Genomic DNA, 121,896 nt, shown 5'->3' with positions numbered 1-121,896 from the left:
AGAAGAAGAAGTAATACCTGTATGAACTAGGTCGGTTTAGTTCTTTTCCTTTTGAGATATATTTTTTGTTGCTGTCTTGGTAATGCTTTATGTTGCTAGGGGTAGGGGATACAAGTGATAAACTTCTGCCTATACCCTTTCAGTCAAATGTATTGTTTAAGTTGTAAGAATTATGCTACTTGTGTTTTCATGCCGAAAGAAGACTGAAATAAATAAATAAATAAATAAAAAATAAATAAAATAAAAGCACCTGGAGGTTGAGCAGTGTTTCGCTCAACGAACCTCTGATCAGGGTCAAACATGCCTTGTATATCTTGATGACTTTAATTGTCAGCAGCTTGTCTGATCGTCTTGGTCACCTGAGGAAGGTATTCAACCACCTCACAGCTGAAAAGCTGAAAATGAAACATCTGCCTTGTACTTGAAGATGACCACAAATCTCACCACTAGTCACTCAGGCGTCTGAATTCTAAGTCTCTCTATGATGATTGATCCTGCACTGCACTGATGTGACCTGTCACTGCAATCCCTTCTGATTTCAACATAACACACACTTTTTGGTTTTGAACTAAGATTTTTCTTTTTTGCCTTATTCTAACAACATCTCAGTGTAAGCTGGCATTAAAATCTCAAATCATTTGAATGAAACGAGTCATAAGAATGTATTTACACTACGCAGGTATTCTAGCCCTTTTAAGTAAAGTGTCTGTAAATTTATTCAGCATTTTACCTGTTTAGGTTTCACCTCAACAATATTGTGACTGTCTGGAGGTGTGAGGATGTTTTGCAAATGTACACCTACTCGTGGCTCTTGCTATTAAGCTTTATAACCCCCCCCCCCCCACACACACACACACACACACACACACACACACACACACACACCTCTAGAGGTATAGTCTGAGGTCAGTAAACATGATCAGTTTAAAAACAAACAGCTGATAAATGTGAATCGTTCCCATTAGTCTGTCAAGACCTGAGACAACACTGACTGACGCAGAGTAAACTGTGGAATGAAATCATCACTGAAATTAAAGTGATTCATCCATATAAATAAAACAGTCATCTTACGTCACGTTCAGTGGAACGAAAACAAAAGTTTCACACATGTATTCTGCAACAGTTGTTTAAGGAAATAAACACTGTGATTCTTTTAATCTCGATTTTACATCATTGTGAAACATTTTCAAGTTACTCATCACACTCAGCACTGTTTACATGCAGGATGGCTTGTTAGCAGAAACACCCTTCATCTCACACTCACACGGCGCACACTGCTAAAGAATGGCCCAGGTGGCTCCCCTGTACTGATCAGCTCTAATGCATTAACCCTTTATACTGCCCAGCAAAATATAATAATGGTTAAAAAAAAATCACATATTTCTAAGTTTAAGAAGCTTTTACTAGATTTCTATTTATCTCATAAAAACAGAATAAATCTTTAGCCATAAGGAAGACGCTGTTTTTGTATGTGTACAGCGTTTAGATAGCTTTTGATTTTTTTTTTTCTGTTTTCACATTTTAACTCCTGCCAAACCAAAGGACGCAAAACAAAATGTTATATAAGTGAATTATGAAACAGAGCTAAACCCCTTTTGCAATCTATTGTACAATCATTATCCCCTGACAGCCAGACGTGTTTTGTTGTTAGTTTGAAAGAACCACAGATAAATCTATAAGTTACTCAATAGGATGGCTTGCTCGATAAAGGTTAACTCTTTGTCAAGCAAGTCATCTTATTGCTCCTTCTTTGTGTTGCTCTGATCAGTGCTGGAAGCAGCATCTCCTCTGTTTCCACTATCAGCTCTTTGGATTTATTGCACCAATCGAAAATCACACTGATGAAGAAAACTGCGTGTTTCTTTGTAGAACAGCTTCATGTTAAAGAGGCACATCTAATCCAAAGTGAGAGCTTTCAGGTTTCCTACCTATTTCACCAAAGCTTTGTTCCAGTTTTACTTTTTAATATTGTGTGTATAAGCAACTTTCACAGCTATGAACAAAACTGTGCAACACATTGTTCGCACATGTTCTTGCATGATCGTTTGTTGATCTTATCTGACTCATTGTTCTGGCTCTGGAGACTCATCCTGTCCTCCCAGCTAAATGTAAATTACAGCATTTGCGCCTAAGTGAGAAGGACTCAAAGAAAGTAAATGAAGCCCGACTGTTGACTTTTTAACATCCACCTGAAAAAATCTGGAGGCAAGTTCAGACCCACCAGCTGTACAGACAAATATGCAGGGACCTCGAACCACCTCTTGCAAAACAAAGGAATCTTTTTAAACAGAAATGCACAGAAGAGCAACAGCAATCTGGTCAGAACAGAAGGTTTGATTAATGATTCCTAAGTTCTTCTCTTGAAGACCACCTACAACACATTTGCTTTTGCGTTTCACACTATAGAATATTACAAAAAAAAAAAAGAAAAAGAAAGCAAACCAAGTTAATAGAAATGTTGTTCAATACTCAATGAAATACACTTATTTTACAGTCAACTCCAAAAAATTCAGTCCATTTATGTGATTGCATGTTTGCATGAGCAATCTTTTAAGATTTCTCATGGATATCATTCAGCGCTTATGGATTTAAGACTACTGGTCCCCTGAACGAATGAACAGGATCTCAGAGGCAAATGAAAGCATACATCTGTTCTTCAACAAGCTCTCCTGACTACACCGATCATAAAACAAGCCTGAACCCGAAATGGGATTTTTTTTTTAAAAGCTTGTCTACAGGAAAGCTTAAACATTGCTTAATCTGTTGATATCTGGGATGCAGTCTGCAGTCATTACACATGGGATCAATCTGGAAGACCAAAGCTTTGTCTCTCTGTATTATTGTGTAATTGTCCGGTTGCACATTTTGTCAGGTATAAAAAGCGTTTTGCTGCCATCAAGTGGGGAAACTTGTTTTCAGAGATCAGTCTATCTAGTGTTGAAATTTGATTATGAAGTTTGAAGTGCAGCTTTAAATTTACATGACAAAAATAAAAAAAACATCCTTTAATTTCCAGTTTTGCCATTCAGATTTTCTTTGTAACTCCTTCTTAACTTCACGCCACATTTTACATGTCACACAGTTTCCTGTTTGAGGCACTCATTTCAAAATATCCCAAGTCAAGTGTTAAATTCACACAATAAGTTTCAGCATGATGACTTCCATCAGTAAACAGGCCCACTTCAGGCCAGCAGCGCTTCCTGATGATCCCATGTCTTTGACTAACGGCAGCTGCATCCAGGAGTGATACCTCCTCAGAGAAGGCGTCCACAGGGAGCAGTTATAGGGCTGCGTTGAGTTTCCCCTCTCTACCTCTATCATACTCATGACATTATAAAGTCCTTGCTGGTCCACCTCCTGCTTTGTGCTGCATGAGTCTGTTAGGTTCGCCTCCCCCTGGAACCAGTGGACCACCCCGCCGGGGTAAACTCCTCTAAATGAGCACTCGGCAAGGGATCCGTTCATGAAGTGGGTCAGATTTCCACGGCACTCTGTGAAGATGGAGACATTTCAGGCTGGTATAACAAAACAACGCAGCACCTCTGTGAAATTTACTTACCTTGCACTTCAACAACAGTTGTGTTGTTTTTGACTCCCTGGCTGGAGTGCAGCCTGCAGGTGTACGTCCCTGCGTCGATCGGCCTCAAGTTGATGAGAGTGAGAGTGAGTCTGTGATGGGAAGGTTCTGTCTTTGTGGTTTCACATTGGAGTTCCTGTCCAGTTTGGTCGCGTTCGTACTCGCACACGGTGCCTTTCCTCAGCCAGCGGAACTGCTTGATGTTCAACTGCTGCGACGAGTTGACATCACATGTCAGCGTGACGTTTTGTCCACAGTGTGCCGCCACCCTGGGCGCGGTCCGTAACTGCACAGCCTGACAAACTGACAGAGAGAACGATAACAAGGTTAAACACTTTCCACAGTTACATCACCAATACCTTCAAGGAGCATCGCTTTATATGGTCTTCGTATTAGGCTGTTCAGTGTCAAGCTTTCGCTGAGAGAGCTTCAAATAAATATCATCATTCCTAAAGCCAAGAATGCACAGCTCACTTAACAAATCACAGAATCGTCTTAATCCCACCAAACTCTAAAACCTCAAACACTATTAATGTGACGGATCTCTAAATGTCCACTAAGCAATACATGCAAGGAATTATGTTCAAATCGCTGATTTTATTATCAGTGAAGGTGATTAGTACAGCTCACAGTACAGCTCCAACACCGTGAGTCAGCTCTTCGTCTGAGATGTTATCAAGCCGGATGTTTATCATCGGGGATGACTCACGATTCGATTCAAGTCTAATATACAGATTTTAGTTGAACACACTTAAACAATAGCTTGAGACGTGACAATTAGAAGATTGTGGTCATTTTAGTGTTCCAGAAGAGAAAGCTACCGAATGCGCAAATACATGTTTCTTATGAATCTGTCTTCATTCAAAAGAGGAATAAGCTTCTTAATGGTTTACAAATTAGTGCCGAGAATCATCATTAAAACTAGGACATAATTCACCAAAGACAGATTTCTTTTCTTCGTGTGTAGTTTATTTAAAAGACTGGACTTGACCAGCACATGGCAGCCTTGCACCATAGTATTAAAACATACATGTAATCTGAACTACTGAATAGATTACAGTCTAAACCATTAGTTTGGAATATATTTACCACTGAGACCTATCAAAGTGGTTCCCGAAGTGTTTTACTTTTACTTCCTGGAATGATGTAGCGGATTAGAGGACTTTACAGAAACTGACTGAGAAATCAATATGAGACTGTAGACATGCAGCATCTCAAAGGTCTCCATTTTGCATTTCTTATTGTTTCCTCCCTCGATTTGTGAAGAAATTTACCACAATTATGTTTTTGCTAAAACTGCTTTTTAAAAAAAAGAATCATACGTTTCCATCTCGTCAGAGCTGCTCTCAGTGAAAAACACAAAAACAAACAAACAAAAAAAAAACAACCTCTTTTCATGCTCTCCAGCAGACTCACCAGCCACACCGACTGCAGAAATGAGGCCGAAAATGGAAACCCAGGTAAAAACACAGGGCTCAGGCGTCCTTACAGCAGAGGAGAAACTCATCGCTTTGATCTGGAGTGAAATCAATATTCATCACATCAGACCCAGACAGATAAAAGCCAAACACAGAGCCCTGCTGTACTTGAAGTAAAAAAGTTTAGCTTCACCCACCATGGTGCTCTCCAGAACACACACTTAGTGAGCGTCTTTCATCCAGGCTAGATTTCTGTGCTGCTGAGGTCGACTTCATTTAGTGCGCCGAGGCTGAAGGGGTTGTATTGTGTAGAAGATCAGGCAGCAGCTCATCTGCTTTATGGCCGAGGAAGCTTCAAGTGAGGGTGGTGAAGTATCAGGTTTGCGCTCTAACGTGAGCAGGCATGCCCAGGAATGGACCAGTGCTCAGAAACCGCAGCAGAGGCAGACTTTCGTTTTCGAAATAAAAGCCTCACACTAAAACAACTGTGATATATTTTTCTTGACTTTTTCCACGGTGACAATCATAGAATTAAGTTTTTGCTAAATCTATAACGTTCCTTCTTCATATACATGTGAATGGCTGTTGACTTTTATTTGTTGTATCAGACATAAACACGTTTCCTTCATTTCCACATGTCAGAAGAGATGGATGATTTCCAGACTGAGAGCTTTTTCTTCTTATCTCTTAATTGTGCAAACAACTGTATGCACATCGAATATGAAACCCCAAAACCACGCAGATTTTATCCAGCTTTTGCCATTTCAGACTGAGCTGACATTTAAAGGGACAGTGAGCTGCTGTATCCAAACATTGAATTGTGATTATGTTGCATCGCTTGGTGTTGAATAATTGAGTAAATCTGAAATTAGGAGCATGGTTAAGCATTTTATTGATAGTTTCCGGAATTGTTGATAAGTCTTAAGTTCCCATTAAAGTACCAATTTAAAATCGGAGCAAAATCCTACCACAATATGTGGTAAAAGCAAACTTTGACCTTAAAGGGTGCCTAAATGTAGGATACATGTACATATCAGCAACGTGTAAAATAGTAGGATTGTGTAACTCTTTACTGGACACTGAATCGAAACTGTGAAGTGTCTCATCCCCAGAGAGCTCAGTCATAAAGTCTGATGCAGCCCAGAGGCGGGGCTGGGAAGGCTGGGGATTTTCAGGATGAGGATCGGTTTGTACTTGCTCAGAATATTGGGAGATATTTGCGTGCAGCTGAAGGATGGTGAGCTGTCGCAACTCATCATGACTACAAGAAAAACAAACATCGACGGCTGTAATGAAATGAAAAATAACACAAAGCCGATTTCTAAATCTCTCGCTGCATGCATATTTATGTGCTTCCCCCCCCACAGCTATTCCATTTTACACCTATAAATAAAGCTTATTTTGCCTGTCGCAGGCACAGTTATATTGGATTTTTCAATTCTCTCATGGTGCATTCATGAGTAGCTGAGACTTGGGAAAAGTCCCGAGTAGGAAAAATGCCTCTGAACACAGCCAGACGGGGAGCTTATGAATGGAAAAACAGGAGGTTCGAAAGAGGACTGTCGGTGCATTCACAAGTAACGCTGATTTCCAGAATCCAAGTCTTTTCTGGAGTTATAAAGATCTGTCCACAGTCCTCATTGTTTCAGGTTGAAAATGTCAAAGCGAAATGACTAAACATGGTGCGAAACAAAAAGACAGATGCTGGCAGTTTTTTCCAGCCTTGAAGCCCTGAATAATTATACTGATTCTGAGTGCAGCATTATTGCTAAATCTGTTCAACTAATATAAAAATCCAACTGAGGGAACTACATCAAGACTCAAGAGGAGGAAGAACAGTAAGCTGCTTAATATTTCCTCTGTTCGAGTTCAAATCTGCAAAAAGAACATTTCTGTATCCAGCGGTTGTCTGCAGACTGAAAAGAGCCTTAAACAGATTTATATTCTTACTACTGCGCACAACATGAAGCCTGAACAAAAACAAGTGCAGTCTGAGTGACCTCTGAGTCTTTTTTCCTTACAACTTCAAGGCTTTGGCATCATTCTTACTTGATAAGGCCGAAGAGAAAGGGCATATAGAGACTCTACCATTTCATAACCTCTCATTTGTTGTTTGTACAGAATGTTTTGTTGAATGCTGCATCAGCTTCTTTTGTTATATCTTCCTTTCATCACCGAGATCAAACCGTGTGAGATGGCAGGTAAACATAGCTTCAGCAAGACTTCAGACCAGTCCACTGCAGCGACTTCTTCAAGGATTGCCTAGAAGAACTTTTCTCACTCCTCTCTTTAACTGTTTGGGACAAATGCTGCAGACCCCGAGGGCGAGCCCTCCTTCCTAATAGGATGTAAAACCTGAGCTTTTCTCATCACACTCTAATTTGCTTGTGGTGATAATAGCCTCCAAACAGTGCTGCACTGCGGGGATGCAGAGAGGCCTGCCAGTTTTATAAAAGGATGTGCTGGAGAGCCGCTTTACTGCTACTCTAAAAAGCCCCCCAAAATCTCATTTGCAAATAAAAACAAATGACCATTTATATTTAAAAAAGGAATCCAACATGATTGAAGTAGTGTGCTTATGGGATTCAAAGAATTAAAAATGCATCAACTCTGAATCTTTGCAGGTATAATAATCTAGATTTCTTTAAGGTAAGACACAATTATACATGATTTCATTGTGTTGCTTGAATCATGTATTTTTGGAAATAAAAATTACACCAGTGGGGTCAAATGTATGACTCTCTGCTGAATATATCCAAACTATGGGCCAGAATTGATGAAATCATGCACATTGGAGACTTTTGCCAAAATGAATCTGAACACAATCAGTGTGACAAACACGATTTGAGATTTACTTCTTAATAGAAATTGTTTCTTGCGAAGTGGATTAAATTAGAATCTTTTCAGAAATTATTATGACATCTTGGTATTAAAGGGGACATATTTAGCTATTTTTCAGTCGCGTCATATAGGTCTCAGAAGCCCAAAAACATAGTATTTAAGTTTGTTCGACCCAAATTCATCCTTTGTCTGGAGTTTCAGCGGTCGAAAAAGTGGCTCTGAGGAGCCCTCCTCAGAACAGGCTGTTTCTGAGCCTGCTCTCCGAGATGCACTTGAACGCATCTCTCCACGCCTGCTTTCTCTCTCTCTCTCTCTCTCTCTCTCTCTCTCTCTCTCTCACACACACACACACACACACACACACACGCTCAGTCTTGTATTTATATCCTTGTGGGGACCGTCCATTGACTCCCATTCATGTCTAGCCCCTAACCCTGACCCTTACCCTAACCCTAACCCACACCACAACAAAGCCTAACCCTAAAGAAATGTTTTTGCACTTTTACTTTTTTCAGTAACAACAACATGGTCAAGAAAACACTGTTTCTCCTACTTAGGACCGGAAAAAGGTCCCCACAAGGCACGTCGTTCCATGTTTTGCTATCCTTGTGGGGACATTTGGCCCCGACAAGGATAGAAATACAAGAACACACACACACACACACACACACACACACACACACACACACACACACACACACACACACACACACACGGTGGGGGCACAGTCAGGGGGAGGAGTTAAATCCAAACTCAAACTCCACCGTTTCAGCTTCAGTTTCAGTTTCGTTTTCACAAAATGCGGTGTAGCATAACAGAGATGAAACAGACAGTTTTCAAATTTGAACATCATAATGAGGCTACGGCAGCACATACTACTATAAGAAACTCTTCACAAAGTGAAAAAAGCGTAATATCTCCCCTTTAAAGCAAGGTCAGGTTGTTGTTATGTATAGGTTAAAATGCAGTTTAAGTCAAACTGAGGTCAGATTGGACTCATGTGATCAAAAGACTGAAAATGCGACATTATTTTTATTTCTGTCAGGAAGCCAACCCAGCACGGCATGCAGTGTTCTGTCCTGTAACCTCAAGTCCTCCAAAAAATTGACTCAACTTCCCTCCAACTTTAAGTGATCTTTATGGGAAGAGTCACCTCACACTCAGTGACAGATGCATTTTCATTGTGTGTGCATGCGTGTGTGTGTGTGTGTTTGGGTGTGCATGTGTGTGTGTGTGCAGGAGTGTGCAGATGACAATGGTACTTTGCACCGGCTGCTGTAAACAACTTGCACACATTTTGAATAATAATCAAATTGAGTCGAACATTTTTTATTGTTACATCGAGTTACTTCCGATGTGCGCATGCAGATAGTGCACGGACTCAACTCGTCCACAGAGCAGAAAACACGCCGCTGTAAAGATTTATCATACCTCTGAAGACGTCAAATCATGTGGTGGTTTCATGAATATTTTATTTGCAACAACATCCACGGCAATTTAGCCCTTAATGGATCTGACTCTTGATGGAATAGTTTAAGTGGCCATTAAGACTATAACTATGTTATGGTAATGGGAATTTCAGACATATATGGCATGATGAAGGAAGAGATGTGCTTGTGAGTGCACGTGTAGCTGCTGAGGGTCCCGAGTCGAGGGTCTGACTTTCTCTTTATGTGTTTTAATGATTCATATTGTCACAGCTTTTATATTCCGGTGTCGGATTGCAGCGTTCCTCGCCACTCGTGTCCCAGCGCTATTATTTCACATCATGTCTTGATGAGCTTTACTTCCTGACGTCTGTCGGCCTTCTTTATGCCACAAATGTGTCTTGGTTTCCTGCCGACCTTCAGTGGGTGTCTGTGTTGACGAGCATGATTATTCCAGCTAATTCATGCCTTCCTGTGAGAGTATAAACATGTCTACACTCTACACTGTTGAATAAAATAAAAAAAGGAACATGCGCTCATCCAGTTGTATAAATTTTCCAAACTTTGACAGTTAATTGTGCAACTTGTGCATGCCAAACTACCAGTTAAAAAAAGTTATTACAAGGAATAATGGATGCTCACACACTTGAGATGGCGCGCAGTTTATTTTTTATGTTTAAGTCCCCAGAGCTGAGGAATGAATATTGAATGTTAAGTGTAACAGTAGAAGGCGTAAAAAGCCCTAAAAGAGTCTGATAATTGTGTTTTCTCTTTCAGACATCTCGAACAAGAACGCCGGAGAAGTGAGGATTCTTGCTTCATATGAAAGTGCTTCCGTTATTTGTCTTTCAGCTTTATTAAGCTGAAAGGAAAAAAAAGAAGGAAAGAAAATTTTGTGGGCCGACTGCCTTTGCTGAGGATCCAGTCCCTCTTTTTTCTCCCACACATTTTCTTTTGGCAGAGATGAACTATGAAAAAAGTAAAGAAAAAAAAAGGAAGAGAGATGAGTTTTGCCTGGGTTTCATTTATATTCTGCATTTTCAGTTTTATTCCCAGGTGTACATATCCAAGTCAAATGCAAATACTGAGTTTAGTATAAAACCGATGTTTCAAGATTTCTCTTGTCCTTGGGCATCTGCCTCCGTGAGTCTTTAGCAGAGCAGAGCGAGTGTAAACCAGTGGAAGGGAGAAAGGAGTGAGACAAGCAGACGAACTGAGAGAAAGAGAAATAAAAGAGGTCATGCACAGGAGGCCAGCGGAAGAATAAATACATGTGCATAATGCAGTCGTGTAGAGGTCATTGAGAGACGGGAAAAGGAGAGGGGCGCTCCGAACTTTAACAAACACAGAAGCTGCAGAAGAAGAGGGGGGGAAAAAAAATCAGAACCAGAGCAAGTCGAGAGAAAAAGATGAGAGGAAAACAAAATGGGAATAGAGACATGTTTCAAAGTGTGAGTGTTGCTGCCAGTGGCAGTGTCCTCACTTTAACTCTCAGCTTATCCCAGATTTCAATGCAATGAAGTTGCTGGAATTTGACAATAATCTAATGACAGTTGAGAAAAAAAAAGAAACAGATGGAGAACAACAAACGAACACGTTGGTATCAAACATCAAGCTAATCCACTTGCTGCATACTCGATGTCTGGAGAAGGCGCAGATCACAAACTTCCAGCTTCACAGTCAAAGATCCTGCAGGAAGGTTACAGAGAGCGAGACAGGGAGAGCAGAGGGGCCGTGGCTTTTAGGAGAGGGAGAAAATGAGAAGCCATGCTTTAATAAATAAGGTCTTCCTACCATCTAAAGATTCATCAAATAGTAAGGTTTGAAATCTGGCATAAGTTATCCATTAGAGGAGGAGACGCTCTTCCTCCAGCTTTTAGAAACTCGATTAAACTTCTTCAAACAGCACTCTGAGAACAATGTGTCCTTATACAACAAGACAGTAATTACAAGTTTTATAGGCTGAAAAAAACCCCTGTCAGTTTGACCCTCAATTGCACAAGAAGCAAATTAACGAAAAAAAAACATAATGAAGAAACTATAATTAAGTTAAATTTCATTTTTGTATATCAAAGATTCTTAAAAACTAAAATCTTAAAATCCATCTTTAAAAATAACTGCCAAATGCCCATTTCAAAATTACAATGGAAACTTTGACCAGATGGAACTGCAGTTGTTTTTCTAGTTTATACATGTTGAGACAGTGTGTTCAAATGTTTTGCCACAGGCTGCATGCAATTGATCCTTGGATTTCAGATCAGAATCATTGCTCCATTCAAAGGACTCTTGAAACTAGAAGTTCATCCACACATTTTCTTCTACATTCAACCTGACACTGATCTGTCCTTTGGTCAAGAGTACAATGCTGTGGGAGTTGCAGACATGAAGTTCTGTTTCATGTTTTTTTCTGTAGACTAGGTTGTTTTTGTTCACCTCTGCATTTTGTAATGTCTCAGAGAAACTGCAAAAAATATTGTCCATGCAAGATATTTCACATTTTTTTAAGATGAAACTGTAAACGTTCATTTAAACCATGTTTACAAAGGAAAACACAATTCGTTGTTATTCATAGAGACATCAACATCAGTATTTGATGTAGATTTTGTAATAGTTAAAATACTGTAATTTAGATATCCCCTTTATTGGTTTTATATGTACAGTATTGATATGGGTGATCTCATTAGAATACACTTTAGTATTAGCATTGGTTAAGCATCAGCAATTATAATATAATTGTCGAGTTAAGCTGGATTGTCTGTTTAGACTTCGGCGTGAGTTCCAAAAAAACATTTCTCAGTATTGGTAATAAATGTTAACATTTAGATCATTGATTGACGTCTATTTTTATCTCAGCATGGATTCCAGCAGCCTGTGACTCTGCACAGGATGCAAGAGTAAGATGGATGGATGGTATGGATTTAGATTGAATTTTTCTCACACTTTCTCAATTGCAACCATCTTCATTTGAAGAAAAAAAAATCTGTAGTTTGCATTGTACATGTAGATACACTTAAGATACACAAAATATCCTGATAACTGCTGGTGAAGCTCTGTTCAGGCTCTGCAGACAGTTTGTGGAAAGCTGCTCCAGTTGTCATTTCAGAACAAATGAATGCGATCTTACTACTGATGAATTTCAAATTTCGGGTCGGGCTTGTAATGTCAGCAGAGTCAGTCTTGCTGGGCGTCGAGCCAAGAGGCAGTATAGCAGCAACAAACACAGGGAAGACAGTAAAAGCTGTCACCATGGTAACAGGCGATGCTGCGGCTGACTGTTCATAAGGTCAGAGTGAGATGTGGCCCCGGAAAACTTTTCTTCAGTCACTTTTTAGTTTTCAGAAATATATTTTACAGCCAAAGCAGATGGAGGAATAATAAAAAATATAAATGACTCAAAATAAATAAGCTGTTCCAAGAGCAAAACTTTCAAAGTACTGAAGTGTTATGATTTACAATAAATGCCAATTTGATTTACAATAAATGCCAATTACTGTTCATTTCACTGAGTAATGTACCCTCTATGATAACAGATGACTCATTCAGCAATGTATTTAATTGTTTTAATTTTGATCTATGATTCTCTCTCTTTCACATCAGATTTTCTTTTTCTAATCATGCGATCAGAATCTAGATTTGACTATATGCATGATTTTTTCAGACCAGTTACATGTTTTGTGCGGGTTTATGTTAGTATGTGCCTGATTATTGTGATTCATGCTGATTTATATATTTTTTTTAATGGTACATACAGTACACTGATGGGGATGCCGGTAGAGCTTGCATATTGGAACCAAAAAACATGACAGGCATGCTGTGTGCTGTTTTCCTTTCTTCTTTTGTAAAACAAACATTTGTTGTGTTTTTCTGCTGGCATGCTGGCAGTGACAATACTGAAGGAATTTGAATAATGATTCACCATGATTCACCAGCTGAACCACCACCAGGCCAGCATAGCACAGCACAGGGCTCCTGCAGATCTCTGCAGTTTATGTCAGAAAAGGACATTCAGACTTCCACTTCATAACGAATGATCCTACATGTTTTAGATGGATAAACCTGTTTATAAAATCTGTTTAACAGGCTGATAAATCCACAGCACATTAACCTTGAAAATGAACAAAGTTGGGATTGATGTTATCATGCTGCTCGCCAGGTGTCGCTGTTGAGCCGCTGTCGCTGCGGCGCGGAGCTGTCCGCGGTGCTGAAACGACGCATTCCCGCTGTGGTGCTGAAGGGAGCTCGGAGGAGGATTTCGTGGCAGTGTGGGCTGTTGATAGGAGCTTGAAAAACAGCAGGGCTCCCTCACAGCGAAGTCTGCCGAAGAACACGACATCCGACCTAAAATCAGCATTTCATGCACTGACTCAGACAAAGAAGTGTTTTTTTTTTACCTTTCATACCACCTGTACAGCAGGATTAATTACATTTTTTTTAAGTTATCCTGATGACTACTGCAAAAATATTTATGTTCATGATTTTGAATCTCTTTGTCATCCCAACAGTTTTACATCTCTTCTCGGTGCTGTGGTCAACCCTGCAATATTCTGCACGTGTTCTTTTATTTTTCCCCACACATAGCACAGATTGACCGCTCCCATAGTGGTCAGTGCAAGGTCATCTCAGTAAGGTCTTTTCTTTCCAAGAAACACACTTTGCAATGCATTTCACTCCTTGCAGTGCACCCTGTAGAGCCACTGAACGTGTGTTATTTATATTGAATAATGCACTTTTACTGTGGCATCACGTTATCTCACAAATGGGAGCTCGGTGGAAAACCCCATTCACTGAAATATGGCTCTTTGGCTTCTTCTGTTTTATCACATAATGCTGCTTACAGACCTTCAGCCCGCTCGTACACAGCACTATCTCACAGGGCATTTTGTTCATTTAAAAGCACTTTATCATGTTTTCTCACTTGTGGAGGTACATTAAGGGGCACGATCCCATTTTCCACCACAACAAGGGCACCCATGTGGGCACTTCATTCCAGATTATTTCACATGGAAGTACACTGAAGAGCACCTTCTTTTGGTTTAAACATAACAATAGCATGCAAGCAAGTCCGGTGTGTTTCTTCTTTGTTTGACCTGTTTAGGGTGTGGCTTATTGGGCTGATTTGGCTGTGAGAGCAAAAGTAAGTGAGCTTTATGTTTATTTACTTTGCTTTGTTTTAATCTATTAATCAAAACCTAAAGGATGGATAAATTACAATGAGTCTAACGGCTGTTATGTAGCTCTGTCGTTTAATAGTTGAAATAATGCTGCATTAAATAATTTCCGGCAATGAATCTGTTCATTTCTTCAGAAACAATCCAATTAATCTTGTTCTAAAGAATCCTGATTGTGTGATACCAGTCTTTTGACTTACAATGTTTCTGTTTAATCAGTAATTTGTGGTCATGGAGGAAACAAAAAGGCAGATTTTAGCACTTTTTGAAAGAAAACAAAATAGTGGCATGATATAAATAATGAAGACATCTGCGATTCGGGTATGGATCGTTAGATGGCGCTCTCAGTGAACAAGCCGCAGCCGAGGAGACCGTGATAAGAGCAGTGTCAGAGCTTCACGCACTCAGAGGTTTTCAATGAACTCAGCAGTCCTGGCTCATATCGCGCTGCGTGCGTCAAGAACTCCGGGCCATTCACCAGCTATACAGATACAAGCACAACTTATTTCAGGGGACGCACTCTCTCATTTCGCCTTGCTCTGAACCAGCTCCATCGGGAGGAGGACCGCCTGCTGTGAGGGCTCCGCAGGGCGCACCTGACACCTTTTCTCCTGAAGTTATTCCACGCAAAGCCTCGCGCATCAGTGCCACTGAGAAGTTGCGTTGTGCGGACGCGCTTCGCCGCCAGTCCGCGCGCCTCCAGTTGAAAAGTCATGCTCGACACGCGGACTCGCACGATGTGCAGCGGACCCGGAGCTTCACGCGTGTTTGGAAAATGATTGCGGCCGGCGGCGAGCTTTCCATTATGGTGAGGAGATGTCTGCTCACTTTCAAACCGTTCAGGTAAGAAGAGCGCGTTGTCTTCAATCTGCAACGCATCACATTTCAAACGATGATCATTGTTATTGCTCTGCATGCAGGTTTACTAGTCTTGAAGCCCCGTCATGATGGGAATTTCAGCTTATTATGGTAAATTCCCGAGTCAGGTAGCTGCGTTAAACACAGTAATGATGGCTTTTTTCAGCAGCTTTTTTTCCAGCAAGTTCAGCCCATTGGAATTAATTGGAACAGCAGGGCGCCTGCTGTGTCACAATTAAGGTTCCTCAGCTCAAAGTCTCACCAGCAGCAGCAGTGAAACCGAACCAAGCAGACCAGAAAACTCATTAAAACTTCCCAGTCTGACAAGACGGGCGAGACCAACTAAGGACCTGGATGACTTGTAGTAATTAGTAATCACAATGCCAGCATCTTCAGCCTGCCTTTAACTTTTACAGTCCTGTGATGCTCTAACAGCCTCCTCACTGAAAACAGTGTGGTTATACATGATGAGCTGGTGTCTAAACCCGCTTTAACAACCCAGTTAGAAACTCACAGGGATTTCAAGTGAATAGTGCAGACAAAGGACTCTCTGCAGGCGTGCAAGTCTTAGTTTTTCCACCTTTATCTCCCACATTGGATTTGGCACTATCACACACTGTAGCTGAGTGCCTCCGTCCTCTTTGCTGTCAGCTTTCTGCACCATTAAATCCACAAATAAAAAGTGAGGTTTGTAGAACAGAAGTGCAACAATCTGTCCCTCACTTTGGCTCCATAAAAGGATTGTTTCCAAGCATTTCCTCAGCATGACTCCTGGAGCGCTCAGACAAACCCCCTTTTCAAGTTAATCGCTCCAAAGCGTTTGTTTCTAAAGCTTGAGAAATATTTGCAGTGTTCACTTTCTCTCTCCAAATCGCAGCCGGTCGCCTGTAACTGACTGGTTTTATTTTGGATATTTGGTTGCTGAGTGCTGTGTGATGCAGAAAAAGTCACCCACAGAATGGGTTCATTTCAAGTGACACAGTCAAGCGAGTACACAATGCTTATCTGGGGCCCGAACGGAGCGACATAAACTTTGAAAAATAAGTCCACGCTCCATAAAACCCCATAAAGGACTCACGAGTCGTGACTTTGAGCAGGACTTGAACTCAGCTTGAACTGCTACTTTTCCTCTACTGTGAAATAACAGCATCATCTTTATCGTCTTCCTCACCTCCTGTCATGCCCTTGTCTGTCCTCTATTTTTTTTATTTTTTTTTTATCTCCCTGCCCCATGAGCTCTCACCTTGTCTTTTGTCACTTAATCACCTCTTTGGCTTTATCGCTGTCCTGCAGGATCTTTGTGGTGGGGATCGGCTTCTTCAGCCTCTGCTTTCTAATGACCTCTCTCGGGGGCCAGTTCTCAGCCAGGAGATCAGGTGATTCTCCCTTCACCGTGCGAGCCGAAGGTAAGCCCGCAGATACTCGTCGGCGCTGCTTGGTCGCCCGTGACTCCCGTGGTCTACGCCTCGCGCCGGTAATGAACAGCCTGGAAACATGCTGAGAGCTTCAAGGGGATTCCCTGATTGCTGCCATTGGACTGACAGACCTGCTCGCTTTGCTCATCATGAGTGTGTTGAGGAGGTGTTGCCGTCGCACGGACAGACTCCTCTCCTCGGCCGGTTATACCTCCGCCTGTCTTTCATACAGAGCTTCTTGTCAAGACTTTAATCTGACTCGCATGGATTCATTTTCGGATGTTTGCTGCAAGTGGAGGACAGCATCAATATATATGTTTCTTTTTAACCAGACAACTAAATGCAAAGCGAATGAACCAAAGGAAGATCTGTATTTGGTGACCCCTGGTTTTTAAAGTGTTGAGCGCAGCACAGAGCAGCTGTGGAGAAACGACTGTGATCACGTGGTTAGCGAAGTTCAGTTCTGCTCAGGGCAGAATGCATTGATTTTCAGCATCAACGCTGAGAGAAGAGAGAGTTGGCAGGAAATAAGTGGAGCTCACGAAAAATTCCTAAAATGTATATTTAAACAGTGGTTGATATCGTGATGGTTTTATCGACGATTCCCTCAACAATATGCAAATTTGGAAACTTAAGTATTCAGTCGTTTAAATAATCTAAAAGAAATGTAGGCACAGAAAAATACAACAACAAATTAGATGTTCAGCACTGTAAATGCCCAAACAACCACAGCATTGTATCAGTTAGCCTGAGGTGAACAGCCCAAAATATTTCTTTATTAATTTATTATTACTATTTTTTTGAGAAGAGACATTGTGGTATCAGGGATACTCATCCTCTCAGATTTACTTACTATTATTACTGTTACTGTTACTTCGTTTTCTCCCACAGCCCTAAAACATGTGTGTGAGGTAAACTGTTGACCCTGAAATGCCCCCAGGTGTGAATATGAGTGGGCGGTTATCTTGCTCTCTTTACCTTGTCATGGAATGGTGAGCAGTGACAAGTCCATCGCCTTTGGCGATAGCCAGATGAGATCGGCTCCATTGCCTCCCGACCCTGAACTGCGTAATGCGGTGCAGAGGATGGATGGGTGAATAGAACCTGATAACTGAGGATAAACAACCACAATCAGGCTGTTATTATGAGGCTGTAATAATAAAGCAAAACAAAATGGACCGTACTTCCTGCTGGGGGTGTTAATTAGATTTTTCTAGACTCAAATTCAATCCAAGAACAAGCTTCACACCTACTCTTGAGATATAAAAGGTATTATGATCATGGGAGTATTTTTGCCTTGCCTCTATGTGACCTCTACTGTCGTTATAATATAATGTACTTTTGAAATAATAATAAAAAAAACCTCGCTCTCGCAGTGATCAACAAATCAAAGCCACTGTGAACTATGCACTATCATCCCAGAGTGAAAAGTTGTTATTTTTCTCAGCACGTTCCCAGTGTTTGCACTTTGTGCCTCTGCATATAAACCACAACAGCACGGGCCATTTGGGAGAGTCAGTGTTAGCTTTTGGGCTATTGTCTGTCACCTTTTTATCGCAGCCTGGCACATTGTTGACACTGCGCATCATGCTCGGCGACAGATACCAGCTGGCATGAGACGACGCAGCGCTTCCGTCTCTCACGGCTCACCCAAGGACACCAGTTGTGCCTCGTTTTGCATTGGTAACGTTTCCCACTGATGTCCGTGCATTTCCACTCAGATGGAGCGGCGGCGCCGCGCCTCAAGGCCAATCAGAGAACAGCGTGCTGTGATGTGATTGTTTGTCGTGTGAGATAGCAGGATCGCGTTGAAGTGTTCCCACTGACTGACTGCTGTAAATATTTGGGTTACTGAACACTCCACGACGACTCGCAGTTGAAGTGCCTCCTCAGGAAAGCCGGTGTAGTAACAGTCGTGGGGAACGCAGCGATAAAAGCGTGTCATGGGAAACAATTTCAAGGATCTCACCCATTTATGAAATCGCAGGCGGCTGAGCTGGTTGGAGGTGTGAGGGAGAGAGGAGGGTGAGACAGGAGAGCTGTCTGATTAATTAACCGCTCGCAGGCTACAGTCAAGGGAAAGCATCCGGCCTCCAGCTCATTAAGCACTGCCTTGCCGCTAACCAGGGAGAGCTGAGTATGTAAATGCCCTGTTTCTCGTGTGTGTGTGTGTGTGTGTGTGTGTGTGTGTGTGAGAAAGTGAGGATTAGCGGCCCTTGAGTTTGTGTAATAAATGAGCTGGGCTGCATTGTTTAGTGGAGCAGCACCTTGCTTGTGCTTGTTGAACACACCCATCCATGTCTTTACTGCTGGAGGCTATAGAGGGCTACATGCACGCCGCACCGTCACCCCTCCCGCCCGCGTGAGTGTGATGTGCATCCGTTTGCGTTGGGAGCGCGAACATTTCATAGACAGTGGGAGCAACTTAACATTCAGTGTTTTGAACCTGGGAGGGTAAACAAAATAGCCAGGCTGCGCTGAGAGAAACCACCACACTGTTTACTGCTCGTCTTCTGAATGGCAATATCTGCCTGAAGAGCAAGAGGTGTGAAGGAAAATATGTAATCATTGTCTTTCCACCTCCTGTTTCTTCATGCCCTCCTGTTTCCCTCTAGCTGTCTCCCTGCTTTTTCTCATTACAGGTTTTCATCTACCTCTCGCCTGATTTTTGGCTCTATTTTTCGCAGCGATATAGATTTCTGTGTGAGCGGTGCACTCGTCGACACCGCACCGCCGCAGAGCCAGAAGAACACACTGGCCTGCGTTTGGATACAAAGCTGTATCCAGATTTAAAATGCATGCATTCCCTTCATTACTACCCCTTTGAAGGTACAGGAAACTAATGATGTGGTAAAAGTAAGAGTGGGGGACAGAGGGAGACTATTTCCACCGGAGTGGGAAGCTTGAAAGGCGGAGGCGTTTGATCCCAGATATCTTAAAGGCTCCAGAGGTGTACTGTAGCTTTCTAATAAGCACTTTGAAGACCACCTTCACAGTGTGTCCTTTTGCCATGGGGGTCTTAATGCAGCTTTACCACAAAGAGGGAAATCGGCCTAGGACGCTTTCAGGTTTTACCCTGCTTAGAGCAAGACTTAAATGGTTCAGATACCACTGTGCTCCTTGTTCCTACCTGCACACAACAGTAGCTGAGTTGTTGTTGTTGTTTTCTTGAGAAAATATACTTTCTTCTGTTTCTCAGCAAGGCCAGATATTCTTCACCGACTCCTTCGGGCTCTCACCAACCTTCTGCCGATGTTTCCAGCCACAGGACACTTCATTAGTGATGCCTGCATAATCGATTATAATGCATTACAGCAGATTAATACTGCTTCACAAAGAAATGATGAACTCCTTTTATTTTTCATGTGTACATGTCAGGTTAGACTCGTTCTCTGCTCCTGATTCACGCCAAACAAGCAGGTGCTTCTGGGTTTTGGGACCTTTCTCGAGGACTCACAGTGGTGGCAGAGAGGCCAGGGAAAGGTTAGAGTTTCTCTCTCCAGCATGCATTGCTGGTATAAGGATTCAAACCAGTGACATTCCAGCCGCAAGTTCCCTTTTCAAACTTCTGAATCACCACTGCAGCTTTTCACGAAGTTATTGTTTTGTTGTTGTTGTTGGTGTTCTTTAGCCGTGCCGTAGGAAGTTTTCATTTAATGATAATAACTTAACTTTTAGTTTGTTTGTTGCGGTGTTGATAATATTTTGGGTGCTACAATAACCGTTACAGATAATTAGGACCATTGTTTTTTTTTACTGTATTGCACTGCAGCACTATAACACCTACCAACCGCTAAAGCAGAATTATAACCGTTCTGACATAGTCAACTAACTATAACTGAAAAATCTGATTTGCAAAAGCAAAATACACAGCAAGGCTGTTTTTATTGTCTCATTTTATATTATACTATAAAGGTAAACCTAATGAGGTGGCTTATTAGATTTTCTTGAGAAAACACATTAAGACTTGTAATATAATTTTCATTGTACCTTTTTTATGTGGCAAAAAAAACCCCAATATGATCTGTTTTGAAACACTTCAGGGCTAAGCCAACTTAAAAACTTCAGTATCATCCCAAAACAAAATACAAATCATTATAATTCCTATAAATTGCTTGAATTTCCTCCTATGCTTTGCATGGGCGAGTTTAAACATCTCCTCAGGAACAGAAGGGAAGTGTGAAGCATGAGTTTTATTTACCATGAGGCCAAACACAGAAATAAGTTATTGTTTTCCGTGACTGTAAACTTTGTGAAGGGGGGACTGTGTGTGTGTGTGTGTGTGTGTGTGTGTGTGTGTGTGTGTGTGTGTGTGTGTGTGTGTGTGTGTGTGTGTGTGTGTGTGTGTGTGTGTGTGTGTGTGTGGCGATCTGTGCAGGGTATTTTCCCTTCAGCTTCAGCACCCTGTCACCCAAAAATTCAAAAAGCGATGATATGATTAGCAGTTCTGTTTTTAGAAGCTGTGTTAAATGTTTTTCAGTCTCAAATATTGACCCCTCTCAAGGTGAAATAAATCTATCATAGAGTGAAGGAGGCAGAGCTTTAGGTTCTCAGCTAAGGAGTTTTTTTTTTTCAGGTATTGCTGGATTTATAACAACACAGTTGTCTCTAACATGTTTTGCAGAATAAAGAAGTTTTCCACCTGAGAAGAAGACAACTTCCTTTAAACAGGAAGAACCCTGCAGAACCAGACTCAGAGGTGGAGACTTTCCGCTGTTCTGGTCAGGCTTAGGGGATAAAAGACAAAGAAAAGGAGAGGACAGAGGCAGAAAGCAACCAGAAACAAACAGATTGTCATCAGAAGGCAAACTAATCCACTCGCTGCAGGAGTTCAGGAGGCTCAGATCAGAGATCCTGCAAGGAGAGAGAGAGAGAGACATTATCCTCTCTCTCTCTCAGTGCAGTAACAGTCTCCCATAGCACTCTAAACCTATAGCAGCTTAACAACAAAGTGATCTATCAACCTAACCCTAACCAACCCTAACTCTCAGCTTTATTAAACAGAGAAGAATAACCTTAAAGGTAGAGGCTGTGTCGGCCTCCTTCACTGAAACTGGAAGCTGGTTCCACTTGAGAGGAGCCTGACAGCTGAGCGCTCTGCCTCCCGTTCCACTTTTAGAAAACCTTTAGAAAATCGGACTAACAGCTCTTTAAGGTATGACGGAGCTATTAAGAGCGTCTGAGTTAAAAGATAGTTTTTGATTTCTATTCTTGATATCACAGCGGGATAATGAAGAAACTAAAAAAAAGGTGGCTCCTCTACAGCTGAAATTCCTTGTTTTAGTTTGTTATTACAGCATTGATCTTCAATTATCTGCAATTTAAATTGTTTGTTGATTTGTTGTTCAGTGTTCCCTCAGGACGAGACACGTATTGACATTAAAATAACAGATGAAAAGAAAGATGCTAAACTGGAAAGAGAGTAATTGATATTATGAAACCATCTTCCATTCTGCTTTGACAGCCACTTTTCACATTTATGGAAAGTTTTAGCCTCTCCAAGTAAACATGAGGCAAAAGACGAACTGGACCAGTCAACTGTCAGACAACCAAAGACCACAGTTATTATAATATCGTAGTTTTAATGTTGCATGCTGTTGTAGATTAAACACTGAAATAAAAACTAATCCCAGTTACTGATACTGCTTTTCTCAAACCTTGCTGCTTAATATAAACTGTTTAATTGATGAAGTTTTCTACAGCTACCCTGTCTGCCACAGATTCATTTCTGGAACTTAATGTCATGGCTTTAACCGACGGACCACCAGGAGGAGCGTTAAGAAAGGTTTAACTGATGTATTAAAACAACTGCAACACTTGAGCTCCAGCGATCATAAAAACATGGTTTGAACTAACATCTTAACTGTCTTCACAAATACTGACGAATGTAAAACTTTTATTATGGAAGTTACCAAGAAATATTCCCCATTACAGTGGAAAAGCTGATTCATCCTGCTTCAAACTTGGGTGAGTGTCATGAATGCTTGATTTCAAATGTGGGTGATCTGGGTTTCAATCCCAGTTGCAGCGGGAGGGGCGTCGGGTGTAAAATCAGGATAAGTTGCGATGATTTGCTGCGGTGACCACTGTGAAATAACAAATTAAATGTTAAAATAAAGTCACAGACGGTCTTCACATGAGTCCACGGGCGCCTGAAGACAAGCTGCAGAGAATTACTCTGGATAAAATGATAAAAACTATTTGACTTTTGCCTCAGGGTTCAGTAGATTGCAGAGTCGACGTGGAGCATCAGGTGTTCGAGGAGCATCGCTCAGCATCCTGTTTACATCTTTTTGGAGACGCTGATGGAACTTTTTTTTATTTCACGGCTCAGCAACCTTCACTTGACGATGAATGAAAATGAGCCTGTTGTGACACTCCTCGTAGGGAGGGTGTGACATTTGCAGGCCCGTAAAAGCCCGTGAACTTCACTGCCGTGTTGGAATGAGGAAGTGAATGGGTGACACGCTCGAGGTGGAGGTGCTCCGCTTTCCAGATGTTATGAATAACATAAACTGACCTTTGCCATCGGTGGAACTTCCGCTGTGCTTAAGGATAAGTGAAAACAAATGCGCAGGTGACAGTCTGTCTGACAAAGAGGGCTTTTGAATAAAAGATGACTGCTCATTGTTGGCACTTTCGCAAGCTGCCGCTGTCTGGTGGAAAGAGCAGTGATTTTCTCCTGGATTACGGGGCAGGTACGACAACAAAGACTGCAGTTATTGTTGTTTTCGGGAGATGGGCTGTGACACCCGACCACATTCAACTGCCAGCGTCTCTTCTGTATCTCAGATTGCTTTGTTGTTTACAGCTTTGTAGAGGATTTTATTAAAAAAAAAAGGGGGGGGGGGAAAAAGCTTTTGGTATACGCCTTTAGGGATTATTCGGGCATATTTCAAACAAGACATCGGAATACAAGCAAAGTAAATCATTGCTCCATCTGGGCTGGGGCTGTTGAGGAACACCGTTTATGTTGGTTTAATTTTGTGTGTTAATGTCCTATCAGCTAATTAATTGTGACCTGAGGGAAGCAGCGGGCAATTAGCTACTGCAGTTTTGATTATGGTTTTCTCTAAAGTATCTGCCATGTTGTAATTGTCTCCATCAGAGCGTGCCCATAAGTGTGTGTGTGTGTGTGTGTGTGTGTGTGTGTGTGTGTGTGAGTACTTTGACACACATGCCGAACATTGACAAACAATAGCTTTCAAGCTGAGTAATGCACGAACAACACGAAGTGAAGAGATGCTGCGTTGATACGATGGTGTGGCTGTCTGTGTGCTTTCTGCTGCATGCGGTTTGCGCCATTGATCAGGCGTTGTAAGACGTCTGAGCTGCAAACTGGGCCAGCAAGTCCACTCTTGGTTTAGGTAGCGTTTTATTTCCTGTCTTTTGTTGCTTCTTTTTTTTTTTTTGCTTTCATGCATATTTTCTTCTGAAAGTAGGGAACATGTTTATGCAAACTAGCGGGCGCATGAAAGAGAATGAAAATGAAACTCTTACCTTGGAAAATGATAGCGTGCTTTCAAACACCGCGGAGCCGCGCTCGTCTATCACAGGGTAAACTGAGCACTGTGTTTCTCATAGATATGTTTTACAGGTTCTTTTTTTTTTTTTTTTTTTTTTTTTTTTTTTTTTTTTTTACATTTGTGTTTCAGCATTTTGGGGATTAGTTTTAAAGAAAGTTTTCAACCAAGTGAAGAAAACAATTGTCATCTCCTTTAATACCTATTTTATCATATAACAGCACCAGATGGATCGATGGAACACTAGTTAATGCACAAACAGCCTGACGCAAGCAAAGTCATCCATCAGTATGAAATGAGATCTGTTTTGCTAAAGTGAACAGTTCATCAAAATAAAGTAGGTGCACAGAAGGAAAGGTAGAAATTGGATAGCCAGAATGGAGCAAGAAAATTACGATATTGATGGGAAACGTATCACCGAGGATGTATTTCAGAGGGTTTTGTGGTCTCAGATGTTCACTGAACCGTTCCTCCAACCATATCGAGCCAAACAAACAAAAAACCCTCTGCAGGACAAAGAGGTTGAATACTCTTCCCTCGCCAAGTCCGTCACCAGATCTCAGCCTGGCTGAGCCGCTTTGTGAACACAGCAGACAAAAGACCACAGTCCCCCCAAACAGAGGGTGGCAGCAGCTCTGAGAGTCTGGGAGAGAACCATCAGGGAAGGTTCAAAGCATCTACTCATGGATCCGAGACTGCAGTAACTCCCAGACTGTAAAAAAACGCTTGACTGAATTAAATGCTTTCCCAATTCTGTGCAACTCTGGGCACTATTTAATGAAAGCGGCATCTGTCCTTTCAGTGTTGAAAGGCTCTAATGATTATTTTGGACTATTAATATGTTCACAGCAGGGATTATTGTGTGATCTGTGTTTGTAGCACGGATGGAAAAGAATATAAGTTTAAATATAATTTAACTAATAAAAATATCAACATGTGATGAGTGTTAAAATTGTAATCGAATCCTGAAACTTAACCGTTTCTCTTACTACTTAGAAAGTCCCAAATGCTCATAGCCATCAGCCATCAGCTGATAAGATGGATTATTCAACCAAATTAGCAACATTAATTGCTGTGTATATAAAAAAACAAGTGTCACTCTGCTGATGAGTTGAGAATTTACTGGAAAGAAAGGATGGAGGCTTGAAAAGGAAACTAGTTGGCGTCACTTTCAGTAGTTATTACACCTCCCTGGCATCATGTGATCACTGCAGAGGCTCCTGTGCCAGTGCAGCCTTCTACTCCTTTATAAATGAGGCTCTTCACAATATTAAGCCACCGTTTCATCTCACAAATTTGAAGAAATTTAACGATGGAGTCCAAAAAGTTGCGCAGACTGTCATTTAAGGTCCACCTGAGTTTGGCTGGATTTGGTAACTTCCTCACTCTAGATTTTTTTTGTAAACTAACAGTGATGAATTAATGACATTGACAGAGGAAGAAGTTGTGTAGCATGTTGAAATCATGCCAGTTGTTTAGGATTTTCCAAAAATTAAGACAATGCATCAATAAACCATGACACTTCAGTGTAAACTTTTCCATAAGATGAACACTTTCTTTCTTTCTTATGTCTGAACTCTTGCTTGTGTTGTACGTCACTTTGGACAAAAGCGTCTGCTAAATGAAATTGTAGAATTGTAGAAATAAAAACGGGTTGGTTTCTCCCTCTGCTTTGGAAAATCAACTCTTTCCCACATTTAGTGCACAAGGTCACCTCAAATATGCTTTTAGTTCAAATCTGATAAAATATGAATGGTGATGATACTGTTTAAAATCACTTTCAAAGTAAAACAAAAACCCAAGTGACACTTGACACATTCAGCCATTTTTGAACCAAATTGAATGTTATGAGTGAAGATTATTTTATAATCAGAAATCCACAGAGAAGTTTATTAAATTTAGACAACCTTTTAGGCCATGGATTATAAAATAAAAGCATTTTTGATCAATTTGATACCTTTTGCACATATTTCATATTACAGAGCAATGTTTTGTGTCACTTTTGTCGCTTGAAAAATCAATTATTCTTCAAAAGTAGCTCTAGTAAGTATACAGCTCTAGTGAATGCTGCATGTGTGTTAATTTTGTGTGATTAAAAGATTTTCATTGAGGGTTTTTAACTGAGGCGCTGGGACCTTCGCATTTTCACCTATTCATTTCAAACAAGGAAAAAAAAAACAATGGAAACCTTACATAAAGTGTCATTACTCACATCATGTAAAAGAAATAAAAAATATTTCAGATTTTTTGGAATTTGGATCTTTTTTTAAAAGTCATCCATTTTTCTTGATAAGATCTCGATGCTGAAGAACAGAGCTTAACACTCGCTATGGGTCAGAGCAGGAAGTGAGGAAATAACTTGAGAAAATATCAAACCATGATTCTAATTTTATAAAGCAGCTTGGAAAAAGGATAAAACTCCATGTACTGTGAAGCAGAGTGAGCTACACTCAACCTAAGTGATGGAGGCTTTCTGCTGTGATAGCGTCTGAATGCATCATTCCCTCATAGAGCCCTAAAAAGGAAAGAAAAAAAAAAAACGAAGCTCAATCGCACTTCTCTGTGATGAATATTTGAATTGGTAGCGAAAGGACCGGGAGAGAGATAGACGAGCATGTCTCGGCTCAAAGCGAGTGAGAATGTAAGATTTTATCCCAGTGACGAGTCAGACGCAGGGCTCTGACCTTCACCAACAAAACTAGAGTGAAAATCATGAATGACACCATTTATTTATCGGGCTTTCAAAGTGCTAATAGAGAGACAGAGGAATGGATGAATTTAAATCAAGCTGTGATGAAATATTGCAGTTTTGTCTTACTGGGCACAGTTGCTCAACATTTCTTCAGGTTCTGTCTTCCTTTCATCCTGATGGTGTTGGGATTGAATCAAAAAAACACACAAGTGAAGGGAAAATGATATTCTAATAATGTATGAAAACACTGAATGTCTTGAGTGTGAGAGCGACGAAGAGAAGGGAATTTCTCTTCATTAGGATGATAAGAGCCCAAATTAAAACAGATTCATGACACAAATTTAACAAAATAGTGATTATAAAACATGCACACACACACACTGCCTGACTGTTCACGTAATCGTCCAACTTTTGCAGCTTTCTTCTCTCACACACCACGGAGTGTATCCGTGATTGTACCAGTGACTCTCGCCGGTCTCTGAAGTGAACTTTATTGCTGTTTCCAGCATGTCTTCTCGCTTCTGCTTCCAGTTATTTGCTCCAGCCTCCTGCTGGCCTTCCTGCGTCTGCCTTTGCACCTTCTGCTCTCGCTTACAAGCCGTCCATGTTCACGCCCAGCTGTGCAGAATGGAAGACGAGCTCTCTGCTGCGCCAGACCCGTTTGTTTGCACGAACAACCAACGCCGTGACCTTTCCTCTGCGTTCGGTTTCCTTGTATGTGACGTTTTTTCTTAGATGCATTCACTAGTTTTAAGACAATATGAAAATTAATTTGTCGAGTTATTTACCCAAACGTTTGCAGTGTGTTTCAAGTGACGGACTTGTTCAAGAATCACAGCATTTTATTTCGCATTTAGAAAGAGACAGAAAGCTTATTTTCAGTTGACAGGCTGATTTATTTTCTCTATATGCAATAGTTTTTGAAGAATCTTGCCATATGTGTACTATCAGTTTAAGATTTCATGCCTGCTTGAACGAATGAACAGATTGAAAATGTGAGTAAATATACAAGGCAGAAGGTGAGACTGACCACCCCTTCAAGCTGCCTTGAGGGTTGCATGATTGAAGGCGGCAGCATTTAGGCTTCATGCAGGGCGTGGATCGCATGTGAGCGTGAAATGTCAGTCCTGCTTTGTATCTTGCTTGGAAACACTTAAAGCCTGAGGCGCTTTTTTTTTTTTCTCCCCACCTGAAAGAAACCTTGTGAGTTTAGTCAGTGAGAACCTGAAGCTGGTCCATGGCCAAACCTAAAATCTCTTGAGTTCATTATAAAAGAGACTTCAGGGAGATTTTTTATACAATCAGTCAAATCTTTGTCCTTATTCAGCCAAGGTTCCTTTTTTTTTTTTTTTGTCAAAACTGTTGGACAGTAAATTGCAGTCTTGGAGCGACAGTGACATTGCTGTCGTTGAACCTTGACTCTTTTCTTAAATGCAAGTACAGAATTTTCAAGATGTGAAAAATGGTATTTGTGTAACAGATCCAGCCTGGCCTCATTACAACACAATATAATACCTGACACAATACATGACGATTAAACATTTAAGACGTGTTTGAAAGTATGAATGCACTCATTAATGCGTTAATGTACAGACATTTGCACTCAGTCGTGGCTGTGGGATGTTCTGGGAGAGGAGGCTCGGCGCCGTTAAAACCAAAGTTCCCCGTTTTAATTAGTTTGTCTGTGTTCCTATCAAACATGAATCTTTTGTCCGCTACAGTATCCAGGCAATTATATTGATCCACCACCTCCAGTATGGCACCACGAATTAAAGTGGTAACGTTGTGCGTCTCTGCAGGTTGGAAGAAAAGGTCGCCGCCGTTTCTTTGGTTTGTGCTGGAACAAAGAGCAGGGACGGCATCGCAGGGTCTTCTGCAAACTTCACCGAGTGACATACAGTCATCTGAGTAGAGATCAGACAGCACACAGACCTGTGGAGCACTGTTACCTAAACATACACACACAGTGCACACAAACACACATCCATAGATCCATCTTCGTGCATGTAAGGAGGCTTTTCTAGGTTCTGTACCTTGTCAGTATATTATTCTTGTATTTGTTTTTGAACTGAAATCCATTCCTGCTTTTCTGCGCTTCACTCTGAACCTGTTTCACAGCTTTACAATACAGACAAATACAAAAACTCTTTACTGTTGTGCGACTGCGGCTTACTCTGAGATTTATTCTTCTCTTTAACTTTCCCTTTCAGAAAACATTTCCTGGATGTTTTTGGGAGCGTATCATTCCTCGCTTTGAACATCATTTGTAAATTTTTGCATCTTATCAGATCGTTAAAATTGAGAGTCTGGGATCGAATAAATAACTTGTTCAAGTGTTCTCAGAAACTGAAACGGAAAACTTGGTGTCTGATGTGTAATACAGTGCTGGTTGACAGAGAATCCGACTCTGAACAGTGGGCTTTCAAATTCCGCCAAATGAGGAAGGTCACAGGTTGGAATCCCACCACTGAGAGGTCACTGACCTTTGACCCTAACTCCTCCCCAGGCGCCGCTTCATGGCAGCCGACTGCTCCTGTGTGTAGTTAAGGGTAACTATGAACAGGACAGGTTAAAACCAGGAGGGGAATTCCAAGAGGAGGATCAATAAAATATTCCATTCTTTTCTCATAGTGGACACTTTCCTCTAATTAAACATTTTTTTCTGTATTATGTAAACGTTGGGCAGGATGCCTTCCATTTCCTCTCACAATGCTGACGATTTGTTTGAACGAGTAGCTCCGTCGGGTTCTGTCCACGTCTTTATGACCGTCGAAGGCTTAACATAAACTCTGTGAAATTGCAGAGGTGGCGTCTTTCTGAAAAAAAGGTAATTCCACTGTGTAAATACGGATCAATCCAAGAGCGAAAATGCTTAATAGCTTTACGCCATCCATGACTCGGGTGCATAATGGCGAGGAGAAGGATCAAATGAACACATAAGAGCACATAAAGCACAAATAAACAGAAGAGCCGCCGTGCCTCCAGCAGGTCAGCAACAGGAGTCACAGTCTCTAAAGAGGATGGCAGCAGGTTTTCTTTTTGTGACCAAATCTGTGGATTATCTCTTTTTCCGACACACACTACACTTTGTGTTGCAGCAGCGACGCTGTAGTTTAAACAGCTATTTTGCGAATCATCCTTGTAAATGACTCGTCTGTTGCTTTGTGGCAGCATATTGAATACCGCTAATGGAACCGCGGCCGCCGAACAAAGCGCTTTCTGCTGATTCCGCCTTGGTTTGGAGGCAGGCCGAAGCTGTAAATTTGTGACGTCTATGAAGGTCGTTCGGTCTGTTTTGTTTTTCCTCCGTCTGTGAACACAGTGTTGAGAGTCTGATCAATAAAAGTGCAGCTCCTCTCTGTCTGACTTCGGCTCGGCTTTGCTGGGTGTGAAATACAGTGTCATTCCGCCAGAGGCTCCAAATTATTAGAATTTGGAGAAAAATATTCTACACCTGTCATAACCAAAACAAAGTCCCTATTGCTCTAAAACACTGAAATGAAGTCACTATATAGGCCCGATTTACTAACATCTCTGATGATGTTTGTTAAATTGCAGTGGATTGCACCATCTGTTTGTCTGTTTTTTTCAGACGAGCAACAAAGAGGAACATCATCAGGATGTTTTGCAAAGACAGGAGCATTCAAATAACTATTGTGCCCTATTTACACAAGAAAAATCATGTTCCTGTGTTTTATTGCTCAATTTCATTATGGAGTCATTGAATAAAGCACCGAAGCCCCATGGGCACAAAGGTAAACGTGATACCGTGATGTTGGTGGAGGAAGTTATTAAAACATATTGGAACAATGAAGTCAACGAAAGTGAAAAATGCAATATGGTAGGCAGTCTGTCTCAAAGTTAAAGCTGTGGGAAAAGAAAACATTGCGAGAAGTCCAACGCAGAAAATATCTCGTAATAAAGTCTGCGAAGAAAAGTTGTGGTGAGTCAAATAAGAAAATAAAACTCGCCACATTAACAGCAGCGTCTCTACTAAAGGCTGAACTGGACTTCGATTATGATTTATCACCACATAATGTACACAGGGAGGCGTGAGTTCATGTTGGCAAAGTTTTATTAAACTTTTTTTACACTTAAAAGGGCTATTTGATCAGGATTGTGTTCTGGATACTAAATCCATAAGAAAGTATTGAGATCCTTAATATATATCCAGATATCCAGTATAAGTGTGTATATATACACTATGGGAAGGACACAGCTGGAATGGGACGTTGTCTCTCCAGGACGTTGCTTACTGTCAACAGACCGACTGGATTGTGACACAAAACACTGAAAGATTAGAGTTGTGATGGCGGAGAGTCGTAGCTAAAGGCCAGAGCGCGCTCTCCGCTTTGGAGAGCAGAGGAGAAAGTTCGGCGTGGGTGAAGACATCAAGCGGGGGCATCTGCTGTAAAGATAAAGACAAAATAGCAACTGTCAGACAAATAATGGGCGAAGGCAATCTGTGGCTCTGACTGGTGGAAAGTGTTTTCTGTAGGTCCTTCTGAGGACAGTTGTTTATCGCTGGTCAGCCTCCGTGTTGAAAGTGTCCCATCGGTCTAAAGTACAAACAGTGATTTAATTGGAATTTGTTCATAATATCGATTGTGCAGTGGCACTTCCCAAATTGAGTCGTTAAAGGAGATTAGCTGCTTCTAAATTGGCCTTTTATTAACCAGCTGATGAGAAATGACTCGTGCGTTTGACGCGCAGACCGTCCGCCGCTCTTCTGTCATCACGGCGCAGTCTGCATCGGGGAAGACGTATCCGCCAATGTTTCCCCAGAGACCCGCCTTAAAGCGGGAGTAAAAGGATGCGTGATGAGCTGCTGATTGCGAGCATATATAAGGCTCAGTGCTAAAAATGTACTTTGTAGGTAGGTGTTGGGTTTCGGTAACGGTGATTTACTAGCACAATGTGTGTGGGGATCATTACCGCCAAGAAATGTGAGCCCTTCCCACACTATAGCTCGCAGGCTTTGTTTAGATTTACTGCAGTCAGTCGACCGCAGCTGATATCGGACCCTGTGATTTCAGCAGAAACAGTCCGATTCCTCCTTAAGCACCGTGGCCATTTGTTTTCCACAGATATCCTCACAAATGCATACTTTAAGGTGATAAATATTTATTTGGAATTGTTTTCATAGATTTGCACTTGCTTGTTTGGGCTGCATGGTAATATGTTACTCACAGGGATTTCTTGTTTCCCAAATCGAATTTGGTTTCTTCATCCTGCATCATTACTTTAGCAAAATGTATCACTGCTGCTATTAAGCTGGGTTTTATTAAATCTTTTTGTGTGTGTGTGTGTGTGTGTGTGTGTGTGTGCATGGATTAAACTTTGTCTTTTGGTGCTGAATTATTTAAAGGGGGACGTCTCTAAGCCAGTTTGACTTAGAATTCCAAAAGTGACTACACCGAAGAAGAAAATATTAGGAAAAAAAAAAAGGTGGGTGAACGTTTCGGTTCTTCCTCTTCGGATTGAATTTTGAGCTTTCGTTGAGATTTCTGAGTGCTTCTCTCTCTCTCTCTTTTTTTTTTTTTCCAAACCTCTCAGAGTGTGAGAAGTGGGATCTCATCTGCTCTCTCCTTGGTTTAGTTACAACTGATTTAATACATTTTTTTTTTCCTCTGAAAGGTGACTTGTGCCTGAGCTGTGACAAACGAACTCTGACAGGGGAAGTGAGTCTGCACACATTGCACTTTCTAATACAATTGATGTGGGACCACTCAGAGGCGAGGCTTTATTTTCTCTGAGAAAAATACGTTGCTTTCTCTTGATTTTGTTTTTTCCAGAGGTGCTATTTTTTTTTTCTGGATTCCCAGAATTTTCTTCATCAAAAACGACTTAAGACCCCCCCCTGCCCAAGGCAAGAAGCTTAATTGTGTTTTTTCCCAGCAGTTTGATTCAGTTACTTGTTAATAGTTTGGCTTGGCACTGAGCGCGCTGTGATCAAAGTAAACAGCGCCGGGTCAGGATCTGGACTCGCTTGAGACGCTCTCCGGGGCCCGTTTTGACCTTATTGTTTGTAGCGGCCGGCCTGATAATTGACTAGGTGTTTGCTAACAGCGGCCGTCCGATTTACCATCAGTCAAGTCGTTAATAATTTGAGTCGAGCGGGAAGGCAAATTCAATACTGACACTAATTTATTTATTCCTGTGTTTGGCTGAAGTGCTGGATCGTCGTAAGCTTCAGGAGTTGGTAATGAGGAGCAAGCGTGAATAACAAGTAAACTGAAATGATATTCTAATATGTGATGGTAATGGATCTCTTCTGCTTTGATTCAGTTTTACATCTAGTACATAAAACTGTAGTAATAAAAATGTAGTAAATAAAACTACATTTGATTAATGCAAAAATTGATCTGGATACATGCCATTTTTTTGTGCCAAAAACTTTCGTTCTGTCGAACTCACCCTGCCCCAGGATAGAAGTGTAGGATGTGCAAGAGAGGTTGCACAGCTCTTGCAGAATTCTGTTGTGGTCTCATGACACATTGTGGTTTTAGGCCAAAAATACTGGTCTTCAGTTTGCAGTTCTCTTTTACAGAGCAACAATTCACTTCCAACCTTGAAAGAGCTCATGCCTTGAGATATTTATTCCATCGGTTTATCAATATTAATTGATTTAAAAACATCTATCGGAACACTTTTGACTTCATTCTGCTGCTTCATGTGTCTTTCTCTGTCTTCTTTCTCTGTTTTTCAGTACTGGGCGGTCAGGAGTCTCGCGGAGTCCTGAGGAAGATCAGCGACATGCTGGAGGTGATCATGAAGCGGATGGACGCTCTGTCCAAGCTGAGTAACACCACCGACGCCCACAGGCTGGACGAGCTCAGCTCGGCCCTGGACAGGTGAAGTACAGCACCGGCTCCCATGACTCTGGTTTCCAAGAAGTAACAGTTCCATCATTCAGAGTTGGCTGTACTTCCTTGAGGGCTTTTTTTGGGGATTCAGGATTTACACGAAAACTGAAGACTTTTGAAAAATAGACATCTTTGGTATTGAGATTTATTGTGTTATTTTTACTTGTTTCTTTAATTATTGACTTTGAAACATGCTCACTGTGACTAACCAAGATGGAGTCATATGTTTTTTTATTTTTATGGAACATGCCAGAGCATCACAGATTCCCACACTGAGCAAGACTTCATGCCTCTGACCAATGACAGCTGCAGGCTGGATGCTTCATGTTGTGGTATTCTCCGTCTTTCACACATTATTTTCCATGTTCTGACTGACACATTCTCTTCAAATCAGTCACGCGTGTTCCTTGTATTCTAAAATGAAATGTTTATACTCTGGTGGCCTTAATAACGGTTCAGAGTCAGTGCAACATTCCTTTGAAGCTTTTTTTCCATACTTTATATTCCAGGAATATGGGAAAATAATTCCCAACATGGCCAGTTTCTTAAGGTATGCAACTGTAGAGAGTGAATTTGATCGAATCGATTGTGCAAATAAATAAGCCTGAAGACATTTGTGTAATTATCATTCAACTGGTTGTTAATATTTATTGAGAATACATTTTCTCTAATATAACTATTATACTTTTGTAAGAATAGCATGGTTTTGTTCGTTGTAAGTATATAATTACTTCAGAACTTCAAGTTTATATTTGAGTTTTCCTCATATTGTCTTTTTATCTTAGATTTAACAGACATAAACCTAAATATTGGAAACCTTTCGTTGTTTCGTTCTTTTCAATATTGGCTTGTGAGTCATAATAACCTGAACAGATCGAGTGGCGAAAGCTTCACGGAAACATTATTATTCAGTTTGAAATAAGCTGTATGCCTATAGCGAAGTGAACATCTGTGGGATCCAACAAGAGGTCTTCATTTGATCCGGTATATAACTGAATAATAATTGAAAAACATAATAATAACGTTGTCTGAGTCAAAGGACGAAAACCTTCCCAGTGCCGTCGATGTTTATCTGCAGTGTTAATAAAGAGCTGCACAGTGAAAGAAGAGCAACTAGACTCTCTGCAGCTCTTCCTGTGTGCCAAAGGTGAACTCTTTTTGGCATAGGAAGAGTGCCAAAAATATAGAGGCAGATGTAGACTGCTGTGAAGAAAGGCAGACGGAGCCCTGGGGCATCCCGCCTCGGCACGTGTGTGGCGTGAAAAATCAGGTTGCGCTCGTGAAGTCATAGTGAAGGTGATCTCTGCTCAAACAAACCCAATCCCTCGACCTGGGCAGCCGGTAGAAATAAAAGAGACGGTTGTATTAAGAAAAAAAAAAGAGAGAAATGAGCAGGTGTCTTGCTGGATAAGTTGAGGCTGCCAGCCCAGAGTAGTGTGCTCTGTGGTTTCCTTGGAAACAGACCTTTCCCTGTGCCCACACCTGCTCTCGTTTTCTGGAGAGGAAGACCCTTCCTGCTCCGCGCCTTCCTGGACGTCACCTTCCTCTTCCTCACAGACAGCAGAGGTCCGCCGCTGAAATTCACTCTGAAAGAGTCTGCAGTGCTGCGCACTGTAATAACTGCATCTTTAAAGAGACACTGTAAGCAATATTTACAGTTTACAGTGTGTCTGTAAACTTGAGCAAATACTGCTGAAAACAATGAACGCTGACAGAAGTACAGCGCCTCACCCAGCCTGACCCCAGCTTTTCAGAAGCCCGAGGGGGAATATTTACTGCACTGTAGCCAAAACTCTCCATATTATTATTATTTCCAAGAGCGGTGTGATGTTACATTTAACAGTTTAGCTTTCTCCGCGGAACGCCCTGTGGATGTATCCTCAGTCGCACAGTTCCAACAATCATTTAATTGGCCTCTCAGGGACTCCACTGCAAATGTTACAGTGACAAAGGCCAAATAGTTTTAAAACCAACTTGGTGGTGAAAATATATCATGTGCTGATACTTCTTGGCTCTGTTTTACCTCGGCGAGGTGATTAAAAGAAAAAAAGAAGAAAAAAAAAAAAGAAAACGTATGGCTCGGGCTTAGTGTCAACCCTGGAAATTACTGTGAGATCTACTGGCAGGCAGAACTTTTCCCATCTGGTCCAACGTTGAAAAGGCAATTAGGCTGTCCTTTTGCACTTCAGCAACTGATAGCATTTCTACTAACAGCAACATAAACATGGCGAGGTTCTGTGTGCACCGGCGAAATCGTCTGTGCGTGTGTGGCTTTGGGTTTGTGTGTGTGACAGCTTTACTCTGGTACTATACCGGCAATTAATAAAGGATAGAGGGAGATGTTTGGCTAGGACTGGCCTCCTGGGCTCTGCACGGAATAAAGAGGAGTCAAACTGGGCTTCAGGATTATGTTAAGTTATGCATATAACCACAGTTAGATTGCTTTCCTTCGGGACACACGCATACATGCACAATGTTGCTTCAATGAAATCAGAATTTCACCACTTCATGTGTATCCGGTTCCAAACCGCTGTTCCATTTGTTTTTTTTGTGGGTTTTCTTTGCTTTGCATATGCAGAGCCGTTTAATGAGCAATATAAATTCAAGAAATGCCGGGATAAAACAAGAGAGCTCATTAAAATAATTCAGTTAAGTGCTCATTTTCATGTAAATCAGCAGCAATACACTGCCAGGCTGCCGGTCTGTTAATGAGTGTTGATTACACCACTGTCAGCAACGATCATTAAAGTTGTGAGCGGAATTTCGAGGTCAGTATTTACTGTTCTGCACAATTGTTACTCTTCAGACGGAATTAAGTGAGTCTGAATACAGAAACACGGGATACACCTGTAAACATTTTCAGCCGTGTTTCTTCACCCGTGGTCTGTGGCGTCAAAAAACTTTGTGAAGACAATATATTGTGGGGTTTTTTTTTTCTTCTATATTGTCTTTTCTTGAATTATTGTCAGGTCAATTTTCTTTGGGTCAATTTTATGCAGAGGAAATCTGACCATGAACTTAAAAAGTAAGAAATCTGTTGAGGCTTCTGAGCAGGAGTTACAGTGCATCAAAACTTGATGTTCTTCTTCTTGGTTTTGTCTTTTTCTCATACAAAGATGAACTTTGATAAAAATATCTCGTTTCCACAGATGATTCCTATTCTTGCGTCGCAGTTACTAGATTTCTGGAATATTTTTCTATTAGCGGAAAACGTGCAGCAGCACAACTTGATACACAATATGATAAAACGGCTGATTTGGAGGCACAATTAAACTTTTATCGAGAGGGATTTGGACTGAACAAAGTTTCAGATAATTAGCCGTTCGTCTTTGATATCAAAACCTTTTCATGTTTGCTTTCTTTCTGTCTCATCCAGCTCATGCGTGTATTCCTCTGTAAAACGGGGCTTCCTGATTGCATTTCGCAATGTTTTTTAGGCCACAGGGGTCAAGTGCAGTGAAACATATTTGCCAACTGCCTAATTGTCTTCTGTTTTTATTTCCCCCACGGACTGTTTTAATATGCACAGTTACTTTATTATCTCAAACAAATGAATTATCTGTCAGTGTTTAAAAGCTTTTTCGATTTCACGCCTCGAGTTCTAGATAATTAGCATTTCTTCTGCTTCATGCTCACTGTGGCGCGAAGGGAAAGAACAAATACTGCTACATGGACGGACGCTATAAAGGAAATTTAATGCTCTCACTTTTTTTTGAAGATGCCTGATTGTAGCTTAGAGACGACTGTGTGTGTGTGTGTGTGTGTGTGTGCCATCAGGATTCAGCCTATAGGCCTCGTGGAGCGTATCCAGGCCATAGCCCAGAACATGTCTGACATGGCGGTGAGGGTGGAGCAGATCCTGCAGCGCAGCATGGCCAACAACAGAGGTAGGATTCTTCAGCACGGGGAGAACCGGATGTAGCCGCGGCCCCTCCATAAATCCCCTCTCCAATCCCAAGGCGCCGCTCCTCTCGTCTCTGCCCGCGTAACTGTAAGCTCAGCTGTCAAGCCTGAATCCAGCTTGAATGGACAATTTATATCTAACATGCTCCTGCCGGCTGATCTCATAGAACACGACAAACATTCTTCACAGAGCATTAACCTTTGAAACAGCAGGTCGCCGTTTTGTTGCAGGTCTTGCCTACAGCGCCGTGCACATGGTGGGTTCATCAGGGTGCTTTATACACTTTTTTTTCACCGGTTAATTTATTGGAAATCAGACATATTTTTATCAATTCACAGCTTAATTCCCCCTCAATGTCTGCACTGTGCATCCGAATGAAAACAATTCAACACGCCGGCTCATTAAAATATGCCCGGTAATTTACCTGTTGTCACAATGTCTGATATCATTTAAATGAGCCTGATGTGAACCTGGCTAAGTTTTGACAGCGGCAGGCGGTCGCAGTTCTCATCGTGAGAGGCCCGTCTTTATCATGCTAATCGTACAGAACGGCTGGCAATTATTTGTCTGTGATTGTGCTTTTCAACGCTTGGCAGGATGCTGGTGGAAGAGCTACAACCGCTCCTTTTAATTAGGCTTACTGGAGCCGGGCTTCGAGGAGGAAGAGGAGGGAGAGGAGAGGAAGAAGGGAGAGAGTCAGTGGAGCAAAAAAGAAAATGAAGGAAAGATGTGCTGAGATAGAAAGGGAAGCAGGAGAGAAGAGGGGCTAGATTATAATTTTTATGAATCACTCTCATGCAATCTATCTATAGTAAATCCAGCGAGTGGGCTGGAACAGAGAGTCTGTCATTCGGCAAGGGAGAGCAAGCTTTTACAGAAGCTTGCTGTCTCGCTGCAGTCTCTAATTTATCTCCGTTCACCCCAAAAGCTCAAGAATATAGTCTTTAAAGCAGAGCACAATGAAACTTAATACCCAGGGGAAACCGTGTAAGGACAATACATCAATATTAACCCCAAAGGCTCACACTGATTTGCGTGTGGATTGGATTGTAAAGCATTAATTCATACTTATTTCGTCAAGCTGTGTCTTTTATAGATTACTTTAATCTACTGTGACTGCAGTTTCAGATCATAAAACAACGGTGGAGAAAATTCACTGCTTAATATTTTTTGATAAAAGTGTAAACACATCGTAGATCGAGCGTTTTTTTTTTTTAAATGTCCATTTTTGATGTATGCATTATCTCCCTTCATGTTTGTATTGATGTATTCCCTCGCTCGGTGGTTGTATTGTTTTGTCAAGGTGGTGTATTTTAGGCTTTGATAAATACCCTCCATGTGTTTTTCTCCCCAGTTAGGGACGGAGCGCCCGGGCAGTGTGAGATTCCCAAAGATCCCCGTTATCCGGACTGTCCCAGCAAGATGGATGTAAGTCTTTATATCTCGCTTAAGTCCAAACAATTTCACACAAACAGCAATTATCCCTCTGTTGCCTCTTGGTGATTCACCTTGGCGCAGCAGAGACATAAATTTTTCTATAATAAGATAAGACAATGTTTTCATGGAGAACAAGGTTGTCTGAGCAATAAACTGCGCCGGCTGACAGCGGAGAGAAACAGAATATCATAAGGAATAAAAGAGCAAACAGAGACTGTATGAAATACACAGTGACAGAAATAATATTCGAACAAGAAAATGTAATTTGTGGAAATATAGGCAAGCGTCATTAGTAATGCGGCTGCATGTCTCTCAAGACTGTCGATATGCAATGTTCGCTCAGTAGATTGAATCGCTGTAGCCAGGAAATGTACATTATCTGTTGTTTATAAAGCGCACTGCATGACCTCCTTGAAAAGGTGTGGTATAAATGTGCCTATTAGGTAGTATAAGAGCTGGGGCTGCATGCAGGTATGCAACTAGGCATACAAGCAACAAAGTGTATATTTCTCTATTTTTTCCCACTAAGTATTGAATTTACTTCCCCAGTAATGATTGCATGTCTGAAAGTCAGCAGATTGTCCTCCTGCATACGGTCACGGATACTTTGCATGAGCTTGTCCAGCTAAATGAGCTTGTTGAATGATGATCGCTTCCCTCAGACGTTTCTTTACCCTTCTTGCGTTCCAGTGGATGCGCGCTCGCTGGACCTCGGACCCCTGCTATGCCTTTTACGGCGTCGATGGCTCTGATTGCTCCTTTCTGGTCTACCTGAGTGAGGTGGAGTGGTTTTGCCCCCCACTGACCTGGAGGAACCAGACTGCCACGCCCACTTTGAAGCCTCCTCCAAAAAGACAGGTAATATTATCTGTAGTACTAGCACTACTAATACTAGTAGTAAAATATTAGTAAGACGACCTGCAGGCTTTGACCTTGCAAAATGCAAAAGTAAGAATATTATTATTTTTATTTCTTTTCATTAAATACCTGCGAGGACCCATGAGACAATAACACATGTCAACAATGCTTGTAGATCAGTGAAGCAGAGCTTAATGCTCACGTCAAAGCTAAACCACGGGAGTAAACTGGGAAACATGCATGATTAAGTCTGCAGAAACACTGTGCTTAGGCGTTTCACCAGTTTCTTGGAGAAAAATATTGCGATAGATATGATTTCACATTGTATTTTTTTCCTTAGGAAACCTCAGTGTGCCCATATTTTGGAAAAAAACAAAAAAAAAACAATGAAATGTAAACTGTTTTAGGATATACTTATTATTTATTATTATTATTATTTGGACAACCTTGATATTTATAAGTATTAATGCTTTTTTTGAGTCATAATGCTCATTTTGACCAGTTGAAATCAAACACGGCTGCATGTGACTGAAGTTAATATGACACCTGTGATATAAACATCGGCTCTTTCCTGGAAAGCATAAGCCTCTTGAACAACACGCCTTGGTCGAGGCTGGGGAATTAATTTTGCCAGTGGTCGGATGTATGAATTACTAAGGATGACTGTCGTTCCTCTGTATCTGCTTTATAAGATTCTCATGTTTCAGGTTTAAATGATTGAAATCTACATTCAAAATAATTAACTGTATATGCTATGACATTGAGCTTCCAAATACTGACAGGGCACTTGGATTTCATGCATCATGGACACTATTTTTCATTTGATTGATAACTAAAAGCCACTCATGGCCGACCAGTCAGGGATGACCACAGGACCACATCCGTATGGATGCAGAGCTCGTTACTTCTCTCCTGCAGGAAGCAGACGAGGAGGCATTGCTGTTGAAGTGTGGATGTTTCTACCTTGTTTTTACACGTGCCCAATGAGATCTGCAAAGATCTAGAAAACAGTGTAACGCCTTCTCAGTTGAAATCATCGGCAGGTAAAGCAGAACTGCTGCTGTCTCTACTGGGAAGACGCAGACTTGTCTCCAGTCTCCTAATGCCAGCAGAGGTGACCATTTCAAAGAAATCACCTACAAAGATGTTATGAATAAAAAATGATCTGTGGCCAGATTGGGGGAAAAATAAAAATGAGAATGTGCTGGGAAGAAGACAGAGTTCTGTACCTTGACTGATGCTGCACTGTCACTCTGAAATTTAAATGACTGACTGACCATTTTTGTTGATTTGCTGCTTGGGGAAGATTCTGAATGCCCACTTGTGTGCTATGTATCGCAGGCTACTCGCTGTCACTCCTGGTTTTCATTGCTGTTTGTTTCCCTGCCTCATTAGATTTTTTTTTTTTATTTCCAGCATCAACACATGATGCATCGAGCTTACAGTTACCCCGCCGCTCGCCTCTGTCCCCGCCTCCTGCTTTCTCCCCAGAGTAATGTACAGCTTGCATGATGGGCCCCGACGTGGATTCTTTCTGCTGCTCTGCCTTCTGCTCTAATTGCCTGCCTGTACAAGCGAGGAGTAATCCCGAGGCTTCCCTCATGTGCTCTGCATCTGGCTGCGCCGCACACAAGTTGCTCTGGAGAGCAATAACCCACCTGCAATGTGAAAGTGCAGGATAGCTCCGCATATTGTTTTAGCGCTCAAACAGTTGTTTTTAACTGCGTAGTGCTTGGTTTTGGGGTGGAATCTGTGCTCAACCATGCAGTTAGTGTGTTGATTTATATTCCGCTGAGGTGCAGCAGTCACCTGGACGGGTAAGCGACATGTAAAGTGACAATTTCTGAGGAAAAAATCCAGGGATCCTTCATGCAGTGTGTCTGCGGAGGCTTGCCCCAGGGTGCTGGCAGATAAGTAGAGGATAAGAGGATGTGACTGCTGTCTGTGCTCTATTCTCTCCCGTCTCCGGTGAAAATGGTTCATTGTGGAGTTGTTGTGACTCAGGATGGAGAGCAGGTCATCCTCTAATTGAGGGGTCAGCAAGGCGTCCTCGGGCAAGACATTGAACTATAACTCGCTCCCAACGGAGCGCCGTGCGCCGCATGACAGCTCCGCTGCCATTGGCAAATGAGTCTGTATGTGTTAATGCGATTAAAAGTATAAAGTGCCGTTTCTTATCGTATTATCGCCTTCTGCTCCAGGACAAAGTAGAAATCCAAATAGTATCCTGAGTAAAATCGAGCATTTTCTGGAGTAGAAAATGTGCACATTGCACGAAATCAAAAGTTTTAACCTCTGTGATGATTGTGTTCCTCCCGTCTCTCAGGCCGTTTTCCAGTCTGATATCGGGACTCTGCTGGAGCAGGTCGGCACCGGGAAGGAGTCCCTGAGCTTCATGAAGAGACGCATGCGGAGGCTGGCGGCGCAGTGGGCTTCAGCAGCCCGACGGCTGGACGACAAGCTCCGCAACCACTGGAGAGAGCAGAAGAGGGTGAATACAAGCAATTTTCATGCTTCCGAACACACTGATGGCTGAAATTGTTGGATGCAAAACGAGTCAGTGGTGTGGCTCCATCTTTTCCAGGTGTTGCATTTGCAACAGGAAGGAGGTGGTTGCTTTTTTTCTGTAACGCTGCAAGTTTTGTTGTTTTTTTTTTTTTTTTGTTTAGCTCTTAAATTGTTTTGAATAAAAAAAAAAAAGAAAAACAATATAGAATTATAATGCTGTGAAACAAAATTCCATTAATGCCTACATGTCTGACGACTTAAAAGAGCTGTGACATTTTGTTGGACTAATATAGTCTTTTTTTATCTTGGGCTGCTGGGTGTGAATCACACGCTGCTGAGTTTCAGACATAAACAGACAGTGAAGGACAGTAACTCCTGGCAGGCATTGATTGTCTTCGTTGCACTTTCTCTGCTGACATTTAGAGCGACTTTTCCGCCGAGTGTCGGAGAGCTCTGCCTGCTGGAACAGATGTCTTATGAGAAGGCAGCGACATTAGATTCCTCCTTGCATATTAAAAAAAACCTCTTTTTAGCTTCTGTAACTTCCAAGAAATTAACCCAGAAAGGCCTTATTGAAGTCTTTTTGACTTAAAAAGAAAGTTTTCTTTTTTTGTGCGTGTGCGCACAGACTCATTTTGTCCTTGGGGTGGGTGATTTGAATTGCATATGAGGAAAGGCGTAGTACGAAGTTCACTGTCTATCACTAAGATTTATGGTAATAATGTTATGAATTAACACTGTATCCTGCAGACGGGCCCGCAGCACGGCGCCATGGAAGAATTTCCAACTGCTACACTTTGTCTGAATCACGGAAGTCTCTTTGTAGATGTTTTATATGTTCATGAGGCAGCGGCCATGCTGAGTCTTATACTGCTGTGTGTGTGTGTTCTGATTTTTTTCAGGTCAAACCGGACCACTTAATCATTGGCTTAATTTGATTTCCTGCAGACAAAAATGTTGAAGTAACCTTAACTTTAAAATATGCCCGAGAAAATCAATTTAGGTGATAAGGACATGAATTTTGTCCCCATATTTCGGACAGGTTTTCGTGATATGAATCTTTAAAATTTACATAGAACGTCAGAAAAGATAAGAGGGCCTTTATTGGGTATTATCCTGAAAAACCTGAACTGTATTCCAAAGGAAACACATTTTTCTCACTGTGAATCATGAAAAGTCTTTTCTAGCGTTAGGAATCCTTTTGATCGAATTTTCAATTCTGTTTTATTTATATCCTGCCAATTACAACATAACGCCCGGCTAACGAAACATTGCATTCAAACAGAATATGAAGAAAATCCTAAAAATTTCACATGGACAATGATTGCCAATATCAAAATGGAAACACAAGAAAACTCTTTTACCATGAATAAAGCTCCAGCAGGTCCAAACGCAGAGGTGGCAGCTTTTTCCTTTAACTGCTTGTGGTTCGGTGATAGGAGAGGAAGAATGAAAGGATAGGAGAGATAACAACAAACAGGTTGACATCTGACAGAAAGCTAATCCGCACACTGCAGACTTGCTAGTGGCAGGAAGCACAGGTTACAAACTTCCTATTCCACCGCCAGAGCTCCTTCAGGAAGGTATGAAGAGAGAGAGGACAGACCCGAGAGACGACGCGTGGAGGTATTGACAGGCTACAGTGACAAATAAATGTGTGAGGAAGTGAAACGAGGAGAAAAGCTCAGTTCATTATGGTGATAAAACACCGAGGAGATCTTTGCACCTCCTAGTTATTAACACCTGATATCATTGTGTGTGAAATATTCTCTGCTCCTCCACCTTTCTACAGAAACTCTGAAGCATAAGCAAAAGTGAAACGTCTGAAAAGAGATGAATACAGCCCCTCCAACAAACTACATGAGCCACTAAATAGCAAATCTAAGAATTATTATCAAGTTTATAATGACTATTAATCATCCAGTAGATACAAAATTGACTGAAAACAAACATATAAAGCATTTAATATATGTGAATTTGAGGTTTAATGCCAGCACGCCTTTGCATTCATGTCATACACACATTTCTAAGGAACAGTTCCTGTTGGAACACAGCATATTTATATATAGGTTAGCTTCTCAGTTTACCGCTATTGTAATGGAGTTTCTAAAGATTTCTTTTCTCAGAGTGTGTGAAGGGTTCCTCTGAAATTTCTATGTATTTGAAAACAGGCTTAATACTCCAGAAGCTGCGGTGAAAGGTGAAAAATGAAAGGAATTAATTTGTCGAGTTTTGCTCTTTGTAAAGGAGCTGACAGTGTGCTGTCAGACCGGTGTGTGTGTGTGTGTGTGTGTGTGTGTGTATATCCTGGCGTGCCGCAGTGTTTCTTTCATCGGCCACTTTTTAGCTGAATAAATCAAAGTGTGTTCTGTTAATAGCATTACACTCCTCCCAAACGCCTGCTTGCTCTCCACTGGGGAGAGAGCTTTGTTTACTGTAATGGCATGTTTGACAGTAATGGTTACTGTCCATTAAGTGGACCCTGCAGGCTTTGCCTCCGTTGCTGAATCGCTCAGTGCTGTAGAGAGAGCAGAAACAGACTGATTTGCTTGTCACCGAGATGTTTTGTGTGAAAGAATTGTCACTTCTTCTTTTTTTTTTTTTGCATTCTTAACTGGCTTTTTTGTTGTCTGCCCAGCATTTATGGTATTTAAATAAAAGCTGGTAATAATCTACCCTGACATAGAGCATCCATGTGTTGTCTTAGATAACTGGTATTTGCGGGACTGTCACATTTTATAAGGCTCGACTGGATGCGCTGTGTTGAGAAGATACATACTATGCAGCCGCTGGAGTGTGTTTTACTTAACTCTGAAAGAAAAAGAGAAATCCGTGTGTGATACACTTCACTGAAGCTGTGGCACCTTCGTTCTTTCCCCTAATTAGTTTAAAAACTGTCGGAGAACTGTCTGCACCGAGCTGTAATGTCACTGTCCTGCTCGAGCTGGAGCAGATGGTCACTGGGATCCAGACAGAAGCCTGTTAAATCACCGAGGAGGCACAGAATCTGGACAACAAGTCACATTATCTTTCCTGAAGAAGCTTCCTGCTTAGTTTCACTGACACAGCAGCGCTTGTTTCACCTCCGAAATGAAGGAGCGAGCAAACAAATAAATGTTCAGCACATTTATGGCTGGAAATCTGCATAAAATCCTAATTATGGAGTGATTCTCTTCGTGACCTATATCGCCCACATAATTCTACCCCCGTGTCTCAATTTTACTCCATTACAAGTGCACAGTGACTCTTAAACCAACCAATATGACTTCATCTCACACTGAACTGCATAAAGGAGGTGAGAGTGTGCAAAGACTCCTTTGTTTTATTGGATTTTTTTTTCCCCCCCATGACATTTCAGTAATGGCTCAACTGCAACCTCGGGTTACTGGGACTACTACACTCAATCATGCATGAGTCAAATTACTTTTACCAGGATATTACCTCTCAAAGCCACAAAGGCTGTGCGCAGGAGACGACACATGCAGCGCGCTGTGCTTCTGGGAATAAATATGAACACTTGTCCTCCTGTGGGTAGATTTTGAAGTTGCTGAGCCAACAAAATTGCACACAAATGGTGAAGAAAAGAAGGACATGCGAAAGAGTAACGAAAGCCCTTTTGGGGAGGGACGACCTCCTCTCAGGGCTTCACCCTGGAGGGGTTACAAGTCCAGGCAGTCGTGCACACTCAGAGTCTCACCTATGGGTAATTTCAGAACCACCAGTGAGCTCAAATGCGTTTTTTTAGGACCATGGGAATAAACTGGAGAACACTGATCAATTGCATGCACACGCACACACAGAAACTCCCTCGGGACCAACACACTTGAGGCAGGGACGATCTCTGTTAAGCACTATATTACTTTCTGATCATTATATGTTCTGATTCTGAAGAAAGCATAAATATGATGCATCTCTAATTTACGGCAATCAGGATGGATCTGTAGACACTGCTGGAAACATTCATAAAATGTTCAGGCAGTAATGAGGCTTTGATAACTCCTGCTTCAAACTAAATGACAAGTTGTCAGTTTGAAGCTTCGTAGTTTTTGTCGTCTACCTGAGGTTAGTTTAACTGACTTTCTTCATGACGACCCTCCTTCACAAACATCTCCATTTCTCCTTCAAAGCAGCTGAACATCTGCTTTGTATGCAACACCATGAACTTGGCGTTGAATATTTACCACTTCGCGGAACATCACCGCCTTTCCCCGTGGCTGTGCTGTGTCTGAGACTGTTTGCCTGTGGATATCTGTTTTCCTCCTTTCTAACACCAACTGGTCGTCTTGTGAGAAGCTTAACCTCACCTGGAACCCCGGCAGACCCCTCTCATAGTGGTACCGCCACCTCAGCCCTGACCCCAGCAGAGAGGAAGCATCATTTTAACAGAAGGGGAAGAGATATTTGCAGGCGGTACAGACCGCAGCACCCGCAAGACCTGAACTCAGCTTGTCAGAAAAATGAACGTTTGTCGTACTTTTTTTCCCTCCCTTTTCTCACTTTCCCCCCATCCTTTTTATTTCGTCCACCACTAAAACACCTGCTTGATGTTATCATTAGGTTCTATTCTCTTCAGTCTGCTGCACACATCAAAAGATCTGACATTCAAATACACACCTTTTCCCTTTTCTCCTCCAAACACGTTTTGCATTGTTTTTTTTTTGTTTGTTTTTTTTTTCGTGTAATAGCGATTTTCACATCAGATATGTGTGTGTGTGTCGGGTCAGTCTCATACGTGGGCACAGCTCTGCATGCTGCATATTTTGTGATTCAAACAGTTTTGTGTCAGCCGTGAAGTAAATGCTGAGGTCTTGGAGATGAATAAAATTGTTATTGAAAGTTTTTTTTTTTTTTTTAAGACAAATTGAGGCATTAAAAAAAAATCAAACATTCACTGCCATCTGTTGAAAAATCTAATTTCATTACATATTTAACAGGCTGGGAATTGTATCCTTCCCCATCAGCAATTACGCTGCTCATGTATCGTTGTGCATATCAATTAGCCCTCCGCAGGTCAATTTTCAAATCAACTTCATGCACAGTTGATTGTATTTCCTCTCACTCGTGTCGGCGGTGAAACGCTGTCAATCTGTTTCTCACATTCATTAGATTCTTGGTTATATTTCAGATGTGATGCCACTGACCCATGTTTAATATGTGAATTTATTCAGATGTAAATTCTTTGAAGCGTTTGTGAAAATTGCTCTCGCAAAAAAAAAAAACCCAGTCAGTCATCGAGCTGGCCTGGAGATTTCTCTGAATAGGAAAGTCAAAGTTGCACAGATGGTGCAAGGAATGGTCTGTTCCCTACAGTAACACAGTGGTAACAGCTTAACAAAGGCGCATTTTAATGGTAAAACGTTCAGCTGTGGTAGACTTGTTTACTCATTCAGTTTTAAATGTTGTGTAAATCCCTTTCTCGCTTGTCTGAAAAGTGCTTCATGAATGTTTACTTTCCTTCTTCATTCAGATCCTCGTCCATGTGGGCTTCCTGACGGAGGAGTCTGGGGACGTCTTCAGCCCCAAGGTGCTGAAGGGAGGCCCTCTGGGCGAGATGGTGCAATGGGCCGATATTCTGACGGCGCTGCACGTGCTCGGACACGACCTCAAGATCTCTGTCTCTCTGAAGGAACTGCACGGGTAAGAAGCGCTTGGACCGATTGCCCTTTGTTTCACGCCGCTGTAAATATACAACAGCTTTGTGTTGTGGAGTGAATCATTATAAGCTTGTTGAATTAAGTCATTATTATAATTATAAGTCATGCATTTTATTCATAACATCATTGACTCTCTAGATTTCTTAGCTAAATGAAAATGCTTTGTTGTTCATTCTCAACGTTCTAGCAGTGGCGAGCGGCTTGATTGGAGCGCAGTTGCCCACACAACGGCTTTCGATCACCTTTGGCCACACACCGATAAGCTATCTCGCTTTCTGCTGCCGTGTGCTGTTACAGCCCGAGGGCTCCACAGCATCTCCACTGCTCCTTTGCCTCCTTGCTGCGGCAGCTCAGTGACTCCTGAACGATAACGGGCTCGTCACTCATCATCGCAAACATCAGCGATTAGGCTAACAGACACACACACACACACACACACACACACACACACCAGAATATCTGCACAGTGTGTTTTCTAGTCAGTCGCACGAGTTGGTTTCATCTAAAAAATAAAATAAAAATGCTATTGATCTTCGTGTTGGCGAGGCGCACTAACAAGAGTTCAGAAAGCAGATGGGCCCGGTCCTGGCTCGAGTGTGTAACACGGCACCGTGATTTTTCAGAACCGTGCCGGCGTCACGCTGCCTCATCAGTGCACCGACTGCGGCACGACGCCGAATTTGCTGTTGACTCTTTTCGGGCAGAGCGTTGCCAGTGTGACGCTGACCAAAAAAATAACGCACGCTGCTTATCCAACACTTCATGCCTGACTGTAAGGGAAGAGGCAGAGGCATTGATGAGTTATAGCTGCCCTTTGATCTTAAATTTCAGGCAGCGAAGAAAAGCTGCTTTGATAAGGACAGACGAGGGAGATCAGTGAGGTGGGGAAGCCGCAGTGGGAATGCCTCTGCTGGCCACGCCATTATTTACCCCGCTAATTGGTGTCATGGTGTATTGAATCGCCGCAAGCCTTCTCCACCGGGAGCCGCTTCAGAAATATTTAGAAAATTGCAGAAGTTCTGAAAGGAGCTCCCAAAGAAACATCAGCCAAGGTTAGCGTTAATCTTTTCAAAGAGCTGAATGTAGCGGTATACAGAGTGTGCGTTCGCACTTTAGTGTTTATGCTACAAGAGAGAGGCATTTGAGGGCTTTAGTGCTCTATAAAAACTGGTAGTGGCTTCTATTTATCAGCAGATAAAATGGTCAACTCAAGAGGGGAGGAAAAAAAAAACTTGGAGGGCGAAAATTGTTGAAAATGGATTTGCCAGTTTTGGGCTAAATTCTCATTGTAATATTTCTCAAAAATAATGCAGCTTGCATAAATATCTTTTCTGATAATAGACAGTGATTGACATGTCCCAAATGTCCGTAAATCTCTTTTTCATTGCACAAAAAAGGAGAACATCTCTCCATCTCTTACTCTTGCTCTCCCACACGCTATTAAATTGACAGATCGCTATGTGGGTTGTGCTCCCACAGATTCCCTCCGGCTTGTATCTATTTACATTTCCTACTCTCTACTTTTCCACCCATGCGATGCGCTGGAGCTTAATATCTTGAGATGCCCTGCTGTGGTTCTTATGTAGACGGCATTGTTGGTACGTTCTCCGTCTCTCTGATAGACAGATTAGCCACACTGGGAATTTACTTACAGTAAATGTCAGGCTGTTGGTTTGCATTGCGTAATTGCCTTTGACTGGTAACGTTGGTGCTCCCTGTTGGCTCCACTGACTCGTCGCTGGCGTATTTACAGTTCTGCTCAGATAAATCCGTTCTTCCTCACACATGGCTTCTTCCACCCGTTGTTTTTTTCATGAAAGAAAGATACTTCTATCCCTCCAGATGCTCCACTTTTGTTTTCTCTCCACATCCTGTAAGACTTTCTGTGGAAAATTCGAGAATTACACCAACTTCTAAATCACTTTTAAATGAGTTTCTTATGGATTATGATTGCTCGGTTTCTGCATCAATCTGTCGCCTCCTGATCCTATTAGGCTGGAGTTCAATCTGCGAAATAAAATTATATCACCACTAAACTCATTGAGCTGCAGCTCATTTGGTGAAGTTGATGTTCTCTCAGATACCAGATGAATTGGTGGTCCCAGATTGGTGCTAATGATGTGCTGTGAGGCTCTTAACTGTTATTTTTTTTCCCAGGTCCACTGTGAGCTGCCAGTCCGAGGCAGCAGTCAGAATCGCTCCTGCTGCCTCGTTGCGCTGTGCCCTTGGCGGCGGCCCTGCTTTAAGAAAAGCAGTGGCGTAATGTGCATGACTCGCACACAGGTTCCACAAAAGGTTTCAGTACTTAGTAATAGCTCCAGGTATCATGTGCCTTAGGGGAGGAGCTGGGAACACGCTCTTACCATTCTCTTTCCGAGCACAGCCGCCTCTCAATACAAACATGCAGATCAGTCAGTTTGAAGGTGAGGCAGAGTTTGCATGTTCTCTGATGTGCTGGTTGTCTCCAGATACTCCAGTTTTTTTTCCTACAGTACAAAAGCAAAGAGAAGTGTGTGCGCTTGTCTGTTACTCTGTTTTCCCTGTGATGGACTCATGACTTGTCCAGAGTGTCCTTGATGCACCAGTCAGCTGAGATTTGCTCCATGTAGTTAGATAAAGTGATACAGAAGATGGATTAATTACACACAGAAAACCAAGGTTCGTTTAAGTAAGAATCATTGTGCTTTAACCTAAAAATACCTGTGCGAAGTGGCTGGTCATGAAAAAGTCTTTAAAAAGGACTCTATATTCCACATGTATTTACAATTTTCTATGTTATCATTGTAAAGTTGCAGCCTGTAAACACTATTGACCCTCTTTTATAGTATTACTTATTCTCAATAAGATGAGAATGTGGCATTTTTGAGATAAACAATAAATGTTTTCAACTGTTGAAAAAGTGGGACACTCTTGTAAGATTTGAAAGATGCTGACAGGAGATCGAGCCATGAAAAGAAGAGTAAAGGCAAATGTATGTAAACCCTGAAGGATAATAATGGCTGAACATGGGGGGGAAAAAAAAACACAATCTGTCTGCCTGCTTTCCTGGATTTACTGTAATTGAGGTGGAGACCGAGGAGGACTTGACAAGATTTCTGTCAGTGACACCCGCACTTGTCGCGCGCTCAGGGAAGAGCCCTACAGCAGTTTGCAGAGGTGCAAAGACAGCTGTCACTTCCACCTGAGCATTTTCCCACATCTCCTCCCAGAGCGACACGGGTAATTAGCCCACAACAGAGCACGGCATCTCGGCGCCGGAGGAGCGAGGAAACGGAGTCGGGGAAGAAAAAAGGGAGACAGCTTCACGCTGTCAGGTATAGAAATTTTTGTCAGTAGTGCGGGGAAGTAATGTAAGCACACACTTCACCATAATAGTGTTGTCATCCAGAGATAATCTTAAGAATACCAATATTTCAGTGTTTTTTTTTTTTCAAACAGTCCCCCTGCTCTCCACCCACAGGATATACTGCCTCTTCTGTCACTGTAGGATTTCAAACTCCACCCAAACTTTGACTCTTCCTTCCTGTCTTGAGGAGGACTTTCTCTCATTCCTGTGCTTCTGCATGCAGGATGTGAACGCAGCTCCGCAGAGGTGTTTTTGCAGACAGCTTCTCATCTAAATAGGGATCTTCTGAGCATATTAGCGCAGCCATCAGATAATTCCACCCTGTCTCTCGAGCATAAAGAGGAGCCTGAAGTGAGTGATCAGTAATAACCTCGAGGAACGGTTTATTGAATGGCAGAGTCGGGGTCAACTGTGTCTGTAGTCTAGCGGGCCATCCCTGAACAGAAAGGAAATTATGAGCTTGAAGAGGCATTCACGAGAATAGACCGATAAGCCTTGGAATCAAAGCAGGTTTCCTCTTTAAATCTCTAAATAAAAACTCATGACTCAAAATCAGTTTTTTTTTTACCCCCATAAGTACTGATGTACTCTCACCCTGCTGCATTTGTATTCATGCCTTTTTTTTTTTTATTGTTATTAATGAAGAAAATAATTTGCATTGTTAAAAATAGCCCGAGTAAGCTGTCAGTGACATGACATCTCAGGGACTTGTCTTCTGTGCAGCAAAGCGGCAATAGTGACTGAGCTAAAATCGCTCTTCAGTCAAGTGTTGCACTCATCACTTTGTGCTATCACCTCATTGTAATCACCATAACGCGAGGACAACGGGCCGCCGCACAGAGTCCGCCCTTTCTCCCTGACTCCCAGGAAGTACGGGCTTGGTCTCACACCGAGGAGTCGTTCTTTAATGAACGTTGGACTTCCTCTGAAACTGTTAGTGAGGTGAAAATGATCTCCTGTTAGTGGAAAAATGCACCACATCAGCCGATCAAAAAATCTGTGTGATAATGCAAATTATTTCTTTGATATGATGTGAAGGAAGTTGTGGGAGTCACAGTGATGTTGATAGATGGTGGTGTGGACAGCTAATTAGGAAAATGTGTTTAATGTACAGTTGTGTGTGTGTGTGTGTATGTGTGTGTGTGTGTGTGTGTGTGTGTGTGTGTAGTTGATTGCTGAATGTGTAGGAGGCCTTGCTCCTCTTCTGTGAGCTTGAGGCAGAGCAGCAGAACTGATCATGTTCCCATGTTCCGCTGAAACAGATACTGAGCCCAGAGAATCCGCCAAAGGATTGAAATGTAAATGCCACACCGTAGAAGTGTGTTACAACAGTGTGTCCAACTGGAATGAAAGCAGACATGTATGGTTGTGCCGAAAATACAGACATCAAACAAGATGAGATAAAGAGGTTTTTTTTTTCTCTTTTTTTTTTGGAGATATACCGTAATGCTAAAATGAAAAGTTTTCAAAAACAGCCCAAAAGAACAATAAAAAACCTGGAGGTTTATCCTGGATGTTTTTGCTATATATAAACTTTTACAGAACAATTCAGGGTTTTTTTTCCAAATCTATTTATCTTAAAACTGTGTAACATAAGGACACTGTTCGTAACACTTGAAGAATATGAGCTCCTCTTCCGATGTTCAGCTCTGCTTCAGGAATAGAAAGTGATGAAGAGAATGTGGCTATCGGGACTTGAAAATCCTTTAACTTTTCTTTGCATCAGGTTTTTATTAATGATATTTTCTCCATGAGTGATTACGGTTGTCGTCTTTGTTTTAAAAATGGCCAAAACACATTGATCGTTCCTTGTGTTTTTTTTTTTTACAGCCGCCATATTTTGATTTGCAGTTCTACCATTGAATTGAACCAAATAGGCCACTAAGTTAATTAAAAAAAAATGAAAGAAAGAAAGTATTTCTAACTGCAGTATCAGCAGCCACATGCTGGATTTGTTTTTTCCTTCCTACTCTCCTGCGACTGGCTCGTCTCGGTGGTCAATCAGCATGCCGGACGTTGCTCCCATAAGCCCGGCTGGCTTGACACGGAGTGGCACATCACCCCCTTGTTTCTGCCCATGTCATTCCCCTCACGCTGCGAGCCCTCTCCCCTGCTGCCCCGCAGCCCCCGGTAAACTCCTTGCCCCCGGCCTCATCTCCCCATATGTGCCTGGAAATCTGCCTCAACCAATTCCACTCCCTGCTGGACATACGAACCCTTCCTTTAGAAAGTAATGCGCTGCGACTGTGTAGTCTCTTTCACTCATTTGTTTCTCTGACTCTCTCGCTTTCATCAAACTGGTGAAGTGCCGTGGTGCCAGTGGCCAGCTGTGAAATACAGAAATTGTGCCCAGCGGTGGTTGTCAAGTGTAGTAAATTTATGCAAGTCCTGCACCTTTGTTCTTTTCTTTGCATGCGGTCCTTCTTTTGTGCTGTGTCACAACTTATTTCTCCTCGGTGAAGCCGGGGCAGGTCATTAAAACCCTCCTCGGCTTTATTACAGAACACCTTGACACTGCGTTTGCAAGAGTCTGAAAAGATCTGTTGACTTTTTTTGTGTGTGTGTGTGTGTGTGTGTGTGTGTGTGTGTGTTTTTACAAAGAAAAGTCATATTTAACAGGTTTTTCTATGCAGCTGGAAGCCTCAAAACATTTCCATGTTTTTTCAGAGCTTCTGCATAATCCACAACCTATATGTATGAAGTAGTATTTTCTGGAATATCATATTGAAAGTGTTGAACGTGAGAGAGAATCTTGCTGAGGCTGCTCATGGAGCTGCTGCCTCTTGACACCGTTGAGTAAAATCACACTAAAGCGAAAAGTCTCCAGTATTTATTGGTTTGGCTCTGTTGTGTGTCGTTAATAGTTGACAGAGGAGCTGAGTATCATCGAGGAACCTCGCAGCATCAGACCGAGGATACACTGACAGCGCTTAGTTGGGAGGACAAATTTATTGGTGTTTTGGGCTTTTTACAAGATTTGTGGATAATGATAAAAAGATAAAATAATGCAGGTCTTATCGTTTAATCTTGTGTGTGTGTGCGTGTGTTTGTGTGTGTGTGTGTGTGTGTGTGTGTGTGTGTGTGTGTGTGTGTGTGTGTGTGTGTGTGTGTGTGTGTGTGTGTGTGTGTGTGTGTGGTTGAAAGAGATAGAGACGGGTTGTTTGTGTCCGTATGCATGCTTTGTGTGCACACAGTTACAGTATGCATGCCTTCTCTCATTTCCACACTCCTGGTTTCTTAATGCACTTTAATCCCTTCACTCTTCCCTTAAAGTTTCTCTGGATTTGCATATATCCAATTAAACCTCTGAACAGCAGCGGCTTTTAGGAGGATCTGCGAGGAGCTGAGCCTCATACAGCTCTGCACTCAGCCACTGTAATACATCTGCTCTCATAGTTTAATGCTCCCCGGCAGTAAACTGAGAGAGCCCATACAAACTGTAATTCAACCCTAAACTCCCCTCAGTGAAATCTGACAGCCATCCTCACAGCCCGCCTCGGCAAGTGGAACCAGGTAGAAGCGACACATGAGCTTATCACAAAATGCATCTGTAGTTTGTGTCACTTCTGCGCATTTGAGAGCTTTAAGAGGTCATTTCAGACTTTTACAAGCTCTGACCACTCAATTCGGCATCGGCATTTTATTTTGCGTCATTTTCAACACCGTAGACAAGACATAATCTAGAAACCAGAACTACTGTCGCATATCGCTAAACTCTGTCAGCCATGTTATGGTAACTTCATGATATCCTCCTAGCTGTACTGCAACATGTCTCCCGCTGCAGAGTTTATACTGTAAACAAACTGAAATGCAATTATGGCGAAGCCTCTTCGTTTGTGTAAGCACTGCCTTGCTGGACTGTGTATCTATCGACTGATGAAACCGCATCTGAAAGCAGCGTTGGCTGATCCACTTTTTGCTCATTATCTTTTGTGCTGCTGACAAACTGGCCGCCACGCCTGTTTTCCTACAACGCTGCAGTGCTGGCTAAATATGCTCACTGTCCGAGGGAAGATCGATCGGCTGGTGTTTTGTAGGTATTTATGTTTGTTGTGCACGGTGTTTATGAGGCAGGTAACAAAAGGAAGCCAATGTAAGGCCACAAATCTTTCAGTCCAGCTTTTTTTCTCTCTCTCTCTCTCTCTCTCTCTCGTTCTCAGTGGACTGTTCTGATTGTTCTGACTTCCAACAATTTTTTAATTGCATTTGCTGACAGAACACAAAACAACAACAGAAGCATTGCTTTTTGTTTCTGTATTTTCACAAGATGTGGGAGAAAACCTCACTTGAAGATAAATGTCAGGGTATTTTGGGATCATATTAAAACCTTGAAACACTCAATTCTAACACTTTTTTTTTATTAATAATTTCATGAATCTTTTAAGTTTGCTTTGGGATTGAAGTCTTATAAGCAGGCAACCAAATCGGCACTTATTGTGCTTTATCATATGATAAATCATATACCAGAAAATCCATCATAACTCTGACATGACATGAGAAAACTTGATTTACACTTTACGCCAAATTGTGTTGTAGCAGTAGAATAACTTACCTTGTTTATGTTTTATTTATTTCTCTGTGTTGCTGAGTTCATGTCTCTTTTATAGAAAAGTTTAGGGCATGACTGGTGACTGACTGACTGACAGATGTGCGTCACTATCCAGGTGTTTCCATTTTCCTTTTGATCACACATAAAAGGGCAGAAGGAGTCTAGCCTTCAGTTCCCCCTTCAATCTTTTCATCTGTTGAGGCTGTAATTGGAGCCAGAGGGCAGAAACCAGCATGAAGACCAAAGAACTTACCATGAGATGAAAAAACCAGTCTGTCCTGAGAAACAGAAACAAAAAGCATCCATTCAAATGCTATATTTAGTTCAACCGGGTAGAAGGTTCGGAGGGAAGAAAGAGAAAACATTGGTTGACATCAAAATAAACACAAACAGGTCGCCCACAGACACCTGTAGCTGATGGCAGAAAAAGCCTCGGAGCTTCGGAAAAGAAGCCAAAAATCACAGGCTGTGCGAGTGCCAGTGGGGAGAGCGCAGGTGTAAAAATATCGCAGTTTATAGACAACTTCAACAGGGGAGGAATTAAGAGGCTTTTCTCTAATTCCCATCAGCATTAAAAGGTTAAAAAAAAAAATACACTCATGATGCGAATTACTGCAGGATGAATATTGATGCATAAAGGAACTTTCGTCATGCCTCGCACATCTGTACGGAGCCTGCTCATTTCCTCTGCACGGTGTTAACCGAGGCTTTCATCAAATGGCGGATTTCTATTAGATCCATCCAGCCATCCTTCCTCTCGCTATGAGCTCGAAGGAGACTCGCCATCGTGTGAAGAAAAATGTATTTCATCCGTGTGTTCCCTCAATCGCTTTCTTTCTGTCAGGAACAAAAGTTCAAGACCACCCAACCCCTTCTTATATGATACTCAAATGCAACTTTCTGCAGGGTTGATCCCAGCTTCCATCCCAGATTTACAGTTTGTTCAAAACGCTGCAGCTAACTGCAGTCTTGTCCAGCGCTCCTTCCAATGACTCTACCATATATTTTATATGCTATACGCAGCATTTTTAGTTTTAAAATGTCCATACTGTATCTGCCACTGTACAGCCTTTGCCCAATTAATTGTAACTAAATAGACTGATTACTTGATATCTTTTTGATATCTTGATATCTTTTTTCATGTCTAAATAAAGATGAACCATTATTATTATTCAATATCAAGTAAAGATTCAGACAGAGGGCTTCATATCGTAACCAGATAACGCTCAGTGTAAAGGTCAGGGGTGAAGATCAGGGTCAGGTCAAAGAGTGACAGGAGGAAGAATGGAGAGAGAAACTATAACCTGATGACTCAAGTGTTTGTACAAAAAATAGAGTTTCATAAAAAGGAATTTTTTTGTATGTAGAAAAATGTGCATTCAGTCCAGTCTAATAGCAAAGATGTGTGATCTGTGTGTGTGTGTGTGTGTGCGTGCTTTGTGTCCCAGAGTTTGTTTTGCGTCAGGGTATTTTGACAGGTGGTAAGCTCTCTTTAGTATTCACAAATGTGCACATCCACTCACATCCACCCCGCTCAGCCGTGCTGTTGCGGGCAGCACGCCTTAAGAACTGCTGAAGTTTGAGAAAAATGTAATCAAGCATGTCTATTTTCATTACAAGACAAAGTACCGCTTCTTCAAACAAAGTGTTTCCTTGATCCTAACTGAAAGGGGAGCGCTCTGAAGCTTCACTGTACTTTGTCATAGCAGACAGCAAATTTACATCTGCAGTCTTGTCAGCTTTTGGTAACTAGAGACTCTTTTGTAACTGTTCTCCTCTTGATTTTTCTTTATTTCTGATTCCCATCTGGCCTGGTGCTAATACAAGCGTGCAAATATTTAATGCCTTAATGGGAATCCAGGTTTTCTTATTTGAGTAATATTTGGATAGTAAAATAAAAAAGGTAATGAAAGAAAAATGACCATGAACCAAGCTAATGTCTTTCTCCTTAGACTCACATCTCACCATCAGATATTTAACAGATATTCACATATTTTATATTCATGTATTCATGTCTTTGTTTCTCTCAGACGCGTGTCCAGAGAAAGGTGCTGCAGGTATCAGATTGTCTGATTCTTTTGTGTGAATCAAAACATGTTGTCCGCACAAATTGGCTGAGTTTCCATCGCGAAACAGTCGTGCTTGCTGGTGCTGAATTCCGTGTTGTATGGTCGAACGGCTCGGCGTCTTGCTGAGAGCTCTGACATGCTTCACATCCTGATGGGGTGTTTTTATTCCTACTGTGTCTCGCTCGCTTCTTGTTTCTCCTCCAGCCACACTGAACACTGAACGTACAGTATGTATCAATTCTCCCTTTTCCTATAAGCTCCGGCGTATTTATGGAATAACACGTTCTTCGCCACAATTACTGCAACACTTTTTCCCTCACCCATTATTTCTCAGTGCCTTCATTGTGTACTAACCGATAACCTTTTGTTGATCATTTCATAGATCCAGCAACAAATTCTAGACTAACTTCATTTCCCCTTATTCCTTTTGCCTCAGTACTAAAATGAACATTCATCTGACCTGTTTGCAGGTTTTTGGGTGTCCCTCCCGGAAGAGGAAGCTGCCCTCTGACCGGACCTCTGCCCTTTGACCTCATCTACACCGATTACCATGGCCTGCAGCAGATGAAGCACCATATGGGTCTTTCACTGAGGAAGCACAAGTCAGTTCTTTTTCCATCCCTCGCAGTCTGTCTTGTCAGAAAACTGTAATTTAGGTGTGTTGACCAAAGTCAGAGGGTGCTGTTTGTTAGCTGTGTCCCTCTGAGTAAACAGTAATTGCCTCTCTCACAAAATCTTTCTCTATTGGCCTCTTCACTGGCTGCTGGACGCAGAGTCGGTACCTGAGCTGTGCATCAGCAGAATTCCTCCCGGCCAATCTGCCCCCTTTAAACTCTGATCAATGACCCGGGTACAGCCTGCTGGATTGATGTCAGTTCCTCACAAAATATTCACTCTCAAAGCATGGCTATGTACACCTTTAAAAAAAAAAAGAAAAGAAAAGAAAGAGGTTGTGAATTCATCTGTAAATGCTACAACAAAATAATGTGTTTTGCTTCCTGTTTCCAGCAGCCAGCAGTTGGAAGCAGGAAAGCAGTAAACGCAGTTGGTAAAGCTTTTGTTCTTCGATTCCAGCTGGGCAGCATTATAACAGTCACACTATACCAGCAAAGCCTGTTTTCATACAATAACAAGGGAAAACAAAGGAAATGTTCTCTAAAACAAAAACTGCAACTCTGGTAAGAAAAAGGGATAAATACAAACACTACATCCATGTAATAGCAATGTTAGAAATACGCAATTTATTCTGGGTGGACATAGTTGTTAGATCGTATTTAGTTGTTTTCTTGTTTTTCATGTTTCAAACTCCTGAGCGGGAGAAGGAACATCTTATTTCTTGTCACAGCAATTTGTTTCTCCGGGATTTTCAGTTGTTTAAAAGCACGGCAGCAGCCGAAGTCTCTGCTGATTTCAGTCAGCACCAGCCCAAGGTCAGCTGATCGACCGACACTCCTCAGCTGTCACACATCGACAGACCAATACCTTCATTTCCTCCACAGGCCTGACACTGATTAGACATCCGGCCCATTGACAGATCCTCCAGATTGGATTACATCAATTGATTTTTGACTTCCAAGTGTGAATATTTACTGCCAATACGGTGCCGAGAAGCGATTTTCGCTGTTTTCCCTCATTCTTTACCAAAACTTCCATTCATAAATATCTATTTGAGACAAAATAGTAAAGGCATAAGGAATGTTTAATGTGGATGGAATGAAATTTTGTAGCACCGTAGACCAGACTTGCTTATGGACGATGAGATTTACATCTTTTTGAAATTTGAGAACAAACTGAATCCGCTTCCAGGTTTTGCTATGGTCAGCTTCAGCAGGAGTCCCTGCGATGACTGCGAAGCAAGGCAGTGATTGAACTGTCTTACCTTGAGGCCTGCGTGGTCCATGCTCACAGCTGGGGGTGTGTGGGGGGGGCCGAGCCTTGCTGTAGACTGAGACATCTATCACCAACAAAGGCTTTATGTAGCAATTCTTCAACAAAAAGACACCGCTGTGATGTTGAAATCAGCTCCTGTTATTCATGTATGAGGAAAGTTGTTTTTTATTGTTGAGCTCCATTTTCCTGAGCTTACCTAATGTGTGTTCACATTGCTGTCTCAGTGAGAAATCAGTTCACTTCAGTGTAATTTACCTCTCTTACCTATAGCGGAGTGTTTCATGTGAGAGCAAAAATACAACTTTGTTCTAATTTTAGCTGTGTCTGTTTCTTTCTTTTCTTTTTTTTCTTTTCCCAGGTGCCACATTCGCGTGATCGACACTTTTGGCACCGAACCTGCTTACAACCACGAGGAGTACGCCACTCTGCATGGCTACAGAACCAACTGGGGCTACTGGAACCTTCACGGTCAGCAGTACATGACCATGTTTCGTAAGTAGCCCTTCCACCGAGACCAAGACCGAACAGCCAGTGTGCATTTTGTTTGTGGAAACAGTCAAATTGATATTTGCTGTAATTTCTTCTGGTTGCCGGCGATCGCAGCTCAGACGCGTTCGAACGCATGCGTGCATGTGCATGTGAGTGAAAGTGTGAACACATTGTGAGAGTTTGTGGAGGCCTCGCAGACAGAGGGCTCGTTCACAAACAGCTGCCCGCACAGATGCCTGAGCCCTCCTGCTGGGACGGCGCACGACCAGTCATCCAGACACGAAAGAGATGTACAAAAACAGAATTGCAAACATTCGTGGCACATTTGGTCAACTGTTGACAGGAGATCCGTATGTTTGCACTGCTCTCTAATTAATTCAGTGACAACGGGCAGCCGCGCTGTTTCTAAACTACTCGCAGTTGTCACAAAGCCTGACACCGGGAGACGTCAACTTTCATCTCAGGTCTTCAAACTGACTGAAAATACCACTTCCCACCCCCACCCCCCCACCCCCCCCCCCCCCCCCCCCCCCCCCCCCCCCCCACCCCCCTCCAGATCTCCTTTGTGGGTGTGCTTCCTCCTAGAGAATAATTTGATTTCCTTGAAACGGAGCAGTGGCATAATAAAACCACAATCCAGCACTTACTGAACTTGAAAGCAAAACAAAAAGAACAAAACATATTTAATCACACAAATACAACTCAAGTGTATCTCTGAGTCTCATCAGAAAATCATCTCCAACTCCAGTGATGCATTATTTTGTGTCTTTCAACACATTTACACACCATCTACAAACATGTTTTTTTTTTTGTACAATTCCCCATACTGCTTCCTCCACTCACAGTGTGAACGGCAGCTCGGATGCACACAACATGACCTTTGGTTTGACCACATTTTCTGAGACATAAAAATGGAATTGGAGCGCTGTCTTGCCAATTACTTTGTTTGTCCTTGGCAGCCCACACACCAGACAACTCCTTTATGGGTTTTGTTGCGGAGGAGCTAAACGAGACGGAGAGGCTGAACATCCAGAGGAACAAGGTCAATAACATGGCTGTTGTGTACGGCAAAGAAGCCAACATGTGGAAGGTGAGTGTATCACTGCAACCCCCGTAAATCTCCATCTAATTAAAGAGGATGGGTTTTAAAATGGGCAGTGATTTTAAATGGGACTCGCAAGTAAGCGCGTCGGTTAAAGTCCAGCTTCTTCCACCTTAGAAAGTTGGCAGAGGTGAAGCCAATGCCTGCATGTGAGCACTTTGAAACGGTCATCCACGCTTTTATTACATCTCGGCCGGATTACTGTAATCCACTTTATGCTGGAGTCAGACAGTCCAAAAGGCTGCTGCATGCTTACTAATTGCAGCATGTAAGAGGGAACATGTAACTCCCATCTTGGCTTCCCTCCACTGGCTGCCCGTGCATTTTAGAATTCATTTTAAGATTCTTTAATCTGTTTATAAGTCTCTGCCCCGCCTTACCTGTCTGAGCTGCTTCACTCCTGCTCGGTGCCTCTGGTCAGCTGATCAGCTGCTCCTGCAGGTCAAAACAGAAGCTCAGACGGGACAGAGATTTTTCTCTTGGTGATCTAAAGCTGTGGAATGAACTACCGCTGTTTATATTTAAAAGTAATCATAAAAACCCATTTTTATTGCTTAGCTTTTACCCCAGTCTGAGCCTCTGCTCCTGTTTTCATTGCTATATTGTCTCTTTTATGGTTTTTATTGTTCTTGTTGTATTTTACATTGCACTTTATATTTTTAGGTGCAGGTGTTTGTTTATGCGGAGCACTTTGGTTCAGCTGAAGTTGTTTTCAAGGTGTTATCTAAATAAAGTAGAGCTGAGGATATTTTTATGTTGCCAATAAGGCTGATAGTGGTAACGCATTGGATCCTTTCTATCGGTTCTGTTCTGAGTGTGATAAGATTAGGATGCGTGGTGAGTTTGAGGAACATCTAAATATTGCTTCCCGTAGCTGCGAAACACCTGCTGAATTTCATATATTTCCTCCAAACACGCGCCTCCTCCTGGAGTCTGGCCTGAAGTGTGACGGGAAGGAACAATTGTTTTTGTTTAGAGTAAATTTTCCCTCCCGGCAGCTGCCGGGGTTTCTTGCTCGTACTGTAACTTTGAAGTGTGCTGCAGCCTCCCTCAAGGTTTGTTGTGCTTCAGTCTGGTTCGCTGCTTTGTTCCTTATACTGCCACAGCTTTTCCAGTTTTCTCCACACAACTAAAGTCTGCAGTGCAACAATTGTGAACGTGAAAGATGGATGTTTTATAGCCAGTGGTCTTGTGCTCCCTCTAGATAGAAAGTATTCCCATGTTTAGAGCAGAAAATCCCTCTGTCTTACTTTTTGAGGTCCATGTTTGAGATTTGAGGCCTGTGCACATCCTTTGAGAGAAAGACTGTCCACTCCTTCACGTCATGTTCTCCCCCTTCTTTTTCCCTCTCTACATCTGCTGCGATGGATTCACTTCTCCTCTCTTTGTGCTCTCCTTTATTCATCACCTCATGATGCATCGTTGATGGGTCGACGCAGCTTCAAGTGAGTACACCTGCTTTTCTACAGCATTACCAAGGATGCTCCTACATTTTTTTCCTCTACATATATATATAGGGTGTATATGAGCGAGGCAGAGCAGCACAGCGGTGCATTAGTTAACAGCACAAACCTGGATTTTCAGCGCAGTCGGCTTGCTCTCCCTGTGTGGGACATACTGAGGTTGAATGGTGACTGTAAAATAGCTCATACGTGTGAATTTTAGTGTGTGATTATTTGTCTTTGTGTCTGATCTGCGATGGACTGGAGACCCACAGATAGCTGGGATCTGCTTCTGTTTGATAAAACTATATTTAGAGAAAAAAAGCACAGATCGATCCAAGAGACATTTAAATAACAAATGAAAGAGCCGTTAAAAAATGTAAACATACAAGGAAAACTGGGGGAATAAATTTGTCAAAGACAGAAATATCAAACAATTGGAGGCTTTTAGTAACATATAATAAACCTTTGAATAATAACACAGAATTATATACTGTAATAACCAAAATGTAATAAACTGTACTTCATTATGTATTGTCTAACATTCATAATTTGTAAAAATTTACAGTATTTCCTGATAAAAAAGAAACTGTGATATTTTCTTCTGACGTTTCATTAACAAAGTGAAAATATTACAGCTCATTTTTCATTGAATGAAGGATGTAATCATGTGGTGCATGGTGTAATAAACAACAAAAACAAATGGTTTCAATAATGAAAATCAATTTGCATGATCGACATTTTCATTTAGTGCATTCATTGATTCTTTGAAACTATCTTCACTCATTCTGTGTCGGTCATTCAGCTGCTTGTTCAGCCTCTTTGCTCCTGATCTGTCGGGTGTTATCTGCACATCTTATTTGAAATGTCAGTCATTTCTGACGTCACAATAACTGATCTGATCTATGAACACACGTTGCTGGTCAAATGACTTTTTTGAATGCATAAACATTTGCAAAAAATGTTTGAAATTGCATTTAGACAATAATAATATTAACTTGAGAACATAACAGAACTTATTCCACATTTAGTAGATTTTGTACTATCCCTTTTATTGTATCAGGCATGCTTTAACCATTGCTGTGACTGGGATGTGGACAGCATCATTCAGTGAATGAAGATGTTTGTAATGTGAAATGAAAGGAGAGTTCAAGGTTTCCATTGCCAAATGCAGAAATGCACAAAAAGAAAAAAAAAATCTTCACTGAGGCTGTGGAAGAATAGAGATCTCTGTTTCTTTAACAAGGATGGAAAGACAACACAGTGTGCATGTAACCGGTTACTGTTAAATTAAAAGTGGCTGGCATGGTGAAAAATGTCTGAATGATATAGAGGGATCAGGCACAAGGATGCTGAATAAACAATGGAATGACCAGCGCTGGAGCTGACGAAAGAAATGTCCAAAGAATCCCGGGCAGCTCCAAGCACTGCCAAGCAGAGAAAGCTAACCTTGGAAATAAGAGCTTTCTGTTAAGTAAGGCAAAAGAAATACAGTCCGGCATCAGACTGGCCTTGTTGCTCTGGGTTAGTAGATCAGCCATGGCCCTTTTACTTACAATACATATTCACTTTTCTTGATATCTTTAATGGAGACACGACTAAGAGTTTTTCAATTCCTCACATCCTCGTTTCCTTCTCCACCTCACAGAGCTCAAAGTCTGGACTGAGACAATACAAGGAAAGTGTCGTTAGTGTGATGAGGCAGCCGGCAATTAGGCTGAGGGAGTCATTCAGAAAAAGAAAGAAAAAAACCAAACACTGAGTGAGTGATAACAGGGTCCAGCTTAAGTATGCAATCAATTTAAAATCCGGGACTTTTTTTGCGAGAGACAGAGCTACTTTTGTTTATCACTGATTCTCTGGACCAAAGCAATCGCCACTGTCTTCAGTCCAGATGAAGTTAAGCAGTGAATAAAAAGTGTTTTTTTTCAGGCTAAATGTCAGTCTGAGATGTCTGAACTGCTTTCAGTGAAAGACATGTTGGATGGAAGAAGAAAAAGGTTCATTCGCTGATGGCCATTCACTCATCTTAGCCATGAAGAGCCGTTTCTCCGTTTCACCGTCCACATCTATCTCTGTACTTCTCTCCCTCTCGTCTGTAAACCTCTGGTGAAAATGTTTAAGTTTCTGAATGAAAAAAGATTGATTGTTGTGCCCATTCTCTAACAGTACTTTATTTTTTTTACAATTATGACTCAAACTGCCACACAGCCACTGTTGTCAGAGAAAGATGAAACTACAAAATCTTTTGTCGTCAACTTCCAAGGTTACACATTGTGGCAGTTTGATTGTGCACGGACAGATTTGGGATGGATTCTCACTTTAAGTGAAGGAAAGCGTGATTTCATCACCCTGTTGCTCCGTGACAGTAAAATGGCTCAAAATGAAAAATGAGGAGCAACACTCAGATGACATTTATAAATGATTTATCCCTCCAAGACGTAGCTTTAGTGAATAATTCATCACAGTCCTCCAGAAAAACTTTTCTGAGATCAACATTTTTTTTTCTTTTCCTTTTTTTCTTGTTGTAAAACTATTGAAATAACGCAGAGGAAACGCAGGAGATGCACACTGATGTTAGCCTTTCATGTTGTATTGAAATTCCTCAGGTGTGGGATCGCTGGTCACTACCAGGACGATGCAGACCCACTCATTAGAGACGCTTGTCTGCCTCATTTCTCAGCCGATATCTTTCTTTCTTTCTTTCTCTCTGTAGTTGTTGTGATACCCCGGCACCTTTGGGCTCTTTCCTTTGGCCCTTTTAAGATAAGCTTCGTGTGTCACTAATGAATCAGTTCAGCTCATTTAACCGTACAAGGCAACTATGGTGCTGCAGGAGCAAAGAGAGACTCGATCACAGCAAACGGAACAAAGTTAAACCCAGACTTTAATTTTGGGAGCAAACATTAAAAAGAAACAAAAAGAGATTAAAAAAAAAATCATGTATTTTATTAAAATACACATTTTTTTAAGAACTTGATTTCTTATAGATATAATAGAGACTGATTAAAATCCTGAAATAATAATGATGCAGTATCTCCAGTGTAACATTTATGACAGTTGTAGAATATTTAGAAAGACTTCCCTGATATTTTAAATTGAAAACATCTAATTAGCATGGGCGCATAAGCATTTCAGTGCCTATAGGGATCAAAACATCCAGAAACAATACATCATAATGTGAGGCCACCCAGCGCTCCTGGAAATAGGATGGGTTACAAGAAGGAGTTTATGTTGTAGAGCGTGATGTATTTCAAGCTTTGAGAGTGGAGCTCGTCCTCCCACACGTTGAAAACTTCAGATCAAAATGTTTTTTCATTCCATCAAAGAAACCCCCCCCCCGCTCCCCGCCCCCCGCCGGTAAATACTCCGCTTTACACTCATTTCACCTCTTTGCGTGTTTCAAAGGGTAAAGAAAACTTCCTGTCAATCCTGCACCGCTACATGGACGTCCACGGGACGGTGTACTACGAGACGCAGCGGCCCCCGGAGGTGCCCGCCTTCGTCAAGAACCACGGCCTGCTGCCTCAGCAGGAGCTGCAGCAGCTCCTCCGAAAGGCCAAGGTGAGGTTCTCACATTTCTATGGACTTAAACTAAGTGCTCACACAGTGCTCACTCGGATCGGAGCAGTTTGATGTCTATATTCACAAGCTGGTGTTCTTCTTTTAATTCTGTGATTAGCTTTTCATTGGATTTGGCTTCCCGTACGAAGGTCCCGCCCCTCTGGAGGCAATAGCCAATGGCTGTATATTCCTTCAACCCAGGTTTAGCCCCCCTCACAGCTCTCTCAACCATGAGTTCTTCAGAGGGAAACCCACCTCCAGAAAGGTAGATACAGTCACCAGCCCTGTATTTTATGTAATACACAAATAAAACTCATGAAGCACAGAGCAGCACTGCTTGTTATTGATTTCCTGTCTGAACGCGCCTCTCTTCTGTTCCCTTCAGGTGTCCTCCCAGCATCCGTACGCGGAGCAGTATATCGGCAGGCCGCATGTCATAACTATCGACTTCAATAACTCTGAGGAGTTTGACGCCACCGTCCGAGAGCTCATGAGGATTGATGTATGCTTTGTTTTAGTATTTGCAGTCCAGTCTTGGCCCCGCTCGTTCAACACTATAATGGTCTTCTGATATTGTCCTCCACCACAGTGCATGCTGCTGCATAATAGCATAGGTGGGAGCATGATTTACTCTCGTGCTCCTCGCAGTCTGGTGTGACCCACTTTTGAAGCCCTCAGCCTTTAATAGAGCTCTTAATCATGGCGTTCAGCATTACAGCAAAATGCTTAGCTGGCTCCCTCTCTGCTCCCTGCTCTCCTAATTGCTTGAGATATTGAGCAACTCGGTGGGAAAAGTGTGCCCACATCTTGGCATACAAGGCGGCTTTCTGCAGGCCAGCCCCACAGGCAGTGAGCATTGTCCACAACAGATCGCATTAATCAATCACACTGTGCTCAATCTGTCACCAGAACGACACTGAGCCGCAGCCAAGAGTCTCACCGTGCCGCCGCGCATGTGTGTGCCTCCACCTGCCAGGTGTGTTAAATAGACCCGGTGTTTTCCTGCTGATAGGGCAAAATAAAGTACCTGTTGTAGCACCGGTTAATCCGTAAAATGTGAAGACTGGGGTAAAAAAAAAAAAAAAAAAAAAAAAAACTTTGAAAATGAAATATCTTATCGGGGCATTACAAGCAGTGCTGGGAAAAAGCAAGGCTTTATCTTCCACAATCCCATGAGCACAGCGAGATGGAATTGAAAAGTATGCCATTAATCAAAGAAAGCACAGTAAGTATTTATTACACATCAATGAAAATGCAAGAAAACTGCTGAATGCTAATGCTAAGTGCTGTAAAATGAGAGGGGCATTTGGGGGAAATGTGCCTGTTGCCTTCTAAATGAGTCTGTATTCGGAAACTGATGCTGTTTTCATGCCAGCGTGATGAATGAGGAAGTTACGTTTCACTTCGCCTTGTTATAAATTCTTCTAAAAAGTAGCTCTAAAGCCTAACCTCCTGCAGTGCCACCTGCAGGTCTCCGTTACGTTTTGATTGTACAGATGAGATGTTTCCTCCCGTTTCCATTATTTGTGTGCATTAAAGTATATCTAGAAGACATTCAGTAAATTTCATTAAACATGCAAACAACCAGCAGAGCTCAATTTCTTTATATTTCTGGAAATGTTGAGTTCTCAGTGCTTTAGCTTATGTTGGTAATTTTAGATGGTTTCCGCTATATATTCCTGAAAAATCACTTGCTCAAATTTTAATGGCGTCACGTCGGCTGTGCCTGATGGAAAAGCTGAAAGAGGCGACTGATAAGAAAATGGTGAAATGCCTGTATGGGCCTGGATGCTGTGCTTCCAATGGACATGGATATAACTCAGCTCAGTAACTCGGGATGAAATTCCGTTTTATATCCTCAACGGTGGCATAAAATAATGACTGTGCCTCACGTGCGGCGTTTCTGTGGTCAATGCAGTGCGGTAAGTTCAAGTATATGAATGATATAGCCATTTAAAAAAATGTCCTCAGTGCTGAATTCAAATCACCGCCTGTGAAGCATTTTTCTCTCTCTCTCTGCGACTCAGATTCTATTATATAAAGATGCCCAAAAGGCAAATTGCATCGCAGAATAACTGATGAAGTGCCAGATACATTTCATTAAACTCAGATGAAATAAAGTAATAAGAGACTGCTAAAAGGAACACAACACTAAGAGGAACCATTTATCAATTTAAAAGCCTAAGTGCTTTAGTGGGCTAATAGTAAACAGTGAGATCTCACTTCAGACGCCATGGGAGGCTTTACAGGAGGGACTCTGCACGGGGGGATCCTGACAGGATCCATCCCTCTCTGATATATTTCATGATTACTGATATCATCAAACCACAATAGAATTAGAATGTGTTAATTAATAGAAGACTGTCTGCGAAGACAACGACCCCGCAGGCCCCTTCCACGCCGAGTGCTCTGCTGTGTTCTCTGTAACCCTGGTTAGTAAATACCACCGCGGAAAGACTATCGATCAGTGTTTTCTTCACGAATATTAATCTATCGTCTGCCATCAAAAACATGACAATGAGTGACAGCGCCTCATCGCCGCACTCGCAGGACCCAGAATACCGCCTCCTCGGCGCCGAATGACCTGTGCTCCGCTGTCACTTCCATCCATTGTTTGACATATTGATGTTGTCATCACTAAAAATAATGAAATCAATTTTCAGAGCTGTCACCTGTGATGCATTAGGTCATTGATTTTAATGCGAGACTTGTGGCGTGATATAAGCCTTTCACAATTACGCTAATGAATCTGTCAGCTTTGATTAACTATCAGATGCATAGTTCCTGTAATTACTATGGCTGGGCTTTGTGGACACACACACACACACACACACACACACACACACACACACACACACACACACTCACACGTGCGCGCACCTTCCTCCATCGTTTCTTCATCCGTGTGAAAACATCTGTGTGTGCAGGTGGAGCCTTTCCTGCCCTACGAGTACACCTGTGAGGGGATGCTTGAGAGAGTCCACGCCTACATTCAGAACCAGGTGAGCGTTCAGACTACAGCAGGAGGAGTGTATAACTGCTGAAATGCCAAAATAAAATCCTCAAGATTATCACTTGCCTCCCAGCAAGGTGGTTTACTCTAATTTTGGTGCGATAAACAAACCAAAACGGTAAACGTAGTAGGGCACGTAAACTACTGCCTTGTCTGGTTACACGCTTTTGGCTCAGATGCTGTTTAATTGATGTTATTGTCTTCATAGAGTTTCCTACCAAAGCTATTCCACTTCAGCAAACAAGCATTATCAAATTGTGAATCTAATGTTTTTACAAATATGTATTGGTCAGACCATTTCCCACAGTTTCAATAAAGCCTCAAAGCATCTATTATTTACTCCACAACAGCTTTTAGGTTTTGATTTGCTTCCTTTTAACTACACTCGCTTTTATCTATAATTCCAGATGTATTTATATGTCCATGTATTTGTATGTGCACTATTTTTATTTAAAATCTAATAGTGTAATTATTAATTGAAGGAACCTTGCACTGAATATGAATACTTGACACAAATGGGCATGTAAAACAAGAGCAAGTGGAAAACAAAAACCTTACAGTTTAAACTCTAATCATTTCTTTTAAGTTTCAAACAAAATGGGCAAAACTGTTGAAGTCCTTTCCTCTTTTTACAAACATATAATGCCTCACACACACCCCCAGCAACCCCCCACACACAGATTTCTATGCAGGTGTATATCATGATGTCCATCCATACACATGAGTACATCAACGCGTCTGTCCTTGCGTTGCTTCACCTCCGCTGTGCTTGTTAGATTAACCGTGACTTTCCGTTAGCATGTTGTGGGTGTCCAGCAGCCCCCCGAGACCTGATCGTGTTTGAAGCGGAAATACAAGATGGAAGAGCGTTATGTTGAAAAATAACAGCTGCAGTGGTCTGAGACTCCCGAGGAGACGTGATCGGTCTTCAGAGGCTGGTGTTAGATGATGTCCTTCCTTGTCTTTTCATTTATGAGTTTTTTTAGCAGCCGGTGAGCAGATCTGACGCCTCGTGTTCTCGGTTTTTATTCACAAGTCTTCAACAAGCGACTGGCTGCAGCTTTGAACTGACAGTGCAGACATGAGTGGTAACAATTTTTTTCAGCTTTCAATTCAAAGCAATGCGGAGAGTGTGTGTATTTATTAAAAAAAAAAAAAAAAAAAGATTAAATGTCACTTGCCTTCGTACTTTCTTCTTTGCAGCAGGAAAAACATGTTGAGTATGATTAGAAATGTAAAAAGATACAGTTGGGTGGATTATTTATGCAGCAGTGGTTTGCAGTTACCAAATCCTGTGTGGCTTGTTTTCCTGGACAGTTTCTGTTGTGGACTAAACCTCATTTGTTACTTGCACACTTGATTTTATTGTTATTCTTATTATTTGCATTGTTTCCACACATATTGCCCGTCCGTCCAAGACGTCCTCATTTCATTGATGTACTTGTGTTGAGGTGAACGACGGCGAGAGAACGGAAGCATAATGATTAAATACAAGACTGGGAGCTCAAGTGTGAGTGTATTTATCTCTGCTCATCACGCCAGTCTTACTTATAAAATCTCTAAATCCTTGTGTCGACAGCAGAAGGAATTTAATTGGTTTTAGCTAAAGAGCCAGGGCTGTTTTGGATGTGATTGCTGTTGCATGTTGGGTATTTGTCCCTGAGCCAAGCATTATTTTCTCAAGTGTTCTGAAGTGTTTTTTTTTTTTTTTTTTTTTTTTTGCTATGCCATATACTTTTTTTGGAGGAAACTTTTTTCACTCTCTACTTTCCCTGATGGATTTGTTTAATCAAATGTGTACTGATGAGTGTGTGTGTTTTTTGAGCTTGGATTTTGTAGAATTGGCTGGAACGACACTCGTCACAAGGTTTTTGAGTCGTTGGAAGGTTGACTAATAAAAACAAGTGCGTTTTACCACTGCACAAGGTTTCCTCCTTATTCAAGAATTCACATGTGAATTGAGTTTATTTTTTTTTTAAAAGGTTTATTCCTGTCCCATGCAGTCTTCAACAGATAATTAATTTTTTGCAGGCACCAGCTGCAAGCTTAGTGGGCTGGCACAGTGAGTGATTTTTCTCAACGCTTCCTCTGAAATTCATTTATAAAAGAGTACAATCTTGCTCATTTTTGGTGTTTTTTTTCTTTCCAGAATGTGCACTCATCAAATTAGGAGTGAATCAGTCGGTCACATGGGAAATAAATCTGTTGAGGTGCAGCAATAATTGATGTGGTCCTTCCCAAAATAACAATAAAGAAGTAAATTTAGAGTAAAATGCAGCCTAGGAAATATTTACATGCTGGTGTGTTGTGTGGAAGTGGCAGGTTAAGGAGACGTGTTCGGCTTCATTCTTTTGTCTTTGCCTTGCTGTCAGAAATAGCACACACGCACACGCGCGCACACACACGCACGCACGTACGCAGTGTGCCGTGACCGACTGAGACGGTGACTCGCCGCCTGGTGCGCACAAGGGCAGACTCCCAATCAGACTCTCTTCACTCCTCTTTCTCCCACTTCTCTTAACCTTCCGTCTCACCATTTCATACTTTTTCCAATTCTTTCTCCAACTTCTTGAGTCGCACACCTCTCTCAGCCTCGCCTTCCGACTCCCCCCATGAATCTCTCGGCGTTATCACCCGCTATGATTTCCTCTCACCTCTGCTCTGCTGATGGAGTTTAAAGATCCCTTTGTGACCCTCATACAATGTAGTCTGATGAAAGCTCTTTTTACCCTAGAAAGCTATGGCAAAAAAAAAAAACCTGGCAATTTTGCATTGATTTTATAAGAAAAGCAGTTTTTTTTTCTTTCCCCGTCCATCCAAAGACAGGTTATAGATTTTTGTTGCTGTTGAGATCTTGACATTGTTTTCTGCTGTGGTTTATTTACTGACATGCAGGAGGGGTTTTTTTTTTTTTTTTGTAGACATTTGCTTTTCCTCATCAGAATTTAAATAAAAGAAAAACAAAATGTCAGAGATCTCTAATGATACTCAATGACAACCTAATAGTTTCCTAGTATGCAGTACATCATTGTGGAAAATGCTTTGCTTCAAGGAAACTGTTGATTTTCAGTGTTTTCTCTAGTATTGCAATTAAAAAAACAAAAGAAAAGCGATAAAAGGCTATTTAAATAACCAAATATGTTTGCTATGTTGTTTTTGCTTGGTCTAATTAGGCTTTCATGCTTCTGTCATTGATTTTAACATCAGCGAGTTGGATTGAGCATCAAAGAATGTTGTAGTAGGTCAGAACCAATGAATCACTCCATTAAACTCTTGCAGTGGAAAGAAATATGTAGACGTTCATGAGCGCCATAACAAATGGAAGCAATGCTTCACAGAAGATAATTAAATAAAACTGCATAAATGGGCACATTAGTTTTCATTCCTTGACATTCAAGAAAGGATTTTTTACCAATAGAAATCCTGCCTGTCAGTCATGTCAGTGTGTAAATGTTTGTCTCACACTGTCATCGCTGCATTAGAGTCCTGAAGGGCAGCGACACAATCAGTCAATCATACATAAAAGCGGACTTATTCTGCTCAGTTAACACATTTAAAATTAGGCATAAGCTCTACAAAGATGTTCTTTGAATGCAGGGGTGTCAAACATGCTGCCACTGGAAAACATTTCTCTGCATCAGGGTGAAGGAACATTTTCCAGTTGTAGTGTAGAAAGAGCCGCTAAAGCGGGGAGGAGTTCACTGCTTTTAAATGCTTTCCATGACAAATTGTGCAGAGATTCTTTGCATGATTTACTGGTCAAATCTGTGTGAGCTCTGAAGAAAACATGACTTTAACACTCCTGGGTTTAGGTAAAAGTTTTGTTTACAAAGTGTGTCAGTTCAGATCTTTGATTGAGTGTTTAACTGAGGTAATCACATCCTGCTGTTATTCTCCTTTCTCTTGGAACTGCATGCTATTTATTGATAACGAAGTACCTCACAAGTTTTATTGCTCCATCTGCTGCTTGGCACATTCTCAGAAAATGTCAAAATATTGACCATTTTTTAATTCAATCCAAAACAGTAATACCTGAGTGCGTTATTTTATTCTTTAATAGACATTGACGTGTTGAACTGAAAGCATTTCATTATGGTCGTCTTTACAAAAGACCGACTTCTGAAGTTCCCTCAGTTGGACGGAGGTTTACGATTTGAATCACTTCTCCTCAACAGTGATGATTTGAACAGAAATTAAGTCGAGAGAATTAAACAGTTTACTCAGTCTGAAAGTTCACGTCCGAACCCAGTCCATTTCAGATAAAAAAAATCAATCCAGCCAGAAGAAAAAAAAAAAGAAAAAAGAAAAAGAAAATTGCAGATAATAGCTTCACCACGCACGTGATATTCTTATCTATTAACCTCACTCTTTTTTTATTCCACCTTATTTTCTTGATGAGCTTTGTGCGATCGGGGATGTTGTCTGTACTTAGAGGCTGAAGTGTAGCAGAGATGGAGAGATCGGAAGCCGGGTTATTGCCTGCGGGCTCTCGGAGCCTGTTTAATAAACGGGTCTGGAGGCCAGAGGGACATGTCAGGGAAATGTTATTACCTCGGTTTTATGAATAGCCCCAGCTGGAGGGAGGATCTAATCAGAGCCCTCACCAGAGCGGGATTCTGCCTCCAAATCTCATTTGTTATTGGGAAGCATAACTGCTGGCTCATAATTTCCTGGAAACTTGATGAGGAGTTGTCAGTTCTGATGAGCGCGGTTGTGTTTTAACTGTTCTTTTATCATTCCAGTTGTAGCAGCTCGTGTCCAGAAGTTAAAGTGGGAAATAAGAAAGTATTAGTGCTTCATTACTGTACTTCAGTAGATCTGGCTCTCTGTACTTGAGTGGAATATCAGTTGAATGACTTTTTACTTTTTGCTGTCTACGTTTGAAAAGGAATATCTGGGCTTTCGACTCCTTAAATTCTGTAGGTGATTTACTTAGTACTTGTTACTTATTTTATGTGCATCATTATGATTAAGACTTACAGTGAAAAGATCAAACAGTTAATACATTTAGGCTTTAATCAATTATATTAATAATAGTTTGCTTCTTTTCATAGAGGTTTTTATATGGAATTTATAGTGTTTTATATGAAGTCAAGTCAAGTTAATACAAGTCCCTTTTTTTTTTATTAGAAAACAGTTTATTGTCTGTGCCTACGCTAGATATAAGTTAAAGGTTACACAATGTTTTACTTTTGCATTTGGAAACCCGCACCTTGAGGAAGGCAGAGTCATTGGTATTCTTGTTTTTCTTTATTCACACACAGATCTGTATTTTTATTTCAGTAGGAAATAGAATTACCTTTACCAGTATGCTTCAGTATGCTTTATGTTTGATCTTTGCAGGACTTTTGTTCCCCTGAAGCCCCCTTCCCTCCAGTGAATGCCTCTCAGGCGTGGCAGGCCGGCCCCCCCAGCCCCTTCACCCTGCTGCCTAACTCAAGAGTCTTAGCCTGGGCGTCCAACAGCAGCTCCTTCCCATCCTGGCCTCCCCTCAGCGCGCTGCGACTCCTGGCCTCGCTGGAGGACCAGTCATGCGTGGACGCCTGCCAGAGCGCAGGCCTGATCTGTGAACCCGCCTTGTATCGTTTCATCAACATTAAGGAGGCCTTTAACGCGTAAGAAACCGCTTTTTATTTCATTCAAACAGAGAGAGAGAGCCACCCTTCAGTTTTGAACAAAAGAAACACGACGACATTAATATTAAATATTTTAATACTGCGTCCTTCTTTGTCTTTGCTCCCAGGCTGGACCTCCAGTGTGAAGGAGTGGAGTCTGAAATAAACCACCTCTTCCCTGCTTTCTCCGCAAAGCATGCTGAATGTGGTCTGCAGCAGGACCCGCTCCTGTTCAGCTGTGCCGGCTCCAGTGTCAAATACCGGCGCCTCTGTCCTTGCAGGGACTACCGCGTTGGCCAGGTGGCGTTATGTCGGGACTGCCTATGACCAGAGGAGAGACTCTGATGGATTAAGATCCATTTGTAAAACTGGGGAAGCGGGCAGGCTAAACCCAGAAGGCTCACTTTGAGGAGACCTTGCGGTGAAAAAGCAGTGATGCATCCTGTAACTGTGCTCCCTTACCTTTGTCCCGGGACGGGCCACCAAAGTAGGTAAGGTTCTATTACCTCTCAGGGAACTGCATGATTGTACTTTCAATCTGATGGGTTCGAAGCATCGCGTCACAGGTTTACATGGCCGCATTGGGACGCCAGTCCCGCCAACAGTCACGACGAAGAGTATCACTTTGTTGGGTCAGTTAGATTAGCGCAGATGTCATGAGCAATCAAAAGGAAAGCTTTGATGAAAAACGTTGCAAAATGCTTGAATTTTACAAGTGTGTTTACTCGATGTTGTGTGAATTCTTAGAGTGTCGTAGTGGAGTTTGGATTTGTACTAAATGCACCCAAAGCCATTTACACAATGTTGAGATGTACTATTTTACATGTCCTGTGATGAATATATTTGTACATAAGTGTTGTTTATTAAAATACAGGGCAAAACAAATTCAGAAGATGGGTGTTGTTCTTTATTACTTTCAAGGGTCATCTGGTGAGGAGCAAACTGTCAGTCATTCATGGTAATATTCATTAAAGCTGACGTGGAGGGGTGCACTGTGCTGTCATTTCACTGGTCTGACCGCCTCTAGTTTCTCCCTGAACTAAAATATGTTTGACAAAGCTGGCCTAAACCCTATAAACAGCTATTTGTCCTCAATATATGCCAAATTTATTCACTTTTTTCGTGTTTATTTTGTGCAGCTGGTGGTTAATAAAAGTCTCTGTGCTGCAGTTTATTAGTGATCTTGACCCAGAATTTTACTTATGGTAAAATGTTACTGAAAAAAAAAAAATATATATCAAGTTTAAACTGTTTATCTCTTGAAACTCTTGAGACATAACTTTTGGGCCATGTTGCAAAGCCATATGTCTTTGTTGGTGGCACTATTGATGGACTCTTCAAGTCTCTACTCATTACACATTTAATCTTTTTTTACATTTATTTGTGAAACAAAACTGTTGTGCACACACTGTATGTTTATTTATGCTAAGTTTCATACTTGCTTCCAGGTTTTTTCGCATTTTATTTCACTTTCCGGTGTAATTTCTCCTTATTTATCCTCCATCAAAATGTTCCAGTGCATGTTTAATGATATCCCCATGTTCAACTTATTTGTCAAAAGGAGTTTTATTTAGGGGGAAATTTAACATTTTATCTTGTTAGTGTTTCGTGGCTCCAAAATGTGACCATATTTCAAAACAAGGTTGGTATTAATCTGTTATATTTTAACCTCCCTTTTTATTTAGTCCGTCTTGTCACTTCAAAGTGAAATCATCTGGAATGGTACATGCAGGCGGATGCATGCTGCAAACACAGCGATAAATGTTCAAGGTAATTGGATTAGTTAAATCCAGCAAAAGAAGATGTCACACTCCAACCGTTTATAAAATTATTTTCCTGAACTTTGAAACTTCAAGACTGGAACTTCTGTTTCATGGTTGAACAAGCTCAGAAAAAGTGAAAGGACACAAATACCAGAGTTTGGTGTCGAAATAAATTCCATCTGTAATTGATACGACGCTTCAGCTGTGTTAAATTAAGAAAATGATGGACAGTAATACTCTCTTTTCAGAGCCAAAAATCCACCAGATAAATTGCCTTCCAGCACAGATTTTCTCTACAAAGACTTGAAACTTACTTGATGTTGATTTTGATTTTACTGCAGTCTGGTACAGATGGATAGATGAGTGGCTTCTACACACGACTAGATGGATGCTGCAACCTTATATTCCCCCTTTTTTTTTAGCGTGACAATACATTTTAGCTCACATCCAGGCTGTGGCCGTCCGTCTCGTGTATTAGAATTGCATGAGGACTTGTCTGCACGGCCAGGATGAACAGGATGAATCATTACAGTGACCAAAAAACTGCTAATGTGCGTGTTGAAAGACTTGGTTGGCAAGGACAAAAAGATGGATATCGCAGTCGCTGCTGCTGGGATTAAATTATTCAAATTACACAAGGAGTAATATGACGCCATGGTCATGACTGATATACAGTACCAACACTGTACTCTACGCTGGGAAGTTGAGAAGGCTGTGATTGTATCGCGCGCCGCCATAAATCAGTCAATGTAGCGCTGCAGCACTTTTCTGTATGGAAGATTGGTGTCTGCATTCATTATTCCAACAATTGCTTCTGCCATTGAAGAAGTAAATCTTCAGGAGGGACAGTATATCTTTTGTTACGTGTTAAAAGCCCCACTCAACAGCTTTTAAGTTTAGTCATATAGAGTTATGGCTTTACCCCCCTTTCTATTTCCCATGATGTATTTTGAAGACCTGCAAGAAAAAAAAAATAATCCAAGGGAAAGGCATTCTCACAACCAAAAGATCTTTTCTTTTCTTCTTTTTTTTTTTTTTTTGGAGTGCTGTAAGTGGCATGTTGTTGATCTGAGCCTTACAGAAACTGATAATTTACTGTGATTTCCACACACGTCTCAGCACTCATGGAGAATTGTCTGGAAAAAAGAGAAAATACCCAGAAAGCAGCAGTTTTCTGCATGTAGCTGCCTTGTTGATGTCAGATGTGTGCAGGAAATTACCAAACTTGTCCCGGAGGACAGAAAGGCAACAATAACTCAAATGGCCACTTGGTGCAGCAGAGGTATGCAGAACAGCGTTTGTGAATGCGCAACACGTCAAGCCTTTAATCATTGGGACTACAGCGTCAGAGGACCACACCGGCTGCCTCTCTTGTCGGCAAAGAACAGGAAATTGAGGCTGGACTTCACATGGACTTGATAAAATCGAACAATTGGTGAGAGGGAAAGATCTTGCCTGGCACTGATGAGTCTCAATTGCAGGGAAAGCGTTGATCAAATCTGCTTGTTATCAAAGTTTTACTCAGCTGTTGGCCTGTTGGAAGATACATTCTAGGCACACTTCAGGCTCTCAGTGCAACTAAGTGATGCTAAAATGCCGCAGCCTGTCAGAGTATTGCTCTGCGCTCATCCGATCCAATCCAATCGGTGTATCTATTGACTGAGATCTGTGTCCAACGCGCCACATCCCAAAGCACCAACCGCCTCGGACTGGTTCCTGAGATGTGACGCTGAGTGGGCGGCATTCACATTGTGCATGTTCAGTATAAATAAATGTACAGCAGCTGTGCTATCCTGTGGTATCGGTGTGCAGCAAAATCTCTGAGGAATGTATTCAAACCTCAGCCAAGCACCGTCACCGGCCCCCAGTGTTTCCTGTAACATGTGGACTGAATGCTCACGCGCATGTTTTAAATAATGAAACCGTTTCTTTTGGGACACATTTTAAGTAGTAACCAGAAGAAGCTGTGTCAGTCTTTTTACTCAATGCCTGGCCGATGCCAACGTTTTCTGCAGTTCTGTCTCCTCCTTCTCTCCCGGCCCACCTCCAGTCAGTGGGGCCTCCTGGTCGATGCTGTGCCGCGGTTTAGATTTTAACTGCTCCGCTATTTTCTACAGTGGTGGTGCTGCTTCTCTTACTATTCCTTGCCTGTCCCTTGACCGTCCGCGTTTTGTTACGTCTGCCAAGTTGATGATGTGTTGACACTGTCTTGTCTTCTGTTCACTCTGTTTCACCAGTGATCATCAGTTGTTGCTTTAATACGTCCTCTTCAGGACATGTCAAGCTGGAGTGTCTTAAGACGGGGAAAAAGAATGAAGGCAAAAGAAAAAGAAAAGGACTTAATGTTGTGGCTGTCGAGTAAACAATATTAATATTTAAAGTCCTTTACCTTTGGCCAGGTTGGGCATGAAGTTTGAAAAGTCTTCAACAAAAAGCACTGTACTCACTGTTCACACACATCCGTATAAACAGCTTCTCTCTCAGATGGAGTGCTATCTGCAGCACTGAGCCAGCACTGAAAAATAAAATAGAGATTCATGTATATTTCATGACTGAAACTTCTCAGGTATTTCTATTGTGCCCTGCACTCCTTTCTTTTGTTACTTTCGAGAGTGGGAGAAAAAGTGAAATACCCCGAGCTTTTTTTCAAATCACCTTTTAAACCAACATTATAATATGCACACAATGGCTGCAATGTCACTAAAGTCATTATGATGTGAGTTGCTGCTCCACTGAAGCTGAAACTCTTCACTAAGATAAGAGGATTTTAATGAGACAGCCTCAGAAGACAGAGCTGGAATTTGCCAATTTTCATTTAATGATGTTGCCGACGCCTTTTTGACTGATAGCCAGGACCATTTTACAATACTTCCATTTCTTCTCTCGGATTTGTAATCTCTAAACTAATATTGAACTTTCTCCTGATCCCCGGAAACCAGAAGAGGAAGACTGTATGTGTGTGTGTGACAGCAGCAGCAGTCAGAGGAAGAGAGCTGTGAATCTTTTGGGGCTTTTATGATGAGGATTCAAGCATCGAACGAAAACCTCCAAGACTTGAGGTTATAGAGATATAAATACACCACAGTATCAGCTGAGAATGTTCCCCCTATGCTAAGACCAACAGAGTTGTACCGGCATTAAAATTCTTTGTGTTCGCTTCAAATTCTTATTCCTCGATCTCACTGCTTGGTAAAGAAAATCATGGTGAACTCGTCAGTCTGCGACGTGGGAGAGAACTTTCACTCCCTCAAAATTCAAATTTTTTTATAATTGTGTTCATCAAATTGACCAAAGAGGCTCGCGTGGTTCCAGAAAGCTCTACGAAATGAAGAAACACTCCTTTCTGCCGCTGAAAATAACCACAAAAATGTTTTTTTGCTTTTTCAATATTGTGGCAAAACACTGTGACTACCCTTTTAACAGCCACTCTTTCACTGCAAACAACCAAAAAGAAAGATTTTGATGCGCAGTTTGAACAGCACTAAAAGACATCTGCAAAGGTCTGCAAGGTTTTTTTTTTTTTTTTTTTTGCAGACTCGTTATCTGGACTTCCAGCTACAGTAGTTATTCACGATTTCTACAGTTTTGTTGGAGTGAAAGGAGTAGTTTTCTTTTTTCTTTTTCTATTTTTTTAAATGGAAGGAAATGTATTTATCAGGACGGCGCTGACTCAGGACAGCCAAGCATGTGTTTGGTAAAAGTTAAATTGTGGTGCAGGATGTGATTCACCCGCAACATGATTTAGAAAATGTGCATATTTTGACGAGAGGCTGTTCAGGCTGAATTTTTTGGAGGAGAAATTTGCTGTAGATAAGAATAAAAGCAGGGAATTAAATTCATGCTTTTTGCAAAATGATTTTTTTTTCAGAGGTTTTCAAACTGTCGGTTAACTAACTATCCAACTAACCATCTGTTATATCTACAAGCTCAAAGATACAAAAACATATTAAAGAAGTTATTAATTAATTAATGACAAAGGCATTTTTAAAGTTGGGAGAAAATTTTAAATCAGATTTCCATCTAAAATTTGAAACCTTCAAATTTCCATGAAATTACTTTAAAAATGTTGCCTTTTACATCACAGTTTTGTAAAAAAAAATTCTATGCCCGTGAGACATGAGATTCAAAAACATGAGATTCTGAATGAGCAAACTATTCAGACTGCAGCATCAAATGTATCCCCACTTATTAAGTTTCTGTCAAGGTCAATCCTTTGGTTCTAGTCAACACTGGCTTTCATCACCCCTTAGATTTAGTAACCTTTAATACATGTAAAGTGGCTCCTCCAGTCAGTGTTTTTTTGCAACATTTTGTCTTGCAGACCTGTGTTTGACCTCAAAAAATATAGTCTGCATGCAGTTGTGGATCAATCTGGGACTCCGTGTCCCTGAAATCTCGAGGCTGAGAGCTCAGCTGCGACTCTCAGGTGAGAAAATGACTGAAGTGGGATAGATTTTCTCATAAAGCCCTTTTTATCTCACAAACAGAGCAAAAGTCTTCCAAATGACAACGTAAAGAATAGTTCACCGGGCTGCTTCTATACCTACACAGACGTCCCTGGCTCGGCTTGGGAAAGCGATTTTACTTCTGGTCACAGCTCGGGCTGGAGGTAAAGGCTGATGAAACACTTCTGTTACCCGTTGTGTCATCCCAGGAGGATCCCTTGTCACCGTGTTTCACTGGATTTTTACGGCTGATTTAGCGGTATAGTTGTTGTTACAACTTGAAACATCACAGGGGACGGCGCAGCACCTGGAACAGTTACAGCCCTAATACCTGTCATCCCACCATCTTCATCTGCTCAGGCCACTGAACGTGTCTCCTCACAGTTTTATCCAGTTGCTGGGGCGTCAGAATGGCTTTGGTTTATTCCTGATGCATTCCATTCCAGTGTACTGACACTGCACGTAAACATACAGTTGTATTCATGTATGCATTGAATGTGAATGGCAATAAAGCAATAAGGAACTAATTGATGTTCTAAAAATAGAATTCATCAAAGCAGCCGTTGACCCAACAAAGTCCAAACCACACCTGCCTTATCAATATCAGGGATTTGATTTATATCAGGCGGCCTCTCAAAGAAGGTGTGTTTTTCATGTTTGTGAATTTCACGTTGTGGCCATGACACGGTGTGATTCATTGTGCTGCAGGCCACCGTTCCCAAAGAGAGAGGTTACACAGACGAGGACTAATCACTTTTCCACACACACACAGCAGGCTCTTCCATTCGTCCTCAATAAAGCCCTCTCTGCCCTCTTATTCCCTTCAGCTTCTCCTTTCATCTGTTTTTTTTTTTTCCTCCTAATGTTTCCTAATATACACGTGTTCATTTTATTTCTCTGAAAAGCTTCCATCCTCATCTCCTCCGGATGGAGATTACTTCTTTTTTTTTTTGCTTTCTGTCTTTTTTTAGATGCTAAAAGCTTCTCCATGACCAATAGCCCGTCAGTTCCATTCATCCCGTGTTTTCAATACTCCTTTCTAACCTGTTCTCTCTTCTGCTCTCCCGTGTCTCCTCGGTATGGGTGATGGAGTGGAGTCTGGCTGCTTTCTGCTTGAGCTGCCTCCCACAGAGATAAATGTATCCCACATAATTATTTGGAGCCTCGCTTGGTGTGTGTGTGTGTGTGTGTGTGTGCATTCTGTAAGCAGATATCTTACTCAGTGACAATAAGCGCAGAAAAAAAACGACACTCTCATAAACCTAACTTAATGAAGAGTGCCTGCAGATTGGAAGAAAAATATGTGTCAGTTTGAAAGACACCTTAATGTAAACTATCGTGAAGAAGGTTACTGATGTACATGAAGGAGTAGTGTACCAGCGTATCTGTACGTATGTGGACAAAGTGATTCGATGATTATAGGAACACTGCCAAAGCTTGTTTTTAATCTTGTCTTTAATTGTTTCTCATCCATCTGCGCTTCAGTTTTCAACATCTTCATCACATCTGAATCCAAAGAAAACAGTTCAAGAGCTGTTAAAAACTAATTGCGTTCCTACAAGCTTCACAGTTTTCCATAATTGCCCTTTTCTTTCATTATTTCAAACATTTATATATTTATGATATTATTTTCTTCTTGGTGTTTTGCTGTTTTGATTTGTTTTGTCTTGTTTTTTTTTTTTTTTTTTTTTGCAGTATCTTCTTGTTGTAGAATATCTAACACAATTCAGCAAGAGGTTTGTTTTCAGCTTCAAACCCTTCAAGGAAAAAAACACAAAAGAAAACTCTATGCTTGTTTTTCCAGTTCGTCTAAATCAGATGTTAGAACTGTGACATTATTTGTAGACTCCTTGCTAAAGGACACTTGAAAATGTGTCTAAATGATCTAAATAGTACTTTTACTACCGATTTTTAAAAGCAATAATATTAATTAGGATGTACAACACGATGGCACATCCCTTTTAGGCTTGATCGGGTTGGTTGTTTTAGTTCTGACTGAACAGGAATGTATTTCACAAACTGAGTTCAAACATTTTTTGCAGATATTTCTAAAACATGCACAACCATCACGAGTCTAAAACTATCCAAATAATTTAGCAAACATCAACTAACCAAGCTACAAAGAAAAACAGCAAGTGTTCCTCTCCCTCCCCTCAAACCAGAAGAGAGATATAGGCCCTGGACAATCCTTTTTCATGTGAGCCTGGTATTTTTTTGCATTTGCAGCCTCCTGCTGACAGAGCTATGGCCTGCAGGCTGGGTCTCATTCTGCAGGATTTTCCGCCCTCTTTCAGCAAATCGACACATTTCACATTTGATGTATCTGTGTATTTTTTCAGTAATGCATGTCCTGAGTGGTGGTGCACACAATGACGAGTTAAGAGGCTACTCCACAGTCCATCTCAGTTACTGAGTCATCCTCTTTCTCGGCTCCAACTGCCAGCTGGCAGATGCATCCCGGCCGCAGCCATCATACAATACGAAAGTCCACACTCTCGCTGAATATAAAGAGCTGAGTCTGAGGCGCACTAGACGTATAGAAGCCAATCGTCCGTGCTCTTCTGAAGGGGGGTAAAAAAAATGGCAGCTTTTGACTGAAGAGCAGGGCTGTCTGTTGCAAAACTTTTGGGTACAATTGAGAGGCTTTGTGATGGCATAGCTTCGGTCCTGACAAATAACAGGCAGACTGAGAGAGAGATCGCCCATTCCTTCCTGACAGTCCACCTGCATTGGTGACCCTGCTGTCTGATTGGACTGTCAAGCTGCAATAGAAGTGATTGAAAAGCTCTGAGAGGAATTAGACATCGAGGAGAAAAGTGGAAAGAGGCCGACCATCCTGCAAAGGAAAAATCAAATCAAAGCTTTGGAACACAGTAACGAGGTAAACGATTGAAAAACAGGATTAGAAAATGGAGTTTTGCCGAAGGCCTCGTGAAGCATGTGCCACATGTGATGGCGATCATTAGCATTAAGGCCTCTCTGAGCAACTTGGAAGTCTTCTCCACCCACCATACCAACGATATGCAGGAAAAGACTCCCAAAATCTGAATCGGAAAAACATGTTTTTTTTGGATCAGTGTTGTTAGGAACTAGATGTAAAAGTTTTTGAACAAGATCAAAGGTATCTTGCAGTTTTCAGCCGGCATGCCGCATGTTCTCATGAGTTATTTAGCGAAGCATGGATTGATGCAGGAGGTGAGAAAGGCAGACTGTGAATCTGCCTGCATGGGTTTTAGTAATCAGATGCAGAAATAGATAAAGTTAGTAAAGTGCTGTGCCAGCTAAAAAGTCTTTTTGTCCCTGAAGGTGTGAAAACTAAGGTGGTAGTCTATCAGTGCTTGTACTCAGAGGGTTAGTTTGGGCGAAAATGTTCAAATGTAATAGCGGCAGAGAAGTGAAGACAAATAAACTTTGTTTTTAAAGTTAAATGTTGCATGGTTGTGTAGTGAGCGGCACTCTCACCAGTCTCACCAGGCGGACCTAATGACCTTTGGAACCTGCATGTGGGTACTTCACTTTACTTCTCTCACTTTATCTTGAAGTATTTGTTCCATCTATCCATCCCCTCATCTACCCAATAGGGTCGCGTTAGTTGATGCAAACCAGCCAAGAGCTTTAGAGTCAACTGCAATCTTGACAAGTGTGTGTGTGGTCAGCAGTTAAAGTTCCTGAAAGCATAGGGAGAAAATACAAAGTATTTTAAAAAAGGCAAGCATCACAATAACTCTCATGGCACCTCGACTGCCTGCAGGAGAAACTTTTGCACGATTTTCTAAACAGATCAACATTCACTGCTGTTTAAAACCGTTTTTTTTTTTTTAAGAATACTGTATGTTAAAGAAAGAATACTAGAAAGAGCAAACACAAGTAAGAATCAAAGCATCACTGAGACAAAATCAGAGTTTGATATTGTATTGCAGTTTGTCACTTAGTTTAAAATTCGTTCACCCAACTGCAGGAATTGAAAACGAAGTTGGAATCGTTTGAAACTCCTCATAACTTCTTCAGTGAAATCTGCACTTCGTCTGGCCTAACGGATCATCATCACAGGAGCACAGCCTTGCTCTTGCAGCGATACTTTCAGCATGGCATGCCTACTTTTTCCTAAGCCCCGTCGCAAGCGATATGCCCCTCAAGCCACAAATGGCCTGATGCCAAACTGCACATCCTGTGCGGTAAATCATTAAGATGTTTACTCTTGATTAAAAATGCTCTTTCTGCCTGAAAAGCTTCAGATGTGTTGCTCAGTACACCGATTGCAGACGAAGACTATGTTTGATAAATGATTCACTACTAGGCTAATCAATTCCCCAGACTTCCTGGTTTGTTGCGGAGGCTTAATGCATGTCTCCTTAGCGGGCTCTATCATAGAGATTGCTGTTTGTAGGCATGTACTCTTGTGGGAGACTTCAGCTGACCTCTAAGTGCTATATTCTTTGATTTGTACAAACGCAATGAAAACAGCTTCAGGGAATCCAAGGACAGAAGTTTGAGTCTTCCACTAAGTTTCTCCAGACAACCACTTTATCTTCTGTCTGCACCAATAATTTCTTTAAGGGCAATGCAATTCAAAAGGGAGCGCTTTGAAGTAGTGCACGGGGTATATGAGACCACAGAAAATACAGAAAAATGAATAAAACACTTAAAACATTTCCAGGTGTGCATAATTTAGACATTCAATTTGAAGAAATCTTATCCAATATTATCGATACAATGACCTGACAAGATCCTGAGCCTCTGAAACCTCATAGAAAAATGGTTTCAAGAAACACGATCTCCAAAGCTGAAGTGAAAAATAAGATGCCCTATTTTCGCGGCGGAGCGCAGGGTGGCGAAGGGCTGCGCAGGCTATGCAGTGGTAATTTTGACAGATGCAACACGTGCAAAGTCAAAATTGGTATTTTTGTCAACTGGTCAGCGCCGCTTGCACCAAGACGGGTGGGGCTGTGCACCAGAGGGAGGTTTCGACTGATTCAGCTTGATAAATTGTCAGTGCGTACACTTCACCGATACCTCACAGGCAGGTTTCCAGAGAATCAATCACATTAAAGATGCACAAACTCACTCATAAAACAACTACATTTTATTTTAACGCATCTCCTTCCTCTTCCTAAGTCCTGCCAGCTTGGCCTGCTGGTTGCAGGAGGAAGAGGAGGGCCTCTGGAGAGCGTTTTCCTCTGGTCTGGGTCTCATCAGAAACCTGCTCAAAAACTGTGATTTACCTTGAAAATTTTTTTTTAGCCTCTAAATGCAGGCTGTCTCCAATTTCATGACATTTTTTTTTTCACCTCCGTCAGCTGTTAATTTGCTCATCTTGTTACAGATTATTTCAGAAAAATAAGCATATTGTTGCTTTGTTGCATATTGTTGTTGTTTTTCTGTTTCTGAATCCTGCATCATAGCTCTTAGACAGAATTGTATAAGAGTACAAAGAAACACAGAAATGAGCTTAATTCATCTCTGCCTGTGGGCCGTGGCAGAGCAGCATGTCTTTCACTGCAAAACCGTGGAAATAAAAACTATTCAATCTTGTTTATTTAGCACTCCGCTTCGCTGCAGCGCATTTAAAGGTGATTGGCGAAGATTACAGTTGGCTGGGTTAAACCCAGTCTCGCCTTCTCTCTTCTCTCTTGACACGGCGCAGATGAGGCGTAGAGCAGGTGTGCTGCACTTGCGCCTGGTCTACCAAAATAGAGCTCAAAGCCTCAGCTTGAATTCATTTTAGATGTGCGGCATTAGGGGCAGTCAACCCGGTAGGGTGCAGGTCTGAAGTGAGGACTGGTACAGAAAATTAGAGTTACTGAATCCTGGACAAAATGTCATAAATTTGATTTTGAACAAAACTTTTCCAACCTATTAAAAAGTCCCCGAAAAAATCTACAATAAACAAGATATCTCAAATAACTTTAAAATGTCAACACAATTTGTCATGGTATGACGTAGCATGTTTGTAACAAATGTTGCTGATCTTGGTACTTCATTAACTTCCTGTTCCCATTTGACTACATTTGATTTGATTTTATGGATTGCACAGAGTCACAATGTGCTTTGGCTGAGTGCTTTTCTCTTTTTTCCCAAGATAACATAAGATTCATTGTGTGACAGTGATTTATTGTTACTGTGTATTTCTGACAGGGCAGAGACTCTCATGGTCTAAATGTGTGACAGCTGCTGAATCTTGGGTCTGGGACTGAATACTTTGCGGCTCGTAATGCCAGTCATCATTTTAAACACATTTGAACCAGGAATCAGGTGAAATTACAAGAAATGAAAATATTACTGAGTTTCTTTATTCCAGTGTATGAAATATTAAAATTCTTGTCTGTTTTTGTCATTATTATCATTACTGTTATAGCAATACATTTTGTCCTTTTTAAATGTATATTTGGAAGCATAAATTCTTATTAATCCTCATGGTAGATGCTCTCAGTCACAACTTTGCCCTCTGGTAGTGTGGCTGAAATTTTCGCAGCCTTCTCTATGGTAAAGTTGCCCAATCCTGGACTACACTATTGGCTTCAAGATCAAACTGCCTGATATCAGAAAGGTTTTGTTGCTCCTCAACATCCCAAACTGATGAGGAGTTGAGATTATGTGGAAACCAAAGCATATGGGCAGCTGCAAAAAGGGTGACTAATGAACTCTGCAACTCTAAATAACTCTAAATCACTTACTTATGGGATGCCATTTTCCATATTTTTTTAATTGTGGCCATAATTGTAGTTTCTGTGTTTCTGTTATTATTTGGTTCACCCTGCTTTGTGCTTAAGACCTGGGTTAGAGCAGAATATGTTGAAGTTGTTATAATACCAGGAGAGAGGAGGGTGTGGCAGCTGATGACACCCCTCTGTGTGGCACGTTGTGTGTTACAGTTGTTTGTTTATCAAGTCAAGAGTTGTGAAGTTCTCTAACAAAGTTTCAGGCATTATTTATCACACGTCTTACCAGTGCTACAGTATGTTTCTGGACTGTCAGAAAAAAACATGAGAACCCAGAGAAAATCCACACAGCGGGGGGAAAATGCAAATAGACCAGTGTTTGGCTTCATTTTTCAGCTTGAGGAAAAAAGTAGTTGTGTTTCAGTTGCAGGATGCTGTTTGCATAAGTCTGTGAATGGTGACTTTATTGCAAAAAAAAAAAAAAAATCCGATTGGGATGATTTACATGAGTCAGTGTTGAAAAAAAAACTTCTATAAACTTTCATAAATTTGTATGAAAAAAATAAACACTGATTCGCGAAGGAAACTAAAAGTAAATCAGAGGTAAAATGCATCAACTGCTTCATGAAAGGCTGTTGATCCTTCCAGTTACTTAACCCAGTGAAGTTTCACTGCCTGACAGCATAATTACAGAGGACTGTTTCCTGAGCCGCTTCAGATTCCCGGTGGCTCAATAATAGCTGATGTTCTCCATGGGATGGAGTGACACTGAAATGACGCACGGTCATGTCTATAAATGTGTTTCATTGTGTGGTGCCAGGCAGTGCTGCTGGCGCTCCGTGCTTGAATGTCAAAGGGGCGAACAAATAAATCACAGCGACATGCGAGCGTGGCATCTCCTTGCTGTAATTTCCTGCTTTGATTGGCCTTAACTGATCTCATTTGTGCTGGTTAAGGTTCCCCCCTCTGCACGGATGGGTACATCTGTTACTTGCGTTGTCAGAGCTCACTAATTGCATGTCATGACTATCATGCGACATGAAGATGCGAGTCTAGTTTGGAAAATAGGACTGTGGGAAAAGCAGTGGTAGATAAACTGTTTAGTCAGTAGATGAAAGCACATCAACGGAGATGAATAATTTTCTACACACGTTGTGTGTGTCTGTTCACACCAGAGAATGAATGTTGATACAGGATATATGTGGATGTCTCATGCAATATTGCATATAGCGATATCTCCACTGAGAATGGCAGAGTGGAAAGAAAAAAAAAAGCAAATAAGGCTGCTTTCCCGCCATGTGGGTGGTAATGCCTTCCAGATTTAACACAGTCGATGCCCGCTTCTGCCCAGAGGTTCATGTTAGCAAGTCAAACATAAATAAAATTAAAACAGACTGTGCATGAAACTGCTTTTTTACATCGTAGCCTGAAGTTAATGCAAACCAATTCAACTGGATCGAATTTAATGTAAACATATTTTACATTTGATGCCTTACTTGTGCTATAAATGGTCGGTTGTGTCACAAATCTTCCTTAACAAAAACCCCTTTCCATCAAATATGATCGTTCAAGCTGAGAAACATGACAGTCTAGATACCGTCTTTGCTGCATGCAAGCTTTTTTTTTTTTCTTTTAACAGATTAACATGCAGTCAGCCGAGGAATCAACTTGACATTTGAAATTCAAATGTTATTGCTTTCCTGTCGTTGAAAGGATCCATACTAGACTGGCATCTGTACAGTATGTAGGGCCGAAGAAACTGAAGAAACTCTGAAAACTAGAAAAGCGAGCAAAAATAAACTAATTTTGGCTTGGTGATGGACTTTTTTTTCTTCTTCCCTCTTGGCATTCTCAAGATGAAAAGTAGCCATCTTTCTTCAATAAAAGAGTTCTTTTCTTTTTTTTTTTCATGTTTCTGGCAGTCATCATCCAAGAATAACAACAGCTTATCTTCTTCACAGTATAGTCACTACCCCCAATACATTTATTCACAATAGCTTAATGGATATAGGTGCTTAATCCATGAACTGTGTTCATAATTGTGTAAAATGTTTATATGTATGAAAAAATGTGTTGATTTCTTTGATGCGATGAATTGTTATGAATTATATGCCTGTAATAAAAATGATCATTATCATTATCAAAACAAACATCTCATGAATACAACATGGCATTCTCTGACTTAAAGAGTCTCATCCATCTTCTATACGGCTTTACTTTTCGATTTATTCTCGGGGCTGCAGTCGATCCCGGCTGACAGTGGGAGAAGGCAGAGTACATCCTGGACAGGTGACCAGTCCATCACAGGACAAACACAGAGAGACAGGCAGTCACACACACTCACACTCACACCAGTGGGGGATTTAGAGTGAATAGTTAACTGCAAATGACATGTTTTTGGACTGTGTGGGAAAAGCAGTCGTGAAACATAAACGTGCACAGTCCGAACACGCAACCTCCTCACTGAGAAGACCCAAAACCGAAGACTCTAGACAAACCACCACTCCATGTAATGCCCCTAATAAACTAAATCTCCATTAAAAAAAAGAAAAACCTGACAGTAAAGAAAGCAGAGCTCTAAAAATGACTGATCCAAGATTATGATCTCTCCTTTAAGCCTCCCGAACAGGTTCTTCTCCCTACAGCAACCCAGACTCCTGTATGCACCTCATTTGAATATGAAAGGGCAGCGGAAACATGCATCAAGATGATTGATTCAGAGGAGAATCTGTGAAGAATCATTTGTCGTGCGGTGCCTCCGAGTCCGCAGCCTTGCAATCTGTCTTGATATCAGAAGACCAACTTATTAAAGATCCACTAATTACCCGTTCTTAGATTAGCACTGTAGCTGAGCCAGATCTATCTACAGCTGCCAAGTCTGTAAGAACCAAGACATTTCTGGCATTGCACTTCCACCTGACTGCATCAGCACTGCTCTGCTGGCCATGTGCCGATTAACACACTTTCTTTAAGAGAAACAAGGTGTCTACACGTTTACCTAACCTTGACATCGGCTGAACTCGCCGCTATTTTCTCCAAAAATGCTGGACATTCTGAGTTACATGAATTTTGCATGACTGATATTTCTTTTTAGCTGGAAGCAGTATCAATGTGTGATGTGTTTTTTTTTTTTTTCCCAGACAGATTATCACTTATCCCATGACTGTTGGTTCTATCTTCTATTCTCCATTGACTATTTATTCTCATAGTAAAATATATTTTCTTAGATGTAATTATGTTAGCCTGTTTCCAGGCCATAACATTCCCATCTTGGTGTTATTCCAGACAGCTAATTTGAAGTTTTCTTGCTGCTGCCTGATGTTACTTTGAACTGAATGTGTACTACAAGAATGTTTCTTTGCTCCTCAGATGTGAGAAATAGGATTTCATAAATCACACCTCATATCTATTCCGTTTCAGTTTTTAACCACAGCTGGCTGCGATTTTACTCTGAATGGGATGGGATGTATGTCATTTCCCTGAGAATGTTATAGTGCCGTGCTTATTAGAAGGTGTGACCAGGCCAACATGAGCAGAGCTGCCGGGCTGATCCCGTGCTGACAGAAAGCTGCGGTGTGACACGAGGTGGCAGCCTGCGCAGGAATTGTATTTAGCAGAACTGACAGCGAGCAACACCTATTTTGCACACGCAAACTAATTTGTTATCCCAATTATGCGAACCTTTTTCTGCTGTTTCTCCTTGTAGCACAAGCACCTGAGGCTGCTTCCAAAGTCTACTTAAATTTGGACTGACACGAATCAACACCAAGCCCAGTTTTAATTAGTATAAAACTCTGACCTATTTTTATGGGCTGAGTCCAAAAACACACTTGTTCTGGTCTATTTTTCCTTCCTTGCTGTTTTCTTCTCACCAGCCTGCCTTCAGTAATAGTTTCATGTATGTGCTGAGCGAAGAAGCATGGCACTAATACAAAGGCTGTATGTGTGTGGGCAGAGGAGAGCAGGGGATGGAATCATATTGGAAAAAAGGAAAAAAAGAAGATGAGCGGAACATCTCAGACATTGCATTTAAGTTGCACCAGTTGAATTAAACTACTCCCACTCCAACAAAATATCCACCAACGAAAATCCTTGAGGTCTTGTCAGCCTATACAAAATGTGCCTTGTCCAAGTGTATGAGGAACACATGTACTCTGTAACCATACCAGAAAGCAAACACGCTTTCTTTGTTTGAAAATATTACAACATGAACGCATCATTGCTTAATTGTTTCGCACTGTGCTTCCCGAAGTTGGATAAAGTGCACCAGAGGAAGGGTGAATCAATGGAGCCTGAATTGAGCTGCAATTACTTTTCTTTTTTTAGCAAATGAACTCAAACACACCAAAAAAAAAAAAAAAAAAAAACTTGGTTTAACCTTCACTGTCAAGACAAGTGGCACCTCGCCACAGAGAGGAGCCTTGGTGCGATCAGCCACTGTGTTATAAAAATCCCATAGTCACTGACATTCTGCTAGTGCTTTGAATTTTAATATCAATCTGACATTGGCGTGTGTGGCTTTTGTGTGCTTTTTGTCTGGTGCATCAGCTCTAACTCCCACCTGCTGGGAGGGACGAGCCCTTTGTGTACCAACAGTCCTCCCATCTGTGATAATCAACATGCGTCATGCCAGTGTATTCAAACACATCACCTCTGACTTACCTGCTTCAACCAGCACTAATTAATAACAAAACAAAAACATTTATTTTCTTGTTTTTTGGAACATTTTTTTGTCAATAGACTGAGGACATCATGTGGATGCTAAAAGAACAACAGCCCAACAACAAAAATAATGAATCAATGCAAAGATATGGCTTTATATATTCCTATGGTTGTGTCATTGTGTGGCCATATTCAAAGTATAATGTTCATTTGACCATGTGACAAAACTTCAGTTACATAGACCATGAATCCATGGCTGGAGATCTTCATGCTCAAATCCAATGCAATATCTTATCTGATCCAAGTGTAAATAAAAACAAGAAAAGAACCGTGCGAGGGTTGTATATGTAGTAAATTTCACTAAAAGGTAAAGCATCTAATCCATCATGGTGAAACTGAGCTGCCATGTGCCGATAACTTCAAGATGCTTTTCAGTGCATCATTTTCAGACCTCTGATAATTAGAGCCCTCACAAACAGGATTTGTTTTGATTAGAATCTGAATTGTAAATCAGCTTTTTTTTTTTTTCTGAGTGCCCCACCTTCTGCAACAATTTAAGCCTAATGAATTAACACTTTAAAAACAGTGGTAAACTTTTCTCTCATTCCTCTGAGGATTTGAGAAGATTTAAAAAGGAAAGCTCTTTCTCTCGTCCTCGGTTAACTTGCTGGCAGTAAATAGATAATGCAGATCAACAAACCACAGTCTTGAGTCTGAATTAGCCGTAGGGTTACATTCCCCTTGTAGAGCACCATTAACAAGAAGATTTACACTGTAAATAGAAGAAAAGGCATTGTATTTCCACCATTAATTATCACTATAACAGCATTAGCAGTCTTTTATAATATTTAAGATAGCCTCTAAATATCCTTACCCTAATCCGATTTAGGTTCAGGTAGGTGAATCAGTATTGTATTTTCCGTGTAACCTCGGGTATCTCAGCCCTTCAAATATTTTCGCTTCTACTCAAAATAAAAACAAACATGTACACCAGCAAGAATGTTTTGAAAGTTAGGAGAGGGCTGCCATAATTGAATTTTAAATGATCTATTTCATGCTGCTAAACACTGAGGCCTCTGGATAAATTCTGTGCTCGTCTGAAAATCGTTTTCAAATTCCTCACAGCGTGGTCTGTTATTTTTTTCTTCTAAATAGCCCCCATTTTAGTTCTGACTGACTTCTTCCCTCAGGTGCCTTCCAAAGAGAAACGCAGAAGAAAAACAGCAGCAGGTTTTTGGAAGTCAAATGAAAATGTAATCTCTCGAGTTCACTTTATACAAACAACCTCGTTTACATCTGCTCCCCTGTAGTTCTCTCATTTGCTCATTTTTGCAAAACAGCTCAAAATTGTATTCAAAGTGGAGAGAGAGAGAGAGAGAGAGAGAGAGAGAGAGAGAGAGAGAGAGAGAGAGAGAGAGAGAGAGAGAGAGAGAGAGAGAGAGAGAGAGAGAGAGAGAGAGAAAGCAATGTAGTGTCTTCTGATTGTAGTTTACATCTGCAGATCATGTTATCATCGTTTATATGAGGGCATGAAGTTCTACATAAATAAGTGACCTGTGATCCTTTCAGTGCCTTCGAATAATCAGAAAATACCCAAACTATAAAACAGAGATCAGTCTTTCAGCTTCAACAGTGAGAGATACAAGATGAGGCTCGTCAAGGAAGTGAAGGCAACCGGCTACTTCCTTGTTTTGTCTTGTAATCGCTGCACCAGTCGTTCTGGGAAGCACTTTGTGAAAGCGTGGTGTGCACAAAGGTCAGTCAGTTGGCCGAGTGATTCATTGATTTATATTGATTTATGACTCATTTCTTTGGAGATGCCATATTATTTCACAGCTCCTGTTTCTGGACCTTTTATCTATTTTTCTCAGCATTATATCTCATCTTCTGGAAATGCAGCTGATCAAAAGAGGATAATTCATATTGTGGATTACCAGAGCATGAATGAATGAAAAGCCATATGGTCGCAATCTTTGTTTCCAAAAGTTTTAGAATTATCAGCGTTGTGCATCCCAAAAGAAATAAATCGAATATTCTTCTTCTATTATTGTAGTTAATTAGATAGGAGAGCAAAGGGAATAGTAAAAATGATGATGAGCTCCGAGAGGTGATGAGCTGAGTTCAAAGAGGACGATCTGTAAACTCCAGTGTTCTGTCTGCCAAACTTCAATTTCCACAACCATCTGAGAGAGCAGAGGTGATTATTTTGGTCAGAGGGAATAAATAAGTCATTGTGTTTGTGATATTCTTTTGCCAGTCGGTTGCTTGTGGCAGGGTAAGGATTTCAGTAATCATCTTTGTCATAACAGACTCAAGGATGCTTTCCATGACCCTTGATCATAATTAAAGTATCAAATGGAAACGACACAATAGCTCACTGACAATAAAAACACTCACAAGGAGAGAGAAAAAAAAATCTTGAGGAAGAAACACTCATAGGAACCTGTCTTCTTGTTCTGGCTTTATACGGATGGTTATATTTCTGTATGTCATGTTTTGTAAAGTGTTCTTTTAGCACAGCACAGTTGTACAATCACACCTAACATTGCATTCTTTTCCCAACAGGTTTGGTAAATGACAGATTGACAAAAGAACCTGAATGTCACATCTGCTGTGTTTTTGTAAGAAAATCGGCGTGACTGAGCCGTTGCATAGAGGTGGCCGTGTTTTATCTAAAATTTTGCAGAGACAGTTGGTGAGAACAGCTTGCTGGTAACATTTGTAACATTATTTTTGTGCCTGAGGCTGATTAGGAAAAAAAAAAAGCTTATCTCAACTTTGCTTCCCCTCTCAGGATGTCCCCTGCTGGACTCGAGGAGCTTTTGTAGGCAGCCAGATCCAGAAGCTTTGAATTCCCCCCACAGATGCTGCTTCAGGAGTCCCTGTGTGAGAACAGCTGTGTCTCCATGGGATGCGATATATAAGGCTGCAAAGACATGGAATAAATACCTCAATGGGTGTCCAGAAAACATGTCAGTCCTCAAACTTATATATAGAACAACATCGTAAAATCACTGGGAATGAGGATTTAAGGCATAATTAAACATAACGCCATAACACAATTTCTCTATAATGACAGTAATCATGCTTCACTGTAGGTTAGAAGACCTCAGTCAATTCATTCAGGTCAAAGGTACAACATCTGAAAGCTGAGAACCACATCTACCTGCAATCCAAACGGTATGTTTATCCAAATCTGTTCTCACAACGCTGCAAGCTTCAGATGATCACTGCCGGGGTTTTTCAGCTCCATACATATTCAGAGGTTTATGGCTAAGTCCACTATTTTCATCGGTCCATGGGTGGTTCTGGCATTGAAGTGTGTGTCTCGACCCTGAAGTAGTTTAAAATGAAGACAGGTGCAATTCAAGTTTATGAAAAAAAAACAAAAAACACTCATAGATATTAACATTTAAGAAATATTTCTTAATCTTTTTCTTTCTTTCTTTTTTGGCATGTTTGAAGCAGATTCTTGTTTTCAGAAACTCTAAGTTTGTAATGAGCAGGCCCTTTTTTTCTCAGTGAGCAGCTTGATGAATTGATTCTTTTTTAATTGTGTTTTCAGTTTCGGCCTGCCTGATGGCAGCTTGGATACAACTCATCCATTTTTCTCAGGCTGTTTCTGGATGCCATGAACTGTCCACTCAGAAACTCTGTAATGATTTCACACTGAGAAAGCCCACTCATTGCTTAGAATAACAATGGAATATCTGACGCTTTCACTTATGCCACGTTTCACACCTTCACAATCGTCCTTGGTGAGCTTCATTCTAGTGGCACCATGAATACCTTTGAATACCATCAATCACAGAGAACACCTTCTATCCAGAGGAGATGACTGGGTTGCTCCCATACTAAACTGACCTGTGCCTTTAACAAAGGATTAAAAGGATGTTCATTTTATAATTTGCATGTGCTTTTATTTAGTAGTAGTTTTTGTATTTGTTACATTACAGGTCAAGAAATTATGTTTTGAACCTTTTCACAGATTCATGCCCAGCTGTTATCAGAATTAAACAAAACACCATAGATCACATTTGCAATCTGTGAATGTGTTCTTCAAGGACATGCAGTCAAACATGTAATTACTTCTTGTATTTCAAAGTAAGCTTACAGTCACGTGTGTGTGTGTGTGTGTGTGTGTGCGTGTGTGTGTGTGTGTGTGTGTGTGTGTGTGTTCTCGTATTTCTATCCTTGTTGGGGCCAAATGTCCCCACAAGGATAGCAAAACGTGGAACGACGTGCCTTGTGGGGACCTTTTTCCGGTCCTAAGTAGGAGAAACAGTGTTTTCTTGACCATGTTGTTGTTACTGAAAAAAGTAAAAGTGCAAAAACATTTCTTTAGGGTTAGGCTTTGTTGTGGTGTGGGTTAGGGTTAGGGTAAGGGTCAGGGTTAGGGGCTAGACATGAATGGGAGTCAATGGACGGTCCCCACAAGGATAGAAATACAAGACTGGGCGTGTGTGTGTGTGTGTGTGTGTGTGTGTGTGTGTGTGTGTGAACTGTGCGGGAAAAATATTCACACTGGCTGGGTTATTAAAAAAAAACAGGTAGGTTTGATCGAACTGGTGAAACCACCTTAAAGGAGGAAGTCAAGTATCAAATATACTGTGAATAAGTGTGTATAAGTGTGTAAGTGTATAAATGAGTAATATCACAATATGTCGTTTCTACTATTTCCTAGTTGGCTCATTGTTGACCATTAATCTGTCTGTAAGTTACGTTCCTTGTAGCTGTAGTTCACTGTTTATCATTTTATGATTTCCATTCATTCATCAGCAGCAGCTTTCCCAACTCAGTGTTGCACAGAGATGCTACATTTGATTTTTCTTTTTTTAATATAAATAATATTGAAATAGACATTTTCTCCACAGAGGTGAAATCCTGTTGTATCTATGACTCATGAATTGTGAGTAACAGGAAAGTGATAACAGTAAGACATTGTGTGAACCCTTTCAACCTCTCGATAGTAGTCACTGTGTGTTATAGTCACGTCACATCTGAGCCATGTGTTTTATTTGGCACAAGTTATGCATCAGATGTCCTCCCTGACACTACCTGGTAAGTTGTGGATTAAGGGCGTTGCTCTGTGATCCATTGCAGTTGCACATTTACAGTGAGACCTGAACTTGGATTTGAACCAAGAAGTTATGGTTTCTAGGTGTGACTATCAAATAAATAATACAAATAGCATGGCGGTTGCTAATTTCCTGCTTTGAGGACACAGATGCTCTGTTTTGATTTGGTGGATTATTTATCCATTGATCCATTTTATCCTGTTCAGGATCACAGAGCATTGGAGCCAATCCCAGCTAAACATGGGTGAGAGCAAGTCACCAGTCCATCACAGGGCAAACACAGAGACAGACAACCAAACACCAATTAACCACACATGAATGTTTTTTGACTGTGGGTGGAAACTGGGGTACTAAGAAGAACACACACACACACACACACACACACACACACACACACACACACACACACACACACACACACTGTAGGAGAACATGCAGCATCCACAATGAAAAGTTGGCTGGTTCTTGAATCCATGCCCTTTTTTTATTTTATAGTATTTCCAATGGAAATACTTAGTAGACGATATATTTTGTATTATTTACGTTTTTTTAATTAGAATTTGTTATCATAAAATTATTAATGTAGCCTCAGGAGTTACGTTACGTCGACTGTATACGTCATTACGTACTTCCTGTTTGTGTCTCAGGAGGCGGAGTTAACGGAAGGAGTTGCAGACTGACAGATGGGACGCAGTTGGAGTTTTTTCACTTTGTTTGCTCACGATGCGGGACATTAAACTCTTGTCTTCCAGCTGATAGCGTGTATAAACTAAGTTGAGCTGCTTCAGTAACTCTTCGAAAAGTTCCCACCGGAGTTTCACTGATTGTGAGTCCTTTGTTTCTTTTCTGTTGCTGTTTATCAGTGCTCGTTGTTACTCTGCTGTAAATTTATGTCTGATTATGTTCTTCCTCATGTTTCATAATTTCATAATTGCGTTCTTTAAAACGCATGTTATCTTTGTGGGCTTGTTCTTATTCCTTGATAGAGTCACTTAGTATAAATAAGAATCATGTGAAAGTGACTGGTGTTCCGGATTTACTCGTTTCCCTGTTTACTGGTCCTCCTGACTTTACGGGTACTCCAACGTGAGCGCGTCCAGCTGTCTGAAAGTGAAGATTTGACACATGTTCATCAAACAAAGATAAGGACTGACAAAACGGTCCGACATTAACTGTTTCGTATGACTAGTAAACGGTGTTTTCTAGGATAGGAACGGAATTCTGTCCGATTTTTTTTTTTTTAATCTGTAGTAGTAACAGTAACAAAGGATGCTAAAGGAAGTGGGCCACCAGTTAACAGGGGAACCAGTTGTTATAAAACACCGGTGTCTCTCGCCTCACTGAACTTCACTCAGCTGATATACCGTAACTTTTTTTGTGCCTTCCTGACAGCTGTAATTTTCTTGCCTTTGACAGAGTTCTTTTTTTTAATGAGAAGACTTCCACCATGGTGCAGGAATACCAGTCCCCTGTCCGGGTCTACAAGCACCCGTTTGAGTTAATTATGGCGGTGAGTATCCCGAGTACTTTTACTCCCTGTAAGCTCACAGTCAGGTTTTCACTGTGCACTCTGATTTTTACTGCTTTTGCTTCAAAGGCTCAGTTGTGGTAATAGATGGAGTGGAGACTGCTGCTGTCTTCCTCCCAGGGACATCTGTCTGTCTGTCTCTCTGAGTCTAGTGTGCATTGACCTGCAGGACACGTGTGTTTGGAGAGGAGAGAGTGCATTGCATATTGCATATGTAGTTTGTTCTCTGTTTCTGCTGTAGTAGGTGCAATCTATGGGTAGATACTACAACACAGCTTGTAGGGAGAGGTTTACTTCTGATGGTCAACTCTTACCTACAGCAACTAACTGTCCCTGTTGTTTTCCTATCATTAAATGTAACAGGTGTCCTCGTCTGACTTTGTAAGATTTATAAAAAGCTGCTTTTGCACTCATTTTAATATAAATAGACTTCCTGGGCAGACCGTTTTTCTATTCATATGTACAGTTGACAAAATATAGATGATGTAACGCAAAGATAAGATGTGGCCTCTGCTGAGTTCATGGGGAAAATGTTCCCAACTGCATTTATGTAACACAAAACAGACCTCGAGTTCAGTGTCACAGCTGACACAGAAAAATTCACCAAAGTAGCACCATGTCCCACAGTTTTCACTACACCTTTTCAGCATTTGAGAAGCTGTCTTCATTTTGCGTGGAATAGTTTTTTTATGATACCAATGTAGTGCTTTATTAAACTGGAAATTAGCCCTTTAAAATCTCATTGACTTTGGGCAAAGCAGCCGAAGGACAAAAGTAAAATAGAGGGATTTCCTTGAGAGGTGGCCTGATTTCACTCAGTCTTATTGGCTGACTTCAGTCTTGTTTTTTGCTCTCTGAAGTTACATATTAAGCCAATGACTTGTGCATTGTCCTTTGAGTGTGGTACGCTCTGTGATGCATCAGTGACTCTTTGCTCTGAAGCTAGGACTTTTTTAACAGGCAGTCCCACATAATACAATAAAACCATATGTGGAGCTCCCACACAAGTGTCATTCGATGGCTTCTCATGAAACACTGCAGGTATAAAATTCTTACTCCGTCTCTGCAGGTTATTGAAAAGGGTCTCAAAATAAATCTTTTGTGAAAACTAAATTGCAGCTCATATGCGAGGGCTCCGACCTCGACGGCACAAAGAAGAGGATCCATTCAGAACTCTGTCACCTCCTCTGCTCTCCATTTGTCTCCCAGCTTTCTCATTAGTCCCCTGGCTGATCCTGCCACTGACAGTTATTACTCCGGCTAACAGTCCTAATCAGTGTCCTGGATATTACTGGATGTTTAACCAGTGACATCACTGCTGTCCTTTTCATGACACCCCTTTATGACTCTCCTGGGCCTTTACATAACGGAGATTCACCAGTTATGTTTCAGTATTGCTCCACCGAGCCAACTGTAAATGGGTGTCCCTTGTTGAATAGCATTTAATCAATCTCACCTGTGATAATAAAACATTGTTTATGCTCCACAGCCACAGTAATTAGGTGGCTATGGGCTGCAAATGTGAAATAAAATGGTGCCAAATAGTGGGAACTGCAAATTTCTGAAGTCTTCCAGGTCTGCATAAAATATTCAAGGCCCATCTTTTGTACTTTGACTCTGAAGATAGATTCATGCCCGATCTCAGTTTGTCTGCAAAATTGCCTCTGATGCACATCATGCTGCATACACAAGCCTTTTCACTAAGTAAACATCTCCTAATAATTCACTTAATGAGTGTTTTTGTCTCGGTGTTGCATGGGTTTCAGTACATGTTGGTTTTGAGGACCTTTCAAAACACGGCGTGTGAGAGTTTGTGTGACTGTTTTTTTGTGTTTGCCATGTGATTGACCCGGCCTGTCCAAGGTTTATCCTGCCTTTGCTTGTAGTCAGCAGGAATCGGGTCCAGCACCCTGTGACTCTGATTCAGATAAAGCACTGGAGAAGATGGATGGATAGATAATTGCATCATATTAATTGCAATGCTGTCCCTTGAATTGCCACAAGTGGAAATTCTGTTACTGTGTCAGCCCTGGATCTGCTGCCGTCATTAGTTTTCATCTGCAGCTTCACTGTCGCCAGTGGCGCAGGCAGGATCGTAACATGACACGTCCTGAAGCTCCTGTTAGGTTACTCAATCAATATTGACAGGTGAGCTCTGCTGAATTTAGCTTGAACATATGGGCGTATGCCCGGGGCAGTAAAACAAAGCAATCGGACCTTGTAAAAAGCTTGCACAGCTGCAGGTCGCTGCTCTGCACAAGTCATAAACATGTTGACATGTCATTTCATGACCTTTTAATGCATCTATCAAGCATCCCAGTTGTACAACGAGATCATGTGCAAATCACATGTTGGCTTTTCTTAACAAAGCTCATTGTAGGAGCAGTGGCTACTGACCCACTTCCCTCGACCGATCGAAGATCTTCGTCCACATCACGACATGGAAAACTTTCCAGTGAAATTCTTGACGATGGCAAGCTATCCTTGTGGAAAAAAAGTTCAACTAACTATTTTATGTTTTTTTTTTTTTAATTTCAGGCCTACGTGAGAAGGTTCCCAAAGTGCTCATTGATCCCAGTGTTTGTTGACAGTGAGATTATCAGCCAGAGTGAAAACGAGGATCGATCGGTGCTGGTAACTGAGAGGCGCTGTACGATTGACATCGATGCTCCGCGACTTCTCAAAAGGGTACCTCATGTTTGATCTGTTACAGAGAAAGCAGTGTTCCACAGTACAAACTATATCTGCAGTGAGATTATTTCTTTTCAAGAACAAACGTAGGAAATTGTAGCTCAGAGAAATAATTGTGCTGTTCTGATACTGTTCGATGCTGTGCATAAATGTCTGCGGCTCGAACAGTTTTAGCCTTGGTTTCAGAGTGCTTGATAACTTTCCAAACTAATGGAGGACTGCAAACTTTTCCCGCATGTAGATTGCTGGTGTCGACTACCTGTACTTCATCCAAAAGAACACACTGAACCGCAGAGAACGGACCCTCCGCATCGAGGTCCACAACGAAACCTTTTCCAACAGAGTCATCGTCCGCGAGTGTTGTAACTACACGGTGAGTAAAACACAAGTAAAAAGGTTTCTTTCTTTATTATTTACTTATTGTAGTGGTTCTCAAACGTTTTCCCGTCTTTACACTTTAGAAAATATGGAGCTTTCTAAGTACAGCCAGTATCTCTGACCTGAACATACAGTAGTGGAAGCTTACTCTATTAGTTATTGACTTATTACCTACATACTTATTTTAATTATGAATTTAATCTGTTTTATGTTTTTTCATTCTAAGCTTTGCACTATATTGGTAAGAATATAGATATTTTTTTCCTTGGTGAATTTTAGATCTTTCAATTGTACTTTAGCTTATAATACATTACTTTGAAAACAACGAACAGACGACAGACACCGTTACAGACACATTAAAGTCTTGCAACAGGTTGAAGTGAAGCCCAGATTCATCTTTTGTCCTCCTCCACAGGTTCACCCGGAGAATGAGGACTGGACGTGCTTTGAACAAACTGCTAGTCTGGACATTAAATCCTTTTTTGGCTTCGAGAGCACCGCCGAGAAAATAGCAATGAAGCAGTACGCTGCCAGCATTAAGAAGGTTTGTATATTTGTCTTGATTATCTGCAAGTTGTATTTGCAGCAACTTGTGGAAAGTGCTTTAAGCACCTGACCAGATTATTAACACATCTTTCATTCTGCTGTTGTAGGGTAAAGAAATTATCGAGTACTACCTCAAAGAGCTGCAGGAAGAAGGGGTTACTTACATACCTCGCTGGACCCCACCGCATGACTCGGGCGCAGTTACCTCTAAGGCTCGGTTGCCTCCATCTTCCACAGCGAGAACAATCCCCAGACACAGCGCCAGGGATGGACTGCCATATAAAGATCCAGCCAGTCCACCAGAGCTAATGTCTACTTCTCCTGATGGTCAGTATATCACTGAAAATCTCAAACCTTTACACAATCTAACTTTTCAGCTCGATAAGTGCTTTTCATGTTAAAAATATATCAAGTTCAAACATTACTAGATACTGTAAATGTATTCATGTTTGTATGTTAACACCTCTCCTTCACAAGTCCTCATGATGATAAATCATTCAGCGTTGCCAAGTCATCTCCTCCCATTTTCTCCTGGGATTAGTTTTAATTCAGCCTTGTCAATGAAGTCTTGAAATTAGAAATTATAAATGTTAATTTGATTAGCTATTTTCCTGCTTTTCTTTGCTTGTCGTGACATTTTTGTAACTCACTCCTTCTTTATGTAATTTGTGATCTTTGAAGCAAACAGCTAAAAGCTTCTGTTCTGACTCTATCACTCCCCAGATGAGTGCAACTGTTACATGAAGCTTCATGTTAATGTTGTATAAAAGAGATTCTCATGTTCAGGGCAGTCAGGGTGTTTCCCCAGCTGATAACACGAAACTGAAAGTAAACACATTATGTTTCCAAACTGGCTTGAAAATGAAATTGCTATCTTAGAATGGAACTATAAACATGACACAAGGACAATAATTAGTCAGCATTTATTGTCAGCTGAGTTTCTAGACATTTCCAGGGTGGAAGTAGATAGATGAGGACGCTTCCAGCAGTCCCATGAAGAAGTGGCAGCGGACACTCCCTGTCTGTTTTCATTAAGTTAGTCCCATATCACTGCACAGGCAGTTGTAGCTTGTAATCCTTTCACATTTTTTTACAAAATGCATTAACGTCACCTTTTGACACCTCATTTTGGTAAAATCAAAACCCAGACGCCTTTCAAATGGCTCGCATAGAGTTTAGCGAGCCTCGTTGCGCCGCTGTTACAGACCTGCTGACAAAATCTTTCAAAATGAATCAATGTAAAATTGTTTTAACTTTAAATTTACTATTAAATGGTTTCAGACAATCTCTGGCATGTATAATATATTTTCTGTGGTAATTCAGCAAGTTTTAGCCTTGGATTGACTAATTTCACTGAATTTTGATGTCAGTACATTCTAAGTTTCTACTGTACATGTTTTGGCCTGCAGACAAGTTGGATGCTGACTACATCAGACGTTACCTTGGCGACTTAACACCTCTGCAAGAGAGCTGTCTTATTCGACTGCGCCAGTGGCTCCAGGAAACCCACAAGGGCAAGGTCACGTATACACCAGCACTTATTATTTATCCAGAGAGCAGATTGTGCACTTATGTACAGTACACCTGTTTCTTTCTTTCTTTCTTTCTTTATTTACACCATCTTCTGACTTTTCTGAGGCCTTGCTCCTACACTTAACTCAACTTTACTCGCCTCTCATGTATTCATCCTACATACCTGACATAAAAAAAAAAACATGTTTTTGCATCAATAACTAACTTGTGGTTTTGACCCCTGGCTGTGGTGTGCAGATTCCAAAGGATCAGCATGTGCTGCGCTTCCTCAGGGCGAGGGATTTCAACCTGGACAAGGCCAGGGAGTTCTTGTGGCAGTCGCTTACCTGGAGGAAGCAGCATCAAGTGGATTTCCTGTTAGACACATTTGAGCGTCCACAGCTGCTTCAGGATTATTACACTGGAGGCTGGCACCACCATGACAGAGGTACAGGAGGAGCAACGTCGCGTCTCCTTTGCTCTTTTTTTTCACAGATTAATCCTGTTGTCAGTTTGTAAACATTACTAAATGTAAAAAAAAAAAAAAAAACCCAGGGAATTCAAATTGCCTGTATTTATTTTTTCAAATGGGTAGAAATGGCCTGTTAATTATTGACTCTGAGGTCTGAGCACCGTCCGTCAAAGCTCCTGTTTCTGAAAAATGACTCGGCCGGTCCAGCCGGTTGGAGTTAGGACTTAAACACAGGAGCTGCTCTTTGAATGTTTTCACGGTGAATGGGCTGGCAAACACAAGCAGTGTGTATCCCACAGGGGGGGTTATTCTGGGAGTAGATCTTAGTGTGTTAATTTTCATTCTGCCTGCTAATTCTGTTATGCAGTCTCAACGTCCCCTGGAGTGTCGAACATTAAGCCCCAGTCGTGTTGCAGGACGAACTTGCACAGTGACATGACAGAAGACATGAGCTGCCATTTTTCACTGTGATTTTCTTATTTATCAGTTGGAAGTGGGGCATAGCACAACGCTGAGATCAAAACTGGACAGCAGATATTGTAATACACGCCAGTTAGTGGTTCCTTGTAAAATACTGGCGGAGTTTGTGGAAATGTGCTCCTTGTAGGATTCAGAAAATGCTTTTGCCAACATTAGTCTGGAACGAAATACTGTAGCAGATAGAATTATTAGATTGCAATATTTTCAATTGTTCGTATCATATTTAGCAATTAAAGTTAATTGGATCTCAAGATTTATATTTAATTTTCTTGTTTTTTTTAAACTAATGGAATAAAATTTGACTTATCAGTTGAGGTTTTATTCCTCTATCCTTTTTACTGCACCAGCCTCATTTAGATCAGACTGATCAAATCATGCTGCCCTTAATTTGAATAGATTTTCAGCCCTCTGTTTTGTGTTTGCTCCTTGTGTGACGTTTAGATGGCCGTCCTCTGTATATTTTGCGTCTGGGTCAGATGGACACTAAAGGCCTGGTTCGAGCCTTAGGGGAGGAGGTGCTACTGAGACAGGTGACCAGATTTATCGCTTAAATGTAAGCGGTTATTTTTATTGATTATATCTGTTGTTGCATTAACACTCCTGCTTTTTCTGTGTGACTCAGGTCCTGTCCATCAATGAGGAGGGGCTGAGACGTTGTGAGGAAAATACCAGAGTGTTCGGTCGACCAATTAGGTGCCAAAATTTCCCCCGTCTGCCTCTTTAGTCAGCTTTCAGGTTTACAGTTGTTGATGCTTTATATTTTTTGCTGTATTAGCTGCTGGACATGCCTGGTGGATCTAGAGGGACTCAACATGCGCCACCTGTGGAGGCCCGGCATCAAAGCCCTGCTGAGAATAATCGAGGTCATTGAGGCCAACTACCCTGAAACCCTGGGCCGCCTGCTCATCCTGCGGGCTCCCAGAGTTTTTCCAGTGGTCTGGACTCTGGTGAGAATGAGCGTCGGCTTCTGCCTTCTGACAAATCACCGTTAATTTGATTTTAATTCATCACCGTAATTGTCCAAGAATGCGTGAAGCTGATGAGGGTGGACACACACAGATCGCATTGGTGCGAAATCCAAATAGCTGGATGTAATCCAGTCACTCTGCAGATATGAGCAAACAATAAACAAGGAGGAAATGGAGACGGAAGGCAGGAACAATCTAATATTGACAAATAAAGATAATTATAGCTGTGCAATATGAAATGCCTCATGGGGGACATTTCATTATTTTCCCAACAATACGGAGTCATGTCGTAAAGTGATACCCTGAAAAAACAAATGGGAGTAGAACAATTTTATGCATACATAAATATGCTATTTGACTTAACCAACAATAAATATGTCTAAACCAGTGCATCGCTGACACATACTATGTGTGAATTTCAGTCAAGTCAGTAAGAGTTGCTTTCTGGAGAAGTAGAAGATACAGTTTATTGACTATAGTGAAACCACAGACACTAATAGAAAATGAGCTTTTATGTTAATCAAATCAGAGTTGAATATATGGATTTCTACTTGCAGCATCATGTGCGAGCCAATCCATGTCTTCCTCAATGATGAATTATTCATTTATTATAGATTGATGCTCACAGTTCATAATAGGTCGCCCTGCTGTTCCTCATCTGTTCTCTTATGACTGTTGGCATCTTGTTTCCAGGTCAGCCCCCTGATCGATGAGAACACCCGCAAGAAGTTCCTTGTTTATGCTGGAAATGACTACCAGGGTCCAGGAGGCTTACTCGACTACATTGACAGAGAGATCATCCCTGATTTTCTGCGAGGAGAATGCATGGTGAGGTTAAGTCCTCAGCGTATCGAACTGCACGTCACTGACGCGCTGCTTTTAGTGCACTGTGCATTTAGCATCTGCAGTGCGCTTCACATCAGGTAAAGCCTGTCAGTTAATTACTAGTTTTCAGTTTTGGTCCACTTTGAAATGCAGTATTTCGCTCTTGTTTTTGACCTAATATTTATTTACCTCAGTAGAAACCATATCAGAGTAGTTGTGCCGCCTTTTGGCTTGTGATGGAGGAATGTTTTAGTTAGCCGCTCTAACACACTGAAATGTTTCCCGTTGAGTGGCTGAGGAACAAAACCACCGGCGCCTGTCGACCTGCTTGGAGAGGTTGTCCTTGAAGCTTTATGTCTGTGTTTTATTGTCTTTAGTGATCAAACCTCACATTTTCTATAAAGAGTAATCTGGGTTCACATGGCAATGTTTTGAAAAGCCACTAACGCTCACCTACAAAGAGAAGCTGTCCTTGAATTATAGTCATATGCCCACATTGTGTTGTAGATCAGACACTGAAGTAGCAATATTTTCCTCTTCGGCTTCTATTTACAAAGAAGCAAAGTGATGTGAGTAATCTGTTTTGTTTTGGGTTGAACCACTTCTTTTTTTCTATTTTTTTTTTGCCTTCTGCTGTCTCCAGTGTGACATCCCAGAGGGAGGCACAGTCCCGAAGTCTCTGTACAGGACAGCCGAGGAACTGGAGAGTGAAGAAAACTGCCTGTTGACTGACTCCATCTACAAGAGCGCCAGCATCTTCAAAGGCGCTCCGTATGAGGTGCAATCACAACTCAGATTAATGTGTCAAACAGTGAGGCTAATGAGAGCGCTCTCCAAGTGTGAGCAAAGGGCATTTCTTTACATCCAGCAGATTTTATGTTGTGGATTGTGGTGCCACCAACTGGAACAGCTTTAAATTGCAAGCCTTGTGGTCGAAGATGAATCTTTCATGGTCTTCCAGTCTGCTAATCTCATCAAGTCCCCCCCTCCCCCATAGATGCTGATTGAGATCACGGAGGCCTCCTCCGTCATCACCTGGGACTTTGACGTGTCTAAAGGGGACGTCATCTTCAATATCTACCACTCCAAGAGGGCCCCGCAGCCTCCGAAGAAAGACACGGCCCACGGCATCGCGTCCCTCGGGGCTGCTAACGCCCAGCTGATAGACAGGAGCTGGGTGCTGGGCCAGGACTACAGCCTGGTGGAGAAAGCCTTTATCTGCAGGGAGGGGGAGAGCGTACAGGTGAGGCATGAAAAGACTTTTAAACCTCCAGTTTATATTGAGGTAATTAATCTAAACTTTTTTTTTGTTTATGCGTGTTGAATTTGAGTCATTGATCCTTCGAATGTCCCGCGTTAACTCAGGGCTCACACATCACACGCTGGCCGGGTTTCTACATCCTCCAGTGGCGTTTCCACAGCTCCACAGCCTCCACCGCCTCCAGTCTGCCCCGGGTGGACGACGTGCTGGCCTCTCTGCAGGTGTCCTCCCACAAGTGTAAGATCATGTACTACACCGAGGTGCTGTCCTCCCATGACTTCAGGTCAGTTTATTCAGCTTTTCCTCTGCTCCTTCATGCCTTCTGTTTTCGATATCAAAAATATTTTTCACTGCTGAGAAGTCTTCATTCTTAGATTTTTTTTTTGTGGAAACTGTGAGTGATTGGAAAATGTAGCCGACATTGTGCTTTTTATACCTGTGTATGCTGTGCATTTATAACCTGCTTTACTCAAAAGGTCTGATTGATAAATAAATGTAAAGAATTAAATGTAAATCTTTGTTTTGTTTTGATCTTCTCCAGAGGCTCTATGTCCAGCCTGGAGTCTTGTCAGAGTGGCTTCTCTCAGCTCAGCGCTGCCACCACTTCCTCTGGCCAGTCACAGGCCAGCTCCACTGTTTCAAGGTAGCATCTGAAGACCTGAGTCAGCCCCGGTTGCTCTTTGCCAATTACAGTCTATGAATAGTGTGTTTACAGGGACTTTAGCATCTCAGTCCTGACCAAAATTGTCAAGTATCCCATTTTAATGTTTGTGTTCATTAAAGGTGGAATACAACATTTTCTCGAAAAGACGAAGCCCCACGTCTGTTACTCACTTTTTGAACAACGCGCATGCGCCATACCATCCGCCTGGCTCTCCTGCTTCTCCCAGAAACCGCGGAAGTGTACGAGCGCGATCTCCTCTTCTCCGGCGTGCACGGCTCTGTACAGTTTCTGCGATCCGCCTCGCTCATAAATAAAGCTTTTTTTTTTCCGAAACAGCTACAGTTTCATTATGTCAGACTCGCCATCGGTAAGTACGAGCTCAGAAGCTCACCGGCTACATAAACACTCTGAATGCGCATGCGCAAAAGGGAGAAGCTGATTGGGTGCAAACACGTAGAACCGCCTTACGAAAGCAGCTCGTCAGAATGATTGACAAACAGACCCACCAATTATTTAGGTGATCCACCCGGAAATCAAAATGTTGTATTACACCTTTAACATATCTTTACTCTGTTTTAAAATACTCCGTTCAGTGAGAATCCTTTAGAAGAAGCTCAGACAGTGACGTGTGGATTCAGTCTTTCACCATTCCGGACAGCTGCAGCTAATCTTAAAAGCCACATCCCTGAAACTCAAACAATGTTTCAGGAGTCCGTCTTTATCAGTAACACTCCCGACACCTGCTCTGTTTGAGGGGAGTCCGCCCAGAGTCCACCCTGTCTTTACCTACTGCTCCCATGCCGCTGTGGTAGTAATATCCAGACATCAGTCAAAGTGAAGACATTTTTAATATTTGATACTGCCTTCTGTTCCAAATGCCAAATCTAAAGTTGAATTTTGAACATCAGGTTTGCATTTAATAGTACACAGATTTTTATAATGTGGTTATGTTATTACAACAACCAGATATGACTATGCTGCACATAAACATCTCATATATTTCCAAAGTCAGGATAAGACCCATGATTTGGAGATGAATAATAAGCACCAGCAGTGGTGAACTGTGATAACTCTCTTGTATTTTGTGTGTATAATATTTTACAGTGTAGAAAACATACCCTGAAAATGTCTAATAACTGATGTGTTTTTTAGCTTGTGCGGACATGTAATGACACTGCAAGCCCTGTGGAAGGCTTCACAGACTGCAGTTCTTATGTAACATTTCATAAATGAGAGAACACAAAGAGGATGTCGGCGAAGGCGGTTCTTTTCCGTGTCATGACTGTGTTTGTCCACTAGATGTCAGTGTAGCCTGTGACTCCGCCTGCTCACAGCTCTGCAGTGCTTCTAACGACGGATGTTGACTTCTCACATTTTCCTCTAACGTTATAAAAGGAAATGGTTCAATAAAGAATATAATACAAAAGTGAAATTTGTTTGTCTCAATATTCTGTTTTTGCTGAATGTTTAAAAGATGAAAGGAAATAGCTGTAATGGAGTGTGGTACTTTTAGATAACCATGGACTGTGGTTTATTTTGCACCATAACTGGAGAGGTTTTGGGAATGACGGCACAAAGTATTTAAACTGTCTCTCAAACACTTCAAAGTGTAGATTCCATGTTATGTTTTCCAGCTTGTTATTCATCGCTGTTGAGTTTTCTGAGACGGCTCATTTGAATGCAATATAGCAGCCCCTTGTGATCTGGCACGGGGCCAGGCAGACAACTGATTTACATAGAACTTTAATTTCCATAAACTTATCAGATGCTTCCAGCTAAAGCTTAATTAAATTTTCCTGTGTTATATATACATATAATTCTTTTTATTTCTCTGTTTGCGAACCCATTGCTGTGTTTCCCAACAACTGATAGTAATTTGAGTTGTATTTTGTGAAAGGCTGATTGAAAAGGACCCCGACTTCCTGCTGGTTTGTTGGGGCTGTTAGAAAGAGGAAGTGCACTGACTTTGCCAGAAGCTTATTTACTGGACGGTTTGGCTTGCTCTAATAACCTCCCAAGACCCATATTGCCTTCATAAATAATAGCACTCATCTCGTGTTATGCCTAATTTGCTGTTCTTCATGAGCATTTATGTGATTTAAGGCTGAATTATTCTCCCGGCCTTCACTGTTATGAAAACGTCTCTTATACATTTAAGATTTGGTGAGCAAACTGAATACACAGTAATTTATCTTGTGGCGCAGCCACCGGTTTACCCTGAGACAACCTTTTGAAGGAATACCATTTGATGTACGGCCACCAAGCATTAAGATGAGTAGTTCTCACCGGATATAATTCATGTGAATTTCACTTTAAAGCCCACCCGTGTTCAGTATTCTGGTTTAGTGTGTTGCATGCACACACTTGTTGAAATATAAATTACAGCCTAATGTGTCGGGAATGTTCTTTTTGCTTTAAACCAGGGGTGTCAAACATGTTTAAGTGCCGAGGCCACAATTTCACCTTGATTGGGCCGGAGCTGTAAAACACTGCAGTAAAAAAACCTTGAGATTTAAATTTTAACGCTATTCTTTGTTGTAGTGCAGAGTACACGTGATAGGAATTTCAATATTTTCATAAAACCAAACTTATTACCGAATATGACTCCAATCTCAAATTAAAGCCAATTTTAATGATACTCTCTGGTGCAAACTGCAGTGAACTGTCCAAAAAACGACTTTACAAACTCATCCTGATGTGTAGGCTGAAGGAAAAGTGGATATCTGTTGATCTCTTCTATCTTTAGGTACATTCTTACCAATTCTCAATACCGAAAGGCGAACGTTTGTTGGATCCTTTTTGAACCAGACATAAAGGGCACAATTCACAAGCAGTGACTTGTATTTTCGGGGTTGTAAATGGTTGCAAATGTTTTGAAATGTTGACTTAAAAACATGTCTTATGTGGGCCTCTTGTAATGCAAGATGAAGGATTTCTCTGCGCTCCCAGTGTTTGTAGTCCTGTCACTTCTGAAGGAAGCTCTCGGGAGAAGAGATATCAGTTTCCCTCCCTTCATTTCAACATCTTATCACTGTGACTGCTCGGTTGCCCTGCTGAGCATGACAGATATGATAACAACACGATTACCTGGATTGTGCCTCTGAAGAAAACACCGTCGCGTTCAATCCCCGCTCCTCATGAGCCGGTAACTGAATGAAGCGTCCCGCCGCAACGCTGAAATGTGTGTTTTGGGGGGGAGCAGAGGAATTAAAATCGGTGTTGAATTATAACGTTGGGATGTAGAACAGTAGATCTCTTAATTCTTTGGTGAGTACAGCCTGTAGAACGGAGAGTGCATTGGTAATGTGCTGCGGATTTTAGTTGCCAAATTGTTACAGATATGAGCACTCAAACGTTCACCGGGAATATGAAATGAAATCTTTTCTCAGAAATACCAGGCGGGAATAGAGATAGAAAACATTGGGCTGAGTGTTTCTGGGTTTTTTTTTTTAATGTGTGTGTTTACGTTGCATAAAGAGAAAAAGGAATAAATTACAAAAGAAGTAGAAATTGAATTTTTGCGAATAGTTCATGCACTACTTCCCCATGTCAGCCTACTCCTTTGAATATATTTGAAAGAGCTAAGTGAACAAAGCAGATTAAATAAGAGAGGCCAAGGTTGACTGATAATAGCACCTAAAATATGAAAAACTAAACGGATCATAACTTAATTTAGGATAAAATTCACTTTCAAAGTACATCTTCCAAGCAATTTTCTTCCTCCATCATGTGTTGCAGAGCAAATTGCTTTTTTTTTTTCTCTCTGTGAATTTGATCATAGAGTATAAAATCTTATCAGCCATAAGGTTGTGGAGTCTCACTGTAGTGTGGAGCCTCATTAAAATCTAAGCCGTGTTTCATTTGCTCTGTTCTGACAATCTTGACCTTCCCGCTAATTGAAAAGGAGAGCTCTGGATTAGTGCCCTAAATTATGTTTCAGAGGCTTGAGTAGATTGTAAGGAAAAAGTTTGTCCAGGCTTGTTTTTACTGAAAAAGATGTGTGCAGACCGATCCACTGCCTGGTTTAACTGTAATGTGTGCAACCTGGAAAACAGTAAATGTTTATGCCTTCTCCATCTGAGTTGTGGACCTGTCTCCTTAACTAATCTCATATTGGCTGGGTTGGAATTCATTTTCTGACTTGATATACTACAGGGGCTGATTAATATGTCCACAAACAAATAGATACAGTCATGTCTATTTATCTCTGACGCTTCAAACGGGCTCTCATATCTTCTTGCATTGATTTCTTTGTGCAACAAGAGAGACCATCAATCTGGCTTCAATTTAGGGCAATTTCTGAGCACTGCCCTCATTTGCAAGCGACTGTCAAGGCTCCACTCAAGTCATGTGTTGTTTTTATCAGGCCTGTTTCACCAATTTTATTCCTCTGTTGTTTTTCTCGGCTCGCTGGCTTCTATAGCTGACATTTCAATCCCCCCCCCCCTTCCCTCTCCAAATGGGCGTTGAACTATGCAGGTCATTGCGGGCCTGACCTTCTTAAATGTTAAGGCAGAACTTGCTAATCTAAGCATTTGCTTGTTTGGAGCTTGCAGTGAGGAGGACATGGAGACGGTGTTACAGTATAGCAGCAAGGCAGTGTGTAGGTCGACACACTCAAAATGCCTCCTCAAAAGGTATTCTGTGTTGAATTGTTCCAACGAGTCTTAAAAGCTGGTTCGGAATATTAAACCGAGTTTGAAAAGGTAGATGATCTTTTAAATGAGTCTGTAATTTGTGTGGATGTGGAATCATTTAGAAGACATTCTGCTTTTTTTTTTGGTGAAACCCAACTACAGTCTGCAGGAACAAAAACAGTTCATAATGAGATTTGGCAGTATAATTGCCTTCTACTTTTGGAGACTTCAGCATCCAAATGAGTTTGAATAAAAATAAGAACATTGTCTGAAAACACTCCAGATTTCACAAACTTCAGTTGCTGAACACACACGACAAAATAATGTGAATGAAAACAGCTGAAGCGGCGAAGTTATCTGTGCTGAATGAGATGCTGTCAGTACGATAGTCATGAACACATCCGCTCATGATCAATAAAGGTATGGAGTCATATTTCATTTAATTCTTCAAATTCTGAATTTCAGGACCAAATGTGTGTGTGAAGGGGAGCAGGGATGGCAGGAAGTGGAGAAAACTCCTGCTGATGTGGCTCACCAGGTCACCTGACCTCAGTCTGTCAATGCTTACTTAAGGTATTTTAGTCCAAATTATCTTTTTTAGTCGTTTTCTTTTGGGAGTGAGTGAAAAATGGAAGAGCACGTTGTTGTTAATGTTCTACAAAATCCTCTGAAAGTTTCAGCATCCGAGCCTCTGAGACCAACGAGGGAGGATGACACCTGTTTCTGTTTTCCTGCAAACTTCCTGCAAAAAAACTATTCAAACCAGGGAGGAGAAAGTTTAATCATCCACAACAAATGTCATCCTCACTACTAAAGGTGACAAATTGTGACTGAACACATCTACCTCAGGGATCTATGAGACTTATGGCGGCTAATTTATTGAAAGAGACTCACTGTATGTCTTCATTTCAGTCAACATGCGTGCCTTTTTTTTTTAATCTATTGATTTATTGTTTTTGTATCAAACTAAACCCAGATAGTTTCGAGTGATTTCAAACCGTGTCTGTTTCAAAGGTCCTGAAATTAAACAGTGAACTCATTCTCCAGAGCCGGTGGTGGTAGATATGTTCAGCGTTACAAAGCAGTTTCACTCATTTTCTATTTAGGATGTCAGTAAAGACTTAACGCTCTGAAACACTGTGCTGTGGTGAATCCACGTGAAACTGGGACATGGGAAAAGTTTCTCCTCCCCGTGGGGAAAAAAATACTGTATATGTGAACAATGGGAGAAGTTAGAACTTCCCTCTGGGAAACTGGAAAGTTTCAGAGGACTTTAAAAAAAAAAAACAGCCAACAGACATCTCCATGAATTGATATGCTGTGAAGATATGAGGGAGGGATCCTCGCTCCGGTGCATGCAGCCCTGCTTCAGCTCAAAGGAAATGTACACAGGAGCTAATAAAATGCATCTCCTCTTCACTGTGATTAAAGCTACTTCACCTGTAGACCTGATAAAAAACATCAAGCAAACATCTTGAAAATCTATCACCTCTCACACATTGAGAATGAAATTCAAGAAAATAACTTTAAACTTTCATTTTTTTGTCTCACACCAAGCAGCTCATTTTGGCTGCACATAAGCAGCACATAACATTTATTCATTGTTGGAAAAAGATACAATAATTTGAGCTCTCCAGTGTAGTTTTTACCTGACAGCTCCTCTGCGACTTGTGGTCAAGCAGCCTGAGATTAAACCAAAAGAATGCAATTATGGTCAAGTGTAAGCAATTTGTACACCTAAACACTATAATCAACGTTTTCTTTTTCTAAAATTTGTTGAGAAAGTACTTTGTATGTGTAGTAATGATTTTCTTCCAGCTTATCTCACATCGTGAGATAAGCTGGAGATGTCAAAATGCCAGATGTATAATGAGCTGATACTGTTTAATGAGAAAGAGTTCATTCCAATGTGTGAATTGTGTGTATGTTACTTAGCGTTTACCCTGTGATGGACTGTGCATCCATGCATTAACAAACCCCCTCCTGCCTATCGGTTTACATCTTGTTCACGTTAAGCTCACGGGCAGAATTTAGGAGGAAATTGGCAGCGATTACCTGAAGCACTGAGTTTCTTGGAGTGAAGGGTTATTCTAGACAGCCGTCCTGTCTTTTCTTACCTGCCAAGCCTCGCCACCCCTCAATACACACAGGTTAACCGTACTGGCAGGCAGAGGGGCTTGGCAGGAATCCCCTATGCACTTGAATGATGTGTGTGTCTTCTGAATAAAGAAAATATCAACTATGAGAAAAATGGAAAGTTCAGATAGACGAGCAGGGAAAGTGAGATGAAAGTGTGCAGGTAGGATTATTCTGAAGGCAGCAGGGCGATCAAAGCTAATGCAGATTTTTGATAAGTTTCTGTGTGTCTCATGGGACTGACGGATACCTTATCTTTAGTCTCAGACTGTGACTTTACTGAAGCGTGATCAGACTCTGCGGTTGGTGTCAGCACTTAGTGCTGCATAGATATGTACTTCACTTCCACTGTAGCACTCGTTCCTTCTGTCTAAACTAAACCGCCATCACGATGAACCTCATACTATCAGCCATAACAGCGGTGCAGTGGTTAGCTCTCACACCTCATTGCGAGATTGTTTCCAGCTGAAGTCTTAACGTCTTGAAAAATCTCAGCAGCTCAAGCTACAAGCTGACCCACAAAAACTGTAATTCTAGAAGAATCCTCAACTTATCGTGACAGAAAGAAGACGACTCTCCTCTGGTTGTTGGTTTTTAGGCGATCCATTACAGACGCAGTGAAGCCGAGAGCAAGAACAGACGAAGTGCAGCCAAACAGTTGTGTGAAAATGTTTTCTGGCACTGGCCTCCACTGCTCTCTCTGTCTGTCTGTCGCTCTCTAACATTATGAGGTAGTTACTGTAAGCCAGGCCCATAAGTGATCCCCAGGCACACGCTGGCACGAAACCGCTCACTGGTGCTTTCCTGCCCTGTTTGAACTCGCCGCTTCAGTGCGCTGCGTAAGTTAGAACAAACTTTTTGTTGTCACCATAAAGGGACGCTTTTATTCTCGGGTGACCGTCGGCTCATTATCATTTGGAGTGTGATTATTGGAGGACGCGCTGTGGCTGACTGGCCCAAACTGGCACACAATGCAGCTGTAACCTGCCCTGAGCCACGAAAACGCTTCAAAGCTTGGAAGCCGAGCGCTTTAGTGAAGTTGATAAACATCACGTACTTTCCCCGAAACTGCCTGCAATTTTCAAACCAGATGACCTTCAAGCCTCGGGTTCCACAGCAGATTGTGTGTGTAATGGGCTTATGAAGTGTGATCTAAGTAGTTTGAAAGTAGATCTCAAGTTGAAACACAAGTTTTTTTTGGAAATACAGACATGAAGTTTCTGGCTGAGAAAGTAACGCTGCTGGTAGGAGTTTTCCAGAGAGGAGCTACGTAGCTCCTGAGCAGTTTGCCAATCCATCACAGGCCAAACAGAGAAAGCAGTATTTCCACACACTGACAATTTAGAGACACCTGCTAACCTCAAATACCTGTCTGAGAACTGTGGGATGAAGAGGAAACACGCAAAGCTCACACAGAAAGACCTCCAAGTCCAGACCCAAACTAAAGATGGTCTTACTTTGAGGTGAGCACACTAACTACTAATCACCAACCACTAATTCTAAAGGTGAAATGGACATCGAGTTCATGTTCATGTGTATTCATGATTGATGTATTTATAAGAATTAAAAAATACATTTTATGTTTTGCTTTTTGTTTTTAGTTTAACTTACTGTCTGTAAATAGAGCAACAAGATTTCATGCAGAATGACTGACTTTAACCCAGAATTTAAAACCAGGTTTTAGACATTGAACTATTTATGAACCGTGTTTTGTTTGTTTGCAGCACCTTTCTGTCACTACTGGTAACATTTTTTTCTTATCTTGAGCCAGTATCAGAGTACATAATCCATGGCCCAACACCTGTAGCTATGTTTATGATTCTTGGATTGTAATAAAATTGTGATTTTAGCAAATCATTAAAGCAAGAATGCTATTTTTTTTTTTTTTTTAATTTTCTTTGCTTAAGGCTAATGTTACTTTAGCATTGCCTTCCTGGAGTCTTTTCTGCTTGCCTGGCATCAGCTCTGAGCTTAAATAATGTCCATGTGAAGGTAATTGATCACTCTTGCAACACATTTATTATTCTGCCATGTAGCATTGAGCTTCAACACTTCTGAAAACGAGTGTTTCTTTAAAACCCCGACTGCTCCAGATCTGACTCATTGCTTCCTACTAAACTGTGCAAGTTTAACTGTGTCAGTCTTATATTTCTAAAGTTTCAGGGCAGGTCTGTGCTCAATGCAGATGTGGAAAATGTTTTCGACTGTGCTGCCTGTAGTTGGGGAAAATGGCTCTGACAGGCAGCAGGGCTGAGATATGGAGCTTGACAGGTCTGCCTATTGTATGTGCCTGAGGGAAACTCATCACCTGTCAGGGCAGAAATGACTTTGGGGCGGTGTTTTACCCCTGTTTGTTGCCTTTCAATTCCTGATTTGGATATTGAAATGAACAGTCCTCTCTCCACGGCACCCACACCCGGCTGCTGCAGAGTCATTGGATTTGTATGAAACAGAAATGACGGATTCCACCGTCGCTCCTCGCCATCCCCTCTCCGTCCGCCCTACATCTGTGTGGTGTGAAGGCATTGTGGTTGTAATTGCCTTCAAGACTGGCTTAGGCTGCAGACCAAGGATCTTTCAGCTGTGATCTGTTAAGCCTATTACATACTTGTTGCGTGAAGACACACAATCCTGTGTGAATGAAAGTCTGAGTGTGAGAGCCAATTTGTGCCACTTGCTTTGGCACCGCCACATCCCTTCTGTGCAGAAATTTAGCGTAAGTCCTTTTGTTCTGTGGATCATTAGCACTTCAAAACAAGATCGTCAAACCCGGCTGGTTGTGGCAATGATCTTAGAGGTTGGTGAAGGCAAGTCACTTAAACTGGTTCGGCTGTCTCAGAAGATGCATTCTGACTTTTGTCTCTTGCCTTCACTTCAAACACAACACTCCTACTGAACCTTCGAACCTGTAAAGCTGCTCTGTTGTGAACATTGTGCGCAAACAATATCCAGCTTCCATTCAAGCTGAGAGATGGGGTTGAAAAAGCTCATTGACAGATGCAGTGTCGCAGTATGTGGTGATGAATACGGGCAGTTTGAACCAACAGCCTGCTGGCGGAGATTCCTGCTCAGCTTGAGGACTGGCGGCCTTGCATGTCTCAGTGATAATCAGTAACTAATGGGTATGCCTCTCACCATAAAGGGACCTTGACACTATTCCAAACCTGAAGTTCATTAAAGAAACCCATTACCACCCTATAGACCCGCAAGATTGATTGCCTCTTCATGTCACGTAATTTACAGTTAAATGTTCGGGGCCACAACCTCAACCTGGGCAAGACGTTACAGAATATCTGGCCTCAACTTCTCTTTCAGTGAAGTCGTGTTGGTCCGATTACAAGAGTGTTAAACCCGGTGAACTGGCTTGTAAAGACTTTGCAATGAAGTGTGAGTCATGACCTTGTAAAGAGCATAAAGGCTCTGACGTAGGAGATTTGGTCATGTATCGTTTTATTGAACTCAAAAGGTGGCAGATTATTGTTTGGTTTTTTTTCTTTAATTTGTTCGGTGTGCAGAGTCCCTGAGTCATGCCACTGAACTCATTTAAGAAACTGTTTGAAATGACTCAAGCTTTACTGTGATGTTCTTCAATCTCTGCAGACGCAGCTTCACTGTCGTGACAGCGAGACTGGCGAACAGGTAAGACGTCCCTCCAAGTCCCCTCCAGAGACTCGACACACAATCTCTACAATCTATCCTGACTTCACTCCTATCTTCTCCACCTCCAGATGTTTCTAGGCACCGCGGCGTGTGGGTGTAGGAGGCAGCCGCCATATGCGGGGGAGGCAGTCGGTCCTATACGTGTGGCTGAGTTCATGTGAATAAATAAGGAGCCCTACAGAGTTTTGCATCTGTTGTTGTTTATGACTTATTTGTTGTGTGCGTCTGAACTGGAGTTGGGAGTTAATGTGAAATGGAAAAAAGGCTGTTGGCTGTATTCTCCGGCTGCATCTCATCTATAATGTATAAGGACAAGAAATAATACTGATGATCAGAGGGTTGTGAAGGCAGGTCAAGTAAAGTAACCCGTGCTTTCGAGCATTTTAACCCATCGGGACCTGGAGCAGTGTCGGATGCGAGTCTATTCTAAGTTATGCATTGCTTTCAAGAACTTTGACTGATGAAATGCAACGTGATCTGTTGAAATACATTTGGGAAAAGATACAATGGAAAAGCCCATATGATTTACAATGGGTAGCATGTTTTTGTTTTGTTGTTTTCTTGCTTGCTGTAGTTGTTTAACGGTCCATTAAACACCTGAACTATATCAAGCTAATGAAATGTTTTAAATATTAAACCAGTTTTGAATGGGCCCTTCATTTCCAGGCCGTGCAAGCAAGAGAATGCTATGATGTGGGAGAACATGAAATGAGTCCGACCTCTGGACAGTCTGCTCGCTTTGCGGAGCTGTTTGAGTGGTTCGCGACCCCCGTAAACCGCGATGACTCGCCGTGAAAACGATTGCGTTTTAAATCAAGACCGCGGGTCGTTGTAACGCTCCCAGGTAAGCGCATAACAATATCAGTTAAAGAGAGTGTCATCGAACGGTGTCATCGGCTGGTAGGCCTTTGTTCCGCTCTTTGCTTGCATGTGATCAGAAAGATCGTCGTGTCAGCCGCAATCAAGGAGCCACCCTGTCCTGATCAAACATTTTCTTACATCTGAATGTAGATTACCTCTCTGGCTTTGGATCAAAGGTTTCCGGGCCGAGACAGGATTATTCATCAGGAAAAGGTGAAAGAATCCCAGACCTTGAAACTAAGCCAACGCAGAGATTTCCATTTCAGACTGATTAGAGTCGGAGAAAAACTTCATTCCATGAATCTCAGCGGTGTTATTTTAAAGCCGTCCGCAGATCGTTTAATGGTGTTGCATCATTTGACAGGGCATCTTGAATTTGAGGCCTTCTCTCCCTCTCCCGCATTGATTTTTACACGTTGTGATCATTTAAGATGGACTGCCCCATTTTACTTTTCCCAACTCAACGGCACGTTTGAACGCCATTCGTCAGGTTTATAATGCTCATATCTGCTCTCAATTTAGTACTTATTGCCTGTGCAGCAATAAAAATTCATTACAGCGGTTAGCCTAAGGTGAGGGCTCGAAAGGTGCAGAATGCTCCTCTGGATTCCACCGATAAAGTATAATTTGGGTTTGAATGGTTTTATAGAAGCCTGCGAGGTCAGAGCTGAGAGAGCGGAGCTCTGCGCTCGTCAGTCATGTGGTGTTGCTCTTTGTTGCAGTTTTGTTTACCTGCCATGTTTGAAAACCACACACCGCACGCTGCAGCAACGCCGAACCTACCTGTCATCCGGAATTGAAGATTCCTCCTGCACATGTGTTAAGTTCTTACTCATTTTCATCACATGGAATCCCCGCTATGATTCAGACGTATCTGGAAACACAGCGAGACGCCTTGAAATTACACAAAACGCCGCCTTCACTTTGACTTTCATGCTGAATTTGGCCTGCGGTTCTGCCCATTTCCAATTCAGAGCGAAGCTAATTTAGCATTGTTTGATGCAGATTTGTTTGTCCAAAGGCTCCCCCTGTCTCCTCCCAGGAAGCAGCGATTGCATACATTTGGATAAGAAATTTATGAATGGCTAATATATCATAATCCTGCAAGCAAGCGCATTATTGTTCAGATAATTGTACACAGTTAGCAATATAATCTGTGCTCCCTGAAGCCACCCATTAGACATTCAACTGAACACTGCATGTCCAGTGATATTACCACGTACAATAATGAAACAGGTCAATTAAAGGAGAGACTTTGGCTGCATTTCACACCCAAACCGGGGTTTAAAGATACAAATATAGTTTAGGTCTTTTTTTGGAGAGTCCATTTTAGCTGATATTTATATCAGATGAATGAAAATAAGCTCTGAAGCAGGGCCGCTGCTTGATACCTGGTTATTTTGTGGAGCATTTGTACCTGGGGGAGTGTTTTCGACCGGAGCACG

General features: G+C 41.5%; 3 protein-coding genes across 3 annotated transcripts; 2 read left to right on the top strand and 1 right to left on the bottom strand.

Annotated features, from left to right (window-relative positions):
* Nucleotides 1–900: 900 nt before the first annotated feature.
* LOC115387788 (selection and upkeep of intraepithelial T-cells protein 2-like) lies at nucleotides 901–5,334 on the bottom strand. Its single transcript, XM_030090646.1, has 4 exons — nucleotides 5,193–5,334; nucleotides 4,994–5,093; nucleotides 3,560–3,880; nucleotides 901–3,491 (listed from the first exon to the last, which is right to left on the bottom strand). The coding sequence occupies exons 1-4, from the start codon at nucleotides 5,193–5,195 to the stop codon at nucleotides 3,133–3,135; spliced, it is 783 nt and encodes a 260-aa protein (XP_029946506.1). The 5' UTR covers nucleotides 5,196–5,334; the 3' UTR covers nucleotides 901–3,132.
* A 9,719-nt stretch (nucleotides 5,335–15,053) lies between these two features.
* On the top strand, nucleotides 15,054–75,648 carry mgat5b (alpha-1,6-mannosylglycoprotein 6-beta-N-acetylglucosaminyltransferase B). The gene is made up of 18 exons (XM_030090087.1): nucleotides 15,054–15,274; nucleotides 16,583–16,695; nucleotides 33,629–33,773; nucleotides 37,563–37,672; nucleotides 39,044–39,117; nucleotides 39,817–39,984; nucleotides 42,311–42,475; nucleotides 47,960–48,129; nucleotides 58,581–58,712; nucleotides 60,359–60,492; nucleotides 61,449–61,579; nucleotides 63,031–63,036; nucleotides 66,442–66,597; nucleotides 66,716–66,862; nucleotides 66,983–67,099; nucleotides 69,525–69,599; nucleotides 74,954–75,225; nucleotides 75,354–75,648. Exons 1-18 carry the CDS (start codon nucleotides 15,207–15,209, stop codon nucleotides 75,550–75,552), a joined length of 2,382 nt encoding a protein of 793 aa, XP_029945947.1. The 5' UTR covers nucleotides 15,054–15,206; the 3' UTR covers nucleotides 75,553–75,648.
* Nucleotides 75,649–98,498: 22,850 nt separating this feature from the next.
* Nucleotides 98,499–109,376, top strand: sec14l1 (SEC14-like lipid binding 1). Its single transcript, XM_030090359.1, has 16 exons — nucleotides 98,499–98,658; nucleotides 99,247–99,342; nucleotides 101,899–102,048; nucleotides 102,293–102,424; nucleotides 102,845–102,973; nucleotides 103,083–103,302; nucleotides 104,385–104,494; nucleotides 104,746–104,935; nucleotides 105,881–105,969; nucleotides 106,062–106,132; nucleotides 106,215–106,386; nucleotides 107,101–107,235; nucleotides 107,876–108,010; nucleotides 108,230–108,475; nucleotides 108,598–108,776; nucleotides 109,035–109,376. Exons 2-16 carry the CDS (start codon nucleotides 99,280–99,282, stop codon nucleotides 109,138–109,140), a joined length of 2,127 nt encoding a protein of 708 aa, XP_029946219.1. The 5' UTR covers nucleotides 98,499–98,658; nucleotides 99,247–99,279; the 3' UTR covers nucleotides 109,141–109,376.
* The last annotated feature ends 12,520 nt before the right edge of the window (nucleotides 109,377–121,896 follow it).

This window comes from Salarias fasciatus, chromosome 4, assembly GCF_902148845.1.
Source record: "Salarias fasciatus chromosome 4, fSalaFa1.1, whole genome shotgun sequence".
NCBI lineage: Eukaryota > Metazoa > Chordata > Actinopteri > Blenniiformes > Blenniidae > Salarias > Salarias fasciatus.
The sequence above is the reverse complement of the archived record's forward strand: the minus strand, read 5'-3'. Positions and strand labels throughout refer to the sequence as shown.

Coding starts and splice junctions, on each gene's coding strand:
- mgat5b (XM_030090087.1), top strand. CDS start 15,207: ATGATTGCGGCCGGCGGCGAGCTTTCCATTATGGTGAGGAGATGTCTG. Junction 37,673..39,043: donor CAGCATGGCCAACAACAGAG/GTAGGATTCTTC, acceptor TTTTCTCCCCAG/TTAGGGACGGAGCGCCCGGG. Junction 60,493..61,448: donor GCAGTACATGACCATGTTTC/GTAAGTAGCCCT, acceptor TGTCCTTGGCAG/CCCACACACCAGACAACTCC.
- sec14l1 (XM_030090359.1), top strand. CDS start 99,280: ATGGTGCAGGAATACCAGTCCCCTGTCCGGGTCTACAAGCACCCGTTT. Junction 99,343..101,898: donor CGTTTGAGTTAATTATGGCG/GTGAGTATCCCG, acceptor TTTTAATTTCAG/GCCTACGTGAGAAGGTTCCC. Junction 108,476..108,597: donor GGGAGGGGGAGAGCGTACAG/GTGAGGCATGAA, acceptor GCGTTAACTCAG/GGCTCACACATCACACGCTG.
- LOC115387788 (XM_030090646.1), bottom strand. Junction 3,881..4,993: donor TTCTGCAGTCGGTGTGGCTG/GTGAGTCTGCTG, acceptor TCTCTCTGTCAG/TTTGTCAGGCTGTGCAGTTA. Junction 3,492..3,559: donor AACTGTTGTTGAAGTGCAAG/GTAAGTAAATTT, acceptor CCATCTTCACAG/AGTGCCGTGGAAATCTGACC.